Source organism: Arctopsyche grandis, chromosome 9, assembly GCF_051622035.1.
Source record: "Arctopsyche grandis isolate Sample6627 chromosome 9, ASM5162203v2, whole genome shotgun sequence".
Taxonomy (NCBI): Eukaryota; Metazoa; Arthropoda; class Insecta; order Trichoptera; family Hydropsychidae; genus Arctopsyche; species Arctopsyche grandis.
The window spans coordinates 24,255,764-24,399,942 of NC_135363.1; the positions used below are offsets into that span (position 1 = coordinate 24,255,764).

The 144,179-nt window shown below is 33.2% G+C and overlaps 11 protein-coding genes across 15 annotated transcripts; 5 read left to right on the forward strand and 6 right to left on the reverse strand.

The window, feature by feature from the left end:
- The first annotated feature begins 824 nt into the window (after positions 1-824).
- LOC143916597 (succinate dehydrogenase assembly factor 2, mitochondrial) lies at positions 825-1,839 on the forward strand. 2 transcript variants are annotated; one of them, XM_077437779.1, is made up of 3 exons: positions 825-906; positions 1,044-1,177; positions 1,249-1,839. In XM_077437779.1, exons 1-3 carry the CDS (start codon positions 859-861, stop codon positions 1,520-1,522), a joined length of 456 nt encoding a protein of 151 aa, XP_077293905.1. In that variant the 5' UTR covers positions 825-858; the 3' UTR covers positions 1,523-1,839. The 2 variants fall into 2 exon arrangements, with proteins under 2 accessions (XP_077293905.1, XP_077293904.1); XM_077437778.1 differs by having other exon boundaries at positions 848-915; positions 1,249-1,832.
- A 4,218-nt stretch (positions 1,840-6,057) lies between these two features.
- Bcat (Branched chain amino acid transaminase) lies at positions 6,058-12,924 on the forward strand. Its single transcript, XM_077437971.1, has 7 exons — positions 6,058-6,385; positions 8,504-8,722; positions 8,817-9,026; positions 9,622-9,852; positions 9,930-10,236; positions 10,745-10,896; positions 11,012-12,924. Exons 1-7 carry the CDS (start codon positions 6,368-6,370, stop codon positions 11,195-11,197), a joined length of 1,323 nt encoding a protein of 440 aa, XP_077294097.1. The 5' UTR covers positions 6,058-6,367; the 3' UTR covers positions 11,198-12,924.
- Positions 12,925-17,563: 4,639 nt separating this feature from the next.
- On the forward strand, positions 17,564-29,764 carry LOC143916890 (DNA damage-regulated autophagy modulator protein 2). The gene is made up of 7 exons (XM_077438153.1): positions 17,564-17,846; positions 23,929-24,050; positions 26,831-26,979; positions 27,090-27,167; positions 27,248-27,386; positions 29,384-29,535; positions 29,606-29,764. The coding sequence occupies exons 1-7, from the start codon at positions 17,776-17,778 to the stop codon at positions 29,708-29,710; spliced, it is 816 nt and encodes a 271-aa protein (XP_077294279.1). The 5' UTR covers positions 17,564-17,775; the 3' UTR covers positions 29,711-29,764.
- Positions 24,080-25,289, forward strand: LOC143916889 (uncharacterized). The gene has a single exon (XM_077438152.1). The coding sequence runs from the start codon at positions 24,178-24,180 to the stop codon at positions 25,153-25,155; it is 978 nt and encodes a 325-aa protein (XP_077294278.1). The 5' UTR covers positions 24,080-24,177; the 3' UTR covers positions 25,156-25,289.
- Positions 29,765-32,265: 2,501 nt separating the features above from the next.
- On the reverse strand, positions 32,266-41,929 carry LOC143916888 (ornithine aminotransferase, mitochondrial-like). Its single transcript, XM_077438151.1, has 10 exons — positions 41,874-41,929; positions 36,867-37,038; positions 36,674-36,784; positions 36,333-36,598; positions 35,414-35,638; positions 35,043-35,266; positions 34,831-34,974; positions 34,606-34,762; positions 32,818-33,021; positions 32,266-32,748 (listed from the first exon to the last, which is right to left on the reverse strand). The coding sequence occupies exons 4-10, from the start codon at positions 36,493-36,495 to the stop codon at positions 32,585-32,587; spliced, it is 1,281 nt and encodes a 426-aa protein (XP_077294277.1). The 5' UTR covers positions 36,496-36,598; positions 36,674-36,784; positions 36,867-37,038; positions 41,874-41,929; the 3' UTR covers positions 32,266-32,584.
- An 883-nt stretch (positions 41,930-42,812) lies between these two features.
- LOC143916885 (uncharacterized) lies at positions 42,813-59,733 on the reverse strand. Its single transcript, XM_077438145.1, has 17 exons — positions 59,110-59,733; positions 55,944-56,109; positions 55,421-55,852; positions 55,189-55,331; positions 54,991-55,078; positions 54,746-54,823; positions 52,427-52,510; positions 51,526-51,771; positions 51,234-51,448; positions 50,953-51,149; positions 47,699-47,759; positions 47,398-47,622; positions 46,521-46,744; positions 46,273-46,416; positions 46,034-46,190; positions 44,389-44,592; positions 42,813-43,118 (listed from the first exon to the last, which is right to left on the reverse strand). The coding sequence occupies exons 1-17, from the start codon at positions 59,501-59,503 to the stop codon at positions 42,955-42,957; spliced, it is 3,222 nt and encodes a 1,073-aa protein (XP_077294271.1). The 5' UTR covers positions 59,504-59,733; the 3' UTR covers positions 42,813-42,954.
- Positions 59,183-69,516, forward strand: LOC143916886 (armadillo-like helical domain-containing protein 3). Of its 2 annotated transcripts, none has more exons than XM_077438146.1 (13): positions 59,183-61,170; positions 62,280-62,552; positions 62,635-62,795; positions 62,873-63,040; positions 63,128-63,239; positions 63,320-63,502; positions 63,576-63,711; positions 67,236-67,315; positions 67,391-67,523; positions 67,605-67,692; positions 67,826-68,185; positions 68,258-68,412; positions 68,479-69,516. In XM_077438146.1, exons 1-13 carry the CDS (start codon positions 61,088-61,090, stop codon positions 68,692-68,694), a joined length of 2,148 nt encoding a protein of 715 aa, XP_077294272.1. In that variant the 5' UTR covers positions 59,183-61,087; the 3' UTR covers positions 68,695-69,516. The 2 variants fall into 2 exon arrangements, with proteins under 2 accessions (XP_077294272.1, XP_077294273.1); XM_077438147.1 differs by having other exon boundaries at positions 61,078-61,373.
- LOC143916887 (coiled-coil domain-containing protein 149) lies at positions 69,292-72,079 on the reverse strand. Of its 2 annotated transcripts, XM_077438150.1 has the most exons (7): positions 71,872-72,079; positions 71,534-71,788; positions 71,300-71,473; positions 70,953-71,225; positions 70,796-70,877; positions 70,310-70,454; positions 69,292-70,083 (listed from the first exon to the last, which is right to left on the reverse strand). In XM_077438150.1, the coding sequence occupies exons 1-7, from the start codon at positions 71,941-71,943 to the stop codon at positions 69,729-69,731; spliced, it is 1,356 nt and encodes a 451-aa protein (XP_077294276.1). In that variant the 5' UTR covers positions 71,944-72,079; the 3' UTR covers positions 69,292-69,728. The 2 variants fall into 2 exon arrangements, with proteins under 2 accessions (XP_077294276.1, XP_077294274.1); XM_077438148.1 differs by having other exon boundaries at positions 71,300-71,788; positions 71,872-72,017.
- A 1,426-nt stretch (positions 72,080-73,505) lies between these two features.
- Positions 73,506-75,587, reverse strand: Hr83 (nuclear hormone receptor 83). The gene is made up of 7 exons (XM_077438803.1): positions 75,584-75,587; positions 75,350-75,490; positions 74,958-75,053; positions 74,845-74,871; positions 74,425-74,572; positions 73,816-73,949; positions 73,506-73,690 (listed from the first exon to the last, which is right to left on the reverse strand). Exons 1-7 carry the CDS (start codon positions 75,585-75,587, stop codon positions 73,506-73,508), a joined length of 735 nt encoding a protein of 244 aa, XP_077294929.1.
- A 3,177-nt stretch (positions 75,588-78,764) lies between these two features.
- LOC143916891 (thialysine N-epsilon-acetyltransferase-like) lies at positions 78,765-81,131 on the reverse strand. The gene is made up of 4 exons (XM_077438154.1): positions 81,004-81,131; positions 80,879-80,930; positions 79,358-79,569; positions 78,765-79,028 (listed from the first exon to the last, which is right to left on the reverse strand). Exons 1-4 carry the CDS (start codon positions 81,067-81,069, stop codon positions 78,861-78,863), a joined length of 498 nt encoding a protein of 165 aa, XP_077294280.1. The 5' UTR covers positions 81,070-81,131; the 3' UTR covers positions 78,765-78,860.
- A 2,662-nt stretch (positions 81,132-83,793) lies between these two features.
- Positions 83,794-90,706, reverse strand: LOC143916892 (uncharacterized). Of its 2 annotated transcripts, XM_077438156.1 has the most exons (7): positions 90,603-90,706; positions 87,842-87,946; positions 87,517-87,693; positions 86,720-86,724; positions 84,934-85,067; positions 84,722-84,846; positions 84,094-84,635 (listed from the first exon to the last, which is right to left on the reverse strand). In XM_077438156.1, the coding sequence occupies exons 1-7, from the start codon at positions 90,694-90,696 to the stop codon at positions 84,094-84,096; spliced, it is 1,182 nt and encodes a 393-aa protein (XP_077294282.1). In that variant the 5' UTR covers positions 90,697-90,706. The 2 variants fall into 2 exon arrangements, with proteins under 2 accessions (XP_077294281.1, XP_077294282.1); XM_077438155.1 differs by lacking the exon at positions 86,720-86,724 and having other exon boundaries at positions 83,794-84,635; positions 87,521-87,693.
- Between the last annotated feature and the right edge of the window lie 53,473 nt (positions 90,707-144,179).

Consider the following 144,179-nt stretch of genomic DNA (forward strand, 5'->3'; position numbering starts at 1 on the left):
CCGTTTTGGTTCCACTCGACTGGTAGGGGCGTTCCGCCTGAGTTTAATATAATGACTGCAGGTGCATGTCGTCTGGGTTTCGGGAATGTAGTTTGTTGTTGCGGAATATTCTCGAAGGTTTCGATGACGATGACGACGACGAGATTCCTACACTCGTATTCTTGCTGAGTTGAAATTCAATGTTCCCAGCAAATTCAGATCTACTAGATACCGCGAATTGTTCTTCCCACCTGGGGCACGTGCCAATTTAATGCTTTCGTCCCCTGTCGCCAGGGGCATCAAGCTCCTTAACCGGATTTTTATTAGATTAGATTTGTTTAATATAAAATATACTGATCTGGTTCAGGTATTGTTTTGTTTGAGATCGTACCACCTTATAACATATTATATTTTTAAATTTTTATATTTTTATTTTTCATATTTTTATATTTTATGTTTTTACAATTTTGTATTTTTATATTTTATATTTGTTTTTTTGATTAATATATTATAATAATATAATATAATAATAATTAATTTTCTTTTTATGTAGCCATAGTTACGACTTGGAGTTGATCTGTAAAGTCACTATGGCAAATTTGTAAATAAATAAATAATAAATATATACACGTATGTATGTGCTTTAAATTTTCCAAATCTTCATTTTAATTTTTGAAAATGTATCTATACAAAAAATAAATATGTACATAAAAAATAATAAAGACGGTATTCTGTATTAAATATAAAGTATTCTGTGACTGTTTCCCTTGTTTGATTTTAATATTTATTATTATTATTATTAATTTTTCTTGCCAAATTAAGTGATGGTAATACTGAATATATGTTAAAGTGGCAATTCTCACTTTGACAGCTGTCAAGATGTCTCTTTTTCGCGGATTAATATTTTCGCGAGCTCTGACTGTAAAAGTACGATTGGTTACTATTTTTCCTACCATTTCATTATTCTTTATTTTTTATTAATAATACAATTATATTAATTACTTTATTGCTTATGTACGTATTACGTAAGATTTGATACATATTTTTATACAAATATTTTACAGAATACTGAAAGCCTCGGAATTTTACAATCAGTTGCAAGGTATTCCGATATTGTACACCGAGACGATGACGATACTATCGAAATACCCAAATATAACGTGGAAAGACAGGAAACGCTAGAAAAACGCAAAGCTAGGTACGAATTTGTGTTTAAAATATTTTGATATATGTTTCAAAACTAAATTAATCTGAATTAAATTAATCTAGGCTATTGTATCAATCTCGTAAGCGAGGAATGTTGGAGAATGATTTGCTATTGAGCACTTTCGCCGCCAAGTACTTAAATAACATGAATGAAGACCAGACGAATCTGTATGACCGTTTGATCAACTTGCCATCCAACGATTGGGATATATTTTACTGGGCGGCAGGACACAAGCCAACACCAGCTGAATACAACAATGAGATCATGGATTTATTAAAAGAACACGTAGAAAATAAGAACAAGGATGTCAGACTCAGGCAGCCAGATTTGAATTAGTCTCCAATTTTTTTTTTATTCTTGGAACTGAGCAGTCAAAAAGCTCCAATATTAAAAGTATCTTCTCTGAACTATTAGACTATCGACAACTCTTTAGAAATTGTTCTTGACTTATTCGTAGCACATACATAAATTTCATTGAAATACATATGATATTTTCATTATTTATTTAAGAAAAAAAATTGTATTATTAATTAATATTAATTGCATTTATATTTTCTTTTCCTCGAGAAATGTACAATATGTAAGTAGACATGTAATTATTTTTAAGCAGAATTTTTCTGTTTATTTATTTAATAAAAACACGTTTTTAGATGATTGGGTTTTTCAATACGACTACTTATAAATATGTAATGGTAAACGGACTACTAGTCATATGTGAACCAGTCACAGGACAACCGGTCGCTCTATATCGGTCACACTAAAACTGGTCACACCCTAAAACTGGTCACGAGAAAACTGGTCACACCCTAAAATCGGTCAACCAGTTTACTCGTGACCGATTTTAGGGTGTCACCAGTTTTCTCGTGACTAGTTTTATGGTGTGACCAGTTTTCTCGTGACCAGTTTTAATGTGACGGGTGATGACGTGTGACAGATCTAGAGCGACCGGTTGTCCTGTGACCGGTTCACATTTGACTAGTAATCACCGAACCATATGTAATATAATACATATATATATATATATATATTATGTACATCGGACGTTCCAACTATGTATTAATAAAAGTTAGCTATTTCTACATAAAAAGTTAATTTATTATCCTCAATAACGACGCAATAATAAAACGTTTAATAACCTGTTTCTAATACCTATAATTCAAAATTCAAAACGTTTAATAACCTATAATTCAAAATTCAAAACGTTTAATAACCTATAATTCAAAATCGAATATAATAAATGTGGAGGACTGATACGATAAATATGTGTTCAGGTGCTTTGTCGCGCATTCTAAAACGTTCAACAGTTCAAAATTGGCAGTTTGCTTAACCTTGTGACGAAGTAATATTTAATGAACGTGTATTAACATTTTCATCGATGAAATAATTCATTCTACGATTGTTATTTTAATTTCTATTGATTTAAAGAGCACGTTTATATCTCGCATAAAACTGAGAGTAATTCTTTAGTACATTTATGTTGAAGTTGTAATTCATAAATTTAATAATGTATCTACATATGAACATCAAATGAAAAGACAATTCCGTGAAATATCATCTTCATCATTAATATTTTGTTTAATGTACATGTGTATATAATTTATTTTTGTAGAATGTATGTAGTACATATGTACATACTATAACACATATCCGGCGCTATCCGAGACATTAATTAATTAGCATATGCTATGATGATTCAAATTATGTATAAAAATAATACAATAATCATATATGCATACACATATTCCCCATTATTGAACAAATACATTATCATATTAGTTTATATTAAAAAGTTAAATAACTTCAAGAGATCAGGACGAATTCATTTGTACATAATATGCAAGGCTTAAATAGAATAAAACCAGCATAAATATAGAACACACTATAAACATATTCATATGTAAATACGTATATAGATTTATGTGAGCTTTTGCATCGAAAGGTGTGTATGTTTAATATATATTCGGAACGTCCACAAGAATCGCTAAAACGGCGTATTTGCAATGACTGTGGTGAATCGCGATATCATCAAGTGGACGTATGGTTTTTCAATGAGCACGGTCAATATTTAAATTAATCATTGTTCATACAGAGGTACATGGAGGTGTGTGTGTATATTTTTCGCCACACAATTATGTAAATGTAATGCCATTTTACTTCTATTACTTTTCGACTCGATCGGACCTTTCGTTGACCCACGGCATTCTCGAACTTTTTAAAATACGACAAATACAAATTTCATTAGTAGGGATTGCAATTTTCGCAAACCTGAAGCGCAATTTACGTTATGTAAAGTCAACTGAGCATAAACAATGCTGTTCATTTTGTTTATGAAAAATATGTGCATTGATTACCTTCCGTACCGATAAGCAACATTTAATTTTGACGACTTTTTCATCATACTAGTACTATCTGGACCTGATAAGTTTGAGGTCAAAATTCTACATTATCATTTTTGCGAAACTTAAGCCAAATTAATTGTACAAAAGATATGTAGTGGTAAATCATTTTTATTTATGTGTATGTGTGGAAATAAATGCTGCAATTCCTAAACTTATTTCAATCAGAAAATTTAAAATTCGCATACATAAATAAATACATAATTGCTATTTTTGTTTATATGGTTCTTAAGCATTATATAATAAGTTTTAAATATACGGAAGAATTTTTATCTAAATATATAATAGTATTTTATTGCAATATTAATATTTTAGTCTTGTAATAAGTTTCCAATCTTTTTCGACTCATGCTACCCTCAAACATAGAAAAATCTATATATATACATATTCAGAGTTTTATTTCCTATGTAACGGCTTTCCGGCATCCTTTTTCTTAGCATTTTTTACGTTTCAAACGAATATCCGATGTAATATAATTTGAATATAATATCGTCTAATAAAAAAATTGACAAGAAGTGAATTCCGGCACCTTTTTTTTCAAAAAAAGCCCTGTATATATATATATATATATATATATATATATATATATATATATATATATGTATATGTATATATATACATATATATAGAAGAAGATTTCAATTTCTTAAACTTTTTGGAAAAAAGAAATCGCGGATGGTTATTGAATGCAATCACATATGGGACTAAAAATTGTATTCATATGTGATTACTCATAAATTGATTAATTTCACATTTTAAATGGTCATTTAAAGATGAAATAAAATGTACACATGTTTACACTAAAAGATTTTTTCATTTTATAAAACAGTAATTTTTTATATGTATATTTTATTTGCTTGAAGGTTTTTTTTCCTTTTATGATCTGTTAAATAAATTTACGATAAAAAAATGAATTGAAATTCATTGTTAAAAAATTGAAATGAATTTTTTGACCTTCAAGAAACACTCATTGGTGGAAAGAAGCACTACTTTTTTAAATTAACATATTATTCTTTAAATGTAAAATGTATGTATTGTGCCTGTAACAAACCGAAACCTAAGATTAACATTTTTCATCTGTAATTGCATCCCTTATTTTGTACTATTATAATATATATATATATATTATGATTTTTAATTTATCTTTTACTTATTTGGGCAGACCGGCTTTTCCGCCTTTCCCGAGTATTCTTAAAATAAATAAATAACTAAAGAGAGGAGAGCTATTTGTGTAAGGGCAAATATGCTGATAAGACGGTTTTACCACTCCAGTGTAGAAGTTGAGTGACAACTATTTATGTCCTTTTGTACTAGCCTCTATACTGGAGAACTGTGGACCAGATACAAGCGGGAGACAATGAGGAAGATAAAGGTTCGATATAACAATTGTTACCGTGCTCTCTTCATCCTATCAAGAGGTTGCAGCGCGTCGCAAATGTTAATGGAAGGGCACATGCCTCACTTTGAGGCCATTCTCAGGATGAGAGCGGCCTCTCTACGTCTTCGTGTATTTTTATCGTCTAATTGTCTTCTTCACTGTATGTTCGATGGATGGAACTACTCCATTATTAATTAATTATTCTTCTTATTATTATTATTATTCGTTATTATTATTATTATTTATATATTTATTTATTTTTTATTATTATTGTATTTATTATCTATATATTATTTATATGGACTTCTTATTTAAATGTACTTTGTGTCTTCGTGTATTTTTATCGTCTAATTGTCTTCTTCACTATATGTTCGATGGATGGAACTACTCCATTATTAATTAATTATTCTTCTTATTATTATTATTATTCGTTATTAATATTATTATATATATTTTTTTTATTATTGTTTTTTTATGATTATGTATACATGTATTATTGTCTATGTATAAACATATGTTTATATTTATTTTTCTTTCTCTCTTTTCTTTTATAATACATTCCCTTCTTTGTTGTTTTTTATAATTTGTAATTATTATTATTATTATTATTAGTTGTTTGAGTATATACATATGTATTTGTTTTGTTTTTGTTATGTCTAATTTCTTTAGTTATTATTTTGTTTCTTTTCTTTTCTGTTATATTTTTGACCATTGTGGCGCATTAGGAATTCCTGTAATGCTACAATGGTCCAAACTTTAAATAAATAAATAAATTATTATTCGATACTATTGTATTTATTATCTATATATTATTTATATGGACGGTGAGGATTTCACTATTCTCCCTATCGTCTGGAATAAACAAGTTATTATTATTAACCACTTAAAGAGAAGCTTTTGCAAATGTTACATGTAAATATCGAAATACACACTTGTTTTTCCATGAAAAGTCATTAGGAATTTGCAAGATATCAACGTTTGATATTCTCGAATTTGTTATTTTTTTCCTTCTTATTATCTGCTCTTATTTTGTTAATATTTGAGTGTGTGTAAAGACGTCATAGGTATATCTTTCCTCAGGCGATGTGCGCGCACATGTTTATGTGTGTTTGTGTGCTTAAACATTATCAGTTTTGAACGGGGTATTTTACTCGTGAACATCAACTGCGCATACCATTTATAAATTTATAATCGCGCACGCCTTTCATACTGGCTCATTCCGACTCGGTGTCTCGTGTGTGTCGCTTGCCGAAATCTGTGATAGACATTTTGAACTGTGAACCGTAACTGGAAACAGATACTGAACTCCAGTGATCCGAGTGAATGTTATTCAATCGAAACGAAACCACATAATACACGAATTAATTCGAAGATTGTTGGAAAACTTCAAAAGGAACCTTTCTCACGATGGTTATAAGGACAAAGGTATGTGCAAATTAACACCATGGTTTCTTAATATACCCAATGATATGTACATACATATGTGTTGTCGAGTCTTCGTTTCTAATTTTAATTATTCCATATATTTTTGATATCTGGGGTTACGGTACTGGTACTCTTATTTGACCCGTAGATACTAAAAGTGAGAGTCGCTACATAAATATTATCTTTTATTTATTATGTGTGTTTGTATACATATGTATATGCACATGCATATTTAATATACAAAAACACACACTACTGTATTAAAAAATAAATTATTTGCATTTTTGTTGTGTCATCATAATTCAATGTTTTCGAAAGCAATTTAAGCTTGGATTCGATATTGTTTTACAACCGCATGCTAATTTTTATCATTTTATATATCTTGCATGTTGTAATAATATAAATATTGAATTAAAACTTATTTGCCTTTCAATGCTTTATTTTTAAGTGCACTTTTTAAACATTGTATGAATGAAATGTATGTAAATTGCTGTAAACTCTGTTTTAATGTTTTACAAAACAGATTACCTATCGAAAGTATTAAAATTGATTTTAAGTAATTATCAATTAATTACCTAGAGATAATTTTATTAGTTCTGGATTCAACAACAAATTTTTTTTACGAATTTTACCTAAAGATTATTTCAAGGCCATTTGTCCGATAAAAAACCTGGTTATTTTTGCCACTGATTCTAATCTTCCATTAAACATTAAATTCGTACTAAAATTGATAAAAAAAGCGTTTTTAGTTCTCACTTGATTTCAATACAGAACTTCACCAAATTTTAAATACGAATTAATCACAAAATCACTCTCATAACTTTTATTAACTCAATTATTGTATTGTAGTTAATTAAGATATAAAATCAAAATAATTATTGTGTGTAATCGAAAATTATTGCTAGGATTATAAACATACACAATTATAGGATAATATTTTCGTTCAAATAAAATCATCGCATGTGGTGTTGTTTTGAACTAAATTATTTATTATGAATTGATATTTACAATTTATAATATAATATGTGAAACAATAAACATGCAACGTATAATATTTACGTACATATATTACGTAAAACAAGTTTTCTAGTGCGATAAGAACAATATATCAAAAGTACTATAATAGTATATACTTATATACTAGTTATAAGTAAGGATAGGCGCTCAGGTTCTATTTCCCAGGAAAGAGGGGTTGCCTATTGTCAATTTCTATTAACCTTTTTTTTGCTCTGTAGCTTTGTAGGACAATATAAATTGACAATAGGCAACACCTGTTTCCTGGGAAATAATAGTAAATTTACTAAAAAGTAGAGATGAACCCATTTTTTTGTCCAAATAGAAACCGACCGCCGATCTCTAGTTATAAGATTGTCAACTGGAGAAAAATCTGATGAAATTGTATCTGAAAATTAACATGACTTGACCTTACATTACATATTATCAAATTAGTATTCAGTGCGCAGAAATCTAAAAGAAAAGTTGCAATTCATTGATAACCTTTTTTTTCAACAGTGTTTTCAGCGTTAGAAAATAATAATACGAACATCACATATTTATGTATATATTATTGCAATAATAAGCATTGTTATACTTATTATTGCAATAATATACTTTACGATAACATTTCAATTGTAAATTACAATAAGCCAAGTTTTCACTGCTCTAAACTTAAACAATATACTTTTACTGAATTTTAAAAACATACATATTATAGTAATTCAAACCATGTACGGCAATACAGATCGTATACACACATATTTTATGCTCTTTTTAAAATAATGCAATGATCAACAAAATATTATTTACTAATATCAATAATTCACATAATAAATACATGCATGTGCGATAATTTTGCTGTAGTATTTTTTTGCAAATTGCACACGTAAACACATACATATTTACTTTTCAAAAATAACACCTACGTAAATATAAAAAAAAAACTCTTATCAAGGAGTAACAAAATAAATAACGAATTTTTTCGTCTTGTTATGTTTTTCCCTCGTGTAAATTTACGATTGCTGTTTTGCGTATTCGTTTAAAATACACGAGGGCCATATTGAGAAGGTTGTATTATATTATATTATATGTATTTAAATTACGTTATACAATTGATTACAGTTGCTGATCAAACACTTATTTGAAAACCAACACAAATTCAAAAAAGTTGTTCGATTATGTAGTTCATCATTGCGGGTTCAAGAAATAGAAGATGTTATACCGAACAATGTCCCAAATTTAGAAGACTACAGAAGGGCAAACCTCAATATTCCAGATGCTCCCTATTTGAGGCTGAAACCAAACGAGAACGAAGAATTAAATCCATCTACGTCGTTTAAGGTTTTTTTTTTTTTGAAACCGGAACTTTTAATCAAAATAGTATAGTTACTAGTAAATAAGTCATCAAAATATTAATTTACAATTTAAAAATTAGTTTACAGATCTGCATACAAAGCTTGCAGCACCCTATCAGCTACAACCTAAACCAGATAATAGTGATTTGCAATTTGGGAAATATTTCACAGATCACATGCTCAAAATTTTCTTCTACAAACAACTCGGAGGATGGCAAACGCCTGAAATAATACCATTCGAAAATCTTGTATTACATCCAGCAGCTAAAGTTTTACACTATGCAATCGAAGTATGTTTCTTACTTGAAATTTATTTTTACTTTCATATTACTTCATTCATTACTTTAGCCAGGAGTTTGGATTAATGGTAGCGTGTATATTTAGCACCACTGAGGTCGAGAGTTCGAATCCTCGTTAAACTGCTGGTTAGGTTTGGGGGTTTTGTGACTCCAAATCGATCGATTCTCTATCAGAGTTTGCCAATTTTATCTGATCATTGTTGAAACGGTTCCTGAAAATTGGTATTGGTGATCATTTCCTGTTGTCACAAAATCTGTGTGTATAATTTGTAAAAATTATACACAGTAATTTGAAATCTATAGATATCTCTATAATTTCGTGTTTATTATATGTATGAAAATTGTAATAATAATTGTACACAAAAATCTAAAAATAATCCATAGATGTCTCTATGATTATTATTTCTGTACTGATTAATTGTTATATGCTATGTATTCTGATTGTATATGTATTATTGTATTTCTGACCGTTATCGTACACTCGTCGCATTGGAGCGATCTGTAATGACGAGTGTATATTGATTGTAACAATAAAATAAAATAAAATATTATTACAAAAATTACATTATGTATTATTTAATTTTAGTTATTTGAAGGAATGAAAGCTTTTCGAGGAGAAGATGATCAAATACGAATTTTTCGACCAGAACTAAATATGGAAAGAATGAATATCTCTGCAGTCAGAGCCGGATTACCAACATTCAGTGGAGACGAAATGATCAAATGCCTAAATCGTCTCATTTCAATAGACCAAGAGTGGGTTCCTCATTGTGAAGCCGCTAGTCTCTACATTAGACCGACCCTTATAGGAATTGATGTAATTAATCCTTTGAAAGTCTCTTTCATAATACTCATCACACAGACAATGATATTGAAAAATTTGAATTTTCACAGCCAACATTAGGAGTCGCATCGTCAGAATCAGCACTCTTATATGCAATATTGAGCCCAGTTGGTTCCTACTTCAAATCGGCCAGCGATGGATCAGTTTCGTTGTTGGCCGATCCCTCATACACTCGAGCCTGGCCTGGAGGAGTTGGCGATAGGAAAATGGGCTCAAATTATGCACCAACTGTCGACATACAAAACAAAGCATCGGAGAAGGGTCTCCACCAAGTTTTATGGTTGTATGGGGAAGATCATCAGTTGACCGAAGCTGGCACTATGAATATTTTCATGGTTTCCATCGACGATGATGGAGGTAATTCATTAAAAAAAAACTCTACTTATAATGATATCTAAAAATTCCATCAATTATATTGTTTACTAAATTTATTGCATGTTTTTTGATCTTGGTGTGACCTCTAGATTTGATATAGTTAAATGTCTCTTCGACACAATTATTTTGTCTATTATCTATCATTGTTTCAATTAAGGACTAGAATAGATGTTTAATATGAACCGATATTAAGAGTAAAGGTTTCCGTTCATTAATTTTAGAAAATCTTGTGTGAAGTGGTGAATTTTGCTAAAAACTTAAACCATCATCAGTTACAGAATAATATAATGTTATCAACGTGACCTAGAACTGTAGAATATTCATATTTTATCGTTGTTTTTCTGAACTTGATTAAATCTGTGACACGATAAGGACTGTCATAAGAAATTTACATTCCCACATACGTATATTATATATTTTATTAAGTATTTTTAAATGAAGTCAATACATGTAATCAGTATATAAAGAAAATAAATGTTTATTTTCACAGAAAAAGTATTGTCAACTCCACCATTGAATGGTTTGATACTTCCCGGTGTAACTCGGCACTCTATTATTCAACTAGCTCGTCACTGGGGACTTAGAGTCAAAGAGACTCCAATCAGAATGGGAGATGTCATTGAGCTTCGCAATCAAAACAGGGTAATTCATTAATTGTTATCAACAATCATGAAAATAATTATAAAGAAACACTTATTTTTTGAAATTGTATATCTTTCAAACTTCGAATGATGTTTATGTATTTGTTATTCCGCAGTTGTTGGAGCTATTCGGGTCAGGTACAGCTTGTGTTGTAAGTCCCATTGGATTCATCGATTACATGAATGAGGGAATTTTAATACCCACATTACAACAACCCGAATGCGTATTCAAGAAGATACGAGAAACCCTTTTGGCGATTCAGTACGGCCATGTCGAACATCCGTGGGCAAAACCTATTTGATCTCGTCAAGTTATAACTTTATTTGTATTTGTAATTCATTTGGGTATGTGTAATTGTAAGAGACAGAATGAATCTCCGTTGTTTCGATGTGCATCGTCGATGACGATATTGGGTGAAATATTGTAAGTGATCACTTCTTTTAGTGATGCTTTACATTACTGACCCCATTGTTGACAGGGGTTATCTTCTGAAAATATAGTATTTATATTTTGTTATTTCATAAACAAACACGACATATAGTATGTATGTGTATTTGCAATGATTTGACTTAATATTTTTTCTACGACTAATGGCCGTATTTAAATGTCCAATGAAAAAATATATATAATTATAATATCAAAAAAATGCTTATATATAAATGTAAATTCCACTTGGAAAAAGTGTTTTTTTGTTAAAGTAGTCGAATTTCACTAGTTTTTATTAAGAAAATTCTTAACAAAAATTGTGGTAGTCTGTTGGTAGAAAAATTATGCAATAATTTTATGAATTAATTTATCATGATATATATATTTAATTAAAATTCAGTATACATATATATGTACATATGTATTATATATAAATACATATTATATGTAAATATATGAAGTTCCTGATCACTAATGAGAATACACTGTGTGTATCTTTCTATAATATATATGTATGTATACATACATATAATTAGAAAAAATAAAGATATTTCCAAAATGAAATAAAAATGAGTATTTTGTTAGAAACGTGAAATAGTAGCATTTAAAAATATTGAATGAAAATAATAAAAATAATTTTAAAGATAATAACATACATATTATATTGGTATTGCGATTTTAAATAGTGTTATTTTAATGAAATTTAGTCAATTGAAATAAAAGCACCAATCAATATTAGATGGTTATATTAAAATTGAGAATATATCCAATATACATACATATAGTCATAATATAATTGACCAGAATTGTTCTATATGAAATTTAAGATTTTGATTATATGTTTTGTAATGAAAATAATGTATTTAAACATAGTACATATGTACATGTGTACATATATGTATGTTGGATAACTTCAAGTTAATTATATCTATTCAAAACTTAAATTGTTAACTCTTTATTTATAAGCTATAGAAAATTATTCATTTTTTGAATGTAAAAATATTTGAATGTACAATATGTGTTAATATTAGTATTTATAATCAATACAATTTAATATATGTAGGTTTTGATATGATATAAGTGTGTACAAATGAAACATAAAAATATTTATGGCTGTTGTAAGTCTTGGTACGAGATTAATTTATTTATTATTTAATTATTTGTATATACATGAGTTGTGACTATTTATTTTCATTTAAAATGCTTGGATTCACATATTAATTAAAAATTATCATTTCTTTCTAATAATAACTTTAAGTGTTTTTCTGGTAGTGGTAGCTACATAGTTTTATTTGAAAACAATCATTGTCCGTTAGATGATTTACATTAATTGAATAATATAGGTAATACCATTAATATTTATAAAATTATCGAATAATTTCCAATGTGGAGTTTCACAAGACTTAAATACATACTTTTGTAAATCGAGTATACTACACGTGTACATACACATATGTATAATGCTATTATACCTGCATACATACATATATACTACATTTGTACGATATTGATGTAAGTCAACGTGCTACCAAAAATTATATATGGTAATAAAGGGAATTATTTTTGTAAATAAATAAACGTGTGCATTTTTTGTGCAAATTCAATTTTTTTTATTTACTACTATTATATCCTTCTAATAATTACTTTATTGCGTTTGTAGGGAAAAAAATACTCAGTGGAAAATTGTTTTATTTAATTTATCATAGGATATAAAACACTAAAAAAATACTTCCTTCGACGCCAGCATAAATATATTTACACTGTTTTTTTTTCTTCACAAAGGTTTATTTAAAAAATTAGTTCGTATTAGTAAATGGAGCGTATTTTTTTATTCCTCAAAATTAGTTTCTATAAATGTATCCAATATACATATGTATAATGCAGTTTCAATACCACGGTTCTACCATCTACTACATACATATATGCTGGCAGCACTGCTATATTAGCCCAACATGAAATAAGGGCGCAGGTATGTAAAAAAAATGCTACCACGGCTGATCTATGCCAGGCCAAAATCACCCCCTGGAGTGTTTTCGGTGATATATTTTCCTTGTATTGACATAGGTTTGACAGTGATTGAAAATGATGATTCCCATATTTGAAGAAATGTACGAGAATATCCCATATTTGAAGATCGTACGAATTAGCAATGTTCTGAAAGAACACCCTTCTCATCTAAAAGCCACGAGGATTTGCATGGTCTACGATTCAGTGTTTTCGCCTTCAGATTTTTACAATTATTGCTTATTGTTCAATCGTATTTTTTTATTTCCGATTTAAAATCTGCCAAATATGATTTGTAAAAAAAAAACTCGGGGCTTTTTTTTTTAAAAAAAAAAGGGGCCGGAACTCGCTTCTTGTCAAGTTTTTTATTGGAAAAGATTATATTCAAATTATATTATATAGAATATTCGTTTGAAACAAAAAATGCTGAGACAAAAAGGTGTCGGAACGCCGTTCCCCAGCGTTACATGGAAAAAAAGCTCTGGTTTTACTGTTCTTTTTTGCCATCGTCAGTGTTTCATTTTTTAAAATTTAAAACCAGGACATTTAATAAAACGTTACTGTGTAACGCAACGTCTTTCCGGTCGTCCCATCGGTTGGTAGCGGTGTCAATATTTAGGGTGGCACCAGTGTAACCCTGCCGCCAAAAGAAGGCGAGAGCCGCCGTCTCTCGGGCATTCGTACTCCGACCGTCAAGAGGCACAGGCGTGCCTCCCCCTCTATCTCTCCCGAGCCGTCTCCATTACAGACGCGCCCAGAGATCATCCATCTTGGTTGAATAGCCGTAGGACGGTTGAGTTATCATCACTCCCTCCCCTGAGCTTTGACCAGTTCGTCTACCGTATCTCCACGCAGCTTCCTACCCCCGTGCAGGCTAACCTTTCCGTGGTAGCCAAGCGCTCCGGAAGCCCCAAGAAGCACCAGCCGCTGGAAGACGAGGACTTCTGACCAGGAACCTTAACGACAAATACACGGCATCCCAGGTCAGTCAATCTGTTCCCTTTGGCCCCCCACCACGGAACGAACGTATTCCTGTACGCCCAGTAAATTTCCCATCCAGAGAGTTGTATTCCCGCGTAAAATACGTTTGTCACAACTGTATTATTTTAATCGCATTGTCGCACAAAGAGCAACTTTTGTTTGCCCTATTTTATGCGGTTTGGTGATTATTCCGTACAAAGCGATTTCCCACACGCTACTAAAATCTGGATCACGGAACATCTGGCACCCGAAAAATCCATCCATCGAGTTACACACGCTAACGATCATACTAACGAGAACTCGAATGCCAGATATTGCGTATTCTCGATTTTCGTGGCAACGATTATCCGTTGCGAAATGATCCTTTTATCAAGGTTCCCCAAAGAATGCACTAAATTGCACAAAATAGTGGCGCAGTTTCGAGAAATCCTAATTTTCAAAGGCATTCAAGAAGAACTTATGCAATAGAATTCCAAAAAAAAGAGTAAGCACCAGTGGCGGCTCGTGAGAATTCGTAGAGGGGGGGGGGGCCTGCAGAGATTAATCGGGTTGTATTAGCTCGTTGACCATACCGGTGATCAAATGCAGACAAAAATAGCATGCATATGTACTATACTAGGAGGTCAGCAGCCCTGCAGCCCATATGGACGGCAAAAATAGCATGCATTTGTACTATATTGGGAGGTCTGTAGCCCCGCAGCCCATATAGAAGAGCCGCCACTGGCAGCGTTAACACTAGAGGTATCTACCGCGGTATGTGATAGATCTATCCGGCCTTGGAAAACAAGAAATAGCGTTCGAACACGCGGTATTTGATAGATCTATCAAATACCGCGGTAGATACCTCTAGTGGTAACGCTGCCACTGGTAAGCACCCTCGGATAACATACAAATACCCCTTGACGCTTTTTTGTGAAATTTTATTACCTTAAGGCTTAATTCGCACGAGACTTTAAAAAACGTTGCGTTAAAACTCGGCGTTGGCGCTTTTATAACGTTCTCGATATGATTGTTCATACGAACGCTTTAAAATCACTCTTGTTTCGTTTCTCGCTTCAGTAAGACGTGGAAATGGTTTCTGCTAAATTAATAGCAATAGCGATTTGTTTATTTTATTTTTATTTATATATATTTTAGCTATCAAGCTAATTTAAAAATATATCTTAATTATTATACTTAACTCTAAAATTTATAATTAACTTATATGTACTGTCCCTCACAGAGGTGTCTCTTCGCACCTCGCAGGAATGCATCCATGTTTTTAGCAGACCTGACGCACTCAGGGAGGGCATTATACATGAGCACACCCCTGTGAAAAACACCCCCAGCCGCCTTATTCTTTCTTACTCTACTTACAACTAGTTTGTCCTTATTTCTAGTATAAAAACTATGTTTATCTCTATTCCTTATTATATAATCATCAAAATACTTAGGTAATAACTTATGATCTAACTTATAAAAAAAAGACAATGTACTAATATTTAGACTAATTCTAATACTCATCCATCCTAATTCATCTAACATACATACTTCCAATACTCTTAAATCTACTCACATTCAAAATAGCTCTCATAGCTTTATTCTGTATTTTTTGCATTTTTTCTAAATCTTGGCCACTAAACAAATTAAGCACAGTGGCACAATAAACCACATGTGGCAAGACAATTGAATTAAACACTAAAATTTTACTTTTTTTACTTAAAATATTTCTTAATCTACATAATACACCAACTTTTCTAGCCATTTTTTTATTATATAGTCAGCGTGCATTTTAAAATTTAGTCCTGAATCTATGTATACACCTAAGTATTTTATATTTTCAACTTTTTCAATTAACTTATCATCAATTCTAATTTCATTCAATATATTTTTATTTTTACCATTCAACCACATCATTTTTGTTTTATTCACATTCAGCTTTAATTTATTTTCACACAACCAGTCATTCACATAATTTAATTCTATATTTAAAATCTCAGACATTACATCAAAATTCTTGTATTTTATATGAATTCTTGTATTTTAAATGTATTTTACACTTCTTAATTACCTTAACAATATCGTTTATATATAATATAAATAATAAGGGTCCCAATTTGGACCCTTGCGGCACTTCATGAGGTGTTACAAATTCAGAGGATAACACCTTATCAATTTTTACTATTTGCCTTCTATTATTTAAGTATTATTGAAGCCACTTTAATACTATACCATTTATTCCTAACTTATATAATTTTTGTAATAAAATATTCCTATCTACTGTCTCGAACGCTCGCTTAAAATCTAGAAAAACTGCTCCAACAACCATTCATCCATCGCCTCCATCCAATCAGAAACCACCAATTGGATAGAGGTTTCTGTTGAATGTTTCACTCTAAATCCAGACTGTTCCACAACCAAACAATCATTTATACTAATGAACTCTTTCGATCCACTACACATAGAACGGTCATCCAGCACCACAAGACATACACCACCTCAGCACCATCATCATCATCATCATCAAGGCCCCGTCCGTCCCCACGAGCGTCGTCACGCCGAGACGGGCGGTAGCGCTACAACACCTCCACGAGCCACAACGACTCACAGTCCAGCTCGGAGTATCATCAACCACATCGATGCCCCTGCCGCCCCCGCCGCCCCACCAACCGACATCAGCCTCGGAAGAGCGGCGCCGCCGCAGCATCGCATCGCATCGGCGCGACCATCGGACCACCCACCGTCCTGCTCGCGACGTCACCGCCCTCGAATCTACCGACCATTCAGGGCGGTACACCTATGTACACAGCGGATGACCCACGTCAACAATTTTTTTTCTCCCCACGTAATAATTTTTTCTCTTTGTGTAACAATAATTTTTTTCTTTTGTAAAATTTGTTTCTTTGTAATTTTGGTATCGCTGATGCTGGGGGGGAGTGATGTGGCGGCTCGCTTATACGACATGGTCGAGTTTGGTTGCCTTCCTGCGAGTGGGGACCAACCCGGCTGGGTTCGGAGAGCCGCTACTCACTCTGTCTTCAGCTGTCATATAATAAACACGTGCATTAACATGCCAGTCATCTCATTCGTTCATCCTCCATAACGTTATAAAAGCGCCAACGCCGAGTTTTAACGCAACGTTTTTTAAAGTCTCGTGCGAATTAAGCCTAACTCTTCTTGAGCCTCTTTGAAAGTTTGCATGACTCGAGAGTGCGGCTTTCTTGACTCTTGAGTGAATTTATGCGATCACCGTTTACCAAGCAGGACGTATCATCGCAGTGCAGAGTGACATATTGAGCGACGTGCTTATATTGCGCGATTTGCGTGCGCCGCATAGTTTAGTCACTGCGAAGGGTAGAGCCAGAGGGATCTGCGTCGCGTGCGTTCGCGACCGACTGGAGATTAATCATTAGCGATTAACAGTAGCCAGCCGGTCATCGCGGAATCAGCTGCAGCTGCAGTTGCACTTTGATTTGCAGTCGGCGCAGGATGTCATTGGAGGGTCTTCACGCTCTGCCACTCGCCTGCTTCGCCCTCTTCCCGGCCACTTTTTTGCTCACGTCAGTCGTCAACCGTCAATCGTTATTCACCCCACTCACCCACTCACCCACTCACCCACTCACCCACTTCAAACCGATCACGTCATACATAACCTAAAACAATTCAATCGGTCTTGTACTTCGTATCGATCAGATTGATTCGTAAACGTCGCATCGTACGCATGTATATATTTTGACATTTCTACAAAATGTTGCCGTTTGTCGCCGCTAGCCCTATAGAGGCAGCACTGTCTTCGTTTTTAAATTTCCTATATGAAATATTGGAACTCACCACCAGTACCAGTGGTTGACAATTCATTTAATTTGTTTAAAGTCACTTTCTTCATTAATTTCAATCTCAAAATTACCTCGATGCTAGTTTATTTTGTATATAATAACACTGTTCGACAAATGACGACTTATTTTTTGGTTCAGAGACGAGATATGACTTTTCTAATATAGATATATGCCCAGTAAACACGTATTTGGTAATAAAAAATGTTGATTGGCTCGATATTTATTTTATCGAGGTAAGCCAGTTACCAATCGAATTTTTGAAGAATAGTCGCAATTTGATTTAATTCTCATATAAAGATAATTTAATATATTATCCCTATTAATTCAATTCACATTCGTGTAAATGCGAGTAAATACTAGTACGAGATGTTAACTCGCAATTTTACCGATTTAAAGTTCAGCACACTTCCAATGAACCCTTTTAAACGAAAATAAAAAATAGTGTCGTCAGAACACTATCCCAATAAACATGTTTCAACAGGAAAATCTCAATATAAAATAGTATTAACAGTGAGAAAAAATCTCAAGTGAAAATACGTACTTTTGACTTTTGATTTGAACTGGACGACTACTTCGAGAGATTTGAAAGCTGAAAAGTACTACAAATGGAAGATAAAATACCCGACTATAGATTCTAATATTCATTTTGAACTGGAAATTGACAGATTTTGAGACATCGACCGAACAACACCAAGATATAGAAAAATCGCGCGATTTAAAAAACACATATATCTCCAAATCTCGAGCCAATCAACATTTTTTATTACCAGATTCGTGTATACTGGGCATAGATCTATAAGAAAAGTCATATTTCGTCTCTGAACGATTTTTCGTGTCAAATGTAATTAATAATCATTATAATTGTCTTAGGTCTAAACTTATTACGTTTAATGGCAACACTTACAGGTCAGACTTCGGAATTCGGAATCCTTAGGAATCCGGATCTGGAAATGGAAAAAGAAATCGACAACGGAATTGAAATCGATAACGTCACTTATTCTACAAACCAAAATTACATACATACACAAAAAGTCTCTTTTGAAATAATATATTAGATTTATTGTGTTATTTAAATATGATTATGTATATTAAGAGGGCTGTACACCCGAAACCTTAATTTTGTTGCCATTCGTTTCTTCGATATATATATTGAGTGAATGCTACAGTTGCGCCTCGACCAGATAATACGTATTTTAAATCGACAAAATCGAGGTTTCGTATTCTCCAATTTTCTCCTCCAAAACTGGACCAATTTAAAAAAAATATCATCATCGGTATGAGAAAGATATTTTCTATGCAACTGTGCGCGTATTTTTTTTTACATCGACCGTTAAATAAGCACGCTGGACTCTTGTCGTGGGTGTAAAAATGAGGCGATTTTATAGATGTTTAGCGGCTCCTAGCTCCTATAAAAAATAACTAATCAAAAAAATAAAAGCACAGATGCATGCCAATGGTGGATATCCATAGCATATTAAAAAATAATTTCTCTAGTGCCATAATTGAGGAAGGGAGAAGTGTAATACGTTTGTATGGACAAGGCGCTGGTGTCCAGCCCTCTTAAGGTGACCATTCGTACTGTTTTTTTGGGTATTTGTTCTGGTAAATCGTGAGATAAAACCAGTGCACTTTATGTAATAGAACTTTTTTATCTAATAAATATTTTAAACTTTCAGTAGAAACTATGTCTCTTACAAAAATATTGGCAAATTAGTTTAATATTGTCTTTGTTAAACCAGGAACAAATGCACGTACCGATCGGCTTTTCTTTGATGAGCAATATGTAGTCCAGTGATAGAGCGCAACTAATTGTTGAAACTTGAAATATTTTTTTGTAAAATATACCTGGTTTTGAATTCGTAAAAAATGGTCACCCTTATGTATGAGTATTGAATTACTAACCAAGAGTGACTCACTAATGTCCAATATGTACGTATCTGAAACACAATTTTTCTATTTTTGTCTTTTTCTCATGGTCAGGTCAAATTGAGAAGAGGCCTGATGTTTGACAAATCTATTACATCAAATACGTACAATTTATCATCATCATTTACAGTCATTCTGCTGGATGACGACTTTTACACTTTTCAATTTTTAAAATATGCATTGGAGTCATGCTTGCCACAGTTTGAAATAAATTGCTGTGCAATGTAATATAATATTTTGCTAGATTGTTCAGTATGCAAGTTATTATAGAGATAATAAATGGGTCAACACATGAGTCATTTCAGTTTCAAAACTTGGACTCAAATTTCAACATTTTTGAATTGCAATTATAATTGAAGAGAAAAAAATATCTTAAATATCTCCGAGATATCGGTTTTCAACCGAGATAGTGGTTTTCCTTCATGTTTGTCATCGTCTATTCTATTGAATAGATAATGTACTTTTTACACATGTATGCATGTTTTCGTTCACCTCAAAGTCAAATAATTGTATTGTGAAAGTCAAACGATATTTGACTTTTAAATATTGCCGTTTCAAAAATAGCAATTACATTTACATATACATATGTAAATCCACTGATTTAAAATGCAATGTACATATGTATATCAAGTATAAGAAGGTTCGGAATATTGCACATAAACGATTATATGAAAAAGTCATCTTATATGATGCTCAAGCTGAGCCGATAACTTCCACTCATATTCATCTTCTTCTTCCCTGTTTGCTCAACACTGAACCTCATGGTCATTTCTATCATCCGGAATCCGGTGAACGATCCGCCTCTACTCCTCCCGGTCCTGTGCCAAGTTGAAAGCAGCGCTTGGGGACGATCCCGTCAGTTCTTCAATTTCATCTGACCATCTTATGGGAGACTATTCTTCCCTCTAGTGTTCCGGTGACTACCAGCTTCTCTAGACTGTCAACATCCTTCTTGGCAATATGACCAAAGTAGGAAAGAATCGTTTATCTACATGTTTTATTACTTATTTTTATATACATATATACCAGGAAGGCCTAAAAGGTAAACCCAATACGCCTTCCTGGCCAAATACAATTATCTATTGACAAATTCATTATCCAGCAAATTTTTATTTACCTAAATGTGCGAGAAACGGGATAGGTTACCTATTTGGTGTAACCATTTCAACAATGAATCAGATAAATTTGCAAACTCTGATAGGAAACGATCAATCTAGAGTCACATATATCCAAGGTACCCTTAGTTGAAAGCATTATAAAAATAGAAAAAGTGCAAAAAGCATTTCTTCGTTTTCTTTATAAGAAAGAGTATGGGTACTACCCATATCTCTATCCTACTCCTTTCCTTTTGGGCATGCTTGGGTATAATTCCCTTGAACTTCGGAGAAACTTCTCGTTAATTCGTTTCGTTCTCCAGCTATTGCGTGGTAATACGTCATGCCCGTTGTTGCTGGAACAGTTGGGACTTTATGTCCCTAATAATTATGTGGTAGACATCATCATTTGATGGTTGTACCTGCTGCTCGCACAGTTCTTTTTCGAATGGCTCCTATTCCAAGAGCTATTCGAGTTCTCAATGAAATCGTTGCTGCTGTCCCTGAATGTGATATTTTCCACCTTGGGGAGCGTAGATTATCGGATATTATTTTAACATATTTATCTGGTAACCTGCGCTCATCATTACTTTCTTAATTTGAATGTGATGAATGAGTGGAATCTTAATCTACTCTCTTCCATTTGGGCCTCGCTGTGATTTTATTTTTATTTATATTTTGTTTTATTTTATTTTACTTTTTCTTTCTCCTTTGTATATTTTTATATACTATTTTAATTTTGTTCAGTGTAAACAAAGAATGGGATTTATGGATTTTATTTTTAATTTTTACACTTTTGTTATTTTTTTTTTCTCTCTGAATGATGTATTATTTTCCTTTTGTTACTTTTTTTTTATTATTTTATTTTACCATGTTTTCTGCTTTTGCTTTTTTCCTTTATTTACAGTTTACTTGTTTTTATATCATGTTTTTATATCTTTTTCAAATGTAGGCCATTGTGGCGCATTAGGTTCTTCCTGTAATGCCACAATGGTCCAAAACTATTAAATAAATAAATAAATTATGTACACATTAACCACTGAGCTATGTTGCTGGTTGTTGTGGAAAGTCTCTTCGAAACTGCCCGCTTTTTGAAGATGGAGATGTTTGTGCGTCTTGCAGTCCATGAAATGCGCAGCATCTGCCTCCAGCATCACATTTGAAAGGCATCTAACATGTCCCTTCTCTCAACTCCATACCTTGCAATGGAGATCACCAGAGATCGCACTAGACGGGTTTTCGTTTTTCTCATTATATTAAAGAACGGCTTTTTCATACCCTTGTCAGACTGTTCATGTATTTTTTAAAACAGAAACATGCAATATTTCAATATTTTTTCATAACATTGACACCAAAAAGTTTCTATAAATATATTTATGCATTATATTATGGGGGCGAAAGAAATTAAATGATGGGTTTTGTTATGAACATGACTATTTAATATGACGGGCGGAAAGGAAGTAAAGTAGTAGCCACCAAAATAGTCGAATCTGTCCCAACTATAGTATATTAACCTCTACAGGACCCTATAATACGTATACCTCTACTATAGGTGACACCTATGGTCAAACTTTTGTACATAAGTATTGTTGCGTAGGGGTGGGTTCAGGATCCAAATGAAAGGCCAAAGTCTCTTCACAGCATTTATTTAACGATCCCAGAGGTCTACACGGAACCATCGCTCACTCCAGAATAATGTGATATACCGTGTGTACCTCCTTATAAAATACAAGTTGCACAGCACAGCTTCCCCGATCCATTAATGTGTCTATTGTCTAAGCACTTAAAGGCCTACCCTGGCGAGTCTATTGTTTACGCACTTACTCGCCCAGGTCTGTGAGAGCTCCAGCGTATCCTTTGTTCGGGCACTTACCAAGTCCCGTAAACCTAATTAGGGGTCTCTATTGTTCACCCACGAATGCACTTAGACAGTGGATACTCTCTTTAATGTTCCCACGTTACAGTACCAAATTTAATACGATAATTACACATAGATGATTATACACAAATCACTGTGACAACCCCTGCCACTCAACTCATCCACTGCGGATGTTCACCTTCCCAATTCATTGAGTAAAACTTAAGAGTTGTTTGCAATGCGCCTCAATATGGCTGTCTTCACTCAATTCAACCTGGAAGTTCCGACATAACTTCGTTGTGGACAAATATTGCATCGATGACAGTCAAACTGCACTCTGTAAAATGGTTTAAATCATTGATGCGAATTAACAATTGCAGAAACCTTTCACTTAGTTTTAATATGATACTATTAAATTATTTAAAAATGAAAATCCTTCAAATTCATTTTTATACGAAAAAACAAATGATAATGCTTAATCGATTTTCTTAGTGAATTTTAGTCACAATTTTCAGAGCCAAATTTGAACACATCACAATTAAATATGTATTAATTTTTTTATGTGAAGCCGGCTAAAACCACTAGTAATTAATATTTTAAAAATTACCTTTGATATTCCAAACTTTTTAAGCACACAATTAAACACTGCAGGTTCTTTTATTATTAAATGAATTTTTAGGCAACCGCAACATCTTAACTTATGTACAATATTATGCAAAGTAAAATATACAGCATAATCATATGCTAATATTGAGATAATTTAAATTAAATTATTGTCGTGTGTCCAAGTAAAACGGTCATACTTTGTGACAATATTCATTGGAGTAAAAAAAACGCTAGATTTACCTTCATATTATAAGACTTCAATGAAATACTGTCTTCATTGTATCAACTTATGAAATTTAAATTTTATTTTTTATCATTCTAGATACATATGGGCCGTACTTTTGGAGCACGTTGAACCGGACTTCCCTTACATCAGCGACGCAGCCACATATTCGCCTGAGAGTTGTGTGTTTGGACAGTTGATAAATATCGGATGTGTTTTACGTACGTATTAACGAGAACGACACGGTAAATACTTACGGCTTACATATAAAAAAATTGCAATTTTGAACGCTCGACCGATTCATACACATTTGTCATTTGGAACCGACCGCCTTTCGCTTTTCGTATCATGTCGCCGAGAAGGGACAGGTCGAGAGGGCACAAACGAGACCACGGCAGCATCAGCCGCAACGAGAATGGTGGCAACGACCACACCTCACGTAACGAGATATGGTCCGAGCATACGAGCTCGTCCGGCAAAAAGTATTATTACAATAACGTATGCGGCATTTCTCAATGGGACAAGCCGAATGATTGGATTGAAATTCCACCGCGCAGACTTCCCTATTCGAATAGCAGCCGAGAGGCCGAACCGGAAACGTCCGATCATCACCCGAAGCGCTACCGAGATAACCATAACTACCATCACGAGTCAAATTATAGAGATCAGCACTATGACTTTAGAAACTCGCGACACCATCATTATAATAACTATAACAATGATAATCATGCTTCGCATGATGTCGATAACTCATCAGGCGCCAGTACTCCGATACATGACATATCTAGATACAGGTCAGCTAACCAACCGTCGGATAACCAACCGCCTCTTTCGATGGTGAGCGCTCTGCCCAGGAATCTGAGCCATCAGACGTCGACGCATCAGATACCGCCGTTGAGCAATTATCCGCCGTCGACGATGCATCCGGAGGGAATGAACCGACAGAATTCCCTCAATTCGTTGATGAAGTCTAAGATAGAAGGCGTGCAGAACGTCGGCACATACGGCAATGTCAGTGGTGGTGAAATTCCGATGCTCACTCCATCGCTCGCCAAGTATGTGTCGAACGATTTGACGAAGCACGTGTCGAATTGGCCCGCTGAGGTTCTGGAGCGGCAGGCGCAAAAGTACTCCGAGGAGAGTTACGTCTTGGGGAATTTGCAGTGTATGCGGGTGTGTGCCGAGCTGAAAAACGCTCGCGCGATGGTTCGCCACATGGAGATCAAGGCCACTCTGCAGGATCAGAAGTTGACGTTCATCCGGCAAGAGATAGAGGCCATCTCTAACATCAAGTCTCATAATTCTATCACATCGGACGAAATTTGAAGTTTGTTTTAATATGTTGTAATCGGATTCCCATATTTTGTATTAGCGCCGATCATGGTCGAGTCGACGAGAAATATATGATAGTTTTCCTGGTAAAGTTTTTGCAGGAATTGCGAGCGAGTCAGACTATTCACATTAACAATGTTACAACGGACAAAAAATAGAAACTACATATATGTATTGATAATTTGGGCTCATTAATCATCAATAAATTTTAAAACTTCATAAAAATTAAGCCGTTCTGCTCCTCAAACTGTCACATTGGAAATTATATGGCCGCAGTACATCACACACACACATTCTTAGCCGTAATTATAGCATATTTGATTACTATGTGTATATTTATCATGCGACTGTTTGCATTTGGGCCTGATAAGTTTATAGAACCATTAAAAAATGGCCTCATTTGAAACAATTACAAGTTTTTAATATATTACAAGTAAATTTAATCAAAATGTAAATATTTATGCTACAAAATGTCCCAATTAAAATAATTTCAATGTTTAAAACGATCAATGATCAAATTTCATTTTCATATTGGTCATCGGTGAGCCTAAATTCATTATTTGGGCTATGTTCCATTCTATTTTTGTCGTTGTGCAATGGTATTAGTCTGAAATATGATGTTTGTACATATATTACATATATATATATAATAGAATGTATTTGTAAAAGATAATTGTTTATTTATTTTATATATGGAGTGTTAGCCAAAGAGCAAATTATTGACTTACGAATGTACTATTCTATGATAGCGAACTCTATTAAATTTCATTTTTAAAAAAATACAAGCGATTGAAATCTCAAATTTGCTTAGAGGCCGACACAACACGTGGTGGTATCTGATTGATTCAAACGAAATGCTTTTATTATATATACTATATATAACATATATATACCAATGTCGAATTACTACATTCCTCTACGGTTCCGTACCTGAAATTGAACGCATATGTGAGATAATCTCATTTGAATTCAACAGATGCAACCATGTACATTATTTTTACTTGCTTCGTTAAGTATAAGCTACTCATGCTTTTTTTAAAACGCTATATATTTACTATTTTCATAACTGACCGTGTAAATACGTTGAAATGTGTCCTTTTTGCTGTCGATCTTTCGTAAGCGATAATTTGGCATTCCTACTTTAGTATTATTCAATCTTCCGAGCGGATGATTTCTTTTTTAATAAATTTCACTGTAAAACAATAGTCATCTCAATCGGTACATGATTGTATAATGAAAATACTGGATGTAAACAAAAATTAATTTTTAAATTTGACTACATATTTAAGTTAGATTATATTTTTTTCACAATGCTTTTAAGTGTTTGTCATTGTCTTGGTCAAAAACTTTGTGTACCATTTAAATGTTTAATACATTAAAGTTATTCCAAGATATTTTATTTTTTTATTTTTAATTGCTTCCCATCTCTAATAATAATAATATACATATGTATATATTAAAAAAAAATTGATTCAATTCAATTCACATCATATACACATTCATATAAGAGTCTAAATAGCAATATTATTTTTAAATTGAATACTAAGCAAACACTACTAAAAATATATATAGAAAATGAGACACTATATTATATTCTAACATATTAACACAAAATAATTGATGAATTTAACGATGTTCAGTATTCAATATTAGATTATTTGTTTTGTAGTTGGTGTAACGATGTATATAAGGCATCGTCAAATATTGGAGTTACGATGCGTTTATCCGTTAGCATCTTCAATTAAAAGACTCAACGACCTGTCGTTGTGGTTCGGCGCGTTTTCGTGTTTGGGACTAAGTATGGTCGCTAACTTTCAGGTGAGTAAACATTCCCTTAAATCAAATACCACTAGGTGTCGAGACAATTTCGCAAATGAATGATACGAACCATTCGAACCGATCCACTAATTGAAAATGTTGTATTTCAGGAGACTAACGTTAAATACGTGCATTATACAGGAGCGTTTATGTGTTTCGGGTTGGGAACCGTTTACTTTTGGATTCAGGTTCTTATTATCGTTGCAAATGTTCAATGATGTCGTATTGATGGTGGTTTGTTTGACTCTTACCGTTGTGTTTTGTTCAGGCTTTGGTGTCGCACGCTTTGCAACCGGTGTTGCGAAATTTAAACGTTGTATATTTGAGAATAGCTCTGTCGGTCATTTGTACGATATTCTTTGTGATTCTTCTAACTACTGGAATCATCTCTCATGTTTATTATCATGGTAAGTATTATTGAAATATTTTTTTTTTATTTGTGTTGGAATTTTGTTTTGTAAGTTGTAGTAGGGCGAAAACACACAGAGTGGTATGTGGTACGTGTTTTTTTTTTTTCAGATACTTTTAAACATTTGAAAAAACCTAGCAGTTCACAGTACACAGTCCCAAAAATCACACCCTGGAGTGTTTTCGGTGATATTTTATCCTTGCTTGACAGTGATCGATAACGGTGAATCCCATATTTTAAGAAATGTGGGAGATACTTGTCGGTTGCATATGGATATGCATTCTGCATGTGCAAGTACATCCGAATTCGGTTTGGAGAACACCCACTGTTTACGGTCACAGCAGGAAGATACATGACATTCCATACCACTCAGTTTGTTTTCGCCCTTTGGCAGAAATATGTATGGACTTTCAATTATTTAGTCACTACTGCAGTCACAATGCTAGTTTTGGTTAGCTTATATAAGGCTAAGATCAATTTTACATTTGATGTTACCAATCACATATGCTCATTATATTTATATATGTAAGGTTAGGTTGAGCTACTTCAGGCTAAGATTTACTTACCTAATATTTAATACCGACTCTATTAAAATAATTATATTACTATAATAGATATTGAATATGGTGTCATGACAAGTCGTTCACCGACAACTCGCTCACAGATAGCGTGTTCATGACTAATTGCTCACGACTGCTCGTTCACAGATATTTCGTTCCCAGCCGGTTCGTTCACAGATGTTTCGTTCAGAAATATAAAATAACTCGTTCGCGAAAATCTTAAGTGAACAGTGCAATTTTATAATTGAATTATATCGTATACGGTTCGGTTCCTCAAGGCTAGTCTAGAAAAAAATTATCTTTTTAAAGCAATTTCAAAACTAACCACATTAGAATTTCCTGTTCTATTGTAATTGTTATTGTTGAAAATTGTGTTTTTTCAAGGATTGCCTTTGCGAACTGAACCGTACAAGATACAATAATTAAATTATAAAATTGCACTGTTCATTTAAGAGCTCCACGAACGAGTTATTTTATATTTGCGAATGAAACATCTGCGAAATATCTGTGAGCGAATTGTCGGTGAATGAAGTATCTGTGAACGAACAGTCGTGAGCTAGTTGTCGGTGAGCGACTTGTCGTGACACCATATTCAATATCTATTAGTAATATAATACATTCAAACATCAAAATCTGTCTGTGAGCGAATTGTTGGTAAACAAAGTATCTGAACGAACGATTTTGGGTGAGTTGTTGGTGAACAGAACGTCTGTGAACGACTTGTCATGTAATCATTGAGTATAGATCCATTATAATAATATTTTAAATAGTTTTTTATTTCGTATAGAAATTTATCATTTCTGTAAAAAGCAGATAATATTTTTAGTTTATAAAGACAAAATTTTAACCATCTTCTCTTGGATGTAAATATATTTTTGTATACTCTCATTAAAGGTTCGTTTATACCAGCACAGCTCAAGCTGGCAACTGCATGTAAACAGCAGTACGAAAAATTTTCTTTAGTACATTCTATATGAACATTCATATGTACCGTAATGTGTGTGTGACGTATCGAAACAGCAGCAACCAACACGATCTATTCACATTATACAGCAGTACATTTCACTGAAACCTATCAAGCAAAACTGGTTTTCTTTGGCCATTGTGGAAATATTCACGCATTACGTGACGTCATAGTAGCGAGTGCACCCGTATCATATGCATATGAATATTTTTTTTGGAAATGTCATATTGTGAAAATATTGAGTCGAAGATACGACGCAAGCAATATTGCGCTGTATCGTCGCGCTCTATAATGTATATGTAAGCCGATTTACAAAACAAATATGAACGTGCGGAAAACGGGTGGTGCTGTATAGTATGAATAGAAGTAGTCTTTTCAGTGCACTGTTGATGTGCAGTGTTGGATAATATAAACGGACTTTTAGTCAGCATTTTATAAAATGGGTTTTCAACAAATTTATATGAATTATAGGCAAAAATCCTAGAAAATGGTATCCAAATGATGGGGGCTGGCACTTCCATGTAGCGTCTACTGCTTCCGAGTGGGTTGTCGCCATCGCATTCTGTGTCTACATTCTTTCATTCACAGAAGATTTTAGAAACCTTAGTCTTGATCATCCAAAGGTTTGTTTCTTTTAACAAATGAAGATGTATGTATTTTTTTATTTTATTAACAAATATTTTCCATATTCAGATATGTTTATTACAAGAGACCGTGTTGATAGTTCCGAACGAGGAAGTCGAAAATGAGACAGCCTCAGGGGTGGAGTCGGAGGATGTGCTGGTGATAGCCAAATGATTGCAAGATGCCCTCTTCAAAACTCAAAAGTTAATTAAGCGTCTTATTAAGCATAAAAGAAATAGAAGATTTTTAAAAAATTACTTGACTGATATAACTCAAAATAAATCCATCAAGAGAAAAGTCGATTATCATAAAACAAATTATGGCAGTTTCGAAGATAGCTACATACACGCCTTCAACGGATCCAGCGAATCCTGCAACATCATCAAAAGATCAAACAGTGTATGCTCGCTTCTAGATTCGTCAACTCCGACAGTGCAATCTTACGTAGAATCGTTTCAAAATTCAAAAGCATTGTGTCGCTCTTTTTCTGGCGATGCTGAAGTTTTCAATTACGTGAACGAAACCAAGCCAAATACCAGCAGTTGTTATACCGTTGAGACATTTTCACCGCACGAGTCTGAAGTCTATCATCAAAGGTCAGACTTGAGCTCGCTGGTCAACAACGACAGTGTAATGCACCATGTGAACGCATTTGAAGTCGACAACGGAGACTGCCGTTTGAAAACGCTCGATAACTGTGATGAAGACGCATCGTCAGACCGATGCATCGGTGTGAATAGAACTGTGATAAACGAAACTTGTCAGAAAGCGAACGGCAAAGACTATAATAGTAGTAGGTGTAATTTAGTGAACGCACCGTCTGAGACGTCGAGTCGAAAGGTATTCGTCAGTAGTTCCTGTAGTGTTAAAGCGCACAGTTTACGCAATCCAAATAGCAAAGCCATAGCCATAGCCAACCAAAATAATAAATTGATAAGTCTATCGCTGTCTATAATGCTGGCCGCTTTGCTTCAAGTCGTCAGGTGTCTGACTGTCATGTTGGATGACACGTTGAGTTGTTTCCGACAAGACATGTTCTGATATCATCCATATTGTTATTTTCATTTTCAAACTTCCAATATTCGTACAACGTAGTCTGTATCGTCAGCCGGACGCAAGTATGTGTGCCGCAATTAATATAAAGGTTAATATTTCGACCATTTTTGGTGTGAAGACTGTTAGTCGAAATAATTAAGCATACCGTTTAATTGAATTATAAATTTGATCTGATCTTTTGAAGACTCGAAATTGTTTTGTTTAGATTAAAATTCACTAGAAATTAATTAGGATTATAAAGCTTACGTTGATTCACCAAAGATAATTAAATTGCAAAAATTTTAACCAGCTAAAGCCCCATACATGTTAAGATATGAGTCGATACATTTAGTACTGGTTACAATTAGAAATTCGTTGCCGTTTCAATATCAATGGTGAAAACACACAGAGTGGGACGTGGTACGTGTTTTTTTTAAATACTTTAAAACATGCGAAAAAAATGCAGCACCCCTAGCCCGTATTCATAGTACACAGTCTTTATCCTTGTATTTATACAGGGGCGTCATTTGGGGTGGGCATCCGCCCCCCCCCCCCCTAGATTTAAACGGGACTATCCACTTTTATGAATTTGAATTAAAATACTATTTGCTAGTAATTGAATGCCAACAGGAAGAATAAAAAAAATTAATTTATTTGCGTCAATAGATTCGTCAATAGAGGGTATTCGTTCTTGTAATGTGTTATATTATATAATAAATATTGTAAATAAAATGATATTATAATAATAACAATATAGTTTTCAACATTTATTTAATGCTAATTTTATATTTTTTAGTTTAAAAAAAATCGTTCAATGTATTTTCAGGAGATTATTTCGTACTTTATAATTATGCCTTTATACCCAAATCTCTTATTTTTTTAAATTATTTACTATTAATTTTGTTGATAAAAATATATAAATTAAAAAATGATTAAAATAAATAGTTAAAATTCGTATACACTAATTTTGTTAATATAATACAACCCCCTCTTAGAAAGTCATTTCTTACTGTTCAAAAATGTTGCCCCCCTCCTGGGAAAAGCTGAAATTACGCCTCTGTATTTATCCTTGCTTGACAGTGATCGATAACAGTGAATCCCATATTTGAAGAAATGTAGGAGAAACTTGTCGGTTGCATATTCATTCTGCACATGCACAGCGGGAAGCCAAGGACACGTGACGTCCCATACCACTCAGTGTGTTTTCGCCCTACATGATCATTACGTATCTTAACATGTGTGGGTTCTTTTATTAGAAATTTGATACATCAAAATGAACTGTGTATGTACTTAGAACTTTTTTCTTTCATCAATTAGTTCGAAACTGTCGTGGTAGAGTAATAGGCCTAATTCTTTATGAAAATATGTGGTATATCGGACTCAAACCTAATGTCGATTATGATGTGCTCAGTTGCATACACGTTGATCTAGTCAATGAGAGGCTCAAGTGATCGACTCTTACGTCAAATATCATTTGATATTTGTATGTACTGCGTTGGACTTATAGTAGAAAGCGTTATGATTGGTTTACATTGGTGTAATTCTGATGAATTGAGTTGTTTTACAAACGGACAGCTCGCAAAATTCAGGCATGCCTTGGTTTGACGTCATTATGTTCACATATCGCGATGATCTCGAACAATTCTAAATTGAGTATTATTTTGTGGATTTTTTTATTTATTTTAGTTTTATTTACATACGACTGAAGTATTTGTGTTTCGAAATATTATATGATCTTTAAATATGTATGTAAATTCATTCCAGTTGAATTTACCGTTCTCATACTAGTGATTTTTGTTGATAATTTTGTGTATTAATATTCTTTATTTCGACTTATAAGACGAGCCTTTTCTCTGTGGTACGAAAATATATAGCTTTTGTAAATATAAATACAATACATATATTTTTACGTTTATTTTTTACTTGTTATCTTTAAATATAGTGTATATCCTTTATAGTTCATAAATATAATTTCCATATTGAATATTGTTTCATTCTTTCACATGCAAATAATTATAAAGCCTTGATAGTTATCTCCATGAGGTCCATAGCTTCGTTGACCTGATCAGCGTCTATCACGAGCGCCGGAGATAACCTGAGATTTTTATTGTGAGTCATCTTCGTGAGCACACCGGATTTCTTCAAGGCGAGACACACGTCCCAAGCACTTATCACGTCTGCAAATTAAACAAAGCATTAGATGGAACCAGTTTTGGGATTGTATCTTTAAAGGAATATGGACTTACCGGTATTTATTTCAATGGCATTGAACAGTCCCTTTCCTCGTACTTCTTTGACTATTCGTTTCGGTAGGGCTTGCAATCTACTCCTCATAAGTTCTCCCATTTTCAGCGCATTTTCTGGAAGATTCTCTTCTATCAGCACGTCGAGAGCTGTTATAGCCACGCGACATCCGAGAGGATTGCCGCCAAACGTCGATCCATGAGAACCTATGTAATATTACAACACTGCTATAATGTAAGATAGATAAACAATTAGACAATGAGTAATTTGAAAACGAACACTAAATAAATATTCTACTAGCTAAATAAAAACATGTATCTCTCGCAAATTCCAGTTCATAGCATCTTGAATTTGCTGGTATTATGATTTATTTATTTATTTAAGTATAAGTTTAGACCGTTGTGGTATTATAGGAGTCCTTAATGAGTCGAAAAATACAGAGAGTTGAAAAAAATATATACATATATACACAAACAAAAATACATTTAAACATAAATCATAAAAAACAATAGCATTATAATAATAGCAGATGAAATTTAAACATCAAATAATAAAATACAACGTAGGGAATGTCTTGCATCTACAGCCAACCAGCACCAATATATTGTTACGTATACTAGAATAAGAGGTTAGTAAAGAGCCGCCGGTTAAGTGCAATCGGATTAAGCCGAGGCGCATCCCTGACACTGTGCGACCGTTATAATTGGTTTCAAGGATTATATCTAGACTCTAAGTGCATGTAGGCTAAACAATGGCCGCTATTTGGTCCCTTCTCAGAAGTGACCGGTACCGTGGGATCGAATGTCGTGGGAATACATATCCGAGTACGTGACCATAACAATAGGTAAACAAATCAGACGTCGAAGATGTCCTGAGAGACCTGCCCCTTATAAGGCGGTACTTAGGCGATATCAATAAATTCTGGACGTAGCACTGCCAGTGCGTGTATCTCCTCAATCATCAATAAATGTTGTGACACGACTTTGGCCTTTTACTTGGATCCTCCAACCACGCCTACGCAACAATATCATAAATATAATAGCGCTATTCTGTATGTCTGTGTAAGATAACGCTCGCCGTACTATAATAGTCGTTTCGATTCGACATACATATGCATGTATGTAAAAACATTGCCAACAAAACGTACGAACATAATAACAGTTCAACAAAATACTTGTATATATACTGTTTGCTACCAATGTTTCCTCTAGGAAAATTAGCATTTAGGGCCATTTATTGAAAATTTATTTATTTAATTTTTCTATTGGTGTTTTATATTGTTTATATGTAGGTAGATATGTAATTTTTACCATTTTGTTTTCATACTAAATAATTAAATATATTTAAAAGGTATTGGAAAAAAATACGACCGCGTGCAGATGGAACACAGAACTGGCACATTTCTTTTAATTCGTTTTTAATTAATAGCTTAATATGCTTTAACCCATGCGATGATATTCCATCGGGCACGACACTAGTAATATTAAAAAACACTGTTAAATGTATGTCCATGCATATGTATTTCTCGAAATATTAGTATTATCATATTTGTCCATAGTTGTCTTTATGATACTGTATAAACATAATTGTTTATCGATGTTTGTAATTGAACAGGAAAGCGCATTGGGATTTATTTACCTGTTAGGCCTTCCTTGTATAAAAAAAATAAAATAAAATGACCATCGAGACCTGGCCGATATCGAAACTCTCAGAAGACTCTTATCTACCCAGAAGAACCGAAAAATTCAAACGATTAGTAACTCACATAAAAAAAAAATATCAATATTTACCCGGAGTCATAACCAGCATAATAGGATCATCGGCAAGAACAGCCGATACTGGATAGAGTCCTCCAGATAGAGCTTTACCAAGAACGACCATATCAGGACGAACGTCATCGTGATGTACACAAAGCATCTTACCCGTGCGTCCAAGACCCGCTTGTACCTGAATACACAATGAACTTATGTAATAGGTATATTTATAATCTCATGAATAATTACTGAAATAATGACCTCGTCGGATATCCACAAAACGTTATACTTTGTACAAAGCTCTCTAACTTTTTTCAGATAACCTTTTTGAGGTACGATAACTCCGGCTTCCCCTTGAATCGGCTCTACCATGAAAGCACACACGTTGGGATTCTTCAAGGCTTCCTTATTAATCAATAAAAATAAGGTTGAAACAATATATTATTTTTATTATACATACAATCTTTTCATACTTCCAAAGCATTGACGTCATCGTACGGTATAGATTTAAACCCCGGCATGAATGGACCGTACCCTTCATAGCTATCTTCGTCGTCCGAGGTGGATATTGCCGCTAGAGATCTTCCCCAATAGTTTCCATTGGCAAAAAGTACGACAGCTTCATTTTTAGGAATACCTTTAATATCGTAACCCCACTTTCGGGCGAGCTTACATGCTACTTCTCCAGCTTCGTTGCCTTAAACACAATATAAAATTTACTCATTTGGAATTTTTGGTATTTTATTTTTAACATATTAGCCACAGCGACATTACAGAGTACTCTAACGCATCACTGTGGCCAGATACGCAATCATAACACAAATAAATATAAATCATAACATACCTGAATTCATAGGCAGCATCTTATCATATTTGAGTAATTTACACAACTTCTCAGCGAACTGCCCAAGTATGTCTGTATGGAATGCTCTGGATGTGTGGTACAATACGTTCAGCTGATCCATCATCGCAGCTATCAAACGAGGATGACAGTGACCTTGATTTGTTGCTGAATAACCGCTCAAGAAGTCAAAGTATCTTTTTCCTTCCATATCCCAAACGTAAACGCCTATTTAAAAATGTATTTTTTTAATAATATTATCAGTAATATTTAAAAATAATATGAATTATAAAAATTATCATAACAATTTATATTTAAAAGTCGAATATTTGTTAACACCTTTCTATGTAGAATCATTGCCAATCCACTGACATGTTTACATATGTAGTAGGCTTAAAATGAGTTTTGATAGATTTGTATTTGTATTTATAACATTAACTCAGTTCACGTCAAGAGAAAATGAATAAAAATGATAAGTAATTAATACCAGCAGAATAGACTAGTGGTTAGCATATAATGCTTTGAACAGAATGGTCACGGGTTCAAATCCCACAGGTTTCTGCTGGCCAGACCTTGGATTTGTGACTCCAAGTCGATCGTTTCCTATCAGAGTTTGCCGATTTATCTGATTTTCATGGAAACGGTTCCAACAAATTGACAACCTTACCCATTTTCTCGCAAAATGTCAATTTTTTAGCAATCTCGAATTTCGCTGAATTGTTTAAAATGCTGCATGTTTACAAATTTGACCATAGATGTCTCTGTGGATATTAATTGATATGTATTTATGTACTTTGTATAATACTAATAATATTTGTATCAAATTTACAATGTTTCTGGCCAAGAAGGCGCATTGGGGTTACCTGTTAGGCCTTCCTGGTATAAATTAAACATAAAAAAAAAGTTATCTGAATTGAAATACCTTTTCCCCGACATAAAGCCACTGGAACAGGGTCGTAATTATGTGCTCCGTATTTTAACTCCCGTTGAATGACATCTTCGGAGCTGATTAATCTGATCGATTGTCGTGCGATTGGGTGAACTTTTTTAATATAATTCGACAAACAATTTGCTGATTTGAACATGTTTGCGATTGTTTATTGTATTTAATTGTATAAAAATGAATAATATTCCATTCAGTTGAATCACGGTATCAGATATGCACTGTAATACCCCGGCTGTAGTGAACTGAAAGTTAATGTTAAAAATGTATTCTTAGTTTGAGAAAGAAGATAAAACTTAAATCAGTTGTAAAACACTTACATGAATATGTGTCTTTTGATTATGTTGTGTCAACCGACCGAGATTTATGATTGTTTTTAAACCTTATCACTATCAGCAAAAATGTGTGGTGAGAATTTGAAATACGTATACCTGTTGAAAATTTACCGTTTTCACATAAAATCCCAGCCGAATCGCTATTTATATGAAATCTTATTTTTTTTTTTTGGCTTACATATATACGTATATAGTTCAGAGGCAAGCAACCTTTGTGTAATGGGGTGCCACAATTTGTGCTAGAGGGAATCACTCAATCAGTAGTACATACATATGTATATCTGCTCGTCTTAAACGAGATAATTCGCTCGAATCTTCTGCAACACGAGGTCATTGCCTCTTCTAGAGTTCTGTGACAAGTTCAAAATTGATTAATGTTTCTATATTAATAACACTGTTCGACAAATGGCGACTTTTTTTTTGGTTCAGAGACGAGATATGACTTTTCTTATAGATCTATGCCCAGTGAACACGAATCTGGTGATAAAAAATGTCGATTGGCTCGAGATTCGTAGATATATGTGTATAGTCGAAATATGATTTTAGTGGAATTTTATTTAATTCTCATATAAAGACAATTTAATATATTATCCCTATTAATTCAATTCAGATTCGTGTAAATACGAGTAAATAATATTACCAGATGTTAACTCGCAATTTTACCGATTTAAAATTCAGCACACTTACAATTAACCCTTTTAAACGAAAACAAAAAATAATGTGGCTAGAACACTATCCCAATAAACATGTTTCAACAGAAAAATCTCAATATAAAATAGTATTTAACAGTGGGAAAAAATCCCAAGTGAAAATACGTACTTTTGACTTTTGATTTGAACTGGACGACTACTTAGAGAGATTTGAAAGCTGAAAAGTACTACAGATGAAAGATAAAATATCCGACTATAGATTCCAATATTCATTTCGAACAGGAAATTGACAGATTTTGAGATATCGACCGAACAACACCAAAATATAGAAAAATCGCGCGATTTAAAAACACACATATCTCCGAATCTTGAGCCAATCAACATTTTTTATTACCAGATTCGTGTTTACTGGGCATAGATCTATAAGAAAAGTCATATTTCATCTCTGAACCATTTTTCGTGTCGAACAGTGTAATTTGCATAGGATGCTGTGAATCACTACAAACCCAACCACCACAACTTTTAATGCAATCTTCAAAATGAATAAAACCTTTGTACTCAAATATGATGATTATTCGCACTGGTTTTACCATTTAAATTGTTTTGTTTTTTTTGTATTCTTCCTGGGTCGTGAGAACACTGTTTTTAATTAATAGTATGTAATAGATGGATTATAATTTTCAAAACATTCGGCAAAAATGGTGTCCTCTACAATAATATTGGAAAATTAGCCAAATATTATCTCTGTTTACCAGAAATAGATGCACTGCGTAACGACTTTTTTCTTTCATGAACAATATGCATTTGTTTGTAAATATTTGGGTCGGAAAAGGTTGATTTTTTGATCATCCTGATATGCATGAATTGTAACGTGTGTGATGATTTCAACAGTTCTTAGAATATAAATTTGGCTCTACTTCAATATGTGGTCTTCATTAAAATTTCTAATTTAGTGTACGCTCCAACTGATGATCCTCAGCTGATAGAGCAGCGATTTCCAAATGATTTACTACAAAAGAGGGCGCGAAAAATTAGGTTATAACTAGTCACCGGAGCCTGAGGGGGCCGTGTATTGTTCAAAGGTTGTAAATGCATTGTTAAAGGTTTGCCGAACAATGGATAGCATTGTGACTATCCTACCTCTAGTTATAACAACATAATAAAATAAAATAATACATCCTAATAAACAATCTTTCAAAACTATTAATTAAAATTTGTTCCTGAAATGCACGTAATTTTTGACTGGTTACAAGAGAAAATCCACTAATAATGAAGGTATTTACGGTAATATGAGTAAAGATCAGTGACGGCTCGTCTATATGAGCTACGGGGCTACAGCCCTCCCAGTATAGTAAATATGCATGCTATTTTTGTCTGCATTTGATCACCGGTATGGTCAACGAGCTACTACAGCCCGATTAATCTCTGGGGCGCCTCAAAGCGGCGTGCCTTTTTCACTGATTTTTTAATTTGTTCTGTAATTTCTTTGTAATATTTTTTTTAAAAACCTCTTATTTTCAACCTATTTGCATCTCGTTTTATTGTATGTACATATATTTATGTATTTGAGAATTCTCTCTTATTCTTGTATATATTTTTTCAGTGTTAAAACAATACAACAAAATTATATGAGGCGTGAAAACCAATACAATTTATAAATTTTTCAGATTGTGCACTGCTTATTACTTTAAACAGATTGTGCACTGCTTATTGTTTGTCCAGAATAGACTATATTAATGCACTTCGATTTATAGTATACATATATGTACAGATGTTTTAAATGTATATGTACAGATGTTTTAAATATATATGTACAGATGTTTTAAAATTTCTTACAGAAATAATTTTAAAAAGTGAAAGAAATGAACAATCAATCAGAAGCAAAGTAAAAAAGAAAATGGAAAGTTTCCAATTTATTCTCCTACTCGTGCTTCTTAAAATACTTTTCGGCCTCCCAACTTTGCTTCAAAGCTTCAATCAAAAAACGCCGATATTATCAGTATATGATTAAAAATGCATATTGCGAGATAAGTAATTTTAAAAATAAATTTGAAGGATTCGTAACAATTTCAACAATATTAGGGTTGAAGCCAACATTGAAAGTGAATCATCAATCTCTTATCTAAAAGCATTTAGATGGACTTAACGCCCACGATGTATACGATAAAAAGTAAATTATTCATTTGAAATAGAGAAAATTTTGGAGACGGTTAAGAAGCCCTAAAATATAAACTAATTCAATGTAATCTGCAGTTCATGCGCTTAGAAAGTTTTTATTTTTTCAATTTAAATAAGTAAATATTGGATACGGCTAAGAACCCCTAACATTTAAACTAATTCAATGACATCTTAAAATGCGGTCTCCGTGACGAGACAGAATGTTAAACGACAGAAAACGCAAATATCGGAAGGCAAAGATCGAAAATCGAAAGATCTTAAGTCGAAAGATCAAAAAAAAATGGTGCATGATAAACGGTACATACTCACTTAATTTGCGCGAGCAGGATACAACAGGAACAAGAGGAACATGCTTTTCCTCTTTGTGATATTCAATGAGTCACAATGACATTCGCTTAAGATGTAATTGTTCAATTTAAATAAGAATATGTCGGTGCGGTTGAGAACACCTGTAATTTATACTAATTTAATAACTAGACACCGGATAGTCACAGTGCTATCCATTGTTCCATAGTTGTAAATCCTTTGTGAAAAAGGTTCAGCAAACCTTTAACAATGCATTTACAACCTTTGAACAATACGCGACACCTTCTGGGTCCGGTGACTATTAATAACATCCGCGATCGATACGATTAAAAGTACCATATATGTACATCGATAGATATATAACATATTATACAATAAAAAGTTACTTTTTCCATTAAAATAGGAAAATTTAGGATTTTTGAACATTTTGTCGCTTGAATATTATTTCCGTGGACATTTTGTCGCGGGTACATTTTGTCGGTGCACTAATTTTCGGGTACATTTTGTCGTTGAACCTTTTGGACTTGAACCAATTGTCGCGTCCCCGGGAACAAGGAGGTAGAAATATCAAGACAAGGAAATACGTATAGCACTTGTGATAAATATAATAAATCTTATTTATCACAAGTGCTATTGTAGATGGCTTGGAAAGACCAATATGTTTGCTCTGTATGAAAATTTTGACAGCAGATAACATGAGACCAGGTAAATTCAAACGGCACCTTGAAAATATGCTTTCTGAAAATTAGATCAGTTTAATAAACAGTAGCAAACGTTCAAGAATATAGTTTCTATTCCATTGAATGCGTTGCTAGCGTCATAACAAAGTTTCTTACAGAATCTCAAAATGTAAAAAACCACATACAATAAGTGAGACTAGTTTTGCCAGCAGCTATTGATATGGTTGAAATAATGTTCAGCAAAATAGTTGCGACAAATACCGCTTGTTGGTAATACAGTTGAAAGAAGATTTGTGTTGTTCTGTCAATTATATTTGTATTATTTTATGAAATAATGAAGGAGGAAGGGGGGAGGGTAGGCAACAAGATTTTATTTTTTCCAAAGGGTGGCCTGGTAGCAATATGTTTGGAAAGCCTTGATCTACAGTCTACGAAATGGAAACACATTTATTATATTGACTTGCATTGTAACGAGAAATTACATTGCAACCTGAGTTTGTGCGAAAAAGAAAATGGTAGAGCGGTAGAGTCGGTTAAAAGAAGCCCAATTTCAATTAGGATTTTAGAAAAATCACATTTTTTCTATACGCGTAATAATAAGAACACCCTCAAAAGTGCGGCACAGGACGTGTATGTGGACTCCAGCTGTGAATGACGTATCTTCATGTCATTATTAATTTGTGAGATCTTATTATTTCGAGAAGTTCCTCCTACATTTCTTCAAATATGGGAATCGCCGTTATCGATCACTGAAAAACCTGTGTATGTATAAAGTACAAAGATAAAATATCACCGAAAACACTCCGAAGTATGAAGTTTGCAAAGGGATAAGACGGTATAGATTTGATCTAGTAGCGTTTTTTTGCATGTGCAAAAATATCTAAAACAGAAACGTGCCGTGTACCTCTCTCTGGACCATTTTCAGGTACATGTGTATAATTATTTTTTTTTTATTTATTTACACACATACTAACACGGCCTAACTTCCTGCCCTATTACAAACATAGATAGAAAAATTATAAAGCAATTTTACAGAGCATCATAGAGACATATATGGATAAATTTGGATTTTACAGCTTTTTTTATAAATCGCCGAATTTCGAGATGCCGAAAAAATTGAAATTTGCGAGACATCTATCGACAAATTTGCAGCATTTTGTAAATCAGTGAATTCGAGATGCTATAAACTCGAATTTTGCGAGAGGATAGGACAGGGTTGCCAATTTTTTGGAACCGTTTCAATGAAATCGGATAAATTGGCAAATTCTGAAAGGAAATGGTCGACTTAGGAGTCAAATATCCAAGGTCTGTCCAGCCGCACAGTCAAGAATTGAACCCGTGACCACACAATTGAAAACATTACTCGCTCACCATTGATCTATGCTGCTGGTTATATATGTATGTATTTACAACGGACGCGTAACTACTATGCCACACGGGCATGCGGTACATGCGGGCCGTTTAGATTTAGGGGCCCAAAAGGTTTTCAAATAAAAAAAGACTAGACATTTTTTAAATAAAAATCTTGAAAGTCATTTTAAAACTATTCAAATGACTAATAGGAAACAATATTTAAAATTTTATACTCCAAATTTGATACGCGACTCAGTGCGTGTCGAATTTTCACCCATCTGTACTCCTTCTCATGTAATAGTAAATAAAATAATAATTGTCTGCAATCTATATATGTATATAAGAATGTCTGTCTGTCTGTCTATCTCGTATAGGCTCCTAAACCACTCAACCGATTACGATGGAACTTTCAAGATTTGTTGTATGCATGTCCGAGAAGCTTACTGTAAGAAAAAATCGACCACAAACGGGAAAAACGGGAATGAGTGGCATTGCAACGCAATAATTTCAAATGTTTTCGCGTCGCGACCTGCGTTGTTACGGTAAAATAAACAAAAAATTGAATAATTTCAAATGTGTTCGCTGCCTGCATTTATCCGACAAATGGTAACGGAAACAAGAACGAGAACGGGAACGGGAATTGCATGCGTTATTGTGGCATCGTAACGTATGCCGGGTTCAACTAGTTATCTATAAAGACGATGTGAAAGTAAAATGTCTGAAATATGCAATTGCATAATTTGGGACTTTGATGGCGAGGAAAAAGAACATTTAAATTATGTGAGTTAATTACCAATTTAATTTTAATAACAAAAATGGCAAAATATCACAACTCCAACTCCACAACCCTGGAAAATTGTATTGTCGTAAGAAACAAGTGGGTCAAAAACTGATTGTAAGAATTCGTGTCCATAAATAATATCCTCAAGTTAAATAAAATAAAACAATGCATGTATTATCAAGTCGTGTTTAATTTTACATAATATATTTATTACAAAAACCCTGTATTTGTAGTATTGAATGGTAGTCACTTTGCTTTTTTAACATTATGTTGTTGTAAATATGTGTACATTTGTATCATAGATTAATATATAATTAATTATATGGATTTGATTGTCGCTTCCATGATATCCATAGCTTTATTGACCTGAGTTTCGGTGATGATCAACGGCGGAATCAATCTGAGAGTTCGGCTGTGCGCCAACTTTGTGAGTAATCCAGCTTTCTGAAGACGAACGTTCAATTCCCATGGATCTATAGCCTCTGAAATAAATATATTTATATTTTATATTTTAGTTTATATTCCTTCCCGATTTATAACTTTTATTATTTATTGACTTGTTTATAGCCAAGTACCATCCCAGAGACAGTGTGACCGTTATAATTGGTTTCAAGGATTATCTACAGGCTTAAGTGCAAGTCGGCTAAACAATGAATGCACTTAGCGGCGATAGAGGTACTCGGTCGCATTCCCGTGGAGTTCTTAGAACTAGCAGCGATACCGTGGGACTGGGTGTCGTGGGAATACATATCCGGGTACATGCCCAAACAATAGGGAAGTAACCGGATGCCTTGAGCGACCGACCCGATATAAGGCGGTACTTAGGCGATATCAAGACACTGGACGGACCACTGGCGGTGTGTGTATATCCTTAATCATCAATAAATGCTGTGCTGTGACACGACTTTGGCCTTTTACTTGGATCCTCCACCCACCCCTACGCAACAATATCATCAGCAGCGAAGAAAATACTGACCCTAACAACCTAATCTTAAATGAATAGGGCCAACCCTAACCTGACCCTTAAATAAATAGATGTTGGCTGCTAAGGTATGTTTTATTTCATCAATATTTTCACAAAAAAAAAACATATCATAGCATCCAACACCTATTTATTTAAAGGTCAGATTAGGTTAGGTTAAGTTAGGGTTGGCCCCATTAATTTAAGATTAGGTAGTTAGGGTCGTTATTATGCAGTCTCACTGTCACACGCGAGAACTGAGACAGTGAGACCGCATATTAAAGTAAAAATGTGAAGGTCGATCGCATACTAAAGTAGATATGTGACGGTAGACCGCATACTAGAGTGGCACCCTTATTTATTAGGTATTAGGTAACTTATTTATAGCCAGCAGCATGGCTCGGTGGTTGGGTTTTTGTCTAACATCGAGAGGTCGCCGAATTCGACCCCGTGAGTTGACCTCGATTGAAAGGAATATATTATCTGTAATGCTGCTGATCAGACATGGATATTTGTGACTCCAGGTCTATCGTTTCCTATCAGAGTTTGTCAATTTATCTGATTTCATTGTTGAAACGGTTCCTGGATTAAATTGGCTAAAAACCATCCTAACTACCATGTCACCACTATGATTTATGTACAAGTTTAATTTCATAGATGTCTCGTTAATTTAAAGTTTTTCAGTGAATTTTCAGCGATTTATGTAATCAAAATGCTGTATTGTTGGTAATTGGCCAGGAAGGCGCATTGGGGTATGTAAAAATTCTGATAATATTTTAAATAATGTTTACCTGTGTTGATATCTACGGCATTCATCAGTCCCTTTCCTCGAGCGCTTTGCACGACGTTTCCAACCATCGCATTTAGTCTTTCCCGCACCACTTTTCCGACTCTTTCGGAATTTTCGATAAAATTTTCATCTTCCATCACTGCCAAGGCTTCCATAGCCACTCGGGATCCGAGAGCGTTTCCCCCGAACGTTGAACCATGAGTGCCTAAAATTTTATACTCGTTCAATAATCATATATGGCAATATGAAAATAAAACTTAAAGCGTTGGATATATGTATTTATCCAGCAGTATGGCTCGGTGGTTGCGTTTATGTCACAAATATCTGAATTTGATTTATGTACAATATGTAAAAAAAAATATGTACAAGTCTAAATCCATAGATGTCTCAATGGATTAATTCATTAATTAATTGATTGTTAATTTCATGTTCTTCAGCCTCTCGAAATACAGCGATTTATGTAATAAAAATGCTGAAATGTTTGTAATTAATTGTCCAGGAAGGCGCATTGGATCTAGCCAGAGAAATGTTATAATAATATAAGTGGCATTAGGCGTTATATTGTGTCAAGTGACGATTGTCCACAGACATTCCTAAATAATTTTAGCATTTAAACATAAATCATAAAAAACAATAGCATTATAATAATAGCAGATAAAGTTTTAACATCGAATAATAAAATACAACGTAGGGAATGTCTTGCATCTACAGCCAACCAGCACCAATATATCATAAATATAAAGCGCTATTCTGTGTGTCTGTGTAAGATAACGCTCGCCGTACTATAATAGTCGTTTTGGTTCGACATACATATGTATACAGAGAAATGTAATATTAATAGAAGTGGCTTTAGGCATTATATTATTGTCAAGTGACGATTGTCCACAGACATTCCTAAATAATTTTAGCATCAGAATATTTGATGCTTGGTGCTTGACGTATGTCCGATTAAAACTTCTCTATCTGTTTATATTACTCGCAAGATGGGCAAGCATCGTTAAAAATTGCACAATGCATTCAAAAACACACAATAAACAACGTGGGATACATTTTTATAAATAAATTGATCGGATAGTATTCGGTGTGTTGTAGCGTAGTTATGGACACGTACCGCGTAATATTGACACAATTTATTTATTCGTAAGGGCCCTTCTATTATTATAACATTTCTCTAGGTCTAGCTGTCAGACGTTCTTGGTCAGAGAAATGTTATAATAATAGAAGTGGCTTTAGGCGTTGTATTGTTGTCAAGTGACGATTGTCCACAGACATTCCTAAATAATTTTAGCATCAGTCGTATTTGATGCTTGTTGCTCGACGTTTGTCCGATAAAAACTTCTCTGGGCAAGGACAACGGGCAAGTGCATCGTTAAAAATTGCACGATTCATTCAAAAACACACAAAAAACAACATGGGATACATTTTTATAAGTAAGTTGATCGTTTAAGTAACATATTATTCAATTAACATCGTATATTAAAGTGTCATGGCGACAGCTAGCATACGCATACTGCTATTGCGTAGTTATGGAAACGGTACGCGTGTATCGAAACAAGAAATGTATTCGAAAGGGCGCTTCTATTATTATAACATTTCTCTGTTCCTGGTATATATGTATGTAAAATAAAAAAATAAAATATTTATACCCGCAGTCATGACAACCATGACAGGATCGTTTGCAAGCACTGCTGATACCGGATAGAGACCGCCAGATAGTGATTTTCCAAGTACTAAGACATCTGGCTTAACATTCTCATGATCGACACACAATTTCTTTCCAGCTCTTCCTAATCCAGTCTGAATCTGGAAGAGTTACATTCCATTATTTATTATTTCCTCATTATTACATATTATACATAAATATAAATAATTTCGCATAGTTTACTTCATCTGCAATCCAAAGCACGTTATATTTATTGCATAGTTCCCTTACACCTTTCAAGTAACCGTCATTTGGTATTACAACTCCACCCTCTCCTTGAATTGGTTCAACCATAAAACCACAGACGTTTGGATCTTTCAATGCATTCTAGGAAAAAATAATAATATATTAAACATCATACATTTTGCAAGAGCAACATCTGTGATCGAGTACCTACAATTGATTATTTACTTTGCATTTATTTTACTTACTTCTAAGGATTCCAAGTCGTTGTAAGGTACGTTTTCGAACCCTGGCATAAGTGGCTCGTAACCGCCGTAGCTAGTGGGATCTGTAGACGATGAGATTGCAGCTAAAGAACGTCCCCAAAAGTTTCCATCAGCGAAAATGAGCTTCGCCTGATTGTGAGGAATGCCCTTCACTCTATATCCCCACTTTCTGGATAACTTGCAAGCAGTGTCGCACGCTTCAACACCTGGAATTAGAAAATTGGACTGTAAATAAATCAAGTGACATTAATCGCCATCATATTGTTGAAACTGTGGGAATCTAGCACGACTTGTGCTAATACGAATCAAAACCAGTGATCTCATCATCGATCCTGTACAAAACACGCATAACTCAAGGGCAACGATCCTTCGACCATTCCAGAAGAAAGAGTTCATCACTCGATCGTAAAAACGACCGAAACCCAATGGCACGCTCGCATTCTCAAACGAACGACGTCCTGGCACACTGACCCCAGAGCACGAGCCTCGAAAATAGGTCAAACACATGTGTCCTGAGAACAAAGACATCTCTGCACACGGCACGCCTGGAACTTCCTTATACAAAGCCACGCAGCAGCCCCAGACGCCAGTGTGAACCTCTGGAGTTCAACCAGATCACTTCTCCGAAGCTCAACCTCTTCGTACATACAATAACCATTGTAACAATTGAACAAAAATAAACGATCCTCTTTCAAACTCAACTGAGTTTCCATAGGCCGGGAAACGGTCGAAACCTTTAACCCGTCCTATAAAACTATTTTTTCCAAAAAGAGAAATTATCCGGAATAGCCTGAACCTAAACTATAGTTTTTATTTAATGGCCGTGATTTTCATTTGGAATAAGTAATATTAATTTTACCCGTATTCATAGGTAGCATTTTATCGTACGAGAACATTTTACAGAGCTTTTCAGCAAAGTCTGAGAGAGCATCGATGTAAAAAGCTCTCGAAGTGTGATGTAGAGTTTTCATCTGATCCATCATAGCAGCCATGAGTCTAGGATGACAATGGCCATGGTTGACCGCAGTGTAACCACTCAGGAAATCCCAATAGCGATTGCCTTCGACATCCCATAAGTAGATTCCTTAAAATATTATACACAGATTAAACATTTCATTTTGATTTATTTTTTATACAGAATTTTTCATATCAAATCATACCTTTTCCTCGAGATATAGCCACAGGAAGCGGGTGATAGTTGTGCGCCACATATTGATGATCCTTTTTGATGACATTACTTGAAGTCATGTTGCATCCGGTCGACGTAGTTGAAAATTTTGTTGCATTTTTCAATGTGAAAATTGCGCGTCTTATCAGTTTCATTTTTCTGAAATTAAACATTATAAAAAATCGTGTCTTTGTAATTTGTATCGTCACATTCGTTTCCACAGTACAATTGTTTGATTAGTGGTTTATGATAAGTTGGAGCAAACATTGTATGTGTGTGTGTGTATATATTTTTAAATAGCGTTTATACACAAATAATTTCAAAATTGACATTATGGAAGTTTAAAGGTTCAGTGCATTTACCTCGGAAGTCCAGGTGTATTTTGAAATATTACCAAAACAAACACATTCAGTAGAAGATAAAGACTTGTCGCACTATGAAATGACAATTATTATTTAATTCGTTTTAAATGTATTTCTGCAATATATACTTATCTCAAGTTGATTGAATATACAATTACTATAGGGTATTTCAGAATAAAAAGACACTTGTTTAAAATAGAGTACGTATAAATATTTATGTATGTATATTTCTACTACATATTATAAAACAAAGAATTACGAGGAATATTTACTATGACATTTATAAGTAGGGCTGTGAAATTAAAGTCGGAGTCGTAAAAAATCAACCGACTCTGACTCTTTGGTAATTGGATTATTAGTCACAAAGAAAATTTTTGCTATGAAAACCGCGAATGCGGAATATTTGGCACTCGAGTTTTCGTTAGTATGATAGTTATTGTTAGTATGATGGACTTTTCGACTGTCAGATGTTCTGTTATAGTGATTTTAGTGACTTTTGGGGAAGCGCTTTGTGACCAATGTTCACCGAACCGACTCTTTTTACAAGGCTTTTTTATTATTTTCTTTAATTAATAGTATTACGTTATGTATCAATTAGTCTCCAATTTTATTGAAGTAGATTCACAAATAGATTGAAATTGATTAATTTCTTTATAAAAACCATGAATTTAAATTACATGAAATCGCTTTTAATGCGATATGCATTGGCAAGAAAATTTTATCTTACTAAAATTATTCAAGTCGAAGTCGGAGTCAAAGCATAAGGTTAAAGTCATACTTGGATAAATTTTGAAGCGACTCCACAGCCCTGTTTATACATAAATTACTAGCTAAATTATTTGGAGCTACTCAGACAAGTAAAAACCAATAAAAAGAAGTACATACTATCAAGTTACAACAACACGAGATTTTGTGATTCTATGTATATTAAAAACTGTAGATTTGCATAGCGAACAAATGATTTTTATATGGTAGATTTAACTTACAATTTGTTGCTTTTGCCGAGACAATGGATATGAAGATCGATCAATCACCGACGGAAGACCAGACAGAAGTCCTTGCTTTCAACTGATGTCCTTTATATTAAAAGCGATTGATTGTTTATAAATACTTTCACCGTAATGGTAAACAAAGTCAAAGTTCATTGAATAATCCCTGACGTGCTCTGACTGTACGCCGATTTGTCAACTTATAATCATTATAGTAACCACAAATAGAAATTGCATTGTTTACATTGGGCTTATGTTATTATGTAAATAAAATTGAATATATTATGCGAAAGATAAGGTGGAAAGTAACAAATTTGTAATATATTGTATTGTAACAAGATAGCGAATTAAAAAAAAAGTAATAAAACTCTTTACAATCAATCGATTGATAGCACTGAGCAATAAAAAATTATGTTTTTTACTTACCAGAGCGGAAACTTCAATCAATCTTTACTAAGTTTGACCCACTGAATACGAATATGAAAATATTTTTTGTTGGCTTACTCTCGTTTAAGAGATGAGCGTTTAAAATTAAAAATATGAGCAATCATATATATAATATAGCTATTCTGTCTGTCTGTATGTGTGTGTGTGTGTGTGAGAGATAACGCTCGTCGTACTATAACAGTCATTTCATTTCATACATATGTACGTCACAGCTAAATCAGTAATTACGAAAGAAAAAAACTTTTATATACTATGTTTGCTACCAATGTTTCCTCTGGGCTAATAGAAGTCCCTGAGCATTTAGCGCAATCTATTGAAAATTTATTTAATTAATTAATTAATTTTTCTATTTGAGTTTTATATTGTTTATATGTAGGTAGGTAGTTTTTACCACTTTTTACATATTAAACAATTATATATAAATATTTTATTTATTGAAAAATCAACAGACAGAAATATAATTAAAAGGTATTTGAAAAAAGTTTGACCGCGTGCCGATCGAACACAGGACCAATACATTTATTTTAATTTTTTTTATTTAATAACTTAATATGCGATATTTTTGTAAATAGTTTTTTAAGCTCTTTTTCCTATTATGCTGTACATTAACATTATAATAATAATATACTATGATTACTAACAAAATTAAGTTAAAATTGTAAAATAGAAAATGATCAGTAGATCAGTAGCTAAATAAAATTAAAATAGATATAAGGTGTATTATGAACATAATTTCGTAATAATAAAAAGCATTTAGAAATCAAAATGCGATATTTCATCGGGTACAACACTTGTTTTACGGATTTTTGGCTTTTGCCGTCTATTATTGCTGTGCCAAAAGCAAGTATTGAAATCGATAGTCAGACGTTTTTTCTTTTTTTTTAAATACTTTATTATCTATGTAGCAAATTTTAGGTCAAAAATATTTTTTTTTCCGTAATATTGAGCAAATTTCGCTTATTTTTCACTTTATAACGTTTATATTTATTATGAAAATTGCCCATTTTTTTAAACGAGAGAAAGCCAACAAAAATCATTGTCATATTCGAATTTAGTAGGTCAAACTTTGTAAAGATTCAAATTTCCGTTTCGGTAATTTTTTTGTTGCTCAGTACATACATACATATGTACACATGTAAAGCTGAACTATTGAAATAGACAATGAAATTAAAGTCTACTGTGAAATAATTGTACTCATATGTACATAGATCCCCAACTTACATATATAATTACCAATTCTCATGATAAGATATAAATCTATAAATAAATGAATTCATAATATGTATGCATGTAAAGGTATATAAAGAGGGGTGAAGAAAATAAAATAAATATTTAAGAGTCTCTGAACTATATATATATATATTTCATTCAGATAATCAAAGTTAAAGCATTGCACATTACAAATTATACAACATATAAATTAATCAATCATCAGGTTCCTGCTTCACTTCCGCAACATTGTTCTCACTCTCTTCAACTTTTATATTCGGCTTTACGTCATCATCATCATCATCCTTGCTATTTTCATGCAACAAAACATATTCCCTTTGACTGAAGCCAAACTTGACAACATCCCGTTCCAAAAGCTCGACATATTTCGACGGATCGATTTGCTTATTGTTAACAAATGTACCGTTAGAGGAACCTGTAACGTAAAACGATAAAATAAATTTGAAAAAAAAAACAAACATTTTCGATGTGTGAGTATAATTGGTATAACAATACAAACCGAGATCTATGATATAAGGCCGGACCCGTTTTCCAGTCGAGCCGTCTTCTCTTTTGAATGGAATCAACCTATATTGCAAAACTGCATGCTGTTTCGATATAGAAGGGTGATCCAATGGAATATCTGCGATCGCTCGATCTCTTCCCAGCAAAAAGAAAGACTGACGGTGAATGTAAAGAATAGGTAAAGCTTTGTCTTCCTTGAATGGATAAAATCTGCAAAATAGAAAATAGTCATAAAATAAAGTCTTTATACGGTATAACATAAATAGTAATATATTTAAAACAATTACCGCCATCGTCTTTTTGGTTGCCTGGCTTCGGGCGGTTCAGAATATTTGATAACGACTCCATTAACCATGTTTGTGTCTTCGGTGAGTTTTCCCGATAAGCCGAAATTAGGTTTATCTTTCTCGGTTTTTTCCGGCACTGGTTTATTAGTGGAACCTTTAGCATCATTTTTGCCCCATTCATATGGTTTATTCTCATCCCATTTAGAGCTTGGCGGACTAGGTCTTCTTCCTCCATGTGGTTGATCTCTACAAACATATATATGTTATTACATAGATTCTCGTAAGATCAAATTGAGTTAATGATTTAAAATGGATACGATTTAACTGCAGATTGAGAAAAATACTTTGTACCTTAAAAAAAATGTTTGTGCATTAAAAATTGGCATTATTTTTGGTGCATTAAACAATCTCGTATTGTGCATCAAATAAAATATTTTGGCATTGTAGTGACCATTAAAAAATATGAAACGACCGTTCGAAAAAATAGATTTTAGCATTAGAATAGATACAAAAAGTGGCAACGTTGCAGTCTTCCGCTATTGACAATTGTCAACTGTCAAGTGTTTTTCACTAGTGAAATGTAATCAACCCTAACTTAACCTAACCAAACCATAAATAAATAAAACCTAACCTAACGTTGTCTCGTATTTTGGTATTCACGACGTTGTCGCTAAAGTTCAACTGTAATTTTAATGCACATTTCATCCACTTTTTAAGTAGCAAATATTTTTTTCAATGATCAAAGCAAACTTTCTAAAGCAATCGGTATCCATCATTTAGAAATGCACACAATTTTTTTTTTAATGTACAGAAAATTCATTATTGTACAAAATTTTTTGTAAATGCACATTTATTGTATAAAATGGACGTTTAAATCGTTCCCATTTAAAATGCTCACTACCTTGGGAAATTGGACGGAGCTTGACCTTTTCGGTCTCTCGGATTAAATTTCTCTCTATCAATAGGTCTCCTTGTGTCTTCGTTCCTAAAAATTAAATTTAAAAGACATTAAAATGGTGACGATGAAATATTAAATGGCGGATTGATTTCATGCAAGTTTTGTTAATCAATCAATTTTATATTAAATACAATCAGGTAAAATGCGCCTATAAATAAATGAAACGTACGCACAAATAAAAAAAACTTACAATATAAAATATTTAAAAGGAATGATTAAATACATAAACTTTTCATCGATTTAATTCTTTCATTTATGTATGTATGTTTTTTTTTTTCTCCATATCTTTAAATATGTATACAGTGAAAATTATAATGGTAAATTTACACTGATGAACATTAAATAAATAAATAAATTATCAACACAAATGGGATACAATTAGTCCAAACTTACGACACATCAATCATTCCCATTTACGAGCAAATTCACAAATGTTCACAAAATGTAAACTTTCCATTAGTTTTTTTTTTTTTTTTTTATTTATAGAAAGCATGTTTTATTTAAATTTTGAACACAACATTTGGAATGTCACTAGATCAAGTTACAAACTAAAACACCTAAGCATTCGAAGGATATGTATCTTAAATTCAGATCACTTAAAAATCTTACAAACCTAAAATTGATGACCTTTTTAATTTTCGCATGTTTGCACATAACGATCCATTTCACAAAAATACATATCGTCAGCACAATTATGCCGACGGAGGCAGTTATTACTTGAATACCTACAGTATCGCATCCGACAGGTTTTCAAAAATCTCCAACTATTCATTACATATCTCCATCTTGTACTATCTGCCCGATTTAGGCACAGTATCACATGCTCAAAGACGATTCCAGAAGATATGAGAGCAACGGATTCTACCTAATACCATTTCAAAAACAGAATCAAATTCTTGTAATATCAGTATCACTACTCAATATTGAGTTTTTCCAGGTCGGCAATCTCTGCAGTTAAATACACATTTCCAAAATGCAAAAAAAACTCCTTCAAGCACATTTCAATGTTATATTCGAAGTGTAATTCAAACTGTCCTTTTTTTTTATTAAATTGCGAACTTCAATGTGATTACTATTAAATAGTAACACAATTCTTAGATTATATCTTCACTTTCAACAAATTTCGCATATTGACGTAAATAATTTGTTCTCAATCATTTAGTAATGTTTTCCTGGGTTTCCTTGTATTTTTGTCGGTATGATTAAGATTATTTTTCACATCTTATACCGACATGGTTTTCCAATTTTATCAACAATGTCTCTTATTCAAAACGCAAACATCTCAAAATACAAATCTTTCCATTAAAAATAAATTGGCAAACATGATTTTCAACAAAAACAATAAGTTGCACCTTTCATACAATGTGGAGTACTTCAGTTATATATTATATATATTATATGATCTTGATATAAGTTTTTACCATACAAGATATGTCTTTTATCAGTCGAATCACTTATGTGATTAACGGCATAAGCTAGATATATACGGGAAAGCTTTTTTTTCTACATTTTCGCATGTAATGAAATGATTATATAATCATAAACTCGTCAACACAGCACACATGTATGCACAATGAAAATATTACATCGATGGTTTGATGATCACAACTGTTTTATTTGGATTCAGTTACTGTATTATTAATTCGTAGACACGTCGGGAAAATCCACAACTCCAAATTCAAAATATATTGACAATTTCTTTAATCGTCATTCTATATTTGCAGCGCAAATAACCGCCACAAATCGGCACGCTAAGAAGTCATTTCACTCTTAATACATGATATATATATATATATATATATATTTGCGCCTATTTTCACGCCAGTTTCATGTATGAATCATGTCCACGAGGGGCGACAAGTGTTTATTTATATTCAGGGTTGGGCAAAGTACCATTCTATTATAAAGTATAAAATCATTTATACATAACAACAGCTGTTTCAGTGTAAACTCAGAGGCACTGTAAAACAAATAAAATACAATTTAACACGCCTGCCAAAAACTACAAACAAATGGGCATTTTGTTAAATCAACTTGCTAATAAGAAGCAGTAAGCATTGTGTAAGTATATTATTATTTGAGTATACTGGATATATTATGCATATTTAACAACAAAACAACATTAACAATTAGATATGTCGATGAAATATCAATATTTTTTTTCATACAGAAGCTGTGCTATACTTATTATATACAGAAATTGGAAACAAATCACTTACTGAAAAGTGAGCAAAGTATTACAAAATATAATCATATACAAACCCTTTAGAAGTCGAAGGACCGGGATCTCCCCTCATCGGTACATCACGTTCTTGTACATGTCTTTCGTCATATCTGCTCCTATAAATATTATATTTTCATAACAAAAAAACAAACATACATCGCCTGAAACAACTCAACCCTACAATTTCATGTTAAAAATAATAATGAAGAGCTGCAATATTTTAACAACTATAATATAATATAATGTAAAATAAAATCACTCATCCATTTCAATTAATACTAACTCATTCTTTGGTTGACTTCTGGAAAAATCATCTCGTTGATGTTGATCTCTGACCTGATTTCTTCTAGGTTCATTCGGTGGTCGAAAATCTACAAATAAAAAACTCGAATCAGTTGGAAACAAAATTTTGAACTTTGCATCATATGTTGCAGTGTCCTATCAAAACTCTGGATCCAGCAATAAACTTCAAAAATCATACCACCGTTACTTCTTTGATCGTTATCATCGTCTCTTCTGTTATATGAGTTGGAACGTTGTTCAAAGTTATTCTGACGAGGCTTTGAGTATCCAGAATTATCGTCAAAACGATTACCCCCTTCTCTAATATCTTTGTTGTCGTACCTAAAAAATAACCGATGCATTAGAATCAGACCAATCAACAACAAAAAAAAAAAACACTAGCAATTTTTATATTACAATATATAACTTGCCTATTTCCTCTCGAATCGTCAATTCTGTCCTTTTGATTATCGTTATTTCTACGATAATTAGGATCTTTATCGTAATGAGACGGTCCTTGTCGAGCCGGCCAGTCGTCATTTTCGCGAGCATTCCGTTCTGGGTAGTTTCGTTTTTGATTATTATTGTTATAATTTCTGTTTTGGTTATTATCCCTATGATTTTTACTATCTCTATCATCCCTGTAATATTCTTTATCGTTATTGCGTGGTTTTTCATTATGAAAATTTTCTTGATCGTATTTCTGGTGGGGTCGATTTGAAGGGTATTTTTCGTGAGATCTATTTCCATAGTGCTGTCGTTCTGGTTCAAATTCCCTTTCGGGCGGTTGTCTCAGATCGTTGTATTGCTTTTGTTGATCTTTGCGCAAATCTCTCGAATCGTGATAATCACCGGGGACCTCTCTATTGACATATATATATATTTAACAAAAAATTAACAAAGACGAATAAAATTTACAATCTATAATTGGATGTGAAATAGAACAACAATCACCTTAATTCATCAACGGGTGCCTTTTTCTTTTTGTGAAGCTTCTCATCTTCATAAGCGTTATCTACATATTCTGGTGAAGCATTGACGTGGGATTTATTTTCCATGCAAACACTTTTGATCTTGTGACTCTTTTTAATCTCACTTTCCAATTTGTCCACATCGAGTTCTGAAAAAATTATACATTTACAATTTTAATGTAACTGCTTTTAATAGAATTTTTTTTTTTTTTTTATTATTGGAGATTAGATTATATTTTTAGCAGCCACAATATTTGATATTAAAATTCAAGCACGATTATTCAAAATTGCTTATCATTCATTATTGATACTGAAAAAAATACTAATCTACTGCAGATAAAAATAAAAAAATTTAGATTCAATTCAATAATAGTTATGGAAAACCAAAGATTTCTCACTGATGTTAATTATTTTTACATTAAAAATTAAAAAGGTGAAGTACATATAAGGGTGAAAACACACAAGAGATGAATGGCAAAGCACGCGTCTTGGCTTTGAGTCAAGGGCGTTCCCAGTTCATTGTTAATTCGTACGATCTTATTATTTCGACAAGTTAATCTTACATTTCTTCAAATATGAAATTAGCCGTTATCAATCAATGTCAAGCTTATATCAATACAAGGACAAAATATCACCGAAAACACTCCAGGGGGATTTTTGGGACTGTGTGCCATGAATATGTGCTGGGGATGCTACATTTTTTCGCATGTTTAAAAGTATCTAAAAAAAAAAACTACATGTCGCGTGCCTCTCTGTGTGATTTCGACCTAAACCGATTCAATTACTGTCATTTCTCCCTCATTTTGTGTAAGTCGCGGATTATTTACAACGTAATTGCAAAAATTCGTTTTGCATCTCCACCAATGTGTCTGGAGTATTTCTGACGGTAATTGCAGAGAATTGCACAATATAGATACCATGTTAGATCTTACGTCAAATGCCAGGCTGATAAAATTACCGTCATTTTTCCCCTTATTTTGTTTTCATTACTAAAGTACTGAGAGATTGTGTAATTTTTAAAAACATCATAGTAGAGTCATGGTCTTCCAAGTTAACCCTGAACTTTGAATGCTGACCAACGCCAATCGGCGTTTTGCCAACAAGTTCATGGGCTTGAAAAACGCCGATAGGCGTTATATTTTAAGCACGTACAAAGTAAACAAGAATACTACCCGTTGTCTTTCCAGATAGCATTGAAAAAAAATGTATTGAATATGGGTCGTGTAATCCGTGTCAATGTTTATAAAGACTGATTTACGCTGGAATTTCTGAATTTATAACCATAGCAGAATCTCTCGATGGAAATTCCTAACTGCCGAGTATTTTAGATTGTGGCTTGGCATTTAGATTATGAGCATTACATTGTAACAACAATGAAGAAGATGGAACTAGTTTTGAAAAAATACATTCATTACTAAATAGACTTTTTTTGTTTATATTATATTGTTGCAAGCGGTCTCCGTGACGAGCCAGAATGTTAAATTACAGAAAACGCAAATAGATATACTAGAGAGTCTAAACACACCTTTACAAAACTCGAAATCCTCGCAGGTAGTTATCTAGGGTTTGTTTGGATTAGCTACAATTTTTATACCTGTTTTCTATTGGATTTCTAAATAATTCTAGTTGGAAATTTTCATCGTGGCGGGCTTTCAACAGAAAAGACGTCAGCACTCAAACGGTTAACCCTTTGCCCGCGTCACCAAATTTAGCGAACATGCCCTGTACGCGGCTGCTTTTTTGCGGATTTTGTTATCGCGTTTTCGACTATAAATATAGGTTGTAATATTTTTTTGAATTTTACAACCTATATTTATTTTTTTTGACTACTGCCATCTATTGAATTTGGTAAAGTATACATTTAGTAATATTTTCAACCAAGTTATAAAATTTTAACACAATAGACGGCTCTTATACAGGTTGGAACTTCTAAGACATCTATGCGTGTCTCGCGCGCTGAGGGCATGTTCGCTAGGACATGTATAGTAGTCGTACGCGGTGGAAAGGTTAATCCTTGCATTGACAGTGATTCCCCATATTTAAAGAAATGTATAGGTGGTCCACTGTAGGTAAAAACTTAGGCTGGCCGCGCACTAGGCAGCCAGGCTGCCGCAGCCAAAATATTGAGCAGCCAGTTTCGGCAGCCAGAGTCGACGGCCAGTAGTCACCTTTCCGTCAAGCGTAGAAGAAATAATTCTTTACCTCTTGTTTCGTAAGAAACGCAAAGCAAAGAGAAGATTTTGGATTCATTCATTCAAACAAACAGCGTTTCCAGAATTGAATGGAGAAAGATGGATTGAGATAGCAAATGGTTTCAATAAAAATGCAAATTTTCCCAATTGCATCGGTGCCATCGATGGTAAACATATATGTAAGATTAATAAAACCAAGCTTTCCTCACACTTTGTATTTGTGATTTCCTACCATCTTCGTCTTTTCACATCTCGATCACTATATTCTTCTGAAGACATATCCCATATTGCCTTACGATTTAATCCGTTAACAGATAATCCTTGAAAGGTCACACAGTCTCTGGGATTCTATTCGCTATCCGCGGCGTAAAACTTCTGGCTGCTACGTCAAGTGCGCGGAGACTGAAGGCAGCCACATACTAGCCACATACATTCTACCTTGCAGGCTCTGGCTGCGTGCAGCCAGCTGGCTGCCGTGCAATCGTACGCGATCCATTGGCTGCCGCAGCCAGGAATTCTTGGCTGCCTAGTGCGCGGGCTCCAATGAGCCACCGTATGTTAGATTGGCTGCCTAGTGCGCGGCCAGTCTTAAGAAAAACGTACATGCTGTCACTTACAGCGGTACAAACGGTCAAGGCAAATTCTAAGCAAGTGGATATATCCGAATATACTCGGCAACTGAACCTTTAGTCATTAAAGAAAGTGTGCCCTGAACATTAACACTAAGCAAATCGCCAAACGCCAACTCAAATTGAATTATGCAAATTGAAGCATATTCTCTAATTGAATATCGATGACAGTTGAAATGCGCTTTTGAAGGCGCGCAATGAAACTCATTCGAAGACATAACCTAAAATAGAAAGAGAGTGGTGTCTGTGCTAGTGTTGACAAGTGCAAGTGCACATGTGAGGAAAGGAGAGGGGAGGAGAGAGGGAGACGGCGATATGAAAATAGTACCAGAGGGAGTGCGTTTGTCTCGCTTGTGCTTCTTCTTCTTGTCGCGCCGTTTGTGTTTGCGTTTTCCGCTATCGGTTTCGACAAGTTGTTCGACGGGCTGCAGGTGTTGTTGCTGTTGCTGTTGTTGTTGCTGTTGCTGTTGCTGTTGCTGCTGCTGCTGTTGCATGAGCAGTCGCTGCTGCTGTTGGAGCTGCAGCCGCTGCACGTGCCTCAGCTCGAGCTGCAGCTGCAGCTGACGTTTGCGAGCGGCGCGCTTCTGCCGCCGCCGCTGTCCGCTGTCAGAGCTGCTGCTGGAGGAGGAGCTGCTCGAGCTGGACGAAGACCCCGACGAGCTCGACGACGACGAAGAGTCCGACGCGCGGCGCTTCCGCTTCTTCTCCTTGCGGCTGCCCATCTTATTCCTCGACCTCGGACACCGACACTGCGAACGCAACACCACCAACCTTCGCCGCGACACAGACCGCAATACCAATTCGTAGAAGCACGACAGTGGTGCCACTCCTAACTAAACTAAACTCGGCCATAATATTTTTCATTTTTTTCGATTCCGCGTCTCACCTCACATGTTCGCTGGTGATTTCCGTTGTGCGTATTCCGACTTTAAATGGGTCGGCTATTGAGTGCGAAAATATTGTTGCAATTTTCAAAACAACGACAACCAACCCAGCTCAGAGTTTTGCAAACGGTGTGCCGTGCAACGTAAATAAAATAAAGCCCATGCATTGTGTGCATGCTCAAATGTACTGCGATTTTAAATAATTTAAACGAAAAAATATTTTAAAATTGGAAAAAAGAAAGGCACTTTACATAATCATCTAAACGAGGACAACGAATAAAAAAAAATTCTACGTGTGTGGGAATTTTTATTAAATGAAGAGTAGATTACAATTTTTGTTTAAGACGAGTTAGTATTTCTCGTTTGCTAAGCAAACATTATATTTGAGTGATAAAAAGTTGGAACGTTCTAAATGAACAGTCAAACTAAGTATGCAGATCGATGTCTATAATTCGACGCTAATGGCTACGTTTACACTACCGATATCTACACCCGATCCACCCGATATTTAGGAATTTTTCCATACCCAGTTCCTAAATAGCAACCACAGTTTGCAATATGGGAACTGGATATGGAAAAATTCCTAAATATCGGTTGGATCTAGTGTAGATATCGGTAGTGTAAACGTGGCCAATCAACTGGATTACTCTCTTAAATATTGTTGTCTTTCAAAATCCAAACGCCATTTTTTGAGCATATTTCTGATATTTTAATAGATTAGTTAACTTTTTAAGAAGATACCGTAAAATAATTCACATGCACGCCATTCTTCCTAAAGATAAATCAGAAAACTTATGACGCCATAGAACTTTGGTTCAGTGATTACATCCCAAATGTGAATCGCTACCAGGATAGCTGCTCGCGTGGATCTCCTGTCGCACGAAAATTCGTCACACAGGAAAATTGCCGTACAGAAAACTGCCCAAATCTCGTATAAAAAAGCATTTGCTGAGCAATATTTGGGCAGTTTTATGTACGGCAATTTTCATGTGCGACGAATTTTCGTGCGACAAAAGTTCCACGTGAGCGATTTTCGTAGCGGCGGTTATCTTGGTAACGATTCACATTTGGGATGTAGCCCGTTTACCAGAACCTATTGATTGAAATTAATTGGATTTTTCGACAGTTGCATTTACATACATTACCAAAATATCGAGGAAAGTGAAAAGTTTTGCAGCGCTGGTTCAGACGGTCTCCAGATTTAGCGATGTCAACTTAAATCTAAAAATACCCTTCCTAATATTGAGATTACGTGACTTGAATGGAGTCGAAAAGCATCGACAATGTTGAGAATCAGCATTGAAATGAGTGTTTGTTCAAGTGTTTGAGAGTCGTTCCAATTGCATCGTTCCAAATAAGAATGGATCGAGCGTTCAGTCGAGGATCGACGATCGACGGTCGGAAGACCTTCCAGTTCCGAGGATGCGGACTCGCAACTTGGTTCCCCTCATCATCGAAACTGAGGCGGCAAACGCGCAGGCGTCGCCTCCGCCCGCCGACCGCGAGTAAGTACCCCTGCCTAGTGCCAAATGGCAGTCGCACTCGAATGCGATGCGCTACAAAACACTGCGCTACTCCTGCCCCTGACACGGCCCCACCTGTCAACGTCGCTCGTTCTTTCGCTCGGCTCATTTTCGCCCCGTTTTCGCCCCCTGACCTCGATGACCCTTTTTCAAATTGCCGCCCTTCCTTCGGTTCACATCTAACTGTATGTCTATTGTTTCGTACCATATTTTTTTTTGAATTTCACTCAATTGTTTTAATTATCTAGCGAGCAGATAAAGTCACTCCCTGCTTTACGATAATTACCAACCCTTACCAACCTAATATTAAAATCATTTTATGCTGAAATTTTGTTTCAATGGAATTGACAATATTATGTTATCCTAACCTAAATCAATTCAAATTTTAATTGACCAATTTATAATGAACTTTCTATTGTTTAAAATGGATTTTAAATGATGCAATTATTTTTTTAAATGCTATAATATTTCAGTTTTGCAAAGCTGGAATAGAACCGGAACTTATTTTGGATCCTATATTTGAATCTTATCTATATTTCAATACTCGATAACCTCAGAAAAAATTGACTTTTTTATCTCTAGTGATGGCTCAAAAAGCAGGCACTTTCAGATGAGATTTCTCTTCAGTTCAATTGCATTTTATATGAAAAACTTTAATAAAAAAATGAGGACAAAAGTGATCAAAACATAAACCTTGATTCATTTTATTCCTTTTAGTTTCAAGTGCACTTTTTAGATCTAATATATAATTTCAAAACAGACTTTGTGTGTATGTATGTAAGTTTTGGTTAAATTTAATGAAGAAACAAATGAATATTCAAATAAATTTAATTGAAATAAAACTATTCAATTAATTTAATAAAATGTTTACTATTAGATTAGCCATGTTTAAGCGGTTTATATTACAAATATCGAGTGAAACCATTAGTATTAAATAAAATAAGACAAATAATCAAAAAAAAAAAAACGACATTGGTTTATATATTTTTAATGTCATTTTTAAGAGTCAATATGAATTTTAGGCCCACAATTTGTAAAAGTAATTAAATATTAGATTTCAATTGTGCAAACATTTGTTTCCTTGGTTGTAGAAGTATGGCAACTAGAAAAAGAAGCGGATCCGGCTCTAAAAGACAACTAAAAGAAAAAGTAGTTCAAATATATGAATCTTTTTTCCGCGGTGAAGATCTGACGTCTAACAATCCGACCTTTTGGGACGAGCTATTTTTACTGAAACCCAAAGTCATACAACTAGAAGCCGAAATACAAAAGTTGAATCCGGATCAGTTGTCGAATTTGAAAGACAATATAAATCTGCTATTTTCAAAATGCGTCGACACACTCAATCAAGAACATCAGCTCAGGTGAGAATTTGGCAAATTTTCAATTTCGAATACTTTCACTATGTATGTATGTAGTTCGATTTAAATGTTATATTTTCTTTAGGATTGTTTACTCGCTTCAAACGCTGAGTGCTCTCGCCAGTGCCGTTTACCGAAAAATGAATTTGGAATCTGGATCGGATATTATTAATACTTTGATAGGATTAAATGCAGCCGAAGTAGTTATGCAACAATTTCTCAATTCTTGCAATGACTTTTTATCCGGTTTGCGTTAATTTCTAATGAAATTGGGTGACTTTTTTTTATTTGTATTTCAATATAACATAACTGTTGCTTTTTAGGTGACGCTCCGGATAGCTTAAAAACGCATGTGTTAAAACTTTTACTGGTCATTGTCACTGGAAAAGAAGAAGTCAACGATAATCCACTTTTAGAATATTTTATGATTACTTCTTTATTCGAAGCTTTATTTAAGTTATTATCGACTACAGCTGAGAGACAGGTTCATGGTTAGCTTATTCAATAGAACACAATGAAGATCTATTGTTATATTTTGACAATTGTTACTTTGAATAATTTACTATTACTATATTTAGGTCATGATGCTGTTTTGCTTTTGACAATATTAGTCAACTACAAAAAAGACGATGCGGCGAATCCTTACATTGTAAAATTATCAATTTTAGATGACGAATTGGCTTTAAATGGGTAAACTTTATCTTCATTTTGAATACCGTTTTATAATTCTTATCTTAAAAATTCTTATCATTTTATAATTATTCTTAAAGGTACGGTCAAGTGATAACTTCAGCTCTCGGAGGCTTTTGCTCTCGATACGGCCGAGAAAGAGCCGGAAATGAAGGAAATACTGGAAGTGGAGGTGGAGGTTGGCTCAGTTCACTCACGTCCATGGTTGGCGGGATGTTTTTAAGCGGCGACGATGTGAACACTGGCAAGACACATCAAATTAGGTTGTCTGAATGTTTATGCCCCATTTATTCAAATTATTGAATCTTTAGCATCATACAATGTATTTGTTTTCAGAGCAAACAATGCTGTATTGTTGGCTTTATATGAAGCGGCACATCTCAACAGAAACTTCATGACTACTTTAGCGCATACGCAAAGCGATCGACCCAGTGCTCCTCCGTCACCAGTCAACACCTTATCACACAATCAGGTATATATATTTTAGTTCATGAAGTATTATCTATTAATAACTTGTGTATGTATTGGAAACAAATCGCAGAAACATCGACTTGCCAGCAGTGAATATTGTTCAGTTTTATTACATGGTACATATGTAGGCATAAATAGGCATAATTACTTTATATTTTAATATAAAAAGTAAAACATTTACGAAATAAAAAAGCCAGCATAAATTTAAATCAAATCATAACAAATCTCAATATCACTCAAGACATTCTTCGAATCCACGTTGGTACTCGAATCATCAACAAAGATTATTATTAGTATCGAAATAGTCACCCAACTATTTAAAACTTATGTTTCTGCCGGTATACACATCGCCATGGGTGTCACAACAAATCGCTCACGGACCTAACACTCAACGACATATTGCTTACAGATAAATGGCTCACAGGACAAAACGCTCACGGAACAATTCGTACGTACAAAAACGTTATTTTTTACGCAAGAATTATTCGAAAACTCAATTAAACGCATCGTGACGAATTAACACACTATCCTATCACATATAAATAAATAAAATATGTACCAACCAGTTTAATCTCAATGTATTCACAAAGTACAGAATTTTTTAATTCTTAATTTTTATTTTTCGTTCAGTTACAAATATTTTTTTATATATGTAAAATAATCAACGAGACTATGATATTATCTTTTTATAGTTAATATGTATATGTTCAATTCATCATTCAAGACTTCGTTTTATTTTTAACTAGCTGTATTACCCGGCTTCGCTCAGTGTTTATAATATAAACCGCTTAAACATGACTAAGCTAATTTAATGAAAAAAAAAAAAAATTAAAAAAAAATTTAAAAATTAAAAAAATAAATAAAAAAAAAAAAAATAAATAAAAAAAAAAAATAAAAAAAAATTAAAAAAAAAACTTTAAAAAATCAAAAAAAAAAATCAAAATTTTTTTTTGCCTTCTAGGGCTTCGCCCTCGGCGCCCCCCTGAGCCTTTGCCTTCTAGGGCTTCGCCCCTCCACGCCCCATGAGCAATTGCCGTTTAGGGCTTCGCCCCCCTTAGTTAATGCCTTTTAGGGCTTCGCCCCTCCGCACCCCCATGATTAAATGCCGTCTAGGGCTTCGCCCCCCTTAGTTAATGCCTTTTAGGGCTTCGCCCCCCGCGCCCCCAAGATTAATTGCCGTTTAGGGCTTCGCCCCCCTTAGTTAATGCCTTTTAGGGCTTCGCCCCTCCGCGCCCCCATGATTAAATGCCGTCTAAGGCTTCGCTCCCATGATCAGTTGCCTTTTAGGGCTTCGCCCCCCACGCCCCCAAGATTAATTGCCGTTTAGGGCTTCGCCCCCCTTAGTTAATGCCTTTTAGGGCTTCGCCCCTCCGCGCCCCCATGATTAAATGCCGTCTAAGGCTTCGCCCCCATGATCAGTTGCCTTTTAGGGCTTCGCCCCCCGCGCCCCCAAGATTAATTGCCGTTTAGGGCTTTGCCCCCCTTAGTTAATGCCTTTTAGGGCTTCGCCCCTCCGCGCCCCCATGATTAAATGCCGTCTAAGGCTTCGCCCCCATGATCAGTTGCCTTTTAGGGCTTCGCCCCTCCGCGCCCCCATGATTAATTGCCGTCTAGGGCTTCGCCCCCTTAGTTAATGCCTATTAGGGCTTGCGCCCCATGAGGCTGGGCCCCCCGGGCCCCCTTCGGGGCCCCACGGGGCTGCGCCCCTTGTGGCGCCCCCTTTTGAGCCCCATGGGGCTGCGCCCCATGAGGCTGGGCCCCCCGCGCCCCCTTCGGGGCTTCACGGGGCTGCGCCCCTTGTGGCACCCCCTTTTGAGCCCCATGGGGCTGCGCCCCATGAGGCTAGGCCCCCCGGGCCCCCACGGGGCTGCGCCCCTTGTGGCGCCCCCTTTTGAGCCCCATGGGGCTGCGCCCCATGAGGCTGGGCCCCCCGGGCCCCCTTCGGGGCCCCACGGGGCTGCGCCCCTTGTGGCGCCCCCTTTTGAGCCCCATGGGGCTGCGCCCCATGAGGCTGGGCCCCCCGGGCCCCCTTCGGGGCCCCACGGGGCTGCGCCCCTTGTGGCGCCCCCTTTTGAGCCCCATGGGGCTGCGCCCCATGAGGCTGGGCCCCCCGGGCCCCCTTCGGGGCCCCATGGGGCTGCGCCCCTTGTGGCGCCCCCTTTTGAGCCTCATGGGGCTGCGCCCCATGAGGCTGGGCCCCCCGGGCCCCCTTCGGGGCCCCACGGGGCTGCGCCCCTTGTGGCGCCCCCTTTTGAGCCCCATGGGGCTGCGCCCCATGAGGCTGGGCCCCCCGCGCCCCCTTCGGGGCTTCACGGGGCTGCGCCCCTCGTGGCACCCCCTTTTGAGCCCCATGGGGCTGCGCCCCATGAGGCTGGGCCCCACGGGGCTGCGCCCCTCGTGGCGCCCCCTTTTGATCCCCATGGGGCTGCGCCCCATGAGGCTGGGGCCCCACGGGGCTGCGCCCCTTGTGGCGCCCCTGGCGGGGCCCCATGAAACTACTCGCCTTGCGCCCCCGCGGGGGTGAATCCATTGAATCGAAAAAAACAAATCGGCGCCCATGGATCGAAAAAAAAAAAATCGAATCACGTGTTCGATGACGTCACCGATCTACGGACGACGACGACGAAGACGACGATGACGAAGACGACGACGACGAAGACGACGACGACGACGACCAAGGATATTTACATACAAAGTCTCTTTCCAAATTATAGATTAGATTATTTTATCAACAGTACTATTATAAAACGATTGTAAGGTTTTTGAAGTATCTAAATATATGTAGAATACAATAATGTTCGGAAAGTTTTTTCAATATATGTACATATAATTAATAATGATTAATTATGTATTACGCACTCAAATCCGATATCGAGGCAGGTGTTCTCAACTAAAACATCGAAGTGCAAAAATTTTTTTGCGAACATGTAAAATTGTAATGCTTGATTAAATGCTCCGCAATCGAATCGAATATCGAGGCAGATGTTGTCAACTGACTTTAACATATTTGAAAATTATTTCGCTATATTAAAAAGATTAAATGATTAAATGATTCGGGATTAATGATTTCGCACAGGTATAATTATTTTTTAAATTGATGCTAATTGTAAATGCTTTTATATGTAATTTTATATTCCCCATGGATTTTTATCAAAGCTTTTAAAAAAGAGAATATATTAAAATTTCTAATAGGTGATCCGAATCTGATGCTAACAGTTTATTTGTAAAAAGGTCAACATTTGTTTTGATTTACTTGCTTACACGATAATGGTGAGTCAATACTTGGGAAAAATCAAAATACATTTTTATACACAGCGAACAATTAACAATTAACTATAATTATTAATTAATTGTCGATGAGCGATTTAGGTCTGTGAGCGATTTGTCGCGGAACCATCTGCATGCCACAAATTGCATTCATTTGTTAGCAATACGTATTTATTGGTATTGTAATTGAGGTTAATTACAAATTCTAAAAAAAATATCATTTCGATTACTTAATAAATACATACATATTCATTTCAGACGCCTCCAAATGCAGCAGATCAAACAGAAATTGACATTGCTCAGCCGACTAATCTCCTCGTCACATTCTTCCAGTATTGGTAAACCCATTGTTTCAATGTTGAAGCATATTTTTTTGTGACGAATTTAACTAATACAATGTGTTCTTATTATAGTTCAATTGTGATGCAAGATACGAAAACCGAACCCAGCATAAATAATTGTAAATTGTGTTTTTTAATATTGACTTGCATTTCCGAAGACCAATATGCAAATTCAATTATGCACGACTGTAATCTTACTTTTAAGGTAATATATTTTAATCATTTTCATTTACTATTGTGTATGATTTGATTGATATTATGATGTTTTATTTTATTTTATTTATAGGTACAATTGCATAGATTGCCGATGAGGCACCGAAAAGTCACACCAGATAAAGAAGCTCCATCGCAGACATTAGCAGCCACGTTAATCGGTAAACAAATCTTATAATTAAGATATCATCATCAGTTTAATTCAATATTTTATATGCTTCTTGCAATTAATATGTAATCGTTTGGTTTTAAGATAAGCTAGTTTTTAATAGGAATAGTTTATTTATATTTTAGATCTTCTTGTGGAGTTTGTGATGTCGCACATGATGAAGCGTTTGCCGATGGAGCTTTATTTGCATTGCATCGGTGTCGTTCATAGGTTACTTTGCTACCAGAAGAGGTGCCGAGTAAGATTAGACTACCAATGGAAAGAGTTGTGGTCGTCTATGATATCACTTTTGAAGTTTGTAGTGAATAACGAATCGAATCTGTCTAAAAAGATGGACATATTTTTCTTGTGCTTACAAATAATTAATATTTTTAATATATTTATAACTTACGGCGATACATTTTTACCGACGCCGGCCAGCTACGATCAGCTCTATTATGAATTGATACGGATGCATCAAGTGTTCGATAATTTATATTCAATGGGTGAGTGCGGTTACATCTGTATTGATGTTTTTGATTTGATTGAACTGTTTTCAATGTTTATTATTATTTTAGCTTTGCGATATTCTACGAGTGACAGCGAGTACAAAGAGAAAGCCCTCAAATTAGCCAATTGCTTGTTCAATATTAAAGCCATCATCAAACACTTTACGCCGAAGATTGAAAGTTGGCTCGCAAGTCAGAGTTTATCAACTCCTAATGAAGATCAGGTAAGTTTCTTATTCATATTTAGAACATAGCTAATGTAGTTTATTTTAAATGGATTGATTTTTTAGATTTTGGAGGTTGTCCGGAAGAATTATGAGGGTTTGATGTTGAAGTTGCAAGATTCGTTGGATAAATTCGAAAGGTATGGCGAACGTCCATTGCACAGTGCATTTTTGCAAGCTGCGTTAACTCAAACGGTGCGGGATACCCGAACGCATGTCGATTATGCTGGTGCCGATATAAAGGGACTGTCATTGCTGCACGAGGGAGTGGTATCGTCGTAATGAAACAAACGATGATAACAATTCACTAATTAGCAAATACCAAAGTAAATCTCGAATCTCTACAGTTGTAACTCGGAGACACTTCAGTAATGTTTAACTTCAGAAGCATCAGCTTGAGCAGTATTTTTATTTTCAACTATTGTGAACGATAGTGTTAAAAATATATTGTGATATTTGTTATAATGTATCGGTTAATATTGCGGTTTAGATTCACAAAGAGGTAAACTTTTGCAACTAGTCAAAATCGTCATCGAATTTTGAAAGCAATATCTCATCTCATTGAAAAAAATTGTACGAAAACATATATTTGCTGCTAATTTTTAATTTATAATAATTATGATATTTTTATTTTTAATTCAGACTAAGTAGACAACCGTAAATAACACGAAAAAAAAGCATTTAGCTGTATTAATTTTTAATTTTACGTATATTATAAAAGTTTCGACTTTGACATAATCGTGTCCAAATTATTTTTAATATTTTCAAATGTTCCAAGATATTGCATTATATTGATGCAGAATTGTACAGCTTTTTATATACATATATTTGTTGAAATTGAGTGAAATTTTTTAAGGGAAATTATAAATAAAAAAATATTGAAATAAAATAGCCTTTATATTTAAATTAAATGGTGCCATAAAATAAATAGTCGAGTGATTTTTAATTACGCATCATTAAAATATATTTAAGTACATACACACACACACATATACATTAAAGGTAAAAGTGCCTTATAAATTTAATATTGCAATTTATATTGGAAATATATTAATATACCCGATCATTTTAACTCAGTGCATCAAACTCGCTTAATTAGACTAAATTACCAAAAAAAATACACAAAAATTTAATACAAATATAAAAAAATAAAGTAATAGTGATTGGAATGTAAGATATACATTTTGAAACAATAAGTAGAAAATATTTGGTTTGCTGACTAGCATACTATTTTAGTACATAACATTGCCATTTCTAAATTACATAATTCTAAGACTTAGATTTTGTAAAGCAGTCCTCACTGACTATTTAAATTTTTATTTTTCTTCTAAATATAAGTTATCTAAAGCTTCTTGGACTAGTTGCTGTAATTCCGGAGTAAGGCTATTATCGTCCTGCTCTTTGAGATACGCGTTTTCAATTTTGTTGAGAATATCCTCTTTACTTTCGATATCCTTTTGAACATTTTGTATTTCGAAATCGTTTTTGAAATCTTCCTTCATGTCATCCGCCGTAACATCGTCAAACGTTTGTTCAAATTTGAACCTGTCAACTTCCGATGACGAATAAGATTCGAGCAATATTTTCGATGGGAAAACTGCAACACCTTCTTTAGCATCAGATCCACTCTCAAGACGCTTTTCTAAATCTGATATACGCGTGGCCAGTATCCTGCGAAAAGCAATCATTATAATTAAATACACATAAATAAGTGAAAACACCTCAATCACAAACACGGGCTATTCTTGTTTACTTTGTACATGCTCATAATACAACGCCTATCGGCGTTTTTCAGTCTTATGGACTTGTTAACAAAACGCCGATCGGCGTTGATCAGCATTCAAAGGGTTAAACGTGCTAGCGTTTTTTTTACATGTGAAAAATTAAGATTACAAACTTGTTAGCCTTCTTTTGATGTGATAAAGCTAATGATTTATCATTCAATGCATCCAACAACCCAAAGCTCAGAGCTCGTAGATCTGTTATTGTCGCTGCCGTCACAGGAAGTTCTTGAGTTGTTCCACATTCTAGTAATTGTTTTACTAAAACGATTAATTATACATTTAGAGAAAACGATAAATACATATATTGATTTATTATTGGGTACTAAAGTATGCATTTACATGGTTCGGTGATTACTAGTCAAATGTGAACCGGTCACAAGACAATCAGTCGCTCTAGATCGGTCACACGTGATCACCCGTCACACTAAAATTGGTCACGAGAAAACTGGTCACACCCTAAAATCGGTCAATCAGTTTTCTCGTGAACGATTTTAGGGTGTGACGGGTGATCACGTGTGACCGATCTAGCGTGACCCGTTGTCCTGTGACTGGTTTACATATGACTAGTAGTCCATTTACCCATTTACATATATACATACCTTGTTTATGGGTAACGACAGTATTTGTGTTATTTGTCCCAAGTTTTAATAGACCTTTTTGTTGTTTAGCTTCCAAAATACTCTACAATGCACAATGAATTGCTTCAAAATAAATATGTTTCTATATATATGTAGTTGATTACGATTAAATATATACCTTATACTTAGTAAGGGCATGAGTAGCCAAATCTTTCTCGGCTTGCGCTTGCGTGAGTCTTTCCTGAAGATATCTGTTTTCCATTACAAGTGCGTCGATATCGAGTAAGAGTCCCGATTGAGATCTGTCTAAGCAGTTGGACTTATTTCTCGAAAGTGCGATCATTAATTGATGGTTTAACCGGTGAAGTTTGCACTTGTACGCGTCACGTTCATTGATCAAGTCTTCTTTTTCGTCTAACATCGACTTGAGATCAGCTTGAGTTTGTTCTATCTGTTGAAGTGTGAAAATAAAAATAACATTCCATACACTAAGCATACGACGATATGATTGAGAAGCTTCTATACTTTTTTATTCGACATCTCCAGCTGCTGTACCAATTCTTCTCTTTCGAAATTGAGAGCGCTTATCGTGTTGAGTCCGAAAGCTTTATCTTGCAATTTTTGCGGGCTGCTCGTTTGCTTTCTAAGCGCTTTTATATCCTCTTCAGCTTCTTCCAATTTGTGCTTCAACGATTCCACCTGAAGTAAAGCGAGTATGGTTATAATATAAATTAATAATTTATGGCAAAGCGAATGTACCTCAATAGTTAGCAGCTTATTTTGCTCTCTGGTGGTGGCCAAAAGTTGAGCTCCAGATAGGTTATTCATTGAATCCGATCCCGAAAAGAAAGTAGCCGGATCGATGACTGATTTGTGAATCAGTGGATGGCGAAGTCGGAATTGTTCCGTCAACAATTTATAATGATCCCGTTCAATTACACATTTGTCTAATTGCTTGCTCATGATGGTCAAAGCTTCAACCTTACTTTGTAGTTTACTGCGTAATATTGCATTCTATAGGATGTATAAAATTATTTTTAATATGAGTTATGTTCATAAAATGTGAATAGTTTTAATATGATACGATAAAATATTACTTCTGTAATAATATTGTCCACATGCTCGTCTAGAAAATTGACCTTTGGTTTTGCTGGAGATTTATTGTACATCAGTGAAGGTATTTTGCGATATGCGCCAGTAAAAACGAACACGTATTGTAAAATATTGTGTTCTGACAAGTGACAGTTCGTTGACACTTCTAGGAGTTCTGTCAATGCTATGGCAGTGTTACAACTTTAGAATAATAAGCGTTAATATAAAATGATAAGATATTTAATATTTTCGTGTAAAGGGATAAACCTGAAATTTACATATTAGTTAAATTCCAAAACCATGTAAGTTGCTCTCAAAAACTTGGGTAGTATAAAACATCATATGACTCAATTAAATTCGTCTACAGACTTAAGGTCTGTTCATACCTAGTCAGCACGTACCGACTTCAGCAGGTATCCGGCCGTACGAAAAGTATTCTTTGGTACATTTTGTATGGGTATACTCATACCAACCGTCACGTTTACGCCACGGCAGGCTTACAGCAGTACCCGACATTTCCTGTTCATACCTTACAGTCAACGTATTGTATCCGTTTTTTTGGCCATCGTGGAAATATACACGCGAATTACGTGCCATGAGTCTGCCGCTTTGCTGTTTTGGACCAATTATCGATAGTGATAGTTGACATCTGTTCAATCTTTCGACATGGTTTTCGCGCAAATATTTAAAAAAAAAATTTAATTTTTTACGGAAATATTTAAAAAAAATTTGTCCATCATCCACAAGCTCCTTATACAGTGTCCAAAACTCTCCTTCGGTTTTTCTATTTTGTAACATGGAATGCACATCAAAACGCTTCCGTTTTTTTTATTGCCTTCTTGAGCTTCTTCTTCCAACAACAACGCGATTATAAATAATTTTTCGTTCGATAAACGCCGAAACATTTTTGCTGACTTGTATTCTGACGCGTAGCTACGAATGCACGTGTATGCATTCATAATGTAAGTACTCGACAATACGACGTAAGCAATATTGCGCCGTATCGTCATGGCCTGTAATGTATAAGTAAGCCGATTTTGCCTTGCACTCGGCCAAAGTGCTGTGAACGTGACGTGACCGCGACGTGTAGGTAGATATGAATAGAAATGTAATAAAATGACATATTTGAAACGGAGTCGTGCAGTGCTGAAGCCGTACAGTGCTGTTAAGTATGAACAGACCTTTATAGTAATTTTCGATATAAATTGCTTCCTTTCTCCCCTATTCTCCTCATATTTGAAGATGAGGATAACGCAAGGAAGGAACTGAAGAAAATTTAATATGTCAAAAAATCAATAAAACATTAACAATTTTGTTCTGAGAATAAATTATTTTGTGAGAACATTATATCAAAATCGATCATGCTCATAATTATGAAGCGGATGTGTCAAATATGAAAATATTATATAAGGGGTTAAAAGATTGTGATGAAATATGATTAGGAACAGAGTCAAAAATATTTAAATGCTGCATATTTTTTGCTAAATAATGATACAACAATTTTGCCAGGTTTTAGGTAAAGCGATGTCAGATATATGAACATATTATGTAGAGGGAAATAAATTAACCATTTGATTCCTAAATTATTTATTCTTATATACAATATGCTATGGGTGTATTGTATTATTTTAGAAGTGTATTAAGTGTTGGATATTAAATTGTCTATATTGAAGTATTGCAAAGCTTCGTGGCAGTGAGGAAAACTAATTGCTCTTAAAGTTAACAAGAGGCGAGCGGGACGAGGAGCTGGTGAACTTCTCAGAAGTGCAGACAAAGTTCTCGAAGCCGCCATTTCTAGACTCAAGCTTATATTTATTTTGGTGGCTAAATCTGAAAGAATAATATATGTAGTTATACTAAGGTATAAATGATTTTAAGTATAAGATAATTTATTCACATTGGAAGAAATAATTTTTTGAATCAGAAATATTAAGTAATGTAATGCTTACCCATTCTGCATAGAATTAGGGTTTCCATAAATTTTCGTTCAATATCGTCAGCGTCCAAATTCTTGCACGAAAATATTGCGATTCTCATTCTCGGAGATATAAACGGCATTATGTCAATCGGCCAATAAGCTGCTCTGTAAAAAAAGGAAAATGCAATTTTTTTCATGTTTTATATTTTTATAAAAGCATGTACATATGTACATACCGATGCGGTGGAAATGATCGACAAGCGCTAGACAGACTGAACCACAGATTAACGACACGTGTACCTAATGCGTGCGCACTGCTCGCACTTACACTAAGCGAAATCTACCCGAAGTCCCGACATATGTACTTAACCTGTATACGTTCTGTGCTTCTGATACTTTAGTTCCAAATTTTGCCTTATTAAACTCGCCAGAAAGATCCAACTCAATTTTAATAATTACCATTTTAATAATTGCATCTGTGCACATCGAAAGGTTACTCGTCATCTGATGTGCAATCTATCATTCGTGAAGTCGAGAATTGCGATTAAAGTAGCCATCTAGTTAATCTGTGTTTCAGTCTGTCTGGCGCTTGTCGATCGTTTGCACCAAACCCATACATACATATATTTGAACAACTAACCTTAAGATAAATAATTCGTACCAAACATGTTTGAGTATTACATTTTGATCATCTTTGGTAATGAAAGCGAATTCACTATTGCTCTTGGCTTCTTGTATTGCAACATACATAATATTTGTTAAAATTTTGTTTAAGAAATTTCCTAAAAACAAACGTATTTGTCAAGGAAATAAATTTAACTATTGTTGAGTTAACTATTATATAGTTTCATACCAGTTTGTGTGTAAATAATGCGATCTGAAAATCCAAAATTTGAATTTGATCTAAAAAATCTGGTAAATGCTCCACGTTCGGACAACAGCAGAGGCTTTGAACCCATTGGTCTTTTGAAGGCATTGCAATCTGAATTTTCCGATTGTAGTGTTGGCTTTTGTTGAATGTTCATACTTGATGATACGTTTGGAAAATTTTTCTTCCCTTTTCTTGGCCCTCTCTCTTGTTGTACAGCTATGAAAGACAACCACATATTTAATCAATTTAAGTCATTTGAAATTTTATTTATTTATTAAAAGTTGGATTTAAATTTAGCTAACCAGCGGCGTTCATCTTTTCAGTGAAGCATCTCATCAATCTGCAGTAAGGGCACCAGTTCCGTCTAGCTTTATCGATAATACAGTTTCCAGATCCAGCTTAAAACGATTGAATTATTAAGTGATTCAAACAGCGGCTCGTCCGTATGGGCTGCGGGGCTGCAGCCCTTCCAGTACAGTACAAATGCATGCTATTTTTGTCATCCACATGGGCTGCGGGGCTGCAGACCTCCCAGGATAGTACACATTCAAGCTATTTTTGTTTTCATTCGATCACCGGTTTGGTTAACGAGCTACTACAGCCTGAATAATCTCTGCAGCCCCCCCACTATGAAATCTCACGAGCCGCTACTGGATTCAAAGTTTAAATATATAATTAATGTATACATAAGTACCTATGCAAGTGTAAACGATATTTCTTCTGATGCTTCTTTTGAAGAAGCAAGAGCAACCATCGCAACAATATACTCCATAGTGCTTTCCAAAACTTCTATCTCCGCAAACTCGGCATGCAACGGGTGAAGGCAAACTTCGACCTAAAATTTATAAATACAATATATATTTGATTCTCAATTTATAATCCCACAAAGTTTTTTCTCAAATTATTCCATAATAGGTAAAGATCTTACGCATTTCTTTTCAGGCAAATTTTCGTTCCAAAATCGAAAACGTTATGGGAAATTCTGTTGTGATTTGCTCCTTATAAAACCATGCCACCCGATTATTTATTCTGTTCGGATTTTGAGGGGTCGGCAATCTTTTATGTGCATTTGGTTTAGCTTTAAGCATTTCTTCACATTATTTACAATTTATGTATGATTATATTTATGTATAAATATGATTTCAAATTCAATCTGATGAAAAAGGGTATTTATTACATTCAATTTTAATAAAGGTATTTTCGATTCAAGATCTCTAGATAATACGTTAATAGCAGTAGAATTTATCGCGTACATCAACATATGTACATATATGTATTAAATGTATTTGTATATTTTATTATAATTGGAAGGTATGCAGTAAAGCTGTTTATTTAATTGTTTGTTTCGAAAATTTGAAAAAGGCTATGCACCCCATCGTGAAGGGTAGTTATGTATAAGCAGTCAATACAAATCAACGTCGTGTTCTTGAACGCGTGCCCCCTTGCATTGTAATATTTAAGCAGATCCTTAACTGAACACCTCTGTAATGGGGTGATATGCGTAAAATAGCAAATATGATTTTAATAGGGTTATCAATCACACTATCTATAATGATATAATAGTGAAAAAATTTACCCGAACTTCATATATTATATTATCTATAATTTATGGCACATTATACATTTATATACATTTTATTTTATTTTACATGTATGTATATATACCAGGAAGGCCTAACAGGTAGACCCCGATGCGCCTTCCTAAGCAATTGCATCATTTTTATTACGTAAATCGCTGTATTTTGAGGCTGAAGAACACGAAATTAGCAATTAATTGATTAATTAATTAATCCATAGAGACATTTATGAATTTAGACTTGTACATAAATGTTTACGTATATAATATGCAGATAAATTTACATAAATCATATGTGACAGGGTAGGTTTGATTTTGATTTTTAAATGCTTTTTATTATTACGAAATTATGTTCACAATACATCTTATATCTATTTTAATAGCTATTGATCTACTGATCATTTTCTATTTTACAATTTTATTTTATTTGGTTAGTAATCATAGTATTATATTATTTTAATGTTAATGGACAGCATAATAGGAAAAAGAGCTCAACAACCTATTTACAATTCTTATGCAGGGTAGGTTGATTTTTGCCAATTTGATGGAGGAACCGTTTCAACTATGAAATCAGATAAAATGGCAAACTCTGAACTCAAAGCAGTATTAAAGATTAGCACGGGATCTAACCCGCTAACCTCTCGGTGCTAAACATAAATGCAAAAACCGAGCCATATTGCTGCATATCCACATCTAACATTTTTTCAGCAATAGCTAAAAAAATGTATATATGTGGATTTGTTGTTTATAATAGCTGTTTGTTTTTTGGTATTTCAATTATGTTAAGTATGTAGGGTAAAAAAAATTTATTTTTCTTAGTTGAGGTGAGGAAAATGTGTACAGTTAGATTAAGTGTTGCTCCAAATATTAATAAAAGCAAAAGATTTCCAAGCAGCGGATGAAGAACAGTTGAAAATGTCGATGAATGATGATGATGTTTCAGGTGACAAATTTGGCCCATATTAAATTGAAAACAAAAGGGTACATACTACATAGATATTGAAAGTATTATTCAATAGTGAATATTCAAATGCTAGTGTGCAGCCCTGAAAAAGTGCTCGAAGGGGGTGGTTGTTAACAGCTTGGACACCTCAACCTATTGTATTGTCGTCAATGACAGAATAATAACAATGTTATTCTATTAAAGCAACGTGCGATCAAAGAATCAAGACATTTCATTGGGGTGAGACGGTCTTGTCATTATCATTATCGTTTAACCCCTACAATATAAACACTTTTATGTACATATACACATATAAATATTTAATGTGTATTTTTGTTCAGGGAATTCACAAATAATTTATGCATATATGGAATACATTGTGCATTACAAGTATTATTGTGTTATTTTTCGATAATCGTGTACAAACATACTAGTGTTGTACCCGATGAAATATCATCGCATGGGTGTTGGCATATTAAGTTATTAAATAAAAAAAAAAAAAAGTGTCGGTTCTGTGTTCGATCCGAACGCGGTCAAATTTTTAAATTATATTTAATTTAATCTTTAAAATATATTTAATTTAATCTTTAAAATATATTTAATTTAATCTTTAAAATATATTTAATTTAATGTTTATATTTATTTGTTTAATATGAAAAAAAATGGTAAAAACTACCTACCTACCTACATATTAGCCAACAGCATAGCTCGGTCGTTAAGCTTCTGCTTTGCGTCGAGAGGCGCCGGGTTCGATCCCAGGGCCGGGCCTCGAGTGAAAATGAATTTTTGAATGAGTATGCTGTTGGTCAGACCTGGATTTGTGACTCCAGGTTGATCGTTTCCTATCAGAGTTTGCCGATTTTCTCTGATTTCATTGTTGAAATGGTTCCCGGAAAAAATTGGCTAAAATCCTTCCTATACAGTATGTCACCTATAATTTGTGAATTATTAATGTGCAATAAATAAGTTTGTGTCATTGATGTATAATACACTAGATCCGCCCTCACGTGTTATACTCGTCTCCCTTTTGGCGCATGCAAAATACATGGCGTATGCACAGTTTCTCTTAGTAGGTAGGTAAGCACTGCTGCGTCGTAGGGAAAAAAACCCAACTTCCCCGCTAGTTAAACCCCCCGCACCCCTCAGTTAGTGAAGACAAGTTATCTTACAGAGACACACAAATAGACAGACACACAGAATAGCGATATTAAATATATGATTTTATAGATTTTCTTAGTAGGAACAAAATTATAAATAAAATCTTTCAATTGCGAAAAATATAATATAATATTATTTTAGTTATAAAAACAATGAATCATAATTTAAATAAAACCTTTAAAAAGGGTGAATACCCCTTGTCTGAGTGACAAATTCAATCGCCGGTCAATGCTTGAAAGCCTGACAAGTGATTGACGCAAGATGAGAAGACAAATAGTTTCTTTCACAAAAAATTCTATTATACATACATATAGGGGTTACGATAATGATTTGTTGATTGATAGCTGATATTATGTTTACGTGTGGACATGTTTCAGCATATATGTATATTTTCAATATGAAGATAGTACAAGACAATATAAAAATGAAAATGGAGGCAAATTCAACACATTTTATGATTTATTATAAATAAAAATATGTTTAAAATTAGCAATACATTAGAATGTATGGTGAAAAAATAAGTACATATTACAGGTTGGCAATATTTAAAATTTCATCATTAGTTATTCGATAGCAAGTTCTTGATTCAGCTTTACAAACATCAAAAGCACCATGAGACTCATAGAACTTGGTTGCCAAATTATTATCAACCAAACAGTGCCAGTCTATTCTATGACAACCAGTATCTCGAGCCATCTAAAAATTAATCGAAATTAATTAATTTCACAAATAAATTTATCTTAAATTTCGGTTCGGTGATTACTAGTCAAATGTGAATCGGTCACAGGACAACCGGTCGCTCTAGATCGGTCACACGTGATCACCCGTCACACTAAAACTGGTCACGAGAAAACTGGTCACACCCTAAAATCGGTCAACCAGTTTTCTTGTGACCGATTTTAGGGTGTGACCAGTTTTAGTGTGACGGGTGATCACGTGTGACCGATCTAGAGCGACCGGTTGTCCTGTGACTGGTTTACATATGACTAGTAGTCCGTTTACCTAAATTTCAGTTATATTTATACCTTGCACATTTCTTTAAATAATTTATGTCCTAAACGCAATCCTCTGAGCTCAGGATCCACATAAAAGTCTTCCAAGTACATTGCACGACCCGTCCAGCTGGAGTATGCATAATTTCCCAATGCATATCCTACGATTTTATTGGTTTCGTCTTGTTCTACAACTATACAGAAAAAGTAAGGACAATCCGATTCAAAGCCATCACGTTCGAGATCTAAAACATTTAAATATAAAATATTATAAAATTGTAATGAGATTTGTATTTACATATGAAAGTATAAAGCAGCAAAATAAATTATTGGCTAGCATATACTGCTTTGAACGGTAATTGGATTATTGATCTCATTACGATCGCCCAAAAGACAATTTTTGCATATTTGGCACTCGAGTTCTCGTTATTATGATGGACTTTTCGGCTGCCAGATGTTCCGTTATAGAGGTTTTGGTGACTTTTGGGCGAGCGCTTTGTGACCAATAATCGTGACCAGTAATAGGCTTAAAATTAGTTTTGAAAGATTTGTATTTGTATTTATAACATTAACTCAGTTCACGTCAAGAGAAAATGAATAAAAATGATAAATAATTAATACCAGCAGAATATACTAGTGGTTGGCATATAATGTTTTGAACAAAGTGGTCACGGGTTCAAATCCCACTGGTTTCTGCTGGCCAGACTTTGGATTTATGACTTCAGGTTGATCATTTGCAATCAGAGTTTGCCAATTTATTTGATTTTCATTGAAACAGTTCCAACAAATTGGCAACCTTAATACTTGTATAAATGTACAATATTTCTAGCCAGGAAGGTGCATTGGGGTTACCTGTTAGGCCTTCCTGGTATAAATTAAATATAAATAAATAAAAAAAGGAACTGAATAGAAGAGGGAAGCAACCGAGATTTTTTTTATTTCAAGATGAATACATTTTATATAATTAAATAATTATATAATTAAATAAGGTTATTTATCGGTTCGGTGATTACTAGCCAAATGTGAACTGGTCACAGGACAACCGGTCGCTCTAGATCGGTCATACGTGATCACCCGTCACACTAAAACTGGTCACAATAAAACTAGTCACACCCGAAAATTGGTCACGAAAAAACTGGTCACACTCAAAAACTCGATCAATTTTTAATTTTTAGGTGTGACCAGTTTTTTCGTGACCAATTTTCGGGTGTGACCAGTTTTCTCGTGACCAGTTTTAGTGTGACGGGTGATCACGTGTGACCGATCTAGAGCGACCGGTTGTCCTGTGACTGGTTCACCTATGACTAGTAGTCAGTTTACCTATTTAACAAGACGTCATAATGAAATTGGTAAATTTCAGTAAAAATTGCCATATTCTAATTTTCTAAAATCAAGTTTGACGTTTTAATTTTTTAAAATGGCAGCACTTCATCTAAAAAAATGACATTTTCCTTTGTTTGGTTATGTAATTATGTATCGATTTTCATTGAATAAAAAACACACACATGTTTTATAAATTACATTCAAAATTAATGTCAAATACAAGTTATTTACCAGAAGCTGTAATCTTTGGACCCTCTGGATATCCTTCAAATGCAGCTAGTTCCTGTAAAAATAGGATCATTAAAATAAAATTTTAGCACACTTCATTATTTAATTAAGAATTATATAAAACGCACTATTATTTTCTTCATGATATGCACCATATCCTCTTTTTTGGCTTTTCTTACAGTAAAATTTGACATTTTGTCAAAGGAATTTAATACACAGCTACACTACTTAAATGTCATACACTCGAATGTCAACTGATTCATCCATTTGACTATATTTATATTATATCGCAAGTTTACAAATTTGACCATAGATGTGTCTGTGGATATTAATTTATATGTATTTATGTACTTTGTATAATACTAATAATATTTGTATCAAATGTACAATGTGTCTGGCCAAAAAGGCGCATTGGGGTGACCTGTTAGACCTAAAGTTAAAGACAAAAATAGAAAATTGCGTTTTAAAATTGAAATCCAGTTTAAAATTCTACTATTTCTAAGCGACAAATTCATGTGTGCAGATTATATTGGAAAAATAGTACACGTTCAGACGCAATCTTTGACCCGTTGGGACATCCTTCATGAGCTGATAGTAAAATGATATCAATGATGTCGATTAAAATAAAATGTATTACCAAAATCTTTTGCATTATGTTATCGACATCTTTTATGACCGCTTTTCTTATGATAATAGGAGACATTTTGGAAAAAGATTTTATAGTAAAATGCTTCAAGTGGTTTCATATCATTAACTATTACTTTATATTCTTATTAAATACATTCATATTTTGAAAATTTTTTTATTGGTTTTAAACATTTTATTATTATATAATAAAATGTTGATTAACCAACCAATAGATTGTTTTTATAATGAGATTTTTGAAAATATGAGCTACAATTTTAAAGGGTTCAGGTTTTTTCATAAAAACATATTATTTTGAATACTTTTAATTAAAATAATTAGGAATTGGATCAGTAAATTGGCGTTAGGAAGTTGTATTTTTATATAAAAGTGTATTGTGCTTCATTATCGATAATAATTTATCATTCTTCATTTGATATTTAAAAAAAAAACAGCATGAATTTTGCTGTAAAATATGGAACATGGGTTTTTAATTAATAAAAATAACAATTCTGTCTTAATTGTATAATTTATTGCATTATTTCAAGGAATATATCTTAAGAGAAACATTGACAATTGAATTTCGATAAATTATATACAATTTAAAAACAAATATATATATAAATCAATTTTATTACGAATTAAAACCACATGATTATATACATATACAATTTTATATTTTGTACGTCACATGTTATCAATGCATATGGACTTTCTTCTTCTGTGTTTTAATATTAAAATAAACATTTCGATAAAATAATACAATTATTATGGTATATCACAAAATAATCATTGTTACAATACAATTATTTTAATAAAAATAATGGCTTTTTATCTAATATTTAATAAATCATTCGGCTGGGACTAGCGAACAAAACATTTGCAAACAGCAATCAAATACAAACACACATCAGTTCTTTGCAATGAAACTTATATTTAATTATTCAGATCTAATGGAAATACAAAGAAATTAATAGGTATTTCTTTTTTTTTTTTTTTGAGGAACTCGTGTATGTTTTAAAGCATAAAATAAAATACTCATTAATAAATATGTCATCAAAAATGTTAAATATATATATAATTAATTAACATTCGTTAGGGCTACGTACGGTATATATATATATATATATATATATATTTTTTTTTTTTTTTTCGACGGAGACATATATTTCAATTTTTGATATATTTTACTGTCATGCCCTTAAGTATGTTTTATAGTAAATTAAGTTTAAAAGTATATTCGTAAATGGGGCATTAAATTTTTAATAGTTTCATTTATGATAAAATACTATCTATTATACATATTTAATATTGTTTTGAACCAAAATGTTTGTGTCGTTTTATTTTTACAAAACTTTTTAATGTGTACATTAAAAAAAAGTAAGCAGAGTGAAATTATTACTTAGGAACTATTATTTACATTGAATTTAAAATCACTTAATTGTTTTTTTATATTATTTTGCAAACCCCTTTAATATTAAACATGTACAAATGTCGATGTGTTGCTTATAATGAACAAAAAAATCAAATATTTCCTATATTTACTAATTTATATAAATAATCAATACATAGTATTATTTGTTTTCGAGTATGTCTTAAGCATTACATTGACATTTAATATAATTGTTCTGATTTACTGAATAAGGTTAATTTCAGAATCCCAGTTCGATACCCTAGACGCGTTACACTCTTTTCACTTGATCCTTTCAATACTAATTCCCAAAAATATTTTTATCTGCAGCGCGTTTATCGTATGTTTAACGGAGAGCTGAATGAGGTTGATCTGTTTGGTATTTCCCTACATCAATTCAGGTCTAACATCAAGAGAATCTTGACCGATTGATTCATTTTTTCTTCTATTCTATTTTTCCAATATTTCCATTATTTTTATACTTTAGTTTAGTTATGTAATGTGCTATTTAATCATATTATAGCTTTCATTCCTTTCCATTTCATTTGTTTATTTTGTATTTACCTTTTTCATTTGTTTTTTATATTTGTAAATTTCAATTTCTTCTTATATTCTATCTTATAACCTTTTCCAAATATTTTAATACTATAGTTTAATTATGCAATGTACTACATATTTTGTCATGCCTTTATTCTTTACTTTTTAATTTGTTTTCCTTATATTTATCTTTTTCATTTTTGTAAAAATCTATTATTGGACTCGGGTGTTACATATATTATTTATTTACTTTTTGTGTTTTTTATACCTATCTCTGTACATCCTGTCTGTTGATTTTTCAATTAATAAAATAAAATAAAAATAAAATAAAATAAAATAATTGTACCCTATTAAGCAAGGTTCGATGATTATTATTGTATTAACATACATTATTTGTTAAATTTACACTATTTTTTATGTAAACAGAAGAGTGATGATATCACTAAAAATGTATGATGGAAAAACTATCAAAATTTTACACAAATTTTATACCCGTGTTGAGAAACAAACTTAAAATACAACAAGAAAAATTAATTTTATACAATAAAAATAATTTGAAGTTATTATGATATCATTCACCGTATATTAAGTACAATTCAATTGAATACATTTATACAAATAAGTCTAAGTTAAATTTTACAAAAATTTATGAGGAAGCCATCAATTTGGCTGATTGTATTACATTGTGCTGATGATGATAGCCAGTGAGCTCTCCTACGCTAGGATTTATCGAGCCGATATTGGAACTTATTGCATCGAAGCCATGCTGTAATGGAGATCTGAAGTGATATTGCGAATTTGAAACGCCACTATTACCACTGTGATAGTGGTGTATCGATGATGAGGAACCGCCGTAGTTTTGCGCCTCGTAGTTGGATGTTGAGTTCGGTTCGCTCTTTATAGATGTGTTGAAGATAGACGGCGAGTTGGAGATGAAGGGTTGGTTGTGTACCGATACACCGTGTGGCTGCATAGAATGGTGATGAGAAGGTTGATTGTGGTGTGTAGATTGATGGTTGTGATCTGTTTGAGATGAGGTCAGGAGAGACGTTTGTCCGAGGTAGGGTCGTTGGTTGCCACTGCTCGACATTTTGGATTCCGATGATGAGTGTTGGGATTGGGTGTGGTTGAGAGATCCTGAGCTCGACGTCAAGGGTATTGAGCTTTGATTCAACATCTGTTTTGAATCTGAAATTAAATTATATGGTTAATGTTAATAAAAATTAAATGCAATAATAATTTTTGACAAATTTATGTTCATAATTTTATATTACCATCTGCTGTAGGCGATGATGGTTCTTCTTTTTTGGTGTTGTCTTCAGAACCTGCACTACCATTTCCAGATTTTTTAGGCTTTCGCTTTCGGGTTTGAATGCCATCTTTTCTCATCGCCAAAGGCCTGCAAAAATGATCCAAATTTTGAGTATTCATTATAATAAATATTTATAATAGTGAAATAAAAGCTCTAGAAAGGTGGATTTCTTACCGATTGACTCCATGCAATTTGAAATAAAGGCCGCAAGCATTACAAACGGGTTCTCCGTCATTGTTTCGACGCCACAGAGTGGTGTTTCTAGTGCCACAATTTGTACAGCACAATCCCAATCTCCGGGTTGCAGTCTAAAATATAAAAAAAGGTTTTAATTAAAACATGCTAAATTTAAATTTAAATTATAATTAATTTTATTTGTATACAATTAATTGAGTTGTATATCATTTACACATTATTTTAATTATATCACGGCTATTTTTTTAATTCTTACAAGTGACTTGAAGTATGGAATAAAAATATTTGATAGTAAAAGATTTTATATTTATAAATACAAATTTAATTAAAAAAAATATGTAGATGTCTCAATATCTACAAAAAAAAGGTTGGTTTAAGAATATGCTAAAGTAGTGTATTTTTTATTTTCATAGATGTCTCTAGCCGGAAAACAAATGAGTTATTTTTCAAATTCCGTGTTAGATGTTAATTTTCACAGGCGTCGATTCAAATCAAAGAAAAATAATAATAATAGACAAATTATACAGTTTTATGATCAATTTTGACAAAAATAATTAGGGTTGCCAGATTTTTTCCAAGTCAAACCGGGACCCCTCCCACCCGAAAATTAACTATTAACTAGAATATTCTCTCCACGTTCCAATTATGCCCTGGTAAGTAGAAAATATACTCGCACACGCGATATAAATCTTATATTTATATTGATATATAGATTTATATTGTTCGGGAAATTCCATTTTTCTGCAACTATTTTTCCATTTTAATTTGGATATCAACTGTTTTTTCAATATCTGGCCATTCTGGCATTTTTTCCAAGCTCATCCAGGAAAACACAGAAGATTTGTTTAATGTCCATTGTTTCTAATAATCAGTAAATGTTTCATAAAACTTTGCTACTTATTAAATCCACCAATATGTCTCTTTGAAACAATTCCAATTTCTTTTAATTTATTTAACATCGATTTAACTTGGATAGGTGAAAATTAAACTTCCAAATTTTCCATTAACCCTTTGAATGCTGACCAACGCCGATTGGCGTTTTGCCAACAAGTCCATGGGCCTGAAAAAACCGACAGCCGTTGTATTTTGAGCATGTACAAAGTCAACAAGAATACTACCCGCTAAGCCTTTCCAGGCAGCATTGAAAAAAAAGGCAATGAACATGAGTCGTGTAATCCATGTCATTCATTTGTCAACGTTTATAAAGATTGGTTTACACCGGAATTTCTGAATTTATAACCATAGCAGAATTACCCGATGGAAATCCCTAACTGCCGAGTATTTTAGATTGTGGCTTGGCATTTAGATTGTGAGCATTACATTTTAACAACAATGAAGAAGTTGGAACTGGTTTTGGAAAATACATTTATTAATAGACTTCTTTTGTTTATTTTATATTGTTGCAAGATTTATTAGAGAGTCTAAACACACCATTACAAAACTCGAAATCCTCGGCGTTAGTTATCTAGGGTTTGTTTGGATTAGCTACAATTTTTATACCTGCTTTCTATTGGATTTCTAAATAATTCTAATTGGAAATGTAGGAGAAATTTTCAGCGCAGCGGGCTTTCAACAGAAAATACGTCAGAACTCAAAGGGTTAATCCTTGTATTGACAGTGATTCCCATATTTAAAAAAAAATGTATAGTTGGTCCGTTGTAGGAAGCGACTTAAGAAAAACGTACATGCTGTCGCTTACAGCGGTACAAAGGGTCAAGGCAAATTCTAAGAAAGTGGATATATCCGGATATATATACTTGGCAACTGAACCTTTAGTCATAAAAGAAGGTCTGCCCTGAACATTAAAACTAAGCAAATTCTCAGACGCCAACTCAACTTTTAACAGAAAAGACGTCAGCACTCAAAGGGTTAATATACTCTCAACCGAAAAGATTACACCTAGAACGTCTATAATTGACGTTTTTCTCCCGTCTATTTTTAATATTTATTTTTATTTTTATTTTATTTAAGGAAAACCAACAGTCTTAATTACTAAACAGAACAAATAATTATAAGTTTCCGCTGGTAGTAATAAACTAAAGCATACACGTAATCATACATAAAATTTCAAATAAACATAAGAAAAAACATAGAAATTAAATTAAAAGATTATTCAAAAAATAATTTTACTATTGCCCGCCTTGCTTGCTCATGCGTATTATCAAAAATATCAAGGTTATGATCTCTCGCTAATCGGATAAAGGTTTCATTTTCTCGCCACATAAAAGAGTACATATATGCGAATGTAAAATGCTACTGTTACTATATATGTATGTATGTAGAAACCACCATAGATCTCACGCATACACTCAATTTGTTCACATCTGCACATCGATACCATGCACAAACTGTATATACGATGGACGAAAATGCTGTATAATAGTAAGAAAAACTTCGTAAAAATTTGAAAACTGGGACTTTTGGGCGTCCCGAAAGATTCGTTCGGGACTTAGGCTTAACACCGGTGACAATCCCGATTAATCGGGACGCCTGGCAACCCTACAAACAATCTACATAGACGGCAATTCAACGATCTATGAGAAAAATCAAGTCAAGAAAAACTTACCAGACGCTTGCTGGGCTTTATCAGCGGTCTGTTCATGCCGTTCATCTTATGATAGAGACCACAGGCATTGCACAGATAATGTCCAGTGCCGTCGCGACGCCACAATGGCGTCGATATAGCACCGCAGTTCACACACTCCCTGCCTTCTCCGTAGCTGAACTCCAAGCCGCCATCTGCAAAGCCAACACTCGTAAACTAAACAGTCGAGTCATTTGAATCACTAAGTAATCTTAAATGCGGTCAACAACTACGAATACGGGCCAATAAGTTTCGCATCGAATGCGTACTGCGATCGTACAAGTCGTAAAGTTTTTCACTCACCATATGGACTGGTCCTCTGGAAGCCTGTCGGGTCGTAAGGACTCCTCCACGAGCTCATGACCATGGCGTTTTGCGCGCCATAAAACTGCGACGTGAGACCAGCACCTGCGACATAAAATCGACATAAACTATTGTAAATAATCTCAGGTGTCCTTATTTCGACGAGCACAACACACTGTGGTACTAAGAGGCAAATCACACAGCAAACATCGCTTCTTTTTGTTTTAATTTGATTTCAATTTTACTTATCCAATTGCGATGTGGGGTTAGTTTGTATTTTATAAAGCTTTTACACGGCAACTTAGAGAAAAGGACAATTATTCAGCGATCGCTTGTATTTATTAAAGAGGATTAGCTGGAACGAATTTAGTGAGCTAATTTGACTTGAGAATACTTGTATGTTGTAAATACATTTGGAAACTTCATAAAACTTCGACTCTAGTAGTGTTCTGTGATTTTTACTTTATTTATGTATGTACGTAGTAACAATTAGAGGTTGTGATTTTTCGACTTTTTTTGATTCTCGAGATTCGAGAATCTGCTTTTCTCGGAATATTTGAATCTCGAGAATTCGAGATTTTCTTTTTTTGTTTCTCGAGATTCTCGAGAATTCACGAGAAAGTATAATTTTTTTTTAATATAGTGAATTGATTTTTTTAGCATATAAACTTGACAACATACAAAAATCAAAAGGACACAAACACTACATATATATGTATATTATATCAGGGGTTTACAACATTATTAAAGACATAACGAAAGAAAGATGTAGAGATATAATAGAACATTGAAAAGAAAAAAATGTAAAATTATATTAAAAAAATATTATAAAAGAAGGCATGAAAAGAAAATAAAAATATACAAAAGTAATTTAAAATAGTAAAAATAACCATATGTAAAAAAGAATTTTATAAAATTCCCAGTGTTGCTACCCGGCTTTGCCCGTGTTTTTGTGACCGGACAAATAATAAAAATACTGACCATCTATGCATATTAAAATACTGACTACAGATTGATTAATATCTAAGGAACAAATACTCGAATAAATAAATAATAAATCAAAAATCTTTGTTAAGTGGGGTCATATTGTCAGTGAAAATATATTTTCACTAGCGTTTTAGTGATATCATAACCGAATAATTTCGCACTAGTGACTACTACCTACATGCACATACATATGTATATGTAACTTAAAAATGGTGCGATTTCGTTGTAACATGTGTATAAGTACTTATATGTATGATGACCGAATAATAACTTACCGGACAAATAATAAAAATACTGACCATCTATACATATTACAATACTTCACAAAATTATTTACGAGTTAACAAGTATACAAATCAGTCAGTTTATTGAGCAAAAACATGTAGTGATAAATTAAGAATATTCTCAATATTTTCTAGGGTTCGGTGATTACTGGTCACAAATTACTCGTCACAAAGTCACTAAAATCTCTATAACGGAACATCTGGCAGCCGAAAAGTCCATCATACTAACGATAACTATCATAGTAACGAGAACTTGAGTGCCAAATATTGTGTATTCGCGATTTTCATGGCAAAAATTGTCTTTGTGACCACCCCAATGTGACGAATAGTCCAATTACCATTTTCTAGATTCTAATAAACGATTTCTCGAGATACGAGAATCTCGAATTTTCATAATAAAATATTCTCGAGAAACGAGAATCTCGAAATTTTACAATAAAATATTCTCGAGAAACGAGAATTAAAATTTCTCGAGAAATCTCGAGACGAGATTTCTCGATCACAACCTCTAGTAACAATAAATGAAGTTATGTGATCATGCGAAAATTCTAACTCGAGATTTTGACTGATTCGAACTCAGAATCAATTACTGATCACGTTTTCATGATCTAGTTTTTAAAACTGGATCGTGTTTTAGTACTTTATTACCAAAATATCGAGTGAACATATACATATGTATATGAAGCATAAATATTCTATACTACATATATTTTAGACATACACAAATAATATAAAAAATATAACTATCGCCATATTTTTCTATTTAGTTGAAAAAAATCACTTCCTTAAAAAGATCAAATTAAAACTAATCTAGAAAAAATTGTGGGCACTTTATCAGGTGAATTACATCCATCTTATTCCAATTTTGATTCTAAATTATATATTAGATGATTTGATATAAGTTCACGCCCGATTTTCACGCGTTTTAAACGGAAATAAATAAATGTTTAATTTGGTAGTGTACGATTTTGTGATTATACCTCACAAAATTTATATCCACAAGAATATTATTCACACTAGTATTTCTAACTGACACTAGAAAACCAGTAAAAATATAAATAAAACCAATAGAAAATCACAGGCAACCCTCAGGTCATAATCCGTTCACCGTAGTGTACTTAATTATGACTTATGCTTTTAAATGCTAATTAATTTTATAGTTTTCTAATAATATCTGTCGAAAACGGGAAAGGTTTGGTATATTCTCTAGGCATTGATTTAATTAAAAATATAAACAGGTAATAGAATAAAATCAAATCAGAACCTCATCTATAATATTTTGCTTACAATTAGTGCTTATTTTCTACTTTCATTTTAAACATTGTTTTATAGAACGAGAATTTAAATAGCATAATATACGTTTTAGAGTTTAAGACTTGAGTTTACACATTCAAAAAGCAAAATTGCATTGCAGATCAGTTTCGGTCATAGAATGCCGACGGCCCACGAATCGCTCTACGATTTTCTTCACATATGTATGTAAAACTCACCGTAGCCATCTGTAGCTGAATGATGCCATGGATTTTGAGCCACAGGGTTTCCACCGACGAAGTGATGTCCATGTCCATACTGAGAAGGTGGCATGGCCCTGTTCGGTGGCACGTACACAGGCGTTTGTGGGACACCAACTCCACTGGCCACCCCTCCTCCCACCGGGTAGTTCATCCCCGAAGACATATCACCATACGAGCCACCCCCATTGTGGAACATCTTACCGCAATCCCAGATGTCTAGCATTCAAACGAGCATCAATTTGAACCAAACGCACAATTAATTGTATCACTCGGTACGCTCTGGGTCCAGTCTCGATACGCGAACGCTTAATCTGAAACAAACAAAGATTCATTTATATCACCATTGTCTTATAAACATCATTGGATATAATAAAAGCTTCAAAATTGCGTACATTTGTAGCATAAAGAAAGAAGTTTAGATAGTTTTGAATATTAAAAAAAAAAAAAACGCTAGACGTATTCTAGTACACCAAATCTGTACCGCCACTTTCCTTCACAAGTCTCACTCCCTGGAGTGTTTTCAGTGATATTTTTCTTTGTATTGACAAAGATTTTAGTGATTTATTACTTTGATTCCCATATTTGAAGAAATGTAGGAGAAACTTGTCGAAATAATAAACATAAAGATACGCCTCTCATCGCTGGAGTACATGCACGCGTCCCGTGCTGCACTTTTGAGTGTATTCTTACCATAGCTTTAACGCAATACTTCGGAATTACTGAAAGTCACCAAATCAACGTATTATTATATTATTCTTGAATTTGTATGCATATATATGCAGTTCGTTATTTGAGCCGTTATATATGAAAGTGGCATAAGTCCACATTTCTTAATTTTGGGAAATATTTCACAAAACACTAAATATAATGTTTTGCGTAACAATATTTAAAAATACTGGTCGCCTATAATACGTGTATTCTGCTTTTCCGAGATTCTAGACATATTGAATTAAAATAAGTGATAACAATTTGTGAATTAAGTCAAATAGAAATAGTTTATTTGGAACTGAAAATTGGATTTCCGACACTTTCGATTATAACGGCTCATTTAACGTCAATGAGCCCGACAAAGATGGCAGAAAAAGAATGCGAAAAAGGGAAAATATAACCGAAAATATTTCACGTGTAGGTATCTTAATTTCAATATTCGACAACGCTCATGGACATATGCCAAATTTAATCATGAAATTAGTCATAAATGCATGTGTGCACATCTTTATGCTAGCTTGTTATCTATAGGAAGTTAGTCAGTAGCAATGGCAGTACAATAATACGTGACATTTTCTTGTCAACGAAAAAAATACAAGGCGATAGTGATGGCCATTGAACGCACAATAATGGTATACAAATTAGCAGATAACGACAAAACGTTCACTATTTAGCCTGAAACAATACGTGAATGTTAGATTTATGGATGGTTTCGTTAAATATTCTAATTACGTACACGTTTGTGTCATTGTACACATTAATACGATTCTATGCGGAATTGTTTTAGTTAAATAAAAACACTTAAAAGTGATCAACAAGTTTGACAATGCAGCATGTGATTAGTTATTTATAGCCTTGGACCATTGTAGCATTATAGGAAGAACGTAATGCACCAAAATAATTTATATAAGAAAAAAAACATAAAAATGAACATAAGGAAGAAATAAAATAAAATACACAATTAAAAATATCAATTAAACTACGCTGACTGAGGTGGAATAATGTAATAAAAATGATGATGGTAAAATTAAACCATAAATCCAATAGATTCAGATCCGCTATTAATCCAATTACGCTAGTTAAAGTGTCTAAATATAGATTAGTATATATTTAATGTAAAAGAAATATAATTCAGATATCAAAATTGAGGTTCAGATTGATTTTTGGTTATTTGAGAAGTATGACATGAGTAGTAGATACAGTGGAGAGAGTGAAGAGATTGAAATGGCAAAATGGTGAGAATAGTAGGGAACGTTTTGCATCCACAGCCAGCACAGATATATAAGAACTAGCCATAAATACAAAATATCCCCGTGAGGCCCAAACGGAAGAGAAATGATCAAAATTCCACTCATACACCACATCAATTATGAAAATAATGTTGAGCGCAGGCTACCAAACAAATAGGTTAAAATAATCTCCGAGAAACTACGCTCACTGAGGTGGAATAATGTAATAAAAATGATGATGGTAAATTTAAACTATAAATCCCAATAGATTCAGATCCGCTATTGATCCAATTACGCTAGTTAAAGTGTCTAAATATAGATTTGTATCTATTTAATGTAAAAGAAATATAATTTAGATATCAAAATTGAGGTTCGGATTGCTTTTTGGTTATTTGAGAAGTATGACATGAGTAGTAGATACAGTGGAGAGAGTGAAGAGATTGAAATGGCAAAATGGTGAGTCACGCAGCTAGAACGATGGATGAAAGGCGGACTAAGGAAGTGCTGAAATAGTACCCGAGAGAATGTAAAAAGGTACAAGGAAGGCTGAATGGGAGATGGGTGAATGAAATCAGAAAAATGTGTGGGATTAGATGAATGAGAGTTGCCCAAAAGCATGTTGGAGAGGCCTTCGTCCAGCAGTGGATGGAAAATGGCTGTAAATGATGGTGGTGATGATGATGATACATATGTATGTATTTATGCGGTTAATTGATTCTACAAAGGTACCGTGTAGATGGAATCCGCATAAATGAAACCCATGCGGAAAATTAGACTTTCTCCTCAAAAAATGCGTATCATAGTCAATGAGAATCTGTAATATGTAATATGTAAATAATATAAATAGAAACATTTAATATGTAAATAGATCTAGAGTAACATTCAATTGCGTAAAAGTGCCATAAAACAAATTTGAGTCGTATATACATATGTATGTAAATTGATATTGATCTTAATAAATGTATCTAATTGATTAAATTTGTAACATATACATACTATATGAAGTTGAATGCTTGTTTGTTTGCTAAACAAATTCTTTAATTTGAATCGTCAAATTTGGACATACTTTCAATTAATACAATTCCAGGCAATTCGTAATTCGTTACCAAAAAACCACTAATAATGCAAGTATTACAAAATGGATTCAGAAAACGTACATGTTACAGTCCAAGTGTACATTTATTTCGTATATAAACATATTAGTTCGTTCATACACGAACTAATCTGGTCAGTTTTAGTGTACACAAAAGAGCACCCTAGTTTGTTCATGCACAAACCATTAGGCATAAGTTTAAGTATTGTCAATAGTTTGTTCAATTCCAATTGTATATGTATGTATGTAGGTATGTCCTTAAATTGGTTGCAATATTATTAATATAAGCGGAACAACGTTGCAATATAGTTCCTATTGGATTTCCCTTATAAATACTTGGCGTTTTGACATCTCAAAGGCTTTGACAGCTCAAAAGTTTTGTCAGCTAAATATTTCTAATGGAAGACAGCTTTTGATTGTTCGCGTTTAAACAAAAATCAATTTTTTTGTGTATGAATAAACTATAATAGTATATTCACGAACGAAACGGAGTGAATTTTTGAACATAACTATATGTATGTGCATTCAAAAAATATTCGTAAAAATAGTACCACGATTCAAACCACGCCGTCTAATGACTGATATGATAGTACCTACAAAAATATGATTGCCAAAGTCCAAATCGAGCAAGTGCAATGTAACGAATAAAATAAAAATCCCATTAAAAGTCCCAACGAGATAAGGAAACCGCTACACAGATACTCATCACACTCATCGTGCTATTTTAGTCAGCCGTTTATCCGTTTCCTTTTGTATGAGTGTATCTTCTACAGTCTCGAGAATAATGATTGAATTGCGAAATAAAATCAAATTTCATGACTTAATGTATACACTGCGACAGTGAATTTGCTCATAGTTAATTATTAAATTGTACAACCATGAAAGTTTAACACAAATAAACAACAGCACGGTCACAGTAGTACAATTGCGCTCAGAAGGCTATCTAAAACCCGCATATTTAGGTAAACTGGTAAATTGCTTTATCGCATTTCAACTTATGTACGATACCGACTAGTTGACTAGCAGTAGGTAGGTATAGAATTTTTGTAAGGATAACTTAGTACAACGAGTAGGTATTTCCATTTACAAACATGCATAATATATGTATTTGAACGAGTTCACTGACATGTATCCATACAATATTATCGATTTTGTTAATATTACGAGCTCGTTTCAACGACAAGGACATCGCAATTCAATTCTCAATATCCATGCATATACATATTTATTTAATATAATATTTTAAGTCTGATTTTAAATAGCGTTTGCATACGGTATGAAAATAACCCCGTTGTGGCAATCCATCACGAATGTAACCCTAACCTGACGCATTCCTACATTTCCAACACCACCCCAACCGGAAGAATTATGTCTTTCGGCTGAAAAAATCGTTGAATACTTCTAAATGCAAACGTCTATATCGTAAATATGCTATTCCGAAAAATTTAATATGATTTCGACACGTTAAAGTCATATGAAAGGCAAATTCTACATATATACGACGATTTTGTGTTTATAATAAAAATGTGATATATTTCGTACTCGTATAATAATTTTATGGTGATATTGTATGTAAAAATCCACACAAATGTTATTATGTATTATGTCCATTTACTTTAATGTGTGAGCTGCGGTTTATATGCGTTTATGATTTCATTTCTCGATGTAAAAACGATAGTTCGCATGATTTATGCTCTCGATTTTATTTTTTATCGGCATTTAATTCCGACGATAGTACGCATCTTAAAAACATAATCGTTAGATTGAATTATGTTGTTAATAAATCTGATTCGAAATAGAAATGCGAAAATATGCTCGGCGAGCATGACGAGAGTTTTGCGTTCGAAATTTTTTATATTCCGCTCACGCTTAATAATGTATTAATTTTATATTAATTAACTAAATTAAAATATGCACTATCATTCTTATGCTACAAAAATATTAAATTTAATTAAAGTGTAAGCAAAATACTTACTTTTTGTATAATTATTATTTGTTGGGAAAAACGGTCTGTTACTACATATGTACATATGCATATGTATTTGAATCTCACCATAAATTTTAAATTATATTTTATCATTTGTAGCATTATATAAATTTGCTCTTTTTTATCTAGGCATTTATTTTACATACATCCCGTCGATATGCTTAAATTTTAGCCGAAAAAATGTTGGGCTGAAAATTGCTAACCTAGATAAGATGTTTATAAAATGACGAATAAATATGTAAATCAAAATACATACATATACTTGTGTAGGCATTTTGTTTCCAAAATACATATATCACTAAGTTCAGGGACGATTTAGACCATGTTACCTTTGTTTATTTTGAAATTAAGGGTACTTCCAAATTTATTTTAGGCAATATGTCGACGTTTGGGTAGCGTACAGTCAAAAACTTCAACGCAAAACGAGTATGAAAAATACGCACATAAATCTGTACTACCCTTCCTAGAAGTAGAGAGTAAGTAGTACACGGTTGTCGGCAATTAATCATCAGGAAGAGCATTTCTTAGACTTGCTTGACGACAAACTTTCAGCTAATGAGCCCGACCAGTATTCGAACTTGGATCACCCCATTTCGAACACGAGAACTGACTACATTCCTGAAGAGTTGGCGACTAATGTGCCACGTGTTCCATTATATTCTTACCTTTTGCGGTAAAAAAGTATAGGTTTTTAACGGGTAACCAGTCTCAATAAACCTCGGTTTTCTGGCAATAAAATTGTAATTAAACCTTTCTAGTAATGTTCTTGAAAGGACGAGTTTCAAAGGTCACGAATGCGTTAAAAAGGTATTTGATACATCGTGCTTTGATTTTTCCGACCTTCTCGTTTACTGTAGTATATTTTGAATTACTTGTATTCAAATAAAACTTTGAAGGTATTTTTAAGTCCATATTTGCTTCCAGTAAGAGTTGATATTCGATTAGAATGGTGTGTTTGACTGTTAGGAAATTTGTTGACGGAAGTTTCCATTGTGAAGACCAGATAAGACATAGAAGTTATCTACACAAAAATTTAACTGAATTGTGATAATCGTATCTTTTTTTTTACTACTTGTGTGACTAGTCCTTATTTGTCATATATTACGAGTTTGAATAATTTGTCATCTATTTATTTGTTTATAATTTAATGAATCAGTTGGACATCGTAGCAGTTACATTACGTCGTAGATTATTCGATATCATATTTTGTATATATATAATCACGTTTTCTTTCAACTATTTCAGACCTATTTTCCACTTCACACTTAAAACATCATTATGATTAGCTAAGTTTCTTTAAAAAGAAAAAAAATCACACGTGTTCTAAACTGCGTCTGTCTCTAATTTGAAAACTACTATGTGTGTGGCACTAATGCATCAAACTTATTTTTTTTCAGAAAAAATAACACACAGATGATTCCAGAAACAAATTTCTTAATAGAGCAACAAGCGCCAGGCATGCATTTTCCTTTTTAGTTTTTTTTTTATAAATATATGTAAGCTCTTTCTGCGTCATAGGTCTTCAAGAGGTTATTTCATAGATTCTTCAAACTACTTTATTATTATTTTTCAAATTGAAAATAAAACGAAAAAATTGTTTCTTTTGGCTGAGATAGATTTACATATATTAATCGTGTGAAATTAAAATAAGCTTTATATATTTTCCATACTTTATGATATTTTTTTGTGATGATTGGAGTTTACGTCACTATTTTGTATGAGCTTCAAAACACATACATACGTCTTTTTTTGATATTCATATATATGTATATAGAGTAATGGCGTGATTAAGTAGGATGTGAATTTCATTGGTTATCTATAGGATGTTTCGTTTTTCGTTATCGTTTATCCAATATTTTTTTTAAATGAAAATATTGGATAAACGATATTATTATTACATTTTTAAGCGTTTAATAAAAAAATAACATAAAATATTGTTCAATAATGATAATTAATTACAAATTCTGCATGATGGTGCGTATGTAATTGTGTCAAACAAGAGTAAAAGTTGATACTTACATATTAGCATTTCGGATAATTTAAAAATCGTTATAAATATTCATGCGAATTGTATTACACTGCGTAACGTGTATTTAGAAGTTCTAAAAAAAAAATATTTCTAAAAAAAAGTGTACCGTTTTGTTGTTATTGCGAAGTAATTAAAAAATTTTAAAATCAACATATGGCGTATTTAGAAACGCTGGAAACACTTATCTGCCGGCGCTATTAGTGATCTTTGTCTGGTTTTCAGTTAAATTTAGATCCATATTGATTTCGATATACCTAAACACAGATTGCTCAATAAGATTTAAAATTATTTTTTTATAATATTGAAATTGACTTAATGCCACATGTCGTATAATTTTAGATTGCAGGTTAATTTAATAAATTCCAAAGCACCTGCAATATAAAATTCATACCAGAATCTACTCATTGTCTAATATTGATCTTTTCCTTATAAATCTCTTTTCGAATTTATCGATTGAGTTTAAAAATATGTAAGTATTAGAGGCCGTCTATTTTGGACCAATCTGCGGTTTCGCCAACACTCAACACATGGCCATGCACTTGATGCAAATGCGTCGGGTTTCAAATATGGATCGTGCAGATTTTTCACCATTATTTCACTTTGATGATGATCAAAATTTAACACACTCAAGTCTAGTTAAAAATAGTACTCGAAAATTTTCGACGAAGTACTGGCGATATAGAGATATGGTAAGTTTTGTAAATATGCAGCATTCAAATAACATCAAGTAGCTATTCAACTTTGTTATAGGTTTAAGAATTAAATATATGAATATATGTATAGTATATGTATATGTACATATGTTGGGAAATGCATTTAGATAAAATACGTGATGAAATGACAATCTTAGATACATTCATATATTATTAGAAAGTTTGATTGACATTGGATGAATTTCGGAAAATACATATGTCCGGCAAATTTTAATGTAAAAGATGATTTACAATACTTAAATATTTTAAATAATCTGTTTGTAACTCTAAGTATTGAAAATTGATAAAATTTGAGCCACTGAATTCGAGTATGACAATAATTTTTAAAGGCTCACTCTCATTTAAGAGATATGAGCGTTTAAATAAATATGCAATTTTTACAGACTTTTAGATTTTGCAGACTGGAATTCAAAATCTAGTATTGCTGTGCCAACAGTGAGTATTGAAATCAATAGTCACACGTTTTTTCTATTGATTGTGTTTTTTTATTGCTGTGAAAAACTTATAATAAATTATTTATCGAATTTTTAATGTTAAAAATATTCTTTTTTTTTACACATTTTTTTCCGTAATATTAAGAGCTAATTTTGCTAATTTTTCACTTCGCCACATTTATAAAGATTGGTAATTTTTTTATTGCTTAGTCTTATACAAAATATGTGGGAATTTCTCAGTGTTAAATGGAATCGAATAACCTCAATTCGTATAGTAAAAATACATTCGATTTCTGCACAATTCACAAGTCAGACCCTTTTAAAAAAGTTTTTACTGTCCGAAAATGCACTTAAAATTTATCGGTTGTCTTTTTATTAAAGTGAGCCTCTTTCCGCATTAAAATAATATTATCATATCCAAAAACTTAAAATATTTTAATTTCACACAGTCAAAGTACAACATTCGTATTTTTACATTGCGCACTATATATGTATGTATGTATGTACATGTATATTTGATAGGTATCTTTAATACAGATTTATTACACTTTACGGAAAGGTTTACGACTCACCTTGAATATAATTGGACGCAAATATTGTCAGTTAATAGTAAAACAAACAAGCCATATTTAAAAAAAAATACTTATAGGTAGTTTTTAATAGGAAAATCACCCGTACTGTAGTATGACTGGTTGCGTATAAAAAGAACGATAAATAAAGTTGACGAATGCGGGCATAATGTGTTTTTTTTTTGTTTTGTTTTCGCTCTGTTCTGTTTTGTAGCCGATCGTAATGGCCGGGGAATGTTATAGTAATGGAAACGATATCTAATCTAACCGACTGATAGCCCTTAGCCCTTAACTTACGGTGGGCGCCCAGGGAAATTCGAATGGCAGATTAATTAATGATCATCATCATCGCGGCGGATCACGCGACGCGTGTCGTTTTGACCTCTTCATAACGAAATTTACCAAATAAACGTGCGTGAGACCACCACTCGACTTTTTGCCTTATTACCAATATGTAAAAGATGCTCGTTATATAAGGGGCGTAGACGTCTATGCCTATAACAGTGCTACGAACAACTTCTATATGTAGATATAAGAAATTTGTTTAACTCACATATATAAATCAAACAATTCTATTCTTCATATGAGCTGTTATATTTGAGAGTGGCATACGTCTACTTTTTGTTTTGAATTTAACAATATTTAAAAATACTGGTGGCCTATAATACGTTTATTCTGCTTTTCCGAGATTTTGGACATGTCGATTTAAAATAAGTGATAACAATTTGTGAATTAAGTCAAACAAAAATAGTGTTTTTGGATCTGAAAATTGGACTCATATATTGAATTAAGTAATTTTTCCCGTATGTATTATATATGTACTTGTTGTTACAAATCAGTCTATTGAAAATTTTTCGTGAAGAGCATACATGTTTCTTGAAGAGCATACATACATTCATATAAGAAAGAGTTTGGGTATTACCCATATCTCTATCCTACTCCTTTCCTTTTAGGCATGCTTGGGTATAATTCCCTTGAACTTCGGAGAAACTTCTCGTTAATTCGTTTCGTTCTCCAGCTACTGCGTGGTAATACGTCATGCCCGTTGTTGCTGGAACAATTGGGACTTTATGTACCTAATAATTATGTGCGTGGTAGATATCATAATTTAATGGTTGTAACTTCTGCTCGCACAGTTCTTTTTCGAATGGCTCCTATACCTAGAGCTATTTGACTTATCAATGAAATCGTTGCTACCGTCCCTTAATGTGATATTTTCCACCTTGGGGAGCGTAGACTATCGGATGATATTTTAACATATTTATCTGGTAATCATTACTTTCTTAATTTGAATGTGATGTATGAGTGGAATCTTAATCTACTCTCTTCCATTTGGGCCTCGCTGTGTTTACTTTTTCTTTCTCCTTTGTACATTTTTATGTACTATTTTAATTGTATTATTATTTTCCTTTTGTTACTTTTTTATTATTATTTTATTTTACCATGTTTTCTGCTTTCTAATTTTTCTTTTTTACTAATTTTACTTGTATTTACTTGTATTTATATCTTTGTTAAATGTAGGCCATTGTGGCGCATTAGGTTCTTCCTGTAATGCCACAATGTTCCAAAACTATTAATAAATAATAAATAATGTTTATATATGTAAAACAGTTTCATTCGTCAAATTAAATTATTTTTTTGTATAAAATAAAAAAAAATGATGTTTTAATTCCTTTAACGATAATAAATAATTTATATATATCTAAAAATAGTATTTTACTTGCGGCCCGCCGCACATTTTTAATTTCTAATGTGGACCTTCATCCAAAAATTTTGCCTAGGCCTGCTCTAGAGTAATAAATTCTGACCAAAACCTTATCAACTATAAATGAGTACATAAAAAATCTATATACGTATAAAATTGAATGTCTGTCTGTCTGTCTGTCTCGTATAGGCTCGTAAGCCACTCAACCGATTACGGTGGAATTTTCAGGATTTGTTGTATACATGTCCGGGAAGCTTAATGTGAAAAACAAAACGGGAAAAAACCTCATAATAATAATATTTTACCGACGCGAAAGTTTGAAGTGCCATTGTGTAGTCAAGGAAATGTGTTCATTGGTAGCCACGTCACCAGTTGGTTTATGACAACACGGCGTTGAAGAGGGTTACCTGACAACTCGTTCACAGATTTTCCGTAAACCGAGGATGCGCTCCAGGCATTACGTATACGGCCATCTCTTTCTCACCCCGTCTGTTCACCAAGATCTCGTTTACTATGCCATTACGTATGCAGCCATCTCTTTTACAGACCGTCTGTTATCGGTGAACAGACGATGACGTAATGCCTGGAGCGCATCCTCGGTTTACGGAAAATCTGTGAACGAGTTGTCGTGTCACCGTTGAAGAGACGTTGTTGAGTTCCAACCATCACTTAACTGCATGCCTTATTCTGGCATTGCAACGCATGCAGAGTTCAGCTAGTACAAATATAAATTTTCGGCTTGATACGTTCAGGGGTGCGGACAGAATAGTGGCCCCAACATTTTTGATCATTCTAAGAGGAAAAAATCCCACTTCCGGTTTATAAAATTTAATGATTTTTTTTTATTTTCATCACATTGATACAAGAATTATACTTGAATTATTTCGTGAAGAGCAGACATGTTTAAGGAGTCGAAATAAATAGTGGAAAAAAAAAAGAAAAATCGAAAAAAATTGTACGTACATATGTATATACGCGAAAATCTTTCCAAAGTATGCGTATACTGTAAACCTCTATAAAATATTAAACAAGTGGGTGTATATGTGGATGTATTGAACGCACTATAGTGCAATTAAGCGTCCCTCGACCTGTCGCCACTGGAGGGGGAGGAATAGGAGGGGTCTCGTACCGAACACGCCCAGTCTGCCCTCTCCATTTACTGCCCCCATCCTCCCCCTCTACGTGTACACCGGTTTTCCGGCGTAGCTCTTTTGTGGCATGGGTTATCAACCTTTTATTCACGCACGCGCCGTATAAATTCCGACGCGCCGGGGAATAAATCACGCGCCACAATGTCGCGTACGCGTACATTATGTATTGTAATAGGCATATCGATATTTTACAACGGTCGTCAATTGTAAATTTCGCCTTTTACACTCCGACCGATCTGCAATATTTATTGTGCGTGAAAATTGTCCGCGGTGTGTATGTTGTATGTTTTGGTGTGAAGTGTCGTGTTCATTTTTATGTCACTTCATATGAAATGGTGTTTACTTATTTATACTGTTATATTCCGAAACGTAAATATTTCAAGGTTTATATCCTATACGTACATAATATGTTCATATATATGTATGTATGTATGAATGCTTTCCAAATTTATATTGTAATAAAATGTCAAATAGAACAGTTTTATTCGGTAACAACTAAAGGATTTCTGTAATTCTTCTTTCCCAAAATCATATTTCTGTTTTTTTATGTTTACTTTTTTTGCTCTCTTATTTTTATTTTTATATTATCATTTTTTAATATATTTTATTTTTGTCATTTAATTTGCAAATTTGTATAAATTGATAAAAAAATTATGATCAAACCCCTTGAGTCTATCGGCTTTGCCGCCTCCCCCAAGTATATTAAATAAATACTTGGGAAACTACTTTTTGCATTAAGAAGTTGATCCTTTCATGATATTAGTTTCATTTCAAAGCAATTTTTTGACTCATCTGATTAAAAACCATAACGTATTTAACTATGTATAAAAATGGATTAAAGGATTTAATTTCAAAAATTGATTGAAACATTTTGATTTTTATCAACTTTCGTTTTGATTTTTGAGTTTATTTTATTTGTTTCGGATGTTTCATTCATTAACAGAATAATTGTGAAAAAGTTAGCCGCTTAGAAAAAGCTGATAGTTAAAATTTGAATGATTTTGATATTTATTATTTTTTTTAAATTATATTTATTTTTTTACATATGAAAGCTAAGGGTCGGGGCAGAGTTTGTCTTATCTTGACTTCGTAGAAAAGAAAGTTTTTGGCCTGCTTGCTTTGAACACCAATGGAACGGTCTATTTCTATTTACCCCCACAACTTTCCAATATTTAGTCATGAGCAGAGATCGGCGTTGGCTGGTTGCTTTTCAAATAACAATAAACCGCTCCATTGGTGTTCAAAGCAAGAGAGAAAAATTGCATAGTTTTTGTTAGACATTGACAATAGTGAACTATTTATTATCATGACTAGACTTAGGCGTTGGCTTGGTACTCGCCAAATAACAATAGACCACTCCCATCAAAATACAAAGCAAGTGAGAAAAGTAGCATGGTTGGCAATAGTCATTGGCAATAGTAATTGACAACAGTGAACCTTTTCTGTGCCAAAAACAGCGTCCCAATCTTATTTTTTGCTCTCTTGCTTTTTAGGACAATAGTAATTGACAATAGTGAACCATTTTTTGTGGGTATAAGTATCCTGACCGCCTTAGTCTGGTTATGACCAGAGACTGGCGGACAAGATGCTCGACGGCTAAAATAATGGTTCACTATCATCAACCATTTTATTTTGCTCTCCTGCTTTCTCGAACAATGGAGAGGTCTATTGTTATATTATGACAGCATCCTCGCCGCCTAAGGGTTGGATAGTAATTACTAATTAGGGCATGAATGAAAAAAGGTTACTTGATAGGCTGAACTAGGCAACTGCTTTACATTTTTCAAGCAATTATCATAGTTTATCAAATTAAAATTATTTTTTAAATAAAAAGGGACGATATAGATATTGATTGTAATTAATAACGTTATCTAGTTTCACTGACAACTCAAGCATGTCCTCGGCCGAATTCTGGGCTTTGGTGGTTTACAGAAAATATTAAATATTCATTAATTTACTACTAACAATTATTGTTAGTAGTAAATTAATGAATATTTAATATTTTCTGTAAACCACCAAAGCCCAGAATTCGGCCGAGGACATGCTTGAGTTGTCAGTGAAACTAGATAACGTTATTTGTTATATTTCGGCTAGTTTTTAGATATTATTTCATTTATATAATTTGTTATCAATTCGACCCACTGATTACTTGCTTCGCCCCAAAAGAATACCATTCTGGTCAAAATCCGAGATCTAGTCATGACTAGAGGTAGGATAGTCACAGTGCTATCCATTGTTCCATTGTTCCATTGTTGTAAATCCTATGTAAAAAAGGTTCGGCAAACCTTTAAAAATGCATTTACAACCTTTGAATAATACGCGGCACCTTCTGGGTCCGGTGACTAGTCATGACAGGTCACCCTAAATCGGCACAATGGCTAATTGTGTACAAATCCAAACACATTGTACAATGTAAGTATACAGATATCAACTACAAACCGTTCTTGCAACAATCAATAAATTAAGAGTATTCGAATTTGTGAAATGTTTATTTCGTAGAATCTGTTAGAACAATTAAGTAAGATAAATTGGAAAACAACAGGAGACGGTCAATCTGGATTTAATAACCATCCGGATCTTGCCTACAATTGCCATCCAGATTTTGCCTAGCCACGACCTCTTTAGTGGTAAAGAATCGTTAAATCAGTGAACTCATTTGTAAAGATTTTAAATAAATACTAATTTATATCATTTTATTTGTCTTGAGTGAATTAAATCAGTATTAATATGAATTATTGTTAATTAGAAAAATAAAGGATATACATATATAGCAGAGGTGTTTTGTACTTATTAATTTCGTTCAATTTTATCCAGAAAACGTGGCTCAGTCATGTAGTGGAATTAATAAAGAAAATTCCTAGTAATAAAATAAATTTTATAAACATTGAATCATATAATGATACATATTATTCGAAAGTTGGTTTAAATTGTAGTAAAAACGTTATACGAATGTCCTGAGAAAAATTTCTGTGAAATTCACTCATCAAAAGTGTCATCATCTTAAAAGCAATGTACGTAGTATCTCGGTTATATAAAATCAAGTACTTAAACGTCGAACGCATTTCCTTTCTCGATACTTTTCGTTTGCCAGAAAATGTTTTTATTGTATTTCGTAAAATAATATAAGACATATACTCACTCAGGTGTGTACAATCTCTAAACGTAGAATTCAATGGAATGCTGTTTTCGAATTGCTGACATTTTTACCTTATCTATAATTTCATCAACTATGTAACATTGAGGAACAAATGTTACATATAATATTATTTTGTTGATAAAATAACACTCAATAAATGTATCGCTCGATTTTAGTATAGTATTGGATAAAATGTGACCTTTTATTATATATTTAGATATAGAATGTTTTATCGTAAGATTGTAACGAATTGTTATTGTGAGGTTTAGTTTCTTATGTAAAAATATATATATTTTTTTACAAAACGTGTAAAAACAGTAAATTAGCTTTTTCGCGTTTGTAAAAATGGAAATACTAAAACATAAAAAAATTGTCGTATTTGGCCAAGCACAATCGACACGTGATCTTAAATTTAGTGGTTATATTTTTACGTTTTACCTGATAAAATGTTGATAATGGCTTTCTAAATGTAACTCGGAACTTTTATTGTTATTGCTCTTTGACTTTTAAAATCGTACTAATGTTGGTGTGTAAAATTTATCTCACAACATCTTAAAACCGAGTCGAAAATTTAAAGTAATAAGTTTAAAGTTGCGTTTTGATTAATGGCTAAACATATTTATCAAGATTTATTACGAAGTTTATTTACCCGGTCGTGGGATTTATCGATTTTTTTCAAAGTGAAATCAGTTCGAATTTTCCAAAAGTGTATCGGTATTGTTTTGGATATGTTGCGGTGTAAAATAGAAAAAAATAATAATTAATTACAATAAAAATTGTGTAAACAAGACACGATGATAAAATAAATTACACAAAAGCGCAAACGACTCACACGAACGAATACATCATACAGCTTTATCAACGCCGGCCTCTCGATGCCAAATAAAATCGCAAAAAATTTGCATAACACTACGCCGACTTATTTATTTTATTTTTATTGCGTTCATCAGTATGCGAAAGTCGCATATAAAATTGTCGATCATTCGACGATGCGTATTATTACTGTGTCGGGAGACGAAGAGGAGATAATGTCGACAAATATAATAAATTAAATCGCTCTACGGTTATTATTGTTATGCAAATTATTATTTTTTTGACGCTTATAAAATATTTGTTAGTTTATAATTAATTTTAGAAAGCTGTCGAACATGACGGATTGCATTGAAAGGCGTTGAATAATGGTGCAATTGAGTAACCGCGCTACAATCTTTGAGAACCATCTTAAATTATTTAATTTATTAGGTGAGCCATCTCAGCGATTGTGAACCGTTTTAACAAAACGCATTCGTTTTATTATAATAAAAATTTAATATACTGAACACGTGCGAATGCTATCTGTAAACTCGTAATTTTGATTTATTGCTTTGGTGAAAGCGTTGAGATAATTTTTTTTTACCAAAAATTGTTATATTATAATAGAATAAATATGCAAATTTATAAATAATTTGTACATATGTAAATCTATTTATTAAATCGCCGCATATATTTTATTTAAGCATTAGTTTTATGTGATAGATTTCGCCTAGGCAAATGCTTGATCATAAACTTACCATATTATGTTTATTTTGCATTATTGAAAACATTTAGCAGAATACACTAGTGGTTACCGGCAGAATAGATTAGTGGTTAGTATATAAATTTCCAAATATTTCTTTGGAGTATTAAAGGGAAGATTAGACAACCCTTCGATTTTATTGGAATTTAAATTTTCGGCGACTGAATGCCTATTCCTGCGAAAACGTCTGCTTTCAATAACTCGCCTTTGATAAAGACTATCCGGTTCCTTAATGTGATTGATGGGCATTTGGACCTGTTCAATTGTCATGTTGATGAGCTGGTTAGTTTCTTGAGACTCAACACGAGACTATTTGAATGAGATGAATGATTGAAATTTTTATTGCTTTTATTTTGTTATTTTCTTTCTTTTGTTTTGTAAAACTGGTTTGACGCTTTGGGGCAAGCTGTCAGGTCACACTGGTCATTTTATTGTTATTATAAATAAATATAATATTATGAACAAAGTGGTGACGGGTTCAAACCCCACTGGTTTCTGCTGGCGAGACCATGGATCAATGACTTGTTTATCGTTTCCTATCAGAAGAGTTTGCCAATTTATCTGATTTTCATTTAAACGGTTCCAACAAATTGGCAACCTTTTCTCGCGTTTTCAGCAATCTAGAATTTCGCTGAATTTTATAAAATGCTGCAAATTTACAAATTTGACCATAAAATGTCTCTGTGGATTTTTATTGATATGTATTTATTAAATTTCGCTGAATTGTTTAAAAACAATTCTGCAAATTTACATATTTGACCATAGATGTCTCTGTGTATATTAATTGATATGTATTTACTTCGTATAATACTGATAATCAAATGTACGATGTTACTGGCCAGAAAGGATTGACTTTCAAAAAAAAAAAATCATAAATTTAGTTAATATATTTTTTAAATAATTTTATTTAACATTTTGTGATATTTTTTATATCAATATATATTCAATGAGATTATCGTATTGTTGTGAGTTTTTTCGATTTAGTTTACAACGTTTAATTTTAGCTGTATCGTAAGATACAGTATTTTCCTCTCTAAGAAAAGTGGCATACAAATCTGACCGATGCTTTTTGATTAATCAAAGGTTGTGGAAATACATATATGTATACAGTCAAATACAATGACAACATTTTTTATACACATACATATGTACAGATAGATTTACAATATCGATAATATTAACGAGACAATATACACGCATAGTATAATACATAAAACTCCTCGCTAGTCCACTACGGTTGGTGATTTCTGTCGACGGTAAAATCAGATAAAGATTTTTGGATAGATTTTAACAATAATAAAATGAAACTGATATCAAACGCGCTAATTAAGATGTAATGTGGACAATTAACGCCTCTAAATAGCTGTATTACACGTTCGTAAAATAACGCCACTCGTTTGATGATATGTGCATATTCCATAACTTCCCATGACCCAAATACTATATTTATTTCTCAATTTTTTCGACAAATTAATTAGTTTTTCTACAGAGAAATAATCACTTGTATAGAAAACTTTCTCGCGTACGTGAAAGACGTAGAAAAAATAAACGAAGACGATGTAGTTAGGGGACGTGTACAAATTATTCCGATCAAATTGACCGTTGCCTAAACATAATTAATTAATCGAACGACTTAACCCTTTGACCTTCTCGAATAATGTACGCTCGAAAGTGTTAAAAGTATGTAAAATACGCGAGCAAAGCGATTTATCGACACCACACCAATTTATAATGTTGGTAACCAATTTTTTTCGTCTATTTTACGACTCGTTTCAAAGAAATATTACCATAATTTGCGTTGACATAAGAGTTGTTCGGCGGTGAGCGAAACTCGCCGAAGTCGAAAAAAAAGCCCCCCTTTAAAAGTTGCCATTTGCTAATGAAGTAAATAACATTTGAATTTCATTTCACATGTGAGTCGTCGCGAACGTATTAAGTATGTAGGTATGAGTTCTCATCAATATTTTTTTATGTACAAATTTCGTATAATGTTTTCGTTTTGGTCAAATTGTTACGTATCGATCTCATTAACAGTTTGTCGATGAATTAATTATCGCATTATCGTATATCGTATGCGATGTAAGATTGGGATCTATTCAAATTGATAAAATGCTCAGCTTTTTTTACTCTGTCGCTTCAACTCGGTGAGCTAAATGAATTCCTCAATTAATGGTCGATTTTTTGTGTGTTACGGTCGCCCACGCGCGTCAACGAATTTGTCAACGCGAATGTCGTTCAATTTTAATTCTAAAAAGTCGTTAAATCGACCCGACGAATTCGGCATTTTATAACACGTTTCGATCATTCCAGGTGTAGAAATAATATTAGGTATATAAAATATTTTTTCATTTAAACACAATAATGAATACAAGAAAAAAAAATAACAAAAGAAGCTGGTCGTCAAAAACAATAGGCTTTTGTTTCAGTTGTATCTGTTGTATGGATATAATTATTTAAATAAATTTATAATTAAGAATATACATCTTACATATAAAACACTAGTTTGTTCGTACATATGTTTGTATGTATCTATGTATGTATGTACCTACGTATTTTTCGTAAATATAATTAATAGTCGACAGTGTTCTGACGTCATCGAACAAATAATTCGCTTTTTTCCGATTCAAAGGATTCGAAGTTCCCGGGGGCGTAGGCGCCGAGGGCGAAGTCCTAGGGGGCGCAGACACCAAGGGCGGAGCCCTAGGGGGCGCAGAACCCGGGGTTGTACATATAATTTTTTATAAGAGACTTACTATATACGTTTGTTTGTTCATGACAGTCAATTTAATAAAAAAAAACAAACGAGTATTCAAATAAATTTATATAAAATAAAACTATTCAAATAAATTTAATAAAATGTTTACTATTAGATTAGTCATGTTTAAGCGGTTTATATTACAAATACCGAGCGAAGCCGGGTTATAAAGCTAGTATGTATATAAATTATTTTCAATTTAAATGGATAGCAATTGAAATATTGAGGATTTTTTTTAAATTGAAAAAATGTTTAATACATGACGGGCTTAAATAAATATGCATTTCAACAGTCCGGAACAAATGTCAAAGAAATAAATAGGAGCTCGATTTAATACAGTTTCACCTGTATTATAATTTTCCTAAGCTCGTTAGCAGAGTCAAGAGTTCAAACAAACACGCTTTTTTATTTCTGTCTTATAGTTTAAGTGTTTTGAATCTACTATTTGAAAGTCTATTTGATTTTCTGATCAGTAAATTAACTCTTGATTTGATTGATTTTGTAATGGGATGACTGAGTTCCGATTCGTATACTGAAAAAAAATTGTCAATACGCTGAAAGAAGGCAGTTCAAATGACCGTAATTTCCGTTTATTAGTAATCTATTAAAACACATCAAAAAGTTTCGGTCCAATTCATTGAGCGGTTTAGACGATAATTGAATCCAAAAACATTTCAGTATCTGATACTGTATCAGTGTGATAGGGTAAATGGTATTCAAATTATTTTCGATATATTTTTCTAAACCATGAAAAAGTGATCAGTGATCGATTCTGAGTTCAAATCAGTCAAAATTTCGAGGTTGAATTTTAATATGATCACAAAATTTCATCTATTGTTACTACGTACAAGATAAAGTAAGTATTTACATACGAATGTTTGTTACTCAGTATTTTTTAGATTAGTTATAGATGTGAAGGGAACTATGTAGATGAATAATCAGATTCTCAAAAAGTTGATCAAATTTGTACCGATGAGTTCAGTGACAATTATATGTAGTAGCATCAAAAATCTTTCGGAATTATTAATTCTTATTTTTAGAAGGTACATATCTGAAGATCGTCTCAAAGATTTGAAGAATTAACTATCATAATATTACTCAGTGGAGTTTACTTGCATTACATATGGTAATGTATTCATTTCAGCGTCCTTTTAATTTATACCGGAAAGCGACGAGCTAACGGACAACTTTTGGGATATTTCAGTGTGAGAAAATAGTTTAGCTCGATTTCACTTTAAGGTCATTGAGGTCGGCTGCTTGTGCTGTAACATTTCATTCTTCTACTCAGAATATAAGTAACAATAAAAAAAAGTAAAATTAAGTGACTCCTCTTGAGACAGCTGTCCCTAAAAGTTGTACAAGAGCGGCTGTTCGATTTACAAGAGAGTCTGGCGATGCCCATAAAAAAGGGTCACGTTTGCGTAAAAGGGGTCAAAAAAAAAATGCTAAAAAATTACCCTCGTCTCTGTTTAAAGTCGGCATTTTTTCCACATCCATACATCACTTTTATTCTGACAAATTTATGAGATTTTTTCGACGCCCCGTAAATCGGCCCAACGGGACTAAAATTGAAAAAAATAAATATGCATGATTGCACGCGCGTGTCATTAGCCACCACGTCGAACGTTTGTCCCCGGAGAGAGAGAAGGTGTCGAAATTAATAGGGCAAATAAAACGACAACACCGAAAAGAATGGAAAGACGATGCCGAAGAGCTCGAAGATGCGATGGAAAAAAAGTGAACATATAGTAAAAAGAGAGAACGAAACGAGAAGAACGCCGTGTAAATAAATGTTGTCGGTGGCCGCGAAAGAGCCGATCACGATTGAGATATCGATCAAGATCTACGGGCCGCATGGGCCGCATCGATCTTTGTAATAGTTGCGGCCCCGGTAGGTGTCGTGGCCGTGATTGATACTTATAACGCGTTATTATTTATGGCGGCTCGTTAGCGGCCAGACCTCTACACGAGGTGGTCCAATGGGTTAAGATCAACACCCCAAGCTCGGCTGTGAGGCTCGTCTATGGACCGGAAAGGCTTAGAAGATTTGTTACTATTTTTATTATAATTTACAATTGTATCACCGTCAATTTTCAGCAAGGCTGTGGAGTCATTAAAATAACACAAATCCGTTAATTAAACTTTTTCCCATTGGATTAATTTTCGAATATCCCTAGAGTATTAAAAAATATAGCGCATATATGTATGTATACAGGATGCTATGAAGCTAAGTGCAAAGGCAAAAATAGTCGATGGCTCATATCATTATGAACATTTTGTGCCACACATACCCCTTATGGTTTTTTTTTAATTTAATTTTTAAACATTTTTAGTAAAAACACCAAAATCTCACAGCTAATTGATAATACTGCCCAAGTTTTAATGTCTATACCCTTCAGGTATAAACACAGATTATCTAAACACAATCTTTATATCATCGACTTTAGAAAGTCTTTAATTAATATTATGTATTAGATGTATTATGAGCATTTACATAAAATAATTGTAAATAGGTTTTTGAGGTCTGTTTCCTATTATGCTGTACATTAACATTAGAATAATATAATACTATGATTACTAACAAAATTAAATTAAAATTGTAAAATAGAAAATGATCATTAGATCAGTAGCTATTAAAATAGATATAAGATGTATTGTGAACATAATTTAGTAATAATAAAAAGCATTTAAAAATCAAAATCAAAAAGTTGTATGTTAGTCAATTTGTTTTTTGTTTTTCTAATGTTAATTCAATAAAATCAAAACAAATACAACCATATGTTTCAACAGACAAAAATATTAGAGGTTTTCAAAAAATTGTCTTCCTGGTTGAATTGAGTGAAGCAGCAACAATATTGAGTCGCATTGCAATTAACTCTTTAATTTTAATCGATGAATTGGGAAGAGGAACATCTACATGGCGGAGCTGCTATAGTGGCTTCCTCAGTGGAAGAATTGAGTGTGATACAAGGTTTTAAGTTCATGTTTTTTGTACAATCACTATGTGTAATGATGTTATTTGGTACTAATGTACAAAATTTTGATTCCAACTCCAATGGCCAACCTGTAGTGGCACCTATGGTTTGGGTTAATATATAATGGGTAAATAAATAAATATGTATATACATTTTTGGTATCAATGTTTTAAAAATATATTGTAATACTGTATTGTAAATAAATAAATAAATAGTTACAAATGAATTGTATCTAGGTCAAATGATTGAGATGTCCGATAGTAAATAAGAATAAGGAAATATAGAGACGTATGATATTAGGATGGAGTGCATTTGGTCGAATGAGCGCAGTTTTTAAATCCAAAATGACACATCACTTAAGGAAAAAATCTTCGGTCAATGTGTCTTGCCAGTGATGGCAAATCTTGATGTGTGGATGCGAAACTGGGCTATTGAATGCCAAAATGCTGTATAAAGTCCAACGCACTCAAAGAAAGTGAGGAGCGCTGTATGCTCGGCATGATGTGGAGAGAAAGACAACGGTTAGAAGAACAGACGAAAGAAGTGTTCGAATGGTAACCGAGAGAATGTAAAAGGGTGCAAAGAAGGCTATATGTAAGATGGGTGGATGTGTGTGGGGTGAGATTGGTGGAAGCGTCTCAAAACAGAAATGGATGAAAACGTGTTAGAGAGGCCTTTGTCCAGCAGTGGATGGCAAATGGATGTAAATGACTAAGTAAAATAAATGCGATATAAACACGAAATTGGAGTCGCTAGATCTTAAGCGACTTTGATTCCGACTCGTAACTTCACAACGGGATAAAAGTCAATCGAAGTACGTAGTATGAATCAAAACTGTAATAAAGATGAATAGTCAGCTATTCAAATTTTATACTGATAATAAGTATAGTTTAAAATCTAGACAATTTTAATAAAAAACCTCAATTATGCATAAGCAGCAATGATTTTCCGACAGGTCTACGGTTTTTTCGTAACCATTTAATCAAACACAAATAATATGATTATATTTTTCAAAGTAAATAAAATAAAGTAGAAGAGTGCTTATTTTTTTCATACAAATAAATCAATATGACGTTAACAAATTTAAAATTAAAAGAAGTATCTCGTCAACTTCAATTACTAAGTTTGTATTTAAGTACATCCGTTGGATCATAGGAAGTACCTCTGCCAAGATTAGTCTCGATTGCTCAAACGGTGTTTAAGTGTAGGTATGTACATACATACATACATATAATGAAACGATGTATGTATTTATGCATTTTAATATAATATTTTCATCATTTATAGCACATAAATATGTACATTTGAACATCTCTTTTTAAATACTGATTTTGCATAAGTAAAATATTGTATGTACCTACATATATACATACATATAAACTATCGCATTTTCTTTGTGTATCTTTGTGTATCTTTGTGGTGACATATCAATATTATCCAACGTATATAAAAGCATTGTTTGTATTTTATAAGATAATTATTCTGAAATTCTGTCTTTTGTGCTTTGTAAATTTATTATGCTTATAAATAAAAACTTGCTACTTTGCACTTTCTATACAACTCCTTGACACATTCGTTTCGTTAATTATTGCATTGTCTCCACATTCATTTGCATTCCAGTTAAACTTTCAAAGTCATTTCTATTATAATACGCAGAGAGACTTATATTCTCTTTCAATTAACTAGAATGTCTAGAAACTTCTTTTGGCATTATAATTTAATATTATATAATACATTTTGATAGAATATACAGTACTTAACCTTTTACGCACACGTATGTATGTACATATGTATACGTTATTAAATATTGTACCATTTAATTAATTAAAATACGACTTATAAATTTATAACGCTGAGAAATTTCAAGTCCTTATATTTAAGTATACTTACATATGTAATATAATTAGAAACAAAACAATCGTAAACTGATGCGTATACCTATTCAAACTCTTCAACTTGATGTTTTGTATGAAAAAAATACATTAAAAAAAGTCAAAAATATACCATTCGATTTCGAAAATCCTTCTCAATATAAAGCTGAATAATAAACTACAAACATTTACATTGAAAGCTTAAAAATAAGCACTTTTACTTCACTTATTCGTGCTGTATAAGTACGCTCGTCCTTCAAAGCGTCGAATTACGACACTTCAAACTTATGCGCACGGCTTGCACAATCGATTCTTATCCTGTTATATTATACATATTATGCACACTAAGTATAAGATATACGATATATAAATATTTTATTGTGGAGTGTGTGTGTGTCCGGCTGGCACTCGGTGTGTTCGTACGGAGATGACGCGTCGTCGCGCGATGCATAGATCAAACGAAATCCGGATTTCGCCGATGGCGGCTGCTCGTAATGGATCCATCGATCTTTGAGCCATCGTCCAGGGCCGTAACAAGGTATTACACTTAAGGCGGATTCGGTAGCCCCGGTGCCAATAACCCGTCGTCTCCCCAGCCGACACAAACCCGACAGGCGCCACCGATAAACGACACACATAATCGACCAGTCGTATTAATTATATATCGGTCGACGACATGTACAAATTCGAGGGGTCGTGATGACTTTTGGTAATCATTTTTGTACTGAAAGTGAGGAAAATTCTTGGAAAATTGGCGGCGCGGAGTTCGGCGGTATGGCTTGCGGAGTTAGGGTTGAGCGTTCAGATGCAAGATGGGTATTCACATACATATACATAGATTTATCGTGTTTTTTCTAAGGTATATGCCACAAAAAAGATTACCTATCGGCAGAAAAGTTGCTAGTCTCTGAAAAACAGCTACGACTGACAAATTGCAAACAAATCTCTATGTCTTCGAATATTTATGAATGTGAATACGTATTCTTAATGTACATAGCATTCAGTTTTAGAGGATACTGCTTCATTGTGAGAGTTTTCTTTCAAGTGGTTCAAGAGAAGAGAAAAATTCGTGAAAGGAACAGTTATACTGGGCAACAAAAAAATTACGTTTTTTACTTACCAGAGCGGAGACTAATCAATTTTTGATTATTTAAATCAATATTCAGATGTTTTTTCTATTGATTCTGATATTTTATTGCTTTGAAATACATATAATTAATTATCTAGTGAATTTTATAAGTCAAAAATTTACTAAAAATTTTTTTTTTGATTTTTAAAATTGGCTAGATGATTAATTTTACGTATTTTAAAGCAATAAAAATCACAATCTATAGAAAAAAAATCTGACTATTGATTCCAATACTCACTTTTGGCACAAATATACTAAATTTTGAATTAAAGGTAATAAAAATTATTGTCATATTCGAATTCAGTGGGTCAAACTTAGTAAAGATTCATTAGTTTCCATTCCAGTATTTTTTTTCTTGCTTAATCTTATTAGATTTAAAAGCAGTACTTAAATCGGACACATAACTGGACTGATGAAGCCTACAGACTACGCAATGTAATTTTCCTGGCATTCGAATGGTAGCTTATCAAGTTGCTCGGCTTTGGTTGGGTAGTAAGTCAGTTCCGTCATATTAAAAATAAAACAGAGGATTTACAATTGAACGTAGTAATGTTAAATTTGGAGATCCACAAATACATATGTATAATATATGTATGTTTGTAAGTATATACATATATGAGTCAGTACTAGTCTAGTGCTAGTCTGCATTGTCCTTTAGTGAATCACCGAGTCTATCGCTATGAAATTTATCAAAAAAAATAATAATATTACTAACCGGAAGTGTCAATTTACAATAATATAGATTATAAAAACGGATGTTGTCATTGTTCAGATAAACAAGTATCAATTATCAAATAACAAATATCAGTGCATAGATAAATATTATCACAATCGAGTGTTTTGACAGATACTCGTATTAGTTAGTACCATTAAGATTCATTTTTTTTTGTTCTTATGTTTCTGAGAAGTATCCTGAATTTATAAAGGAGCTGGATAGTACATATCACGTATGTCTAATAGCAAATGCAAGTTCGTGTCACGGACGATATACTGAGCTTGGATGTACACATACCTATGTAGATTTGAGGTAACAAGAAGAAAAACCAGAACTTTGACACACTGGACCAACTGATCGTTTCGCGACAGGCCGTCTAGTTAGTAATTACTGATCTTCTACAGCTGATTTCATAGTCATCATTGGAAGTTTTTCATTCTAGAAAATATCTTATCGGCCTTTTCATTATGATCACATATACATATTTATATGTACATATTATTTATTAAATGTTGCGGCTTTCGTCATGCTATTTATTCTCCTTACTGTCAACATGTTTTGAAAATATTATTATACTGTAATCTTAATATATAATTTCGAAAGAAACTATGTATGTAAGGTTTGTTGGTAACTTCGAAAACAATGTTGCTAACATCGAAAGAAATTCGATATGGTTACGATTCGATATATATTTTTTTCGATTCAAATAAATTTAATAAAAAAAAATTATATTTACTATTAGATTCACCGTGTTTGCGCTGTTTATATTACAAAAACTGAGCGAAGCCGGGTAAAAAAACTAGTATATAATATAATACATCGTCTTAATTTAATTCAGTTTGGAAATGTATTTACCATTTTACTATTTACCCAGATATTACCTTTGTTTTGGTTATATCTATGAGTCTTTGTATCATTTTGTAGGTCTATCAGACTCACTTATAATTTAATTTTCGATGCAATTGCATATATAATTATATCAAATGCTACCCTATCAGTGAATATATATGTTATAGTCGAAATGTATTTTCAGTTGTAATATATACCAACTGGCGTTTTAGGTCATTCATATTCAAATACAATTCAACTAGTAAATTATAGCTCTACAAGTGCAAATATGTACACTTTCAACAATGTGCACCAGTTGTAACAGTTAAGTTTTGACAGTTCCCATGTTTTTACGAATGCTTTGGAATTCAATAATGCGTTAATATTTGCTAGATATTACGAATAGGGTGATTAGTATCGTATTAAAATAACTATAAGAATGTTTTCAAAAAAAAATTTGACTTAATTTACTAGTCGAGTGACGTTTTCACGAAAACTTAACAACTCCATCTAACCTGGTACAAACTTATAGTTGAACTGTATTTTCAGTTGTAGAATATTTTAACCAGTCGGAATGTAATTCGCCATATGAATTAACTTACGTGGGTTGGACGGAATATGTTCCAACTAATCAAAATATATTACAAGTGAAAATACACTTGAACTATAACTGTAATTAGTATTAGATTAGATGGAATATATTCCTACAATGTAGTCAAAATATATTACAACTGGAAGATACACTTCAACTGTAACATATATATGTAGGTACCTATACATATGTTTATCATGGTAATTGGATTTTTAGTCACATTGCGACCGCCCAAAAGACAATTTTTGCCATGAAAATCGCGAATTCGGAATATTTGGCAATCGAGTTCTCGTTAGTATGATAATTATCGTTAGTATGATGGACTTTTCGGCAGCGCTTTGTGACCAACAATCACCGAACCATTTATCATATCATTGAATCAAACTTGCACATGCTCGCGAAGCTGTTTCAAATGCTTAATATGTACGTAAAGATCGTTATATTGTACTCATGTCAATAGTGGCCTTATTTCTATGATAATTTTCTTATTGAATTATAATCGTTGTCATATATTTTTTTTATTATTATGATTCTAGCCCCCCTGGTGTTTGTTGTTGTTTTACAAAAGTTGATATTTGGCCTGTGTCCCCAAGGTGGGGCACAGAGTCATTGGTTGAAAAATGCTTATTTAGATTACTGAATTTTCAGCAGCATCGACCATCCCACTCCAGTTGAACGTCCTCCTTCAGATGCTGCCGAGCACCTACATACATACTTATTAGTAAAAATGGGAAACTGTCTTCGAGATGACGTCGTATATACATATTAGCCGAATGCGACACGAATGCGCGCGCGCGCACATAATTTAACCGGAATCGAACGGTCGCAATTACGACCTGGTGGACCACACAAGGATGCCACAAGGATATCCACACACAAGGAGACCCGATCCTGCCTACCTACCATGTCCACCCAATAAGTCCCGTCAGTATATGGGTTGGTCGGAGGATCGTAATTGAGCTCAGAGTGAGTGGTATCTGCCAAACCAGCCGCCGGCCGTTGTAAGAATATGCAAAGCAGACTCCGGTCAAAAGAACCGCCCGATATACGCGCTCGCTCAGTATTAATTAACCGATTCCCACGCGCTACCTGGACCGCATTCACACATGCTGGCTGTGTGTACATATATACGCATTTATTTGTTACCGGCGATGTGGATAATTCCGCTATTTTACAATGCGCTCTGGATATCAACTGTAAATGTCGAGTGCAGCGGGTGCTTTATGTGTTGGATGAGGCTTGAGTGTTTCTCCATACTACTGTGCGAGCAACCACATTTGTATAATATGTATGCAATGTATACCTGCAAATATAATATATAAACCTGGGCTTTTTCTTAATTTGTTGACAAGAAGGAGTAATACACGCATGTTGGCAAAACCGGATTTAACTTCTCGTCGTCAATTCGTCAACTGTTGTCGTCATCAATCAATTGTGGTGTTCGCCACGTCTTCTTAATAACTCATCATCTGTATATAAATCAGCATAGCATCCAGTGGCGTGCGCTGAAATTCTCTCTCTTTTTGTCGTACAGCCTTACTTAATGTGCACGAGCAGGATACAAGAGGAACAAGCTGTTCCTCTTGTATCCTGTTCGTGCACATTAAGTAAGGCTGTACGACAAAAAGAGAGAGAATTTCAGCGTACGCCACTGAATTAGCATCCTTCATACTTTATTTTGAAGTTGCTAATATGTACATAGATCTGTTGCCTGATTTTTACATGTACGGTGGAACATTCGTCGGCTTGAGACTATGAACGGATCATGAATTTGACGTTAAGCTCTAGGATTGAAGCCAGGCTTATGTTCTGTTCGTTAGAAGGTTCGGTGATTATTGGTGACAAAGCGGTCGCCCAAGAGTCACTAAAATCTCTATAACATCATACTAACGAGAACTCGAGTCCCAAATATTCGGAATTCGCGATTTTCATGGAAAAAATTGTCTTTTGGGCGATCGTGATGCAACTAATAATCCAATTACCTAGTTAGAAAATATCTCATATAACCAGAGATCTGCGGACAAGTTTCTTTTGACCACAAAAAATGGTGCACTATTGTCAATTAATATTGTCAACCTTTTATTTTTGCTGTCTTGCTTTGTAGGACAATAATAATTGACAATAGTGAACCATTTTTCGTTGGGCAAAAAAAAATTGTCCGCCATTCTCTGCTGTGGGGTTGGAAAAAATCGTGTGGAGACCACTAAGGTACAACTAGGGGTTCTAAAAAATCTGGTTTTCGTATTTTTACAAATCAAAAGCCGGTTAGCCGGTTTTCACCGGCTTCAGGAAATTTTTATATTGCAAAAAAATTTGTAAATATAATACATTATGCAAAAAAATAATTGCTTTTAAAAACCGTCTTAAAAAGTAAGTATGATAGAAATTTTGTTTCAAGAAATTTAGATTTCAGCTTCTTTTCTTATTGACATAAATCATAAACATGACATAAATAGCCAGCAGCATAGCTCGATTAGTTTCGGCTTAGATAAAGTTGGACACGTCGATGAAGTCGGTGAATTCCGAAATTCCGAATCCTGAGCTGGCCGAGTAATTCAAGAGTGTATATGATAATATGAGACTAATGTCTTAAGGCGAAGACACACAGCACGGAACGTGGCACATGGAACATCGACAAGTTCTCCTACATTCCTTCAAATATGGGATACACCGTCAAGCAAGGATAAATACAAGGATACAATTTTACCGAAGACACTCCAGGGGGTCATTTTGGGGCGGGGCATGCTGGGCGGTCCATGAATATGTGCAAGGCACGGCTCATTTTTTTCACATGTTTAAAAGTATCTAAAAAAAACCACTGAAGCTATCAAGCTTTGACGTCTAATGATTAGTCACCGGAGCCTGAGGGGGCCGTGTATTGTTCAAAGGTTGTAAATGCATTGTTTAAGGTTTGCCGAACAATGGATAGCACTGTGACTATCCTACTTCTACTAATGATGTTAAAAGTTTTTTTTATGCATTTCCAAATTTATATTAAAACAATTGTGTGCATAGCTTCGATCACTGTCTGTTAGAGCCCTTAGATATTGTAATGGTAGTGGAAAAGAGAATGTTTATAGAAGAAAATTAAGTAAGACAAAGGCTCTATTGAAAAATAAACAAGTGTTGTAGTTGATTATACACATTGCTTGTAACATATCCACGTTGACATACAAATGCTGTCCCTTCGTTACGTGTGTTGATTCCAATTCATGAGTGATTCCTAGCTGTCGAGAATTTACTTCTAGATTACAATTACCTACACATAAGACAGGCACCTAGTAAAATGTTGTTTACGGTCTGCTATAATTATACATAGGAAGGTTAGTTAAATCGACCGTAAGTTCTGGGTATAACGGTTGGTCATGCAAATGTTTTTTCGACGACCAACGGCATTTAGCTGAAAGTGTCGTAAATTTAAGTACAAAATTAGCTCCTGGAATCGGAAATCAGTTGATATTCAAGAGTGCGATAATATTTATCGATTTTTTGTGTAATTGGTCGCTTTCAATACGATCAAATCAGGTGTGGAACTGTAGTTTAATATGTATCAGATTATTCAATGAATTATTGTTGATTGTTGATGATAACTTGAAAATTTACTTAAATTCTAGAGAAAGAGCAAGTAATACATTATTTATTGTATTTTTATTTCAATCGAACATGTATGTACATACATATGTACACTCGCCTTTAAAAATCGTTCCAATGCGAAGAGTGTACTAATACAGATACAATCAATACAAGCATTTTTTACAATGCGAATTCATACAAAAATCATCCACAGTTAGATCTAGGGAAAAATTTTTATTATAGAAATTGGTGAACATCAAGACGCCAAATAACTTGGAAAGGAGATGCTAATTTACAGAAACTGTTTTAATGAAAATCAGAAAATTTTGCAAACTCTTATAGGAAACTATCGGCATGGAGTCACAAACCAAGGTCTGGCAACCGGCTGCTAGTGGGAATCGAACCGTGACAACTCTGATCGGAAGCATAGTATGCTAACCACTAGTCCACGCTGCTGATGATGATATGATAAAATGATCTAAAATACACAAATGTGCGCTAAAATTAATAGCAAATCGATTCATTTCATCTCAATCTTTATGCAGATAAATTTTTGCATAATTACATTCATATATCTATATATGTAATATGTAAATATACTTGCTATAATTTAAATTGTTATATCGCATGCAAAGTGACGCAACACAACGCGACAAAGATAAAAAAAATGCAATTGAAAACTTGTCTTTGAATACCTACTACATTTATCCACTTAGCTAAGTACCACACAATAGTAATCTTAAGACATCTCACTTTTTTTATATGCGTTCCATTCAAATTTAACACACGACTGTTAAATGCAACGAAAAGTGCACAATGAATTTACCAAAAGAATAGATCAATGGTTAGCATGTAATGCTTTCAATTGTGTGGTCACGGGTTCTTTCCCTGATGTGTGCTGCTGGCCAGACCTTGGATATATGACTTCAAGGTCGATCGTTTCCTATCAGAGTTTGCCAATTTACCTTATTTCATCCAACAAATTGGCGACTGTCCTATATCTCTAGCGAAAATTCGAGTTATTCAGCATCTCGGTTTTCGCTGATTTGTATAAATGCTACAAATTTGTCCATAGATGTCCCTGTGGGTGTTAATCAATGTTTGTATTTGCCTTGTATATTTATAATATAATACTTACTATACTTCTGTACAATTTTTGACAATGTAGTGTTTAATGTAAAATATATAATTAATAGTTATGTATTTGTAATTAATAAATTCTTAATCTGTATAGCACAGCACACTCATCGCATTGGAGTAATCTATTAATACTGATGGATTGCATAAAAATAAACTACTGAAAACAACTTCCATGTGTTCAGTTCGCTGTGTTCAACAGTCATGCGTTCAATAGTCATGTGTTCAGTTCAAATTATTTCAAAGAAATATAAGATTTGATATGCCAATTTATAAAATGAATTAAAATAAAATATATAATATTTATTTGACACGTGCCCGAGGGTATACATACTTTCAAGACAACATTCGAGTCACAAACATAATAAATTTCAAGACTATTTACTATTCGAACGCACCTCACGTATTCCGACCTCATTGTTCGTACAAATATTCACCAAAAACGAAACTACTATCGTAGTCTGCTATACATATATACTTTCAAACTTTTATCCGACCCGTTTTTATGACATTATATTTAAATTTTAAGACACTATAGTCAATCATTCAACTCACACAGACACACACGAGCAAATGAATGAAGTGATAAAAGTTGTAGCACGGCGTTTGGACCAAGTTCAAAGGAGCACCTCGCCGTTGTACGACTAGTTCTGGATTTGAACTCGAGACCTTCGTTCTTCTTACAACCAAGACGAATAATATAAATATATTTTTTACCCCGGTGAAACCTCTTTAGCATAAGCCGCAACATTAGCATTAGCTCATTCCACTTTCGGCACATATAATATAATACAAACACACGTGCATGTCGCATGTGTTGGTATTAGACCACTTTTTTCACCATGTTTTGTTTTTTACGTATGCACGAATGTATGTGTGTGTGTGTGTATTTTATATTTTATTTGCTTTTTAGTTTGACACGTAACACCGGGCTAGACCGAAAATAGACCCGAATTTGTGACTCAGTTTTATGCTAATGCGCGTATAATGGCCGATTAGTATAGTCGAGAAACACACACGAGTCCATTATCGCGAAATAATTGTCCGCTTTTGTATGCGAAATATGTACGCATTTGCATGTTTGAATTCATCCGCGTTCGCTTTTTGATCGTTGCCGAAAAATTGTTTTCAATATTGTTGATTTGGCCTGATCTGTGAAGCTTCAGCTAAATATTAAAAAAAAAATTCCTCAGCTTGTATGTATGTAAATCCTGGTAAGTAAAAGTTTTGAGCTTTCCATCTGTTTTACAAAACGGCCGGTTTCTTACAAAAATTTTCTGTATTATTTTCGCCAATTTGTGAAACGATTTCATACAAATTTTAGCACTAGTACTTAATATTCAACAATGAACTGAATCATATCTAATTTCTTTTTTAATCTAGGTACATAGTTTTTTAGCAGGCTGTGCGATAAGTTCATATACGTATTTTTAATTCATATACAGAATTACCCAAGCTTTTTATCCATTTTTAATGAATCAACAGCATACAAGGAAAACAATAATTCTTTTTGTAGGGAGAGAACCTGTTTTTAGAATTTCAAAAATAATAATTGTGATAGGAAAAGCATGCGCCGCAAAAGCAAAAAAAATAAGTAGCCTTCATATACATATAATACACATTATTTAAATGTCAAAATCATCATTATTTGCTATTACCAGTAAATTTTTTTTAGAGTAGGCTAATTTTTTTTTTTAATTTTAATTTAATTTTTTCCACAATTAGATAGATATCATTGTGGTGTAGATTTGTTATTTACGGTCGGTTTTTAATATATTTTTGTATTTATTCTCTCCAAAAACCGGGCCCCTTCAAATAAAATGGGAATTTATCCCCTCTACTCCTCTCTCGTCAACCCTATCCATAAACACATCTTTAATTAAAAGAAAATGTATAGTGGACGATTATTTTGATCATAATTTAGAAAAATACTTTACAAAAGTATAAGATATTTATTTTTAAAGAAAAATTAATCGTTAATATTCCAAAAAACATGATGTAAAATAATTTTTTTACATCATGTATGATTCAAAATCATCATTTACATTGTTCAAAATATGAAATGTCAGAAAATTTCACGATGGATTGTAAAATAATGCAATATATCGTGTTCTAAAGCATATGTACTATGCAAATTATAAATTAAAATAAAATACTGATAAAATCCCTCACTGGCTATTAGGAAAAGTCACACCGCCTAGCAAACGGTCACGGACCGAATTTTGAGTGAATTTTTACTAAAAAAAAGCACATAATTTTAAAAAGTCCAACTATAACTACATATGCTGGTATACTATATAAAAAAATCACTTACACAAAAAAGTGGGTTTGAATTTCGAGCTATATATTTCGGAATTTTGCAATGAAGTCGAATCCAGGGCCTTAAAATCGATTTGAATTTATTAACAAAAAAAATTGTGATGATCGGTATGGGTGTGAGCGTGGGATTGGGGCCGGGACGAGGGTGGTGCACTTGAAGAAATCTGCCATAAAGTGTGTGGAATTACATGGAAACGGGTTCGAATCCGTGAGGGATAATAGCTGGCGCCACTCAAGTGGTATAACGGCGCTCGGAGACACTGAACAGTCGCTCGTTCAACCACTGACACGAGGTGCAGGGCCACATTTACATATTCGAAATCGACTAATTGTGTCAATGGACCTTTTCCATTTTTAAACCGTCTCCAACGAGTTAAATTTTCAATTATGTGGAGCGATTTGTGGGGTTTGACTCATCCGGTCAGTCGATTCTTCTCTATACAATACTGGATATATGAAAATATTGGCATGGAATAAATCATTGATTATCTGCAGCATAGCATGTATACTTATATATATACATACAATAGAGTACGAGTGACGATTTGAAATAAAATTAATAACATGGCAGGATTACTCATAGAGTCATGCCAGCTTCAAAGCTATGCGAAAATTATCGGTCTCCGTGACGGACCGGAATGTGAAATTACCGAAATCGCAAATATCGGAAGACAAAGATCGAAAATCGAAAGATCTTAAGTCGAAAGATAAAAAAAGGGTGCATGGTAAACGGTACATACTCACTTAATTTGCGCGAGCAGGATACAACAGGAACAAGGGGAACAGGCTTTTCCTCCCGTATTAATGTGCGCGCGCAGAATCTTTCGACTTAAGATCTTTCGATTTTCGATCTTTGCCTTTCGATATTTGCGTTTTCGGTAATTTCACATTCCCGCCCGTGAGGTAGACCCGAAAATTATACTATATACATAAATCTGTTAATATTTTATTTTATTTTTACTTAGATATATATAAAGAAGGCTTGACAGGAAGACCCCAATGCGCTTTCCTAGACAATTAATGATAAATAATGCAGCATTTTTATTACATAAATCACTGTATTTCAGAAAGCTGAAGAATACGAAATTAGCAATTAATCCGTTGAGACATCTATGGATTTTAGATTTTTACATAATTTTTACAAATTGTACATACATATGTACATTAAATATAGAAGATTTGTGACAGCAGGTAGGATGATTTTTTTGCCAATTTTGAGGAACCGTTTCAACAATGATCAGATATATTTGAACTTTAAATAGGTTTTTGAGCTCTTTTTCCTATTATGCTGTACATTAACATTAGAATAATATGATACTATGATTACTAAAAAAATTAAATTAAAATCGTAAAATAGAAAATGATCAGTAGATCAGTAGCTATTAAAATATATATAAGATGTATTGTGAACATTATTTAGTAATAATAAAAAGCATTTCAAATTCAAAAAATCAGATAAAATTGGCAAACTCTACTAAAAGCATAGCGGATGAATCATTGTCAGCAGAATTTTAGTGCTAAATTTCATTGGATAGGTCATGGCTTCGTAGTATTTTTCCGATTACAAACCCCCGATTGATTATATAATTTTTTTTAATTTGTATGCCTTATTAATAAGTGTTAAGAGATCGACAACCATTTGCCGTAAGCATCCGGCACCGTTTAGAATAATTTAAAGCATTAACCAGCATTTAAAATATGTAAATAAAATATGTGAAAGATAATTAAAGTTTTTCATTTCTTATATTATTTTGTTGTCATACTTTAAAGTAATATATACTATGGATACCCTTGATTAAGAAATCCTGAGATAAGTACAGGTGTCCTGAGATAAGTACAGTACAGGTGTACAAGTTGTCATCTAAATGATGATAAGTTTCTTATATAATATTATAGCTCCTGATTGTATGTGTATATTTGACGTAAATCGTTGTCTCTACGCCTCTACGGTAACATCTTATTAGAATCTGATAAGAAAACGAAACAAAATTGAATTCATATTAGCAGTAAGAATATGCAAACATTTATACATACATATGTATTTCGCATAATACGGTGGGTAATTATATTAAAAGCGATTCAGAACCGTCGAATATACATATATACATGCATATATTATATATCTGACTGCACCTCGCGAGAAGAACGAGTATTATTACTAAACGAGAAAACATTCAGATTCGGTAATAGCCTAATCCACTCAGGAATAAAGTAAACAAATAAAATAAAAAAACGGAATACTTGAGGGATAAAATTATAAAAATATATCCATTAAAAACAAATAAAACACATTGAATATTCACTCGAAGCACACACACATACTACGGCAAACTTTGGATGTCGATCAAAAGATCCGTCTCTAAAAGCATCTCTGTGTATGGAAAACGTCCATACATCTTTCTCTGTCTGTTCTGCTGTCGAAATGTAGTTGTGTCCCTTTTCCATTCTCGAAATGGACACAATCGAGGTCCGTGTCCGCGTCGTTGTAATGGATTAACACATTACAATATTAGGGACAATTTTCGGTCTTTTTTTTCTCCTCCCCGCGGCATTTTTTCCACTCCACTGTGCGGCGAAGCTTTTCTGTAAAACTGGTTCAAGTTCTCGATTTACATTTTTAATAATAACACTAAAATTTATCACCGTGAATTTAAATCGTATACTGAGTTTTATACCTTTTTGGCAATCATTCGTCTAAAGTGTGCGAAATTCGGGTACGTTTCCAAACTGATCTCTTCACATGGAATTCAACGTGTGCTTTTATAGACATCCATTGGCTTTCATATTTTTATTTTTGATTTTTTCTTTAAAAGGGTGATTAATATTCAAGTTTGATGCAAATGAGCATATATATTTTTTATGTTATTACTGCAATGACCGCTTAAATTTATTGACACATGTTTACGAGATCATACGTCCTTTATTTAAGAGGGCGCTCCTTTATTTCGCCACTCCGTCCTTAAGTATTATATATATATATGTACATATGTATGAATTTTATAAAATTGTCCTTTACTTTGTAAAGTCGAGTATCACCGTCATATAAAAATTGAAGGACGGCTACAAACTGACAAGCTTTGTCACTATAGATGGGTTGAAATTTTTTAATATTTCACTATTAAAAACTTTTCTATTACAAATCTTTGAATTTTCCATATGTTTTCCCGGATATAATGTCCCCAATGAACGAATATTTCCATTTGTGATCAATATGTGGACCAGTGAAACACCCAATTTAAAATATACATATATATGTATATTAGAAACGAGCATTTATACCGAATGCAACGTTGAAATGAGCTGCAGGTATACAATTTTATGAATTCCTAAAATACAAACCCGAGTTATTAAAAATATTTCATTCTTGTGAAAAATATCAAAATTAATGTCCATAACATATGATTGTTTTAAATTCTATATGCAGTATGCTAATTTTAATTAATAAATCATATGAGGCGTTTTTTAGTTTTATTGAAAAAAAGAAGCGCAGTCTTTTATTTTTTATGAAACAATTCTTTGTGTCCTTTTTTTTCTCCAAAAAAATATGGCCACCGTACTGATATCATGTATTATTTACCATATTCTCCTCCATTTTTGCTGTACCGGTTTAGTATATGTTTTATTTAATATATTTCATTTGAAATCATCATTCTAACAATAGACAAAAGTATAGTGGCAGAATGTTAGTTGGTTTAAATTCAGATAAATAATAAGTAAAATAGAAATTTATTTAAAAAATGTTTTATTTTTGACTAAATAGCGACAATTTCACTCATTCAGGTATGGAAATTTTATGTAAGATGTCTATGACGCATTTTAAGTATTATAAGGGATCGAAAGATAAGTATCATTAAAAAAAAGCACTTTAAAGCACTCGTTGACCATTTTTAAGTAAAGTGCCCAGGGCTCAAAATAGCTAAAAAAATTATAAAAGTATACTTTCTCGGAATGAATAAGTCATACCTGTCGAATATGACATACATTTTTTTGTACCTGTCGTCGTCGTACCTAATGTTAAAAAAAATCATAAAATATTTTTATTTTAAAAACACTATTCATGTACGGATGTTACTTTTTAATTTAAAAACACTATTCATGTTAGTAATTTCAGACGACTATTTCAATCAATGAGTAATTTTACAATCACACCGTCAACGACAAAATTGACAAGAAAATGTCGCACAAATCAACAATTCCAAAATATATCATTTTCGCATTCGATTATTTATTTATTAATCAATGGAAAATTATTAATGAATCAATACGAAATCACTTTGACGGTCACGTAAAATTTTTGGACTTCGATATTGAAACCCGGTAACGACAGTTTAATCTCAAACGGTATGCTTGTACGCGCGATATGTAAATTATTAAGATATTATAAATGCAATTTAAACGCGGATAATCTCGCCAAGAGAATTATATAGACACGCCACTGTCAACTAATAAATTTCGAATGACATAATAATAATAATCGTAAATTAATAATAGCTCTAGTTGAATCGGTGGCGCAGTGTCGCGTTGACACATCGATACGTAAACCTTTGCGCCAGTTTTCCTTCTTGTTTCTTTTTTTATTCTTGTTTTTTTTTTATTTTATTCAATAATCCTCAAGTTCGGCACTTTTAGAGGACGTTGTCGTTAGAATCCCGGCTTTAGGTCCGGCGCCACTACGGAATGGAGATATACAATATACACAAAGGACGGACCGCTCGTTTGGATCAGACTTAAATACACACATTTATGGATCGGCAAGCGATTAATAAAATCGACCAGGGATGAAGTTTTCCGTGTGACATTTTAAATAAATTTAATTAATTGGTCGGCGTATCGTCGATCGAATCCGTGAAATTTACTCGGTAGGATTCGAAGAATGCGGTCGTATTAAATCTTAATTAGATTAATCTATTCGGAAAATTCAGTATGAGAAGACATGCGCTTGAAATTTATCGATATTTGTGGTAGGATTCTTGTCAGGATATTTCGAATGAATCTTTTCAAAGGTTTGAAAGTTTTAATATCATACTGTACTACCGATATATACCGTGTTGTTTATCAAATTTATACAATAGGTTTTTGAGCTCTTTTACCAATTATGCTGTTGGCTAACATTAAAATAATACAATACTACAAATACCAACAAAAAATGTTAAAAAGAAAATGATCGGTAGATCAATAATAATTATAATAGATATATGTAACTGTAGAGCCCGGATAACCTAGGTGCCGTTTATTGTTCAAATGTTGTAAATGCATTGTTAAAGGTTTGCCGAACCTTTTTTACAAAGCATTTACAACAATTGAACAATAAGCGGCACCTTGGCTATCCGTACTCTAGATATAAGATATATCGTGAACAGAATTTATAAGCTATAAAAATCATTTCGAAGTCAAATTTATGCGCATTGAACTATACATTTTTATTTCCATCGAACATGTACGTACACTCGCCTTTACAGATCGCTCCAAAGCGGCGAGTATACTAATACAGATACAATACAATCAATACAAGCATTTTATCCAATGTGACTTTATACAAACATCATCACATACATATATGAAGAAATTTTTGCAGCAATTTTTGCAGAACCTCAAGACGCTGAATAACTTGATATTGGACAGGAGATGCCAATTTACAGGAACCGTTTCAATGAAAATCAGAAAAATGACAAACTCTGATAGGAAACGATCGAACTGGAGTCAAAAACCAAGGTCTGACCAACAGCTACTAGTCGGAATCGAACCGTGACAACTCTGCTCGAAAGCATAATATGCTAACCACTACTCCACGCTGCTGGTTAAACTATGATGCGAGATCGCCTTTAAAATATTAAAATATAATCGTTCAACTGATGTATGAAAGTTTAAATGTATGCGGTAGTTATTGACCCGCTTTCTTACGAAAAACATCTCCATAAGATACATACAATGTATATGTACATATATAAAAAAAAAATTCTATCAATTATTTTTTAAGGACAAAATTCGCCGAAAATATTTTCTTTTTTCGGTTGGACAAACAAGAAATCCTCATATTAGTTAATCAAAGTTGTCGTTGATAACCGATAATGGATCAATGCGATTTCTTCTTTTTGATTTAGGTTAATATTTCAATTGAGACGTGTTACTTATTCTTTGAGCTACTCTGATTAAGGTTTGTGACGGATTAAAATAAGAATTTTGGTTCCTTAGCTTTGGGACAATGTACCTGATCATAGTAAGTTTGACAACTTCCGATTAAATAAATTTTGATACACTTCTCTTAAAAATTTCGCTTTGTTATACTGAAATAAACGTGTGCTATTCATAATTGCTATCTATTTCATTAGAACAATTGTATATATAAATAGAGATAGAATGATTTGTAAACAAACCGAAAACTTTCTGATGCAATGATGTATGAAATTTTTCTTGGAAAAGATCCTACCGATGAAATACATTGAGATTCTAGACCTTTTTCATAGCAGTTTGTCGGAAAATTTACATTTTCCTAGTATTAGCGGATAGTAAGTCTGATTTGTTATATCGATTTAGTATCTGAAGTATATTATGGTTTTATTAATATACTGCATATTCAAAAATAAATGACAGAAATGACTACACGTCTTACTTAAAAGCTTGAAAATATCATATGTATGGCTTTTAATGTATACAATTAAGCTATGCGTCGAAAGGATGCTTGTATGGAGTCAGCCGTAGACGATTCTGATATTCTAATACAAGACAGAGGTAAAAGGACAATCGTGCCTTTAATCAAGTGCTATTTGTGTCCAGGTTCGAGCCACAGTTTGGGCAGCCCTGTCTGGGTCCGCACGCGTAATGCCTTACATGGAAATCCTCTCTGGGGCGGGTCTCGAGCCTTAATGCACTCCATTATACTAGCGTTATATACTGCTCATGCATTTCACATGCATATAATCCAATAAGACGATGAGAAGTTTACACCCCGACCAGAATATGTACCATCATATTACATATATTATAATAAAAAGTGGGGAAATTTGCTGCCATCAAATTGTCATTCGTATTAAAATTTCCGTCGATGTTGGAAATGTCGCAAAAAATGTGCGAAATGTTTCGTTTTTTATTGTCGTTGGCGCTTTTCATTCATACGATGGCGACAGACTCGAAAAAAATAAGTTTCGTCCGAGCCGGACAATAAAAAGGTTCTATATCAGATCTCATAAAAGTTTATTGTTAAAGGTTTTCTGTGTTTGCTGACTTACATAAGGGGGGTCCGGAAGTTCGACAACTCCCGTCTGACGAATATTTATTTATGCCTTCGATTCGCTAATTTGTCAGTTTTGACAGGGACGAATGATAGTTTTTTTATTTAATTATTCGCACTGTAAAAGCCTTGAGTTAATTATTAAAATCTACTAATTAGGATCCATATCTATGGAAAATAAAAATAAAATTATATTCCATTGACCGTTATTATTGCTTATTATATTGCAATTCAAAAGAATTTTACTAGGAATGTTTAAATACACGGGTAGAGTATTTCATAGTGAGTCATTAATATTATTTAAATTTGCATTGTTCTATTCGTTTGTTAGCGATACTCTCGCATTGTTGATCTGCGAAATTTAAATTGAACGCTTCATTAAATAACATTTTTATTTTTTTACGATTTTTTATATGCTAGATAACAGAAGTGTATGCCTACGTATACATGTAATATATACAACGGAAACGATAGATAGTATATTTGGTGTGGTTTTCTACATATTTATGGTTGGCAGACGACATTTAGAGCTGTCCCGTGAATGGATCGCAAAAAAGGTCGCCGAAACTCAACCAGGTGAAGAAAAGTAAATTAGGGTTCGGACTTTGTGCAGTCGACGATTTAAAAGGATATACTCTTAGTAATTTTTTATATAATATATTTATTTTACAAGATATTTTACTCTCATCATCTGATGATAAATAAAAGTATACAGTTTTGAAATGCATAAGTATATTTTTTAATCACAATATTGATAAGTATGAACAATCAAAACTATATTAAGGTAATAATATTATATTACTTCATTGGTAAATCATGGGTTAAAAATTGGTAAATCATGGGTTTTTTTTTTTTGCAAAGTCGGGTAAAAACGCGAAATGTAAGCGCTTACAACCTTATTCAGACTTTCACCACGTCACTGTAGTAAATGCTTGAATTTATTGGGAAAACCTAAGGTTTTGGGTTTTTATTTTTTATTTTCGACCTATATTTTTAATTCCATTATTTATTACCGACACCATTTTGGAGTAAGTATATTATTATTATAATATGTAATCTATATCTTACTTAATATTCGCTTTTTATTATTAAAACTTCACAGTAAGATTTACCATCTGCAGTTATTTTGTCACTAATATAAAATTAAAAACTAAGAATAATCGATTTAAGGTTCTGGAGAGCACCTTTTGGTGGTTGTTGATTACCTGCCAGAGTGGCTAACGGTTTCATCACCTGAGAGTGGGCAGGCGCCGGTACTAATATCATTGGCGTGTTTGTTGCTTTTTATGTCACTTTTTTTCAAAACAAGTCACAGGTCCCATTCTTAATGGATAATATTGGACTTTTGGCGAATAATATGTATATTTAGGTTTTTATGTGCACACCTCGTTTTAGATATATTCTATTATATAATTCGACACCTACATACGTCAAATGTGTCTAATTGCGTGACAGACATACACATTTTTCTTTTAATGATCGGTGTGCTAATTATATGAATTACGCACTTGTCTTCATTTATGATATATGTTATATATATATATATATATATATATATATATATATATATATATATATATATATATATATATATATATATATATTATGATATAATATATGCTATTAATTGAATATGTGTCATTTAAAAATTAGTCGTAATATAAATTCTTCTCATCAGAAATATTTGAAATATCTATAGGTTATTTTTAACCAGGATATGTGACCAGAAGAGTTTTTAAAAAATAACCTAAAATTTGTATAATAAAACAAGTTGAAGTTAACAATTAGGTAGGGGTTCCCTGAAATTTTATAAGATATTTCAAGCGATACCAAGTTGATATTCACTGACTTGAACACATATTTAATATGTCACGAATGATTATCCACTTATGTATTGTATATAAACATACATACGTATTATATGTAGTATCAAGCACTATTCATGTACCTACTTGAGAATGTTTAAGTAAGAAGTATGTAGTACATACAATATGAGTATGTACTTATGTATAACTTTAAGTTATAAGTATTACTTTTGATTTATTTTAATTCTAAAAACAAAATAAAATCAAGCAAATGAAGCAGTGAATTTAACTTTACAAGTAGGTATATATGAAATAAATTGATTACAGACTCAAAAACTTGTGTTATTATTCACTTATTTGATACTAGCTTTACTGTGCTAAAAAATATTCTAGCCACTGTACTGGACTCCACGTGTCCAGTTAAAAATGTGTGTTTTAAATTAAAATAATGTAAAATCTGCTAGGTTAATAATTGAAATTAGCTGTAAAAATCATTATATCATGTATTAAACGTCGAATAATATAAAATAAGTGAAATAAATGAAAAAAAACGCCCGAAGCAGAGCGTCATTACAAGGCTGATATCATTCTCACACTGACCGTTGAGCGCAGCGTACTAAAATCTCACTCTTTCTTGCATATGTGAGGCACATGTACTAGGGGCTTCCCGAGAACATTATTAATTGTGTTGTTTTTTTTATTGATGTTTTGATATTTTTATTGATTCCGGTGATATTTTTTTTATTTTGTAATGACATAATTCGAATCGTAGAGGCTTTGATGAGGAATGCATAAAATTTGTAGACCTGCAGGGTCTACAAATGTTATGCATTCCTCATCAAAGCCTCTACGATTCGAATATAAACAGTAATAAAATAAAATATAAGTCCTGGTCACTCGCTACACATCACAGTGCGGTAAGTTTTAATGAAATAAGTTGAGTGTGCAACAGAATTTTTATTGTAAATAGTAATCACAAGGAGTTCATAAAAACCAATCGTAAAAGTAATGAAAATTTTCTTTCGACATAAATTAAGAATAATTAATATTTTATAACAAGGAAAATAAATCTGAAAATACACGTAATGAAAACATTAAACAGAACAATTGTCGAATTCTAATAGAGGTCATAAAAGTTCAAATTACCCCCAGACGTATAATATAATTTAATATTACAGAACCTTGGCAGGCGCCTACGCTTTTATCGGGTTTTAGCAAACTTATCGCAATCACCAGGCAGCCTAGGTATTCCTAAATATAAGAAACATTTTATGAGGGGGGCGAATCAAAATATAAGGAAAAAAAATATAGAAACGAAATCACGATACATTTCGCCGATACCTTTTGATACCGGTGATGTTCCGCGTTATAGGTGAATGAATTAAAAGAGGCGAAAAAAAAATTTATAACAAGATCAACAAAGCAGAACGCGAATGAAAAAAAAATTTAGTGCCCAAAAAACGTTTAGTGACTATTTAATGCGGCAATAAAAGCATTCGAGGCTTACGCGGAGCCAAAACAAACAATTTTAGTGTTGGGCCGGCGTCTTTGACCGAAGAAATTCCACCGCGGATAATGTCGACCTAAACGTGAGAATTATATACTAGAAATTAGTACCGCGAGACCTATACAATTCCGTGACAGTATCATAATGGTCAATAACACTCATATGCAGAAGAGAAAACTTCGGCTGAATGGCGAAATGGCCTCGTCTGAACATTGCTCTAGGATTTCAAAGCTTCATCGTTACATATCAAGACAAAAAAAATCATATTGCAAAACACTTACCACTACGTGTTGGTTAGTTCGTTAGTGGACCTTTGAACTCTATAGTTTACACGTCAGTATAAAACTCAATGGTAGAATGGTTAAGTAAGTCATTCAGTTTATCAATGTATGTATATAAATTTGGACATATCAGTAATAATTTCTATTTTATTGCGTTCATTTGATTATTAATTACACAAAGAGAGAGAGAGCTAGGATCTTAAAATTTACCATTTTTAGAGTTGAAATATTTTATTTTCTTTTATTTGCCAGATAATACCAAAAAATTGTATATCTTTTTAAATACACGAATGAAGGCATCCATTTTCAACTCTATTTTTAATTATATAAGAAAAATGGCTATCAACTTTTGTTCCGAAAGTGACAAACAAAAGCAATGAATTTGTTTTGATATGTCATCATATGTGAATATATTTAAAAAGTATTCGTTTTTTAAACGAAATTGGAGTAGCTCATAAAGAAAAATAAATCCTGCGACATTTACCTTCACATTTATGGAATCTATATACATAACTAGTCACCGGACCCAGAAGGTACCGCGTATTGTTCAAAGGTTGTAAATGCATTGTTTTAGGTTTGCCGAACCTTTTTTCCAAAGGATTTACAACAATGGAACAATGGATAGCACTGTGACTATCCTACCTCTATACATAACCTACATATATGTAAAAATCAACGTTTGTCTGTCGGTTTGTCACGTATGCGTTCCTATACCATTCAACCGATTGCGATGAAACTAACATGAGTTATTGTGTGTATGCCTGCGATGGTTTCTGTAAAAAAAATCACCCAAAAGTGGGAACTGTGGCGGGAAAACAGGAATGAGTGGCATTGCAACGCAACAATTTCAAATGTGTAAAATAAACAAACAATTGAATAATTTCAAATGTGTTCGCCGTCTGCACTTTTTCCACAAATTATCATTACTGTAATTTAATTTGATTATTAAGTAATTATTTGAAACTGAAACATTTACTTATCGAAATACATCGAGAAATGGGAACGGGAATTGCATGCGTTATTATGGCATTGCAACGCAAGCCGGGTTCAGCTAGTGTTGTATAAAAATGACATGCAACGATTTCATCATGAATATTTTTAATATAAAATACTTTCAGATAAATATAAAGTTTTGCTTCATTGATTATTTTTAAATTAATTTGATCAAAATTAGGCAACGTTTATAGCTTCTCATTGACATTTAATGACCCATAAAAGCAACTTGATTGCTTACTAATTCGTTGAAATATGTTTCAGACTAACATATTATCCACCTTTGATTCAACCTAATTGGGTATTTGCAAGTCTACGATCGCGTGAGTATGTTACCTTATACTTCCAAACGACCCTCTTTATAACAGTGACCGTTATTAATCTGCATCCGAGTGTTTAGTTAAAAGTGCAACTGCTCCTGTGCTAACAGCTAATGGCTCAAGTGTCAGATATATATGGTATCAGTGCGAGAGGGTTGAATACCCTCAGGGGTGTAGTGTTAATTGCCGACAGTCTCTGAGTGGTGTCGCGCCGCCGGACATTCTTGAGGACACTGGAGCCGACCATCTATCGCCACTATAACTAGAAAGGCTTTTTATGGCATTTCCAGATCTTGGCAAACCGTGGGCGAGGAGATCAAATCCCATAAGAACGAATTCAGAAAAAAATCGGAGATGTCCAGTACTGAATCTTCGACATTACAAAATTCTTCCGGAAAAAAGTGAATTCAGCAGATGTGTTTGAATATGAAGAAGTCATAATATGTAGATGGAAGTAAGACTAAATATGCTGAAATTTGGTGAAACTACAGTAGATGATTAAATTTAAAACCAAGTAGGATGAATTTGGTTAATTCAATCGTTGGGTCCAAATTGTGGGGTAACTTTTTTTTAGCGAGTACTTTATTAGTGGGTATCTTTCTGTTTAATAGAATATATGTATAGTATTAGAATGGCAATGGGTGGTCTTAATTTTCATATGGATCTAATAATAAAGTCAATGAGAGGTTATAGAAGAAATGAAGTTGTCAAAATTAGCAAGACAAAGTTCAGTATTTTTTAAAACTTCAAACATTCCGATTGAAGGTGACATACAAAATGAGTTAAACACACACACACTGTAAAACTTTAGCCGATTTATAATAAAAAATAAGAATTTTTGTAAATAGGTGTGTTCGGAAAAAGCTTATCGTACAAGAAATGAGTTTCGGATCTAGGTTTTTTTAACTTTGAGTATCGCAATTGATACCTGCACCTCGGGTATTTCCTTACCTTTTTACTTGGACGATATTTACTGACAATGTCGAAATTCCGTACAGGTACATAAGTGTCTATTACTCAACCAATATAAAAAATAGTGTTTTTAAACTGTCTTTATATACTTTTTAAAAGGTAACTTGCAAATGTGAGGTTCATTACAACATACTTTAGGGGCATCGAACGTGCTATCGAAAAGGTGCATCGAGAGGATGATACCTCGATTATTTCGAGTATTTTAGAACTTTTTAGGTATGACGTAATATGTAGGGCGTTATCAGCAGTCGAACGCCGTATTGACACCTAAAAATAAAAATAAAAATAAAATCGAATCGACCCGAAGACCGGTAAAAAAGCAGAGATGTTGAGGGCGCCTCTCTGTGGCGCCCATCGTCGATAAGGTGACGACTGTCGCACCGCAATGTGTCGGGTTCGATTCCCACGATCAATAAGACTCCGACGACATATAATAATTAGGCGATCGCTTACAAGGAAAAGATCTCATCTTGTCGCTAATGGATCCATTGGACGAATCAATCAAGGCCGGGAAGACTTCGGTTTTTGAGTGGTGAGAGTCGCGCGGTAGCTACTTCATCCAGGATTGGACGGAAATGATGGAAACATCAAACTTACTATATACATACATACATATGTACATAGAAGCATATAAACCTACATTTGAGTGAAGTGTTTTATTACTTGTGGTATAATTCTACAACTTCTACAAAAATTCGGATCCATATGAAAATAAATAATTGAAAGCATAATTTTTGAAGCGATCACTTTTGAAATGATTAATTTTTGAAATTCAAAAGAATTATGCGTGAAATGGAAATCATATTTGCCGAATATTTGCTTTACTCAATATTTATATATGTATATATGAGCTGTTATAATTGAAAATGGCATAAGTCCATTGTTTTTCATTTCGAGAAATATCTCACAAAACATTATTTATAATGTTTTACGTTTAACAATGTTTAAAAATACTGGTGGTCAATATAATACATTAATTCTGATTTTCTGAGATTCTGGACATATTGAATTATAAGAGATAACAATTTGTGAATAAGTCAAACAGAAATAGTGTTTTTGGAACTGAAAATTGGACACTTTCCGCCATTTAACGGCTATACAAGCTACATATACATATGTAGTTACATAGTTTGAAATGAAGATTATTATCTGAAGCTTTAAATTTGAAATAATGCTTGAAAGTATTAAAGGTTTGGTTAGAATTTTAATGATAAACATGACAGTGATGGATTAAATATCATATATTTATCATCATCATTATTTACGGTCATTCGCCATCCACTGCAAGACGAAGGTCACTTCAAAACGCTTCAATTAATCTGTGTTTTGAGTGACTCTCATCCGTCCTATTCCACAAGTTTTTCTAATTTTATCCAACCATCTTCACTATGGCCTTCCTTGCACCCCTTTACAAACTTTCGGGTGCAATTAAAACACTTATTTCTCTATAAGTCCCAAAGCGCCTTCCTGACCAATTATAAACGTTGATTTATGGAGCATTTTTACAGTGCTTCATAGACATCTTTGGATAAATTTGACAAACATTTTTGTAGCGTTTTATAAATCATTAAATGAAATTTAGCAAATTTGATTTTTGAAAACTCCAATTTTTGCGAGAAATAGGACAAGGTTGTGAATTTGTTGGGATCGTTTTAATGAAGTTCGATATATTGGCAAATTCTGATAGGAAACTATCCACCTTGAGTCACATATCCATGGTCTGGCCAGCAGGACCAGGCCATGGATTGAACCGTGACCACTCAGTTCAAATTATTACACGCTAACGTAACGTAAATTATTATCAAATGAAAATGGTATACAACAATAATGGTTTACAGAAAAAGTGACATGCTTTTTTGTGTTCGAAATATCCGTTGAAAATATAAAAAAAATAATGCTTTTCAATGTTTTCTAAAACAGACAGTTAGCACGATTTTGCTTTCATTTAAAGATTTGATGCATAAATCTACAAGCGAATCACACAATAGACTTGGCGTCAAAGATGGGACGTTTCGTTACCTGGAAACGACAGGATTAGTAGGTAATTAAAGCATTGGCGTCAGATGTATTTGAAAGTTTTATTGCGAAAGTACTATGTAGGTACCGTCTTCAAAACATCTTAAAAAAACGGACAAGCGTCGGTATTGTCTTCGCGTTCTGATGGCGCCAGACGATAGACCAGACGAAGGATCAGGATCCTCGGGAGGAGTGAAACAAAAAAAAATAACGAAATACCTGGAATAAGAAAGCCAAACGACGTGTTTATGAATGAACGTCTAACACAAAAAAAAAAACAACTCCGAAGTGTATTTATTGCAGTATTATTTACAACCTTAGATGTTTACTTTTGAACAAATTAGCGCTTGAATGGCAGGTGAGCATTTCATGAATGGGATCTCTATTCCTACCTGGCGAACGTTTTAGAAGCGCCATTTTATCTGTACGTGTCGATAAGAAACAATGATATAGTGCAAACGTACGATATCACACGCATATGCAAACTGGGCTCAAATTTGAACGAACCCCAAACGATGACCGCCTCTTACTTATATTTGTTTTAAGCTTATAAGTTATTTTTTTTTTGGGAAGAGTGAGAAAACCCAGGAACCTGTCTACCATGAACTGGTATAAATTTTATGTAATAAAAATGCAAATTGTTTTAAGCGACTTCGTTAAATATTTAGCTACTACTTATTCAGGTTATCTAACTTGCATGTTCACTTCGGCGGAAGTTTACGCTTATGTGAGAATAAAATATATATGTACATATTCGATCAAAAAAAAAGTTTATACATTAAGTATAATGAATAAGTTGGCGTATGTGTATGTGTGAATCTTATTACGCTTAATGATGAATAAATTATATTTAATTTATTCGGAGGATTTGCCAATTTAGCATTGTCGAAACGGGAGTAGGTGAGTACTAACTAGCTGCGTTCGTAAATGTGGGTACGCGTGTGTTTGTGAACTGTTCCCAATTGGTAGCGAAAAGGTTAGAATGCGGTCACGCAAAAGGGCGATAATCATAAATTTTCTTTCCTTTTCCGTTTTTCACGTAAAAATTTATCACCCAGTAGCGAAGGCTTTAATTAAAGCAAACAATTCCCCCATTGAAATATACGGACATGATATATACCAGCTTCTATTCAAATTGCATAAATTGGGTGAATTGAAATTTATTTGATCCTTCTACTAATTAAATTTATTTTAAGAGGAAAGTTAATTATCAAATATATTTATTGCATAAAATTTATTTAATAATTAAAATTTAATATGTACATATATACATAGATATGTGAACTGGCAACGTTCTTTGTTTCCGTTAATTTGTGGGCTTTTTTACCAAAGCATTAAATATTCTCATGTTAGTAGGTATGTACCTTCTTATAGCGTTACAATTTTATTATAAAATCCATAAAACTTAATTTGAAATTCTTGTTTATAACGATAAAAGGAAAATCATAAACATAATAGTATAAAATTACAATGTTTTTGGGTTTGAATGAGATGTTTTAAGTTTTTTTTTAATAGCTAAAATGGTAGCGAAATTTTATGGCTTTAATATCAAATGCAAGTCGCTCGGCGACTTACAGTAGGGTATAAAAAAAATTCCAGCTGTTGATCATATTATTACCTAATTAATAAAATATGTTAGATCAAATCTCTTTTTCCGATCATTTTTTTTTAATTTTAATAAATTAAAAATTTAAAATCTTGGCTTTTGAAAAGTGAAAAAAGAAAAGTTTGATTTTTTTTTTCAACATACACATACTATATTTATCTAGTCAGTGCTCGAAATGGACGGGCGTGCACGGGAACGTCGCTCCCTTTCGTGAAATCCAGAAACGTAGCGCTCCCTCTAGTAGAAAATCCAATATTTCCGTACCCTTTGTAAATTTAAAAATTGTTGTCTTGCATATCCTTCTGATGATAAAACTTGAATTTAGCGAATGTATCAAATAAATCAGTAATAATTAATTTGAGAAACCCTGACTCATCACACAGAAACATGTCAATCTATTATGAATACATACATATGTATAATATATAGATAATATATACATATCAGCGGCGCACGGTGGGTGTACTGTGTACAAAAAAATAATTTTACGAGAAAAATAAGTGTTATCGAAAAATTCATGTCCACAGGGAAAAGAATCAAATTATTGTATAAAAAATAGTAAAAATCGTTTAAAAAAATAGCACTTTTTTTAATTTTTAATACACCGCACTCGACGACTGATACATATGAAAACTTTTAAAGATACTCTTCTTCGAACATGGCCCACTAAGCTCATTCTACACCTGCCGTTCTCAAACATTCCGTCTGTAGCGCATGATTAATTTTATTGAACATATTGCATAATGATAATATTTTATTTCCGATTAAGAAATTTTTCAGATGATAAAATGTCTAGTACCGGCTCTGATATAAATATAATTTTATAATATACTAGTTGTTTTACCCGTCTTCGCTCAGTATTTTTAATATAAACAGCGTAAACATGGCGAATCTAGTAGTAAATATTCATTTGTTTTTTTATAAAATTTATTTGAATCGAAAAAAAAAGAATTTGTATGACTCGTCATCATACAACTTTTGACTTGTTTACGAAATTCCCAACCAAAGATATACCTATACATACTTACATACTAGATATACCTATACATAGTTACCCATTATATCTAATATATATCTCTTTTGAAATTATATATTAGATATAATGGGTAGGTACATATAATAAAAAAAAAAAACAAAATCAAATTTTGGAAATTATCGTGGAATTCCATTATTAAATTATCGTAAAAACTCATTCGTGAAAATTTCCTTTTCGAGCCTTCTATTTAATTATATTTTTAACGGCGTCATTAAATAGGATGTTTAATATATCAATCTTTGCAACTTCTAAAACAAAACCTGGACATAGCAATTACAATAAAAAAATACTGACGTTAATTAGTTTTTAACTAACATTAAACGTTTCTTTCCGGAATTAAAAATACATCAATTATCCAACACTGAGAAAAATTTACAAACACCTCCATCCAAAAGCAAGAATGTTTCTCGAAATTTAATCAAAATCAAATATTGTATTTGTTCTATTCAAAATATAGCAAATAAAATATAGCTAAAAAATTCTATTCAAAATATAGCGTTTACATTCAGCTTGACGTGATTCTGATACTTTTCTGCATATCAGGTAAAATAGTAACAGCTCAAAATAGGTAAGACTTCGGTTCATGTTTTAAATTTTTTATCATTCCGTTTTTAATAATATAAACATTAGTATAAACTGACGTAAAGTTATAAATTCATTCTGAACTGAGTTTTTATTGAATACTTGGATTGTGAAAACGGGGGATAATAAAAGTTTCCCTTTTTTTAAGATTTTGTAGGATCTTTTCTGCTAATTTTTTACGACATTTAAGGGAGAAAACATTATATACATATTTAAGTAAGAGCCAAATATATGTAGGTATACAAAAATATTGTATATGCAGGCTTAATTCAACAAATATCGCTAAAAACATACGAAATCGTAGAACTGCTATCTTACCGTATTCAAGAATACGAATTGTGTAATTGATTAATTTTAAATCGGTCTAATATGTATGTATGTAGGTAGAGAATACATAGAAACATACTTACATACAATACCAGATATCTGTAAGTATGTAAGCACACTCTGTTGTTGGATATGCATATTTATTTTTCAAATACTTGTTATATGTAAATACTGTTAATACATAAATATCTTACTAATTATATGATAAGTTTGTACATCCCTTATTTGTTTATACATAGGTGCAAACATGCCTCATATAATATACATACATACATATCTATAGTAAAATATATACAAACATATCAATATTGGTATATTAAAATCTCCATCTAAATATATACATACATGTATAAAGTTATTATTCTGTAACGTTTTAATATATAATATTTTTTTCATCAATATATTATAGAACTCAAAACAGTTGACATGTGACACATTCAGTGTCAATATTGAATTTTCAAAATTGTCAATAAATAAACCTCTCACTGGTTTTAATCGGAGAAACGTCTTTTTGTTTTCATATAACGGTCAAATTTTCTACAAAAATTCTATGAAATATTCCATAAAACGATACGAGAATAGTGAGAAATATCTTCTATAGATATGTACATATTCTATGTATACAAAAGGCTTATTTCATCACACACGCTGTCACGCACACTGACAGCCAATGCACA

Bases quoted from the DNA above. Each gene is read 5' to 3' on its own strand.
- LOC143916885 (XM_077438145.1), bottom strand. From the start codon at position 59,503: ATGGGCAGCCGCAAGGAGAAGAAGCGGAAGCGCCGCGCGTCGGACTCT. The intron at 55,079-55,188 runs GTATGATTTTTG...TTTTATTTGTAG, and splicing joins CGATCAAAGAAGTAACGGTG to ATTTTCGACCACCGAATGAA. The intron at 51,449-51,525 runs GTAATTGTTTTA...TCTATTTTGCAG, and splicing joins CAACCAAAAAGACGATGGCG to ATTTTATCCATTCAAGGAAG.
- Bcat (XM_077437971.1), top strand. The intron at 9,027-9,621 runs GTATGTTTCTTA...ATTTAATTTTAG, and splicing joins TTTTACACTATGCAATCGAA to TTATTTGAAGGAATGAAAGC. The intron at 10,237-10,744 runs GTAATTCATTAA...TTATTTTCACAG, and splicing joins TTCCATCGACGATGATGGAG to AAAAAGTATTGTCAACTCCA.
- LOC143916890 (XM_077438153.1), top strand. From the start codon at position 17,776: ATGTCATTGGAGGGTCTTCACGCTCTGCCACTCGCCTGCTTCGCCCTC. The intron at 24,051-26,830 runs GTACGTATTAAC...TTTGTTTTGTAG, and splicing joins AAATATCGGATGTGTTTTAC to TTGGTGTAACGATGTATATA. The intron at 27,387-29,383 runs GTAAGTATTATT...TATGAATTATAG, and splicing joins CTCTCATGTTTATTATCATG to GCAAAAATCCTAGAAAATGG.
- LOC143916889 (XM_077438152.1), top strand. From the start codon at position 24,178: ATGTCGCCGAGAAGGGACAGGTCGAGAGGGCACAAACGAGACCACGGC.
- LOC143916887 (XM_077438148.1), bottom strand. From the start codon at position 71,943: ATGTACAATAAATCTCCAGCAAAACCAAAGGTCAATTTTCTAGACGAG. The intron at 71,789-71,871 runs GTAATATTTTAT...TACATCCTATAG, and splicing joins TGGACAATATTATTACAGAA to AATGCAATATTACGCAGTAA. The intron at 70,878-70,952 runs GTATATATTTAA...TGTGCATTGTAG, and splicing joins ATGCCCTTACTAAGTATAAG to AGTATTTTGGAAGCTAAACA.
- Hr83 (XM_077438803.1), bottom strand. The intron at 73,950-74,424 runs GTTAGTTGTTCA...CTTTTTTTACAG, and splicing joins TACGAATTATTTATCTTAAG to AGCAGCTTATTGGCCGATTG. The intron at 73,691-73,815 runs GTAAGCATTACA...TTTCAGATTTAG, and splicing joins CCTAATTCTATGCAGAATGG to CCACCAAAATAAATATAAGC.
- LOC143916888 (XM_077438151.1), bottom strand. From the start codon at position 36,495: ATGTTCAAATCAGCAAATTGTTTGTCGAATTATATTAAAAAAGTTCAC. The intron at 35,267-35,413 runs GTATGTTATGAT...ATTGTGTTTAAG, and splicing joins GATGCTGCCTATGAATTCAG to GCAACGAAGCTGGAGAAGTA. The intron at 32,749-32,817 runs GTAAGTCCATAT...TTTAATTTGCAG, and splicing joins TGCCATTGAAATAAATACCG to ACGTGATAAGTGCTTGGGAC.
- LOC143916886 (XM_077438146.1), top strand. From the start codon at position 61,088: ATGCGGACTCGCAACTTGGTTCCCCTCATCATCGAAACTGAGGCGGCA. The intron at 61,171-62,279 runs GTAAGTACCCCT...CCTTGGTTGTAG, and splicing joins CCTCCGCCCGCCGACCGCGA to AAGTATGGCAACTAGAAAAA. The intron at 62,553-62,634 runs GTGAGAATTTGG...TATTTTCTTTAG, and splicing joins AATCAAGAACATCAGCTCAG to GATTGTTTACTCGCTTCAAA.
- LOC143916891 (XM_077438154.1), bottom strand. From the start codon at position 81,069: ATGTCAAATTTTACTGTAAGAAAAGCCAAAAAAGAGGATATGGTGCAT. The intron at 80,931-81,003 runs GTGCGTTTTATA...CTATTTTTACAG, and splicing joins ATATCATGAAGAAAATAATA to GAACTAGCTGCATTTGAAGG. The intron at 79,570-80,878 runs GTAAATAACTTG...TAAATGTTTTAG, and splicing joins TCCAAAGATTACAGCTTCTG to ATCTCGAACGTGATGGCTTT.
- LOC143916597 (XM_077437778.1), top strand. From the start codon at position 859: ATGTCTCTTTTTCGCGGATTAATATTTTCGCGAGCTCTGACTGTAAAA. The intron at 916-1,043 runs GTTACTATTTTT...AATATTTTACAG, and splicing joins TGACTGTAAAAGTACGATTG to AATACTGAAAGCCTCGGAAT. The intron at 1,178-1,248 runs GTACGAATTTGT...AAATTAATCTAG, and splicing joins CTAGAAAAACGCAAAGCTAG to GCTATTGTATCAATCTCGTA.
- LOC143916892 (XM_077438156.1), bottom strand. From the start codon at position 90,696: ATGCCACCTTCTCAGTATGGACATGGACATCACTTCGTCGGTGGAAAC. The intron at 87,694-87,841 runs GTGAGTGAAAAA...TTGGCTTTGCAG, and splicing joins CCAGAGGACCAGTCCATATG to ATGGCGGCTTGGAGTTCAGC. The intron at 84,847-84,933 runs GTAAGAAATCCA...TCATTTTTGCAG, and splicing joins AAATTGCATGGAGTCAATCG to GCCTTTGGCGATGAGAAAAG.